Here is a 144,179-nt window from a genome sequence, read left to right on the forward strand (position 1 = left end):
GTCTTAATGAGAAGCCAGTGCCCAAAACCAGAGGTAGCTAGAGCCTTGTTACAACAGTCCAGGTAAACCCTGCTCTCACGGAACACCGCTGAATAGGATATTTCACCTAAGTCATGCATGCCATGGTGCCCTCCAGTAGTCATCCCTGGAAGATCATTCCACTGAAGAGCCACTAAGCACTGGTTTGTGGATATGCAAATTAGCTTGCTGCATGCTTTTTGTTGCAGAAATGTGTCTTGCTTACAGGGCAGCACTGCTTTATACATAACTTTATAAACCCGGGACAGATAGCACACTAGAATGCAGATAACCACATGCCTGTTACACCCTTTTTAAGGATCATCAGTGCATATAGTCGGACACCCCTATGGTTAGATTATAAGATATGTTTAGAATGCGCCATCAATATTGGGTTGTGTTTAAAAAGAATTTAAAAAGTTCCACCTGAAATTAGAGAGTATAATAAGACAAGTACATTTGGTACAAGTACATTGTGATGTGCTTTTGTACCAAACCTATAATGTCCATAAGAAGCCATGATGATGGAAGAATAAACTATAAGAACAAAGCTATGCCTCGGTTAAGGCATGGTGCATGGCCCTACTTATGATCATTGCAGCCATTTTAAACTAATATTTCACATGTATCAGTTCTGTGGGCCCAGTACAGCTGTGGGAGGGTTATGTGTATTCCCCCAGACAGGCCAGACCCTGCCCTACTGGCGGGAATGTAGCCTAGTGGGATTGCATCTCTTTGTTCCTTTGTAAGGGCAGGTAACACTCTTCTCCCAGAGACACCCACGCCATGGGATGCTGGGCTGGGAACAAGAATCAAAGGGCAGAGCCATTCACAAAGAGCTAGGCCTCACACCAGGGGCTGCATTTCTGAGGGCCTTTGTTACTATTTAGAAGGAAAGGGAGTGGGGTTAGAGTAGCCAGGGAGAGAGCTGTACAGTTTAAGGAGAATTCTGTATTTTGTTTATCTTTACCTCTCTTTCCTGTCCCCTGCACTTCTTATATCACAAAGCACTTTGGGTGTAATTTCAAAAGGGCAAATTTCACTCATTTCAAGAGCACAGATTGGACTCCTAAAGTGGGCTTGCTTTACTCCGAATGCCTGTGGCTTTTTGCCTTTAAAAGAAGGGGCCCCACACCACTTCTTTGAATCCTCTTGAAGCATCTTTGAATCACCACTTGAAAATATTTTGTTGGACCATTCTGAGCGATCAATCCTTTCTAAAGTCCTCCACTTGTGAGTTGGAGGCAGGTGTTCCAAAGTCATGGGCAAATCTGTGACCCTTAACCATCCCCACAGACCATTAGGGGTGATCTGCTGCTGGAACAGGACCTGGCCCTTTGCCAGCCACAGCGGTACATAGGACCTCACCATGTTGGAGACCCCCTGCAGCTTTGTGACAGCCTGCCCTATGTTTGGGAACCTGAGAATAAGGACCGATCTTGTCCCAGAATCACCGGAGTGGGACTCAAAGCAACCCAAGAAGTGGCCTGCTGCTAGAGCAAGACCGCCTCTCTGCCAGCCACAGTGGTACCCACAACCTCACTGTGTTTAAAGACCCCTGCAGTTGTATGCCAGCCTCCCTCGTGTTTGGGAGCACAAGAAAAAGACGAATCTTGTCCACAGCTGGCCGCACTTTTAATTATTGTCTTTATTTATTTTATTGTTATCCTATGTACTGCACTGCCCTCTCCCCTTTCCCCCAGCACTTTTCCCCCTTCCCCTCCTCCCTGCACTTGCGCAATCTCAATGTCTCCTGGTCTAGTAGTATCGCAGTCTTTCTTCCCTCTGTTTCCACTCCCTTGCCTCATCGCGCCTTTAAACACTTGTGTATAGGCGCTTTATAAATGCCATATTATATCATATCATATCATGGGCCCCTGAATTGTGACCCATAGCACCCAGAGAGTCAAGACGGGCAGGATCTTAGTGTTGTTCGCCATTGAACTTCTTGGAGCATGTTTAAAGAACTGTTCAGCACATTTGAACCAGCAAGGCCCTTTGATGCTGCGCTTTGCTTTCTCCCGATATATGCACAGCGCCAAGAAGTCTAGTTCGGCACTGCCAAATCAGCAAGAAATGCAAAGATGGCACTATTGACTGCTAAGTGCCCCATTGGTCCCTTTGTGGGCCTTAGAGATTGGTTAGGATACTTTGAACACTTTTTGCTCACAAGTACATGTTCTCTTTCAGGAACATTGTTGCCTTTATTTGCATTTCATCCCTGATTCATCACCCAGCGTGCTGCATCTACCATTTTTGCTTATTCTGTGTTCTTTCTTCAGCGATGGGTTTTGAGTAGTGTTTTCTAGTTATTTATTATTTTACAAAGTGTGTTTAATTAACGTGTATATCTGTTTATAGAAACTTGATTGGACATTCCTTTATTTTGGACTGTAATACTTCACTGTTTTCATTGCTACTGAACAACATTCACACCCCTCTTAAAAGTATAGCCTTCCCTTGGCCCATGTTACCACAAAAGGCAAAGGAGTTATATCTCTTGAGTGTGCCTGTTTTACCTTTATGATTGTGTTGGCTCTTGGTTTGTAGAAGTTTGAGGGCTGAGTGGGCGTTTAAGCCTGTACTCATATTTGTCTTCCTGCAGGGCAGAAATCAATTCCTCACAGGTCCTTAAAGGTATAGCAGGGGGACAGGGTCTCATCAAACACGTTTAGTGTCTTGTCTTTGGGGTTTAACAGTGTCATGTTGGTGATCTGGTTGACTGGGTCCAATACGTGTTGTGTTCCAAACAATAACAGTATGGGGCACAAAGAAGTTCAGGACAGGCAGGTGATATCCAGGTCGGTGTAGCACACAAGTGGTTCAAAGTTTTTGGAGTGCCAAAATTGCATGTTCTGTAGTGGCTCAAAGTTAGGCGAGCACAGTTGCATGTGTTCCAAAAGCATCATAAGGTAGAAAGCAGGCATTGGCAACCCATTCCTGTTTTTTAGAGGCAAAGTGAGTCCTTTCATCTGCCCTTCCCAGCCAGGAAGGTTTGTAGACATTGTTTTCAGGGTTCTATCACCTCCAGTGATGAGGGTCCTGGCTAGAAGTGTCTCAGTTGGAGTAGTCCTTATCCAGAGAGCTGGTCATCCCAAATAGGCCTTTGCGATTGTATGGAGTATAGCATTCCTCTTCCTTCTGTCTTCACCTCTATCGCACATGACTTTGGAATACATTGTACCCCCAACAGAGCTCCAGGTGAATCCTTCTCGTCTTGTCCCCATGTATAGGCAAAATACTGTAGAAGATTGGTCCAGAGCAAACCTGTTATGAGCAGCCATTTCTGGCAGCTGCAACAATTGTCTTTTGACTGCTGATGTCATACCAATAGTGCCTTACCTGCAGCATCTGGGGAGAGGGAACATGAAGTTTGGGAAGCCCAAGCAAATCCAAGTGTGTGAGACCGCTCTGTGGTGTGAATCTCACCTCTGGACTACTCTAACTCTGCCCCTTCCTCTGTCTACCTACATCAAAATGTCTCCAGTAATCAGCATGCTAGAAAGGACTACCACGTGTATCCTGGCAGGCTGCCTTTGAAGCCAAGTTCCCATGTAAACCCCCAAGTAGGGTTCCTGCTCTTCAGATGAGCTGCCACCCTTTGAAAAGCATCAAAGGGAAGGGCTGCCCGGCAATCCCGAGCCGGTCCCTGGGTGAAACTCAGAAAAATCAAACTGAATACACATGGTGACGAATCTAGCAATATCCTCACTGCTTCCCTTACGTGGACAGGGAAAGGCAGAAGCTACTGACTCTGACCCCGGGAGTGACTATCTGCGGGAGGACTGCGTATGGGAGGACAAACTCCAGGGAGGCAGTGTAAAGACATTAGGTCCGAATCATTCTTTGCCTGGGTTCCTTGATAATCATTTACCTCATTTACCTTTCTCCCATTCCTGTATGGCATATTCTAGTGTGGGTAAAGAATCTCCACTGTTTACTAATCACAACCTTATGTACACCTCCCCCCCTTTGATAACACTGAGATGAGGAGGAAGGATGGAGTGATGAAGATCACCAGGGGCAGCCACCCAACACTGCGTTCTAGTCATTGGAGCATGTTAACAAGTGCCAGAACTTTTGTATCCCTCCTTTATTAGCACTGGGACGAGGAAGAGTGATGGATTCAAATAGGGGTCGCCTGAACAGAACGGGGGTCTCAGTCCCCCGACGGTGACTGACACATGGAAGAAAACCAGCCTGCAGACCGGAGCAAGGAAAGTGGCAAGAGCAACGTCCTGGGAAGTCTGGCAAAAGAGTGTTTGCAGCACTGTCACTATGAACAGCAGGAGATGCTGAGTGAAGGAGAAGGTAAGGCGGGAACCGTGAAGCCGATGAGACACACTCCCAGTCAGCAGACGGGCAGGGAATGAAGCAGTGGGATGCTAGGGACACTGAAGCTGCCAAATAAGACTGTTAATCCCAGAAAAGGAGAATGGGTTAATGGGGTGCTTGAGGGCAGATGCAGAGCACCATTAGCAAAGATTATAAGCCCTGATAAGGGACCTGGGACATTTAACATAGTTGGCAAAGGGTCGGTAAGCCGACAAATAAAGAATATAATTACTTCGATACAGAAGAGTGTGAATGCTGATGAAGAGTGTACACCTGGAGAAAAGGGACAAAGACCCCCAGATGTGAACCGTGAAACAAATTGTGGAACTGCTTCGATGGCTTTGGGGAAGAGATACCCCCTACTTGAAGTGTGGATTAAAAGGAAAGAACCATACCCTTTTTTGCAAAAGGCATCAAAGTGAGAGGGAGAGAGACAGAGAGAGAGAGAGAGAGAGAGAGAGAATGTGCAGTAGCACCTGGCGCTTATCAAGTGCTGGATGGGATTACCACAATAACTGATTTCAGGCCCAAATAACCAGACAGACTCAAAGAATATGGCAAAGTAGTACTTTATTATAAATTCAATAAACTAGGGAAATCTGGCAAGCATAACAAATCACAGCTCACACACTCTTGAATACATTTTAGTTCATGGACGTCATTTCACCAAAATGTCAGGGGCAGCGGAAGTGACATCACATGACCCTTGACCCATGATGGCATCACAGGAAGTGATGTAATCTGACCCCGCCTCTATGTGACATCACAGGAAGTGATGCACCCGTGTTTCCAGGTCATCTCATTTCAGCTAGATATAAGAACCAAGGCGCAGAGGGAGGCAAGATTTGTCCACGATTTCACATTTGGGGAGTGTCATTTTCCAGATTCGACAAGGGGTCTATCTGTAAAACATACATAATGCAGTATTTCTAACAGGGTAACCGAAATCTGTAATGCAGGCTGCAGCAGGTGTATGAAACATCTATTGATCAATGGACACAGAAGTACGTTTTATCTGTGGCATTGCTGTGTTAAACAAGCCAAATGCAAGAAACAAGAAAAATGCTGCACGAGCAAGGCCTGAAAATTAAATCATTGACCAGGATTTAGTATCAACAAAATTCCCTTGTTATAAATGTATATATGATTCAGCTGCCACTATGATAGAAGAAACCAATTTGACTGGTCTGCGTGCACAGAGGGGAGTGCCCCAGATAATGTTATCTTTGCTGGAGTATAATTCCTGGGAAAGTTTCCTTCAATATGCCCAAGACCCTCCCATAGTTTTTATTATCTAAGTGTAATACTGAGGACACAGTTATTTAAAGTTGAAAACAGCCACAAGTTGCTTGTCACCCAGCGATTCACTGACCGACTTCATGGTGTGCACCGTGCATTACTCCTTTGTCAGACCCAGCGGTGCCCAATGGTATAGCACAAAATATGGCAGCTCCCCTGCGAGCCATGCTGTGGGATGTCCATGATGATTATGCCACTGCAGAGGCATGCACTACTGCAAGTGAAAGAAGTAAATATGTTTTTCAATCAAATCTTAAATCTTTAACGTAACATAGACAGAAGGGGGTGGTGCCTGGTCCACACATATACCAGTCACCAGTTATGGCTGGTGAGTTGTTTTTTTGGAGGGTGTAAATATTTGCCACAAATATGTGATTATGGCTGAGCATAGCGAGGGAGCCCAAACTAACGAAAATGGGTTGGGAGGGGGGTCATAGGGATTCTTCTCCCTCCCCAGAGTGAATGTTTTGACTAATGGGTTAAAATGGGTTAAACAAGTCACACATTCTCGGAAGATTTGGGTAAAAGGCCAACAATGTGGGGAAAAGGCCAACAATTGGTTTTGTAGGGCGTAGGGTAAATTACGAAAAAAAGAACAATAGATGCAAGTCACCAAAGGTGCACAGGGTATTTCCCAATGCATTATACTGCCAGTCCCTGCAATATATGCCAGCATAACAAATATTTGTATGGGAGCTGTGCCCATACATTTCCATTCTGGCTCCACCAATTTATGCTAGTATTCCCATATAAGACCATATTTATGTTCACTTTCAGACGTTTTTCTATAGTATCATTACTGGCGCTGGGCAGAAAACTGGCTCTGCCAATATATGCCAGTACTCCTCTGTAAGTACATACTCCGGTTGGTTTGGTCATTAAAAGTGACATGTCACAAAAGCAAAACCTGTCCAAACTTGTTCCAATGTAAGCCAGTCTAGACCCATAAGACCACTTTTCTTGCTTGATTCATCATAGATGCTCGGCTATTAAAAAGTCATGCTACAGTGAAGAATATACAAGCCGCTACGCCAAAACATCAGTCTAGCAAGGTAACACTAGTTATCATGCTTGCCTTGTTAAAGATGCAGAGTAATAAATGTCATGCCATAGTAAGCAATGGCTAAACTGACTGCACCAAAATGCCAGTTTAGCCAGGGAAAGGCACACCAGTAAAACATGCAAGTCAATAAAGGCAACAAGGTTCCAGTGATCCCAAGTCTCCAAGGGGCCTTACACACACATGCATCCCCTTTTACCCACCAGTCACTCACCCATACATCTCCTCTCGCACTCGCTCACACTGGATTCACCACACAGTGACACACCAAACCCCACTCAGAACATTCAAACACATACTACCACATGCATGATCATTTGCCCAGCAGTCACTCGCTCACACCTTCTCTTACATGCACTCATTGCATTCTCTACACATGCACACACCCATCCACTCATTGCATTCTCTACACAGGCACACATCCACCCACCCAAATCATTCAAAAACACACATTATATCACTTCTCATTCACCCACCAGTCACTCACACTTTCTCTTGCATCCACAGATTACATTCTCTACACAGGCACACACCTACCCACCCAGAACATTCAAAAACACACATTACTTCACTTCACATTCACCCACCAGTCACTCACACTTTCTCTTCCATCCATTCATTGTATTCTCTACACAGGCACCCACCCGCCCACCTAGAACATTTAAAAACACACATCACACCACATCACTTCTCATTCACACACCAGTCATGCACACATCCTCTTACATCCACTCATTGCATTCTCTACACAGGCACACACCTACCCACCCAGAACATTCAAAAACACACATCACATCACTTCTCATTAACCCACCAGTCACTCACAACTTCTCTTAGATCCCCTCATTGCATTTTCTACAAAGACACACACCCACCCAGAACATTCAAAGACACACATCACATCACTTTTAAATCACCCACCAGTCACTAACACCTTCTCTCACATCCATTCATTGAATTATCTTCACAGGCACACACCCACCCAGAACATTCAAAAACACACATCACATCACTTCTCTTTCACCAACCATTCACATATGTACATCTGACATGCACGTCATACATGCAAAACACACATCATATTAAAAGAAAATGCTTCTTACCTTTTTCTTGCAGCTTTGGTCTGTTCCTCCAGGTCCCCTCGGCTGCTCCGTGCTGCACACAAACAGGAACCTGGAAGCTACAAGAGCTTCCTGGTTCCTGTACGTGAGCTGCAAGGAAGCCGAGGGAGAAGGGTTTGGAGCTGAATGTGGCATGTGACATGTGGTCACAGTCAACTCCAACCCCTACTGAGTGCCTCCCTGGGCCAGCCTACACCCCGATGGTTGAGGACTGGGCCACTTACCGACCAGAACTGGTGTGGCAGGTCCCCCTGTGTCACCGGAGGGCCTGCTACACCAGAAGCACCCTTTTAATAATTTTTTGTAAATTTAAAGTTGATGTCACAAGGGAGCCCCAGGTTTTGCAACTGTGGCCCCCAGGGGTTGCAGTTGCGACCCCTGGTGAACCTCAAATGACATCCCAGTTTCAGTTTCACAAAGGCTTTATACCTTAATATACATCAGCTATGACCTCATCATACATGACAAATAGTAAAAAATCTATCAGAGCGAGGGATAGGTTAAGGGAACATATCTACCTATAGTTTATTTAGGTGTTAGTAACATCATTGGCTGCACCTTATCTAATAGGCCTGTTTGGAACAACCTCTAACTACTTATAACACAGATAATAGTAAAATACCAGCAGGATTGGCTTCTACAACAATGTATAGTCCATCATCACATAGGCCATCTTGATTGGTTAGCACCTTCTTCCATTCTTGGACATTCAGCTCGTTAGCAGCACATAAGCAAAATGAAACTCAGGTGCAGGGAATAACATCAGACAACTGCCCAGTTGGCCAATTAGCCTACCATCTCTCATCAGTTAGGCCCTAAGCCAAGGCCTCTTCTTTGTAGGTGACCTTGCTGACAGTTCTCTTCCTCTGAACCTTAAAGGGAGTGAAGGTACATTACTATCTTCATCTGGAGAGTTATGAATAGGCCTTGTTTCTGTTCTTGCACCACGTGTGAAGAGACCATGATATATCCATTCTGTCCTCTTATTTTAGTACTATTTTATTCAATTATACTAAGTGCTATTACTCTTCTAGGCCTCTGGAGACTTAGTTGCTCTGTCTTGCATATGCTTTCTGCATCTTTAATTGACCAATACTTGGCACACGCAAATGTTTACTCCTTTGCCTAATCTAAGAGAAATATGTCCTACGAACATGGCTTATTTTCTTTGACTAATTTCGTGCATTGTAGTGGCTTCTTACTGTGGCATCCTTGATCCTGAGCCAAACAAAAATGTGTTGTTCTTGCACAAATTTGCATTTCAATGAGCCTTGAACTGTCTCCTTGGGGCTTTTAGCTTACTATTATGCGAAACCGATGTTCATCTTCTCAACATGGCTGCTTTATCCGTGTTATATTTTCTACTGTACCAAGCTAATATATTTCTTATCTACCTTTAGTTTCTGAGTATATAAATCTACTGCATTTCTTCTCACTAATCTTCCCAGCGTACATGGTTTATTCGCATTTGAGTGTATGTTCACTTTGTTACTTCAGTTACATCTTCATTTTTTGATTATTCGTATATCGTTTCAGTGCACCCTCGTCTCTTCTCTTCATGACATCACTTTACACTTGTCAGACTTTACTTATAGTTCTTCTATGTCCACTGGTGTCTGCAGACTTCCTTCTACCACATCAGTTCGAGGGTACATTTGGTACGGTTGTCTGAGCGCATAACGTCTTTCATATCTTCGATGCGGTATTGAGATGATACTAGGTGTTATGCACAGTGCTTTCTTGCTGCTCTTCCAATGTGACAGAGATGAGGTGGAGGGCTCCATGAGTGACGTGTACATCTGCTTCTCTACAAAAGTGTTGTGAAAAGGGACAAAACTCAAGGGAAGAGCCATCCCTCTCGGGAATGTGGAATCGGACAAACTGTAAAGTGTTGTGTAAACAGAGAAAACTCAAGAGAAGATCCACCCCCGCTGGGATTGTGGAATAGAGAGAGAACTATATATTTGAAAGTGTTGTGTGAATGGATAAAACTCAAGGGACGAACCATCCACCCACCGGGATTGTGTAATCGAGAGAAATGTATATTGGAATGTAAGTGGAGACAAACTCAAGAGAACAGCTATCCCCTTGGGAATTGTGGAACATACAAGAGTGACCACCAAAAGAACTCTAGGGAAGGGAAGACCCATTCTCTGGTGGTACTTTAAATATATTCTTTTCTTCACGTTAGAGCTCTATCTTTGGAACCTTGGAAAGAAGCTGCAGGTATTCAGCTACCAGACATCCCCATTCCACGTTATATTGTGTGTGAGGGTCATTTTAGGATTTTTGACACAGGGCAGAGAACACTTTTTGACATCCTGACACAGATGTTCTTTAGTTTTGTTGAGGCAGGCAAATCCCTCTTAGAGTTAGGGATAGGTAGGATTTCCCCAACCCCTTTTTTTCATTTGATAATAAGTCTTTATTCACCTTAAAACTTGTTACTGTGTCCGAGTCTTACTCTTGATCCCTTACAACACCTAACCCCCTCAAACAAGTGTCCCTGCCCACCTGGTAGACAATTAAATAACATCAAAGGTACGTAGCTGTATAAATGTGTAATCCAAGGAACCATCATATCAAACCAGACTTGGTTTATCTTTAGAAATTATTAACTTACCACCAAGCCCCCATGATGCACAATTATTACATTGAGGTATGGGTGCCTGTGATTATAAAGACAGCTTTGGGCTTCAGTGGAACTGTATTCAGGAATGTGAATGTGACCTTTGCTTGCACTGTTGCAAGCAGTTTCTGAGGGTTGTCAGTAGACTGTACCTAGCACGTCACATTGGGAAATAGATGGTTTTAGGCATGAAACATTAATGAAGGGGAGTCTGATTAGCAGAGCTCACCTTCAGAGTCAGAATTACCTGCATCATTTTATTTCTAATAATAAAAGAAACCTCAGGCTATTTCACCCTTGCAGATGGCATTCTGTCAAATAAAACATCATATATTTAGCATAGAAAGGAAAGACCAGTTTGCTGTTGTGCTTGTGATTGACTAAGATGGGCAAAATAAAATAAATTCCATGGGACCTCCAAAAGAGGAGGAGTAGGAGTGACCACCAACAGTATTTACCATCTGGGCTGTGCTCAACCCCATTTGCCAGCCTCTGGCCAGGCACCATGTCATACACGATAGATCAAGGTGTGTGTGATGTCATTCTCGCATGCTCTTTTATTATAATACGCACTCAGATGCCCTGCTGATACGGAGTCATGTTTAGCCACCTGCAAAGCCCCCAGTATTTGTGGCCTGGTGTCCTCTGCTCGATTATCTCTTGCAAAAGTCTTTGTGTTTGTGTGTTATTGTGCTGCAATAGCCAGTTGAGCATGACTATTTAAATACCAAATTACTGACTATTTTTGCATAACTACTTATGAGGACAAGAGACCCATGATACCTACTTCAAACTGAATCCAGTAAAATCTCACAACACACATTCACACTGTGGGGGCAGCTCTCCCACGTCATGCATAATAATCCCATCCGGGATGTAGTCGCCTCGGCCCAAGATAATTTTACAGCTGCATTATAGTGCCTCAGGCCAGACAAGGTCACATTTCCCTTTAGATGGTGTCTTGTGGATTACTGAATATTATGGCATTAGGCACATGTGGTATTAGGGACAAGCTGTGTCGTGTACCTATTATCCCTCAAAGTCAATTATCTGATGCAAAGCGATGTTCCTTCTGTGATCATGTACATTTTGGGATCCACACTATTGAAACACTATTAATTGGGATGACGTACAGTGAGTTGTACACAGCCATAAAGTACATTTTCATTCTTTTCACTATTATTTTGTACCAGTTGATGTCAGCATGTCTGCCCAGGCCAGACCGCCAGCCCAAACAATATAAGGCTTCTATAGTCAAAGTTCATTAAAGGACAGTACAAAGCACCACCCACTGTACACAACACCAATACAGGTATTGCACCTTTGTAGGAATGCCTTGGTGAACTGCATGTTTCAGAATTGCCATGCCTCCAACAGGATACACATTAGTCCTACAGACTTTAGAAGCACAACCATCCAAGCTTATTCTTATATGTGTCACTTTTATTCTGCAACTCAAACTGGACCTTCTATAGTGTGGTCAAAACATTAGGCGCTGTCAGGAAAGGAAGAAGGTGATGGATATGGCAGGGGAAATGTGCACAAAATACACAGTAAACAACCTTGAATATAACAACGTGCATTCAATACCCAAGACTCGTGTATACCACTATAAGAAAAGGAATGTAGGGTAAGCACTTAGAACCTCCTTATGACTGAAAGGAAAGTCGGCAAACTCCTTACCCACTATGCTATTACAGATACTGACAGCGCTAAGCCCACGTAGAGGGCAAGCAGGGACAGAATCTGTAAGCTGACACTCTAGACGGTACTGGATAAGGAATTTGGAAACAGTACTCACAAGGACCGGAATGACCACATGAATGCCAGTACTCACGAAGACCGGAAAGACCACTTGGATGTCCGTATTCACGAGGACCGGAAAGACCACTCAGAAGTCAGTACTAACCCACAACCCTGTAAATCAAACAAGAACCCAGAAGGCAGTAAAGGCAAAGAGTGAGGATGACTAAATACCTAAACCCAAGTCAAGAGGCAAGAAGGAATAGTACAGTGTGGAAAACAAAAGATAATCACACAGGGGCTAGTTACAACAGCTTCCCATACCTAATAATAAAATAGGAAATAAATGTAAAAGTGTAAAGGAAAACATGGCATGGATCCCAATAGAAGGCAAGGATCAGGAGCAGTGAAAACGATTTCAAAAGGGAAACTTTCCCACCCATCCAAGGTGAAAAGGCAGGAAACTAAACCTGTAAAGGAAAGATTAATGCAACAAGTCTTTCAGTAGCAAAGGGCAATTTCTAGGAAACAGTGAACACAGGCAATTGGGCTACAGCAAAAGGAAAGCTCAGAGAAAGGCTGCCTGCAGACAGAGAAAGGGAGAAAGAGATTTCCAAAAGGCAGAAATCAATTAGGCATACAAATACGAATTCCAGGACAAGGAACAAGAAACACTAACTAGAACTGGGCACAAAAACTAGGAACCAGGAACAAGGGACCAGTCACGACAGGAACGCTGCAACAATGACCAGCGCTGGACTGAAGCAGACTGAGGCTTTTAAAGCTGCTTAACGAGCACACCCCTCAGGCGTGTCGCCTGCTGCACCTGCAGCCACAGGTGTTGCCTATCCTCCACCCAGCCTTGTCCTGCAAGGGAGGAGGTGAGGCAGTGAGCCAGGCATTCTGGGAAGCATAGCCATTTGATTATAGTAGCAGTAGCATGCTGGCTGCCAAAAACCTGGAATGGATCCGGAAGGGAAGTAATTTGGGAAATAAGGTTTTAGCGCTCCCAATTCATCAGGACACTGTAGCATAAGGTTCGGAGGAAATGTCCAGTAGGGAAGAAACCCCAAAACATGCCCCCAAGTGGCGGGAACGGGAGCGAAGGGAGCGAGCCGTGACACTATACCCCCTTCCACAGCCGACTCCAGGCGGCCGTTACTCGCACAAAACATCTTCTTTCCATGACAGGAGCGCTTTGTCTTCAGAAGTGGCACTGACGGAAACGATGACCCACGGGCAGAAGCAGAAGGGCTGGAATGAATAGAAGCAGGCCGCAGTCTATAAGAGCCATAGGTGGGTTTTCGGTGAGGAAGAGACTCATGGGTCGAAGAAAGGCATGAAGGACTTGCAGGACCCGAAGCAGAGTTGGAAGGTCCAGGAAGCTTAGTCACTGGAAGAGGATATGCATACATCCTTGAGGAGAGAGGCAGGCTGGTGCTACATGCCTTAAACAATGGTAGAAGTTCTGTTAGCCTCACTGCCGAGAGTGGTCACACAGGAGGTGAGGAAACAGTAGGTTTCAGGAAATGTTTATGTTCGGAAGAGGAAGGTGGCGGCTGAGGTAGAGGTTCGGATACTCTGTCATCCATCTGGGTAAAGGTTTGTGGTTGAAAGTGACAAAGATTCGCCTGCATAAGTTCCTTGCCTTGGAGGTCTGGAGATCCAATGGGTTGTACGAGGCTGGCACTCCCATTGACAGTCATGTAGCCAGTCAAGTAGCCACCTTGTTGCACGTGGGATACAACCGCAGGAACGTTTGGCATACTGATAGGAGTGTTAGACACAGTACTCGGAACATCAGGCATACTAGCAGCGGGAGCAAAAACAGGCACATCTTGAACTGCAGCAGACATTCCCCTCCTTTGGCTACTAGTACCCAACTGGCGCTGCAGCTGGAGGGCCGTGCCCGTCCCTTCCCTCAGACTCATGTGGGATCCGGCAACAAAAGGGTTGTCAAGCGGTTGATCCAAACCGGACTCCAAACGCGGACCGTCCAGCCCGCTATCCTGGTCGGCTACTCGTTCGGTGACTGGGCCGTGGTGGATGGCATCCGTTTCTCTCTCGTAATACTCCAGGCAAGTCCAGCGGCCTCGCATGTAAGGCCCTCCCGAGTCGTGAGCCGGCTTGATGTTTCTGAAGAGAGAGCTGGCAGAAGTCTCAGGCTCAGATGTTGCATATTCGGGAGGCGCTGATGCTACAGTCAAGTAGTTGGGAGAATTGTTTTGTGTACAAGGCAGACATTCTGGTGATCCCCCTGAAGCATAAGAAGGGCAAGATGAACGTTCATCAGTAAATGGTTGGGATTCAGGAGGAATCTCTGGAGCAGAGGAATATGCAGCAGGATCTGACAGTGTAGACAGGTACACCTCCGATATTGGCAGCGAGGCTGAGCAGGACACAGGTCTCTCATGAACTGAAGCCAAACTAGCAGTAGGCTCTGGGACCGAAGACATGCACCTAGAATGTACTACCGGAGGCTCCATGGCTGAAGGATAATCTGCTGGATGAGTCACTGTAACCGAAGACAAACATGCCAAAGGAAATTCCGAGGCTGAGGGCATGCAAGCTGGAGCCGTCTTGTTAGCTGAAGACAAACTTGTCAAGGTCTTTGGCTCTGACTGCGTACATGGTGAAGGCTCTTGGGTGACTGGCAGACATAGCACTCCTTTATTGATCGAAGATACGTGTGCCAACGATGACTGCAGAGCTGTGGACAGGATTATTGAAGAGTCAATGGTAGTAGGAGGACAGTCTGAAGTCCCAGAAGTCGGCAGACACACTTGTGGTTCAGAAATGGAAAGCCCCTTTAAGGCAGTTGACCCCTTGGCACCAGTAACCAAAGTCTGAGCTGTACCCCTGCCGTCCCTCTCCTTAGTGGATGACACAGAGTCTCTTCCTTTGTAGAAGTCAAAATCAACCAGAGGAATCACCATGGTAAAGTCTCTGTTAATCAGGATTTCGTCAATTGACCATTCCTCTGTCTTAGCTTCTGAAAGTGGCTGATTAACAATCAACAGTTCAGGGATCGCCTGCCGGGTTTTTGGTTCAGTAATCTGTGGAATGAGTCCATCAAAACATGAATTCTGCACTGTCTTTGACTGCTCGTAGTGACCGAAATTGGCAGAAGGAAGAGCGAACACAGAGGCAGTATCGTTTTCCACATCAGCTTGAATGTCTACTTCAGTCTCAGCAGCTAGATCAAGGGCAGAACCTAAGCCTACAGTTGTGACAGATTCTGTGTATGCCACCATTGTGGATTGTGTTTGGAAATCAGAAGCATGTATGTGTTCAAGCTCAGAGTTATGACAAACTGCTACACAGGAAGCCTCAGGTAAAGGAGTGGCTTGTGAATCTTCAGCTAACAGCAATTCCTGACAAACGGTAGGACAGTTGTCAGAACCTGTGCCCTGAATAAGCGCTGTGCTTGAAAAAAGACTTTCACTCCCAATAGATCTTACATATTGACAAGTATCATGATTTACAAAAGTCTCCGCACTCAGGGACTGAACAGTATTCACTTCATCAACGGATAAAGTTGGAGGTGTATTCAGAAAAGACTGTAACATCTTATTCTCCTCTTTTAAGGAAATGTATTCTTGTTTTAACTCCTCAAATTCTGTTTTTAGCATGTCCCGCATTAACTGTACAACCCTATCAGTAGGCACAGGGGAAGGCATGGTGGCATCAGGGCTGGATCCAGCACTAGCCATCTGGAAGTGCATTGATTGTATATTGTCATCTACTGCTTGCAGGTCTTGTGATCTATACTCTCTCTTACCGACGTGGTCTGTGTTTCTTTTAAGCAGACTATTGGCATCAGACCCCTTGGCATTAGTGACCACAGTAAGAATCTGTGCAGAGGAGTAAGCTGTACACTGAGGGCAGAAAACAGAAGATATGCAAGGAACCCCTCCATTCTTCATGCTTGAATCATGAAACTGTTCAATCTGAGGTAAAGCACAACCGGAGTCATGGGGTTCAATAACAGAGGTACTTGTGTGTATAAATTCTTGCAGTGTGTTGTTTTCCACTGCTAAGGCTTGTGCGGACATAGACTCTGGATCAGAATTAAAGACAGAGCTAGGATCAGGCAATGTACGATGGGCCACCCAGTGGGAAAAATACTTTGCACGTAAATACCCATTCGTGTCAAGGAGTTCATTTAAGTCAGGAGCAGAGATTCGATTTTCACGGGTAATTGTAAGGGAAGCTTTCTGTATAGACTTGTTAGAGGCCTTGCTGCCTTTCCTTCGTAATCTGGCCATGTTCGAACGGGAACAACGGCTGGTCATTCTGTCAGGAAAGGAAGAAGGCGATGGATATGGCAGGGGAAATGTGCACAAAATACACAGTAAACAACCTTGAATATAACAACGTGCATTCAATACCCAAGACTCGTGTATACCACTATAAGAAAAGGAATGTAGGGTAAGCACTTAGAACCTCCTTATGACTGAAAGGAAAGTCGGCAAACTCCTTACCCACTATGCTATTACAGATACTGACAACGCTAAGCCCACGTAGAGGGCAAGCAGGGACAGAATCTGTAAGCTGACACTCTAGACGGTACTGGATAAGGAATTTGGAAACAGTACTCACAAGGACCGGAATGACCACATGAATGCCAGTACTCACGAAGACCGGAAAGACCACTTGGATGTCCGTATTCACGAGGACCGGAAAGACCACTCAGAAGTCAGTACTAACCCACAACCCTGTAAATCAAACAAGAACCCAGAAGGCAGTAAAGGCAAAGAGTGAGGATGACTAAATACCTAAACCCAAGTCAAGAGGCAAGAAGGAATAGTACAGTGTGGAAAACAAAAGATAATCACACAGGGGCTAGTTACAACAGCTTCCCATACCTAATAATAAAATAGGAAATAAATGTAAAAGTGTAAAGGAAAACATGGCATGGATCCCAATAGAAGGCAAGGATCAGGAGCAGTGAAAACGATTTCAAAAGGGAAACTTTCCCACCCATCCAAGGTGAAAAGGCAGGAAACTAAACCTGTAAAGGAAAGATTAATGCAACAAGTCTTTCAGTAGCAAAGGGCAATTTCTAGGAAACAGTGAACACAGGCAATTGGGCTACAGCAAAAGGAAAGCTCAGAGAAAGGCTGCCTGCAGACAGAGAAAGGGAGAAAGGGATTTCCAAAAGGCAGAAATCAATTAGGCATACAAATACGAATTCCAGGACAAGGAACAAGAAACACTAACTAGAACTGGGCACAAAAACTAGGAACAAGGGACCAGTCACGACAGGAACGCTGCAACAATGACCAGCGCTGGACTGAAGCAGACTGAGGCTTTTAAAGCTGCTTAACGAGCACACCCCTCAGGCGTGTCGCCTGCTGCACCTGCAGCCACAGGTGTTGCCTATCCTCCACCCAGCCTTGTCCTGCAAGGGAGGAGGTGAGGCAGTGAGCCAGGCATTCTGGGAAGCATAGTCATTTGATTATAGTAGCAGTAGCATGCTGGCTGCCAAAAACCTGGAATGGATCCGGAAGGGAAGTAATTTGGGAAATAAGGTTTTAGCGCTCCCAATTCATCAGGACACTGTAGCATAAGGTTCGGAGGAAATGTCCAGTAGGGAAGAAACCCCAAAACATGCCCCCAAGTGGCGGGAACGGGAGCGAAGGGAGCGAGCCGTGACAGGCGCATGGTCTTCCCCTTCACTGTATAGCATTGTTGTGGGTGAGGGGTCATGGTACAGGGGGTTGGGCTCAGTCTTCCCAGCATTCTATCTTTCCAGGTGTAGACATTGCTTGCCCTACAAAGTGAGGTCACTGATCATGTCATTGTATAACATAATATTTCTGCAGGGGCTGCATCCAGTACAGGGCAAGGAGATAAAGGAGCAGGCTGAACTAAAGTGGGGAACTGGACTACTCTGAGGGGGCTGTAAAAGGAATGTGGTATAAGTTGAAGGTATGCTAAAAAAAAGTAATTCTTCAATAGTTAATGACATCTATCTGGGGCAGAGTGGCCCTCATCTTTCCTGAGTGGGTCCCTGCTACTATCATACCCACTCAGGCCTACTCCTCTTTCAAATGCCTCGTCTGCAGGCTTGGTGTCTCTCCTGTCCTCTCACTGACTTTCACCACCCTCTACAGTCTCCTTGCCCAGGTCCCCCTCTTTCCCCTCAGAGTGGTATGACCTTCTTCTCTCATGGCCTCCACCTCCAAGTTTCATCTTCTCTGAGATTTCAATATTCACCTCAACTCCCCTGATGCGGCCATTGGACTCTTCTGCAACCTCTGTGACTCTCTTTCCCTCTCCATTCTTCCCTCTGGTCTGAAGCACTCAGCTGCACACACTTTGGAAGCTCTCATCTCTGCCGACATCCCCATCTCCACCTCTCATTACTTCTCTCTCCTGGTCTGATCATGCTCTCCTGTCCTCTCACCTGGACCTCCTGTGTCCCCTGTCTAAGCCCCCGCCCGCAATGCCTGTCTCCTCAGTCATTTGACCTATGAAGCAAGTGTCAGTTGCTGCTTTTGCCGCCACTTTCACTCCCCCCCCTCTTGCCACTGACTTTCACTCTGACACAGCCCTTACTAACTTTAATCTTTCCATCTCCACACTCTGGACATCCTTGACCCTGTCATGAAGATCCGCATGAAATCTGCCTCCAAGCGCAACTCCTGGTATGACTCTGACCTGGCCGCTCTGAAACGCAAGTGCAGTGCGGCTGACCGGAAGTGGCTCGATTCGAGCACATCCTCTGAAAAACTGGCCTGCCGCCTGCTCCAAAGACAATACAGACTGCTCCCAGGCCTCCCTTGACCCCCCAACCCATTCTCTCTTACTCTCCTCTTTCGCTCCCATTTCACCTAATGCGGTTTCTAGACAAGTCCGCTCTATGAAAGTCTAATCCAAACAGGTGCTCCCCTGCTCCTCCAGAACTATCAAGGACAACATTGTCACCCATGCTCCAGCCTTGGCTGATTTCTGCAATCACTCCTTTGCCACTGGATTCTTCCAGTCACTCCTCAAGCACTCCCTTGTACACCCTCTCCTCATAAAGTCTTCTGCCGACCCTTCTTTTCCAGCTAGCTATCGCCCTATCTCAAATGCCCCCTTCCTGGACAAACTCTTGGAGAAGCTGGCCATCTCCCAGCTTATACACAACAATGAAACTGTTGGTTATCTCCACGACCAGCAGTCTGGATTCAAAGCTGCCAGAGGCATGTCAACTGAACTCCTGAACACCCGTGAAGACTTTCTCTCTAATCTCGATTCCAACTCTCCTTCTGTTCTCATCCTTCTTGACCTTTCCTCTGCCTTTGATATGGTCAATCATGCCACCCTTATAAATCAGCTCCATGATACCCTTAGCATCATGAACCTGGCTATGGACTGGCTGACCTCCTTAATCCCTGAACGACATTCCCAGGTTCAACTGGGCCCTTGTCTCTCCATCTCACTCGCCTCCTGTGGTGTCCCACCAGGCTCTATTCTCTCGCCTTGGCTTTTCAACATCTACCTCTCCCCCTAGCCCATTTGATCTCTACCTTCTTTCCTAACTGCCAGTGTTATGCAGATGACACACAGCTCTCATTCAAGCTTCCCTCCTCTTCCTCTCTCATTCCTGACTGTCTGTTTGTTATTCAGGCATGGTGCACTGCTAATAATCTCTGCCTTGATGCCAGTAAGACTGAGATCCCTCTCATTTGGACTTTAGCTCCCTCCTACCATCTGGCTGTCCTCCACGGGCCTCCTTCCCTCACCCTCCTGTGAGGCAAAAAACCTTGGTGTCTTCAACTCCACTCTCTCCTTCTCTCCTCACGTCACGGACCTTGCCAAGAAGGCCCACTTTCAGCTGCACCACCTCAGAGGCATTCTCCCTTTCCACACCTTCCCCCAGAAACTCAATGTCTCCAGAACTCTCGTCCTCTACAGGGGCTGGACTACTGCAAGAGCCTTGTCTTCAACTGACCTAACTCCTCCCTTCACCCCCTTCAAGTAATGCAGAATAGGACTGCGAGACTTATCATTGGCCTCAAGCCCAGGGACCACATCTCTCAGCCCTAAAATCTTTCCTCTGGCTTCCAGTTGCTGCGAGGATCAAGTTCAAAACCCTCTGCATCATCAACAAGGCTTTTTGGGGTCTGGGACCCCACTACATCCAACTCTCTCTCCCTAAATAGTTCCCTGCTAGATCCCTTCAGTCTTCTAGCTCCAACTCTCTGCAGATCAGATGCTTATCCAAGCAGAGAGTGGGGGGTAGAACTCCCTCCACCAAAGTTGCCTCCCTCTGGAATGGCCTCCTTGCCCCTCTCAGGCTTGAGCCTGATCGCCTTCATTTCTGGAAGCTTCTCCTTTTCTCTTCCTACTTGCCTCTCCCCCTCCCCAGCTAATGTTCCCCATCTGTATCCTGACTGGCCACCTGGTTCCTTCAGATTCTTACAGGGAACCAGGCCCTCCTTAAACAGTTTACCCCTGCTCTTGGTCTCCTCTGACACCCCCCCACCCAACCTGTGCTTGCCCTACTGGCCCACTACCCCTTTACTAGTCTGGCTGGGCCTGCACCCCATGAGCCCTTTCAGCTCTGTTCCTAACACTTACAACGTGGTCCTTCTGCCCTTGCACTCTCCTCTCCATGAGCTCTGTCTACCTGGCTGCCCCAGGAACCAGCTTAACCCTCTGGCACTCCCTCTCCCTTGCAATTCTGTTTACTGCACTTGCACGATCCGAATGTCACATGGTCTAGTAGGACCGGTTTTTGTTTGGTCATCCCTGCCCCCCGCCCCCGCGCGTTTTTGTATCCGCCTTGGGTATAGGTGCATTATAAAAACCCAATAAATAAATAAATACATATTCGTCTTTCTCCTCTAAAATTAGCTTCTGTCCCTTTTAGGAAACACTAAAGTGCCACAAAGAAACCAAAAGTACTGTAACAAGTATTGGAAATGTTCATACCATGCAACACTTAAGAAAATAATGTTCATGCAATCAGTAAAATTGCTTATCATTAACAAATCATACTGGGTGCAAATGTGTGCTCTAAGAAGGCTGGAGAGGTTTTTGTGGCTTAGGTATTGTTAATGGTTGGTGTGTGTTTTGTTGTCAATCTTACTAAAGCCTGCAATTGTATGGGTAGCAAGAGGACTAAAAACCATTCTTCTCCTCACAAACTCCCCAGGCCAAAAACCCCTCACTTCTTCTCTCCACGGTTGTAAAATATTGATCCAGCTCACATATTTAAATCTTGAACAGCCCCAAACAAATACTGCTACATTTAACATTTGTGTGGTTCAAATCCTAGCCTCTTTCCTCATTAGGGGATTGGCAGAGAGGGAAGAGCTGGAGATACACAAAGTCAATTGGCTAGAAGTAGCTTGGCCAAGTTAGAAGTTTGCCTTTTAAAAAAGGGGAAATCGCAGGGTAGAGAGAATGGATGACTGGTCAATAAAGATTCAAAGAGAAAGGTGAGTCTGAGGGGCCAGTGAGATGGAAGAGATGAAAGGGTGAGGGAAATATGTGAGCTAGAGAGGATAGATGGAAAAGGAAAGCAGTGGAGGTTTGACACAGGAGTGCTGCTGGAGACTGTGGTATGAATGAGAGTGACAGACATGGAAAGAAAAGAGTGGGCTGGAGGGTAGCAGAAATGGGAAAGATAAAGAGGATCGTGTAATAGAGGTGGAGAGGGTTGGAGTAGGGCATGTTTTTGGAGAGGGGAATAAATTAGAGGGCTGAGAGGGTAGAAGTCACGAGGGCTGGTGAAGTTGGTCGAAGTCAGAACTGGCGTGAGTGGGAGAAGTGAGACTTGCTGGGTTGAGAATTTAAGGAGTTGTTAAGAGCATGGAATCGAAGGCATAGGGGTGTAAGGGTAGCCTGGAAAGAGTAGGCAATATGATTGATTTGGATGTAGCGGAAGAGGTGGGAGAGTTGTTAAGTGGGAAATGTGTACTGCAGGAGAATTGGAGAGGTGACACTCTTGGGGGAGATAGGAGATAGGAAAGATGAAAGGGGTAGAGACTGAATGGGTGGGTCAGATGTGAAAGATGGGAAAGGTAGAGGGTTGGGGTATGGAAGTGTTCGGGGAACATGAGGGGGAAATATACAAAAAGGGTAAGAGGTAAAGCAAGTAACCCAGGCGCACAGGGACAAGACCCCAATTTGGAAGAAAAAGTACCAAGCACTGCTTCTTTGTGGTGTCTTGAGGCCACCGCATCAGGGCTCCCCCAAATTAGGATATCAGTACCACGGTAGAAAATGCCTTGGGAAACCCCTCAGCCCTCCCAATAACACCATTCAAAGAGCTTCTACATTTCCATCCATCTTAGAGCAGTACTCCTACCTACAACAAGGAGGGGCTAAACCAGCACACTAAAGGAATGTCTTCGCAGACCCTACGCCTATGAAACTCAATGCCAAGGTGGGCAGAAATGTGGGCCTAGGGTGATGAGATGCCTCCGACACCCACAGACCGAATGCATACAGTTACCAGGCCCCTCTGCTGGAAACAGCTGCCATGCTGATCCTGGGTCACAACAGCACATTTGCATTGTGAATTTTTTTTAATGTAGGTTTATTTTGTAAAGCTTGACTGCAATGGTTCCTGGAGGATCTGTGCTTATGCGTCTAGTGATGAGGCATTTACTGTGTCTGCCTATCGGGCTGGAAGTATCGGTGTGGAGCGATTGAACATAAGGTTCTGATTTGATAGTGTTGCTCTTCTATGGAGGACGGGGCAGAAGTGATGGAGAGCTTGGGCAAAGGTGGATCTTTTTTGCAAGTGGCTATTGTTCTAGGCTTAGGTCTCCCTCTGTTCTTCCTTATTATCAAGTACTTTTCGGGCTGGGCTGATGAAGTGGGTGTGAAGACTTTTCAGTAGCTGACCTAGTGATTGTTTTGGTGGCAATTATTATGGCAGGTTTGACCTGAAAAGCTGCAGCTCGAAGATCTGCTGAAAGATGTCCTAACTCAATAAATGTATCTAATTTCTAAACCGAGGTTTAGAGCTTCATCTAAGAAACCATCAACACGATTGGGGGGCATCACGTGAAGAGCATTCAAGCTTGCCCTTTTCTGTGGCAGTAAGGGATTTGGATTTCCCTATCAAATCCTAGATTTGCATAATTTGCCACCTAGTGAGCTGGAAGACTGGGTCCACCACGTGTTGCTTCTGCACCAGCTCACAGCCCTCCTGAAGAATATAGCCGGCTCTCGGCCCACGTTGCCAAAGAGGCGAAGGAGTGACACTTGTTGAGCTGTGCCTGCTTCACCTTTATGATTGGGATTGCTGCTGGTTTAGTGCTAGTGCAGGGCTGAGTAAGCCCTTTTGCCACAATTCATTCCTGTACTACTGCAGAGGAATAGTCATTTTGTCACAGATATTCAGCCCATAGTAATTCAAAGGAAAGACATTTTTAACATCAGCTCAGACAACACAAGAGACAGACCCACTCGTCTACCAAGAACTGGGGGTAATCACCCTGGATATAAAGACAACATGTGCTGCAGATAATTAACGTTAATCATCAGTATCTTTGCTATAGTCCACAGGTTTCGACTCTACCGAATTCATTGTGGGACATGGAGGCCTTCACAAATCAAGCTGAGAAGCTAATTGCTGCCCCAAGTGTACATAAGCATTGACCCCATATTGGCTGCTATTTTATATACTTGTGAATACGAAAACAAAAGTAACAATAGAAAATTCTAAAACAACATAAATTTAAAAAAAAGGCACTGCAAGTGGTGAAATTCAATTCCACCTCCCATGGCTGCCCTCAAGGATGTCTATACATAAAAGGCAACCAGTACACAATAGGAACTCTGGAATAGACAATCCAACAAAAGAGATTGTTCCTATTTGGACAGTAATTATTTGTATGCAATTAATTAAATAAAATCAAAGATTGCTCCATGCAACCAAACGTTTTGCAGACTTCAATGGTGATTATAGAACGTCTACGCCAATTAAAAATGTGACAAACATGAAAGACAAAAATGTACATTGAAACCTAAATAACATCAACGGTATCTAATCAGTGTGAATACTAAAGAAACATAATCTCATACTTTCATTTAGTGCCGGTTATATTGATCTCAAAGCAAATTTAAAAGAAGAAGAAGAAATAATACATATCCAGATAATACATATGTAGAAGCCGCACATGTTTGTACTTTGTCAGGAAAAAAGCAAACATTGCATGGAGGGGATTGAAGTGCAAGTAAGTGCACACGTTACCAGTCCCCTCTATTCAATTAACACCATTTTGAAAAGGACCTCTATGAGTATCAATATTTGAGTGTTGCCCCTTATGATTTGCCTCTGCCTTATGTAGGACCAACCAGCTACTATATTGTAATTCCACTTTCTCAGAAAACATCAAGCCCTGAAGTACCTGTATTGTGAAAGGATAGTCACATCAGTTGCTGTGGCATGTCACAATTAAATGATCATTCCAAGGTTGGAGGTATGGAATTACCGGCACCGGTAAGGGTGCCGATGCCGGTAATCCCGTACCTCCGTATTCCGAGGTCCCTTTGCGGGTCCTTCCTTACCTCGTGCTTTTAGCAGGAGTAAAGTACGTGACCCGCAAAGGTACTTCGGAGGTAATTACGGTACCGTAATTTACGGTGCCGTAATTACCTCCTTCCCCATTCCCATTGAGCCCTATGGGACAGAAATGGGAATGGGGAAGGGCAAAAGATGAATGGGGAATTACCGGCCCCTCCAACCCTGGAATGGACCAGTAATTACTCCATTCACTATGCCGATTTTGGGACGGTTTCGGAGGCAACCATGGAGCTAATTACTCCATGGTTAGCTCCAAACCCGGAATGAGGCCAGTGTATTTATAGAATGTGCGTGCATTTATGTTTTCCATCCGATGTTAAATTCAATTCAATTAATACAATTCCATTTCCCTTAACAGTGATGCAAACCTTTTCGTGAGTAACATGTTGGACTCATGGGATCATCAGTCGGTGTATGCAAGACCTTCACACCTTTATTCCTACAATGCAAAGCGCTTGAGGAGCTTTTCTTCAGTCCTATTTGAAGCATACATCACTTCATGTGATGCACTGGTGCTTCATGGAATACATTGCTGTGTGGTCATTTATTACCTTGTCGTTTTCCCTGTGGGAGATAAGAAAGAAAATCCTCCAAGTTCCCATAAAGCTTCACTGAGACCAAAAGAAAATCGAACAACATCCTTTCTTTCTGCATGGTAAATAAGGGAAAGGCAAAAGCATGCCTGTTGAGGGGAAGGGGTTATGGAGGTTTGGGAAAGGGAGGGATGGGGGATGGGAATTGGTGGGTGGGCATATGGGGGGGTGACCCTCATATTAAAAGAAAAAAGGCCACAAGGAAAACGCCACACAGTAATTGTTTCTGATGTAACCACACAGAGCCATCTCATGCACAATTCTTCCACATAGAACCAGCTCACACACAATTCTTCCACGTAGAACCATCTCACAGGTAATTCTTCCACCTAGAACCATCTCACAGAAAATTATTTCACCTAGAACATCTCACGCACAATTCTTCCACGTAAAATCATCTCACGGATAATTCTTCCATGAAGAACCATCTCCTAGACAATTCTTACACATAGAACCATCTCATGCACAATTCTTCCACATAGAACCATCTCACGCACAAATCTTCCACGTATAACCATCTCACGTGCAATTCTTCCATGTAGAACCATCTCACAGACAATTCTTCCACGTAAAACCATATCACTGATAATTCTTCCATGAAGAACCATCTCCTAGACCATTCTTCCACGTAGAACCATCTCACACACAATTCTTCCATGTAGAACCATCTCACGGACAATTCTTCCACATAGCACCATCTCATGCACAATTCTTCCACATAGAACCATCTCACGCACAAATCTTCCACGTATAACCATCTCACGTGCAATTCTTCTGTGTAGAACCATCTCACAGACAATTCTTCCACGTAGAACCATCTCATGCACAATTCTCCACGTAGATCCATCTCACAGACATTTCTTCCACAAAGAACCATCTCACAGACAATTCTTCCACGTAGAACCATCTCACGCACAATTCTTCCATGTAGAACCATCTCACGGACAATTCTTCCACATAGCACCATCTCATGCACAATTCTTCCACATAGAACCATCTCACGCACACATCTTCCACGTATAACCATCTCACGTGCAATTCTTCCGTGTAGAACCATCTCACAGACAATTCTTCCACATAGAACCATCTCAAGCACAATTCTTCCACATAGAACCATTTGACGCACAGTTCTTCCACATAGAACCATCTGACGCACAATTCTTTCACGTAGAAACACCTCATGCACAATTCTTCCATGTAGAACCATCTCACACACAATTCTTCCACCTAGAACCATGTCACAGACAATTCTTCCATGTAGAACCATCTTGCAGACAATTCTTCCACATAGAACCATCTCATGCACAATTCTTCCACATAGAACCATCTCATGCACAATTTTTCCACGTAGAACCATCTCACGCACAATTCTTCCACGTAGAACCATCTCTCGCACAATTTTTCGACGTCGAACCATTTCATGCACAATTCTTCCACATAGAACCATCTTACAGACAATTCTTGCACGTAGATCCATCTCATGCGCAATTCCTCAACATAGAAGCTTCTCACAGACAATTCATTCCACATAGAACCATCTCACGCACAATTCCTAAACGTAGAACCACCTCACAGACAATTTGTTCCGTTGCTGCCATGCATCAACTTCAGAAAATGAGTAAAGAGATTGAGGGGCAGTTCATCACTCCGGGACCCGAGACAATTATATTGCACTGACGTCCTGCAATTTTGCACCAACTTTTACATCACTTATGCCACTTTTCCTGAGAGGTTTCTGCCAATATCAGTCCAAAATTGGCCAGCATCAGTGCAAAAAAGCCAGGTGCTGGAGAAATGTATGCGATTGGTTAAAACAAATCACTATTCGTGTTATTCCAGCTTGGCTGATGGCAGCACAGCAATTTCTGGTAAAATACATTTTAAAAAGTGTTTTTGCATTGCAGCATTGGTAACTCGATTGGGCGCAGTGGGGGTTAAAGAGGCTGCACTAATGCATACCACATCTATTAGTAGATGCACATAGAGCGTATGCCATCGTGGTTAGATTTTGCTGTTCTTAAAATATTTATTAAAATATAAAAATCCATAAAAGAACAATCCCTCAGAAAGTGCCCAGTGGTGGGCCTGGAGTACTCTAGTCTTTCCTCGGATACATGTTCGAAGCACCACACCCCTCCTTGTTTCCATGGAAGCCATGGCGCTGTCCTTAAATAGCACTCACTTCGGCTCTTGTCACTTAAACTGTGGGAACGTTGGTGGAAATACATTTAGGTCCTCGAAGGCCCTCAGTCCAGCGATAAGGCCTTGCGATATTGTGAGAAGCTGGCCTGTGAGGTAAATTGCATGCAGAAACTTGACATGACAGCCACAGATAAAACACTTGCAATGATTAATACCAGTGGACGCAGTCAGGCGTCCTTACCGCAGCATTCAGGAAGCATCACTTTTAACCGATAATGTTTACAACGCTGGCTGCATTACCGCCACAGAGGGCCGCCATTTGCGCTCTCACAGGCAGACAGGCTATCTTTGAGGAACGTTTATATAAACTGGACGGTGACTGCTGTCATTTGTACTGGGCTTTAACAGATGGGAAGCTCGTTAATTTTAACTGATTCCAAAAGCCAACACCGCCCAGACTGTTTGCGCGTCACGTGCTTCCCATCATCTCAATTCAAGATTAACAGTGGAATTGATTACTGCACAGTCTGCAATACAAGGTGGCCATGTTGCCTGAATAAAACTAGTTCGTAGTTTAGCTATTAGTCAGGAGGGCTCTGCATATGTTTGCTTTATAATCCTATTAACCTCAGGATGTATAATTGTGTGAAAGGGAGAGCAAACCTGGAGGTCACATACACTAAATGGTGCCTCAAGTCAGCGGCGAGGCCGATGCTGGTGTGAGTGAACACGAAGGTCTGTGGTGTGGAGACTGGACTGAAAGATCTGTGGCGCACAGGGATAGGCATAGAGAACACAAAAGGGTCTGTGGTGTGGAAAGCGGTTAGGGAGGCCTGTTGTGCTGAGTGTGGGAAGAGAGTTTAGCCATTTTGAGAGTGTGTAGGGAGGTGCTGCATGCAGCATGTTACAGAGTATGGTATGTATTTGTGGCAAAACTTTGCATCACTATCACTGGTTCATGATTCATGGGGACTGGTTTGCCAGGTGCATACGCTTTGGATAAACCCGGCTGCAGCAGGGAGGCCAAGGGGGCCAGGCCCCAGCAAGGCCACCTCCTCACCCCTTCCCCCCGGGTTCCCCTAGAAAGGAGGCCTTGTCAGTGTTGTTAACCATAGGGTGACCAGATATCCCAAACTAAAAACAAACTGGGACGGCCAACAACATAAATGAAGGACTACCTCATTACAGCCCAACCATTACCGTCCCTCCCCCAACATGCCCCCAAAACCACCACCCAACACTATTTCCAGCACTTCTCTTTCCTATAAATTATATATGATCCAAATTGTGCAGTTTTGTCTGTGAATCTTGGCATGTAAATGAAAAACAAGCTTTTGCTCTAATCAAGATTAAATGGCTTGCTGTACACTCGTTTCTACGCCAGTCTCTGTGGCACAGTCAGTAAGAGTTGTGACTTGCACCTGAAAGGTTGGGGGTTCTAGCCAATCCTCAAAATTCTGAAAGTGTTGGTGAAAATAATTACAATTATGATTGTTGTTACCTGCCCTTTGCCCAAAACTGAAACATGATTTTTAAATTAAAAAAACTCTCCGGATGTGGGGACAGAGTGCCCAATTCCGGAACCGTCCCGGCAAAAACGGGAAGTCTGGTCACCCTATGTTAACCACCTGGGGGAACTAGTGGGGTTGCATACAAGGGGATTTAGCGATTAGCATTCTGGGGGGTTGCATTGCAGGAGGCCCGGTCAGGATTGGTTTGCTTTCCTTGGACAATGATTTATGCCCCACAGCCATTAAAGTAGAACTGACCAGTCAGATGGAAGGCCATTCACACCTCTGAATAAGGTGGCACACTGCCCAAGCAGGCAGCCTACAACTACCTAGCAAGATCCTTTATTGCTTTTTTTAACTGCACTGTTCAACTTATTTACATTTCAAACCTCTTTTTCACAAGGTAGCTATTATTTCAAGTTGAGTTCTGAAAAGTAAGTAGTTATTTTGAGTGGGAATATAACTGTTGTTCCCATCATGCTTAATAAGATGGTTAACTGTAGCAAACAATAAATGACTGGTGATGATGATTGGACAGAGATTTCTGCAGCAGGTGCATAAACAGCTAAGGACCCTTACAAATTAAATTCACTGGATCACGAGCCACCACAAGCATTTCTAGGCCTTGCAATTCAGCAGTTTGGCAGGGAGGCCAAGGCTGACTTGCAAACAATGGTATGGAAGCCTGACCAAAGTAATGGCAGTGGTTATGACTGATTTCGAGACTTGCATCCATCAGACTGAGGGTCCTTACAAATTATATTCAAAGTATACATTCTGCTGCATGTATAAGTGAAACAATAAGGTTGGTAGCTAGATAAATGTAATTCTGGAAGGGAGAGTGTAGTAAAGTCAAAACATTATTTGATGTAAGTCTTTGAATTAGGCTATTATGTGTAAGCCAGAATGATTGCTTTGGAACACAGATAGAATGGGGACAGGATGTTGGCAGGCACACACATTCTACGGATGCATTTGGTTGTTTACCGACCATTGCCATGTTAATCACTATGGTATTCCCACTAAATACCTGCCCCTTCCCTGCTGAAACATACCCTCATGGGTACACTTTGAGCCAGCTCTGTCACAAAGTAACATCAAACTTCGTGTTGTATTGGGCCTGCTTGTGTTATATCTGTGGTTTGTGTTTAATGAATTAATTACCTCTGTAAATGAGCTCCTCTTGTAATAGAAAATCTATTAACTTGTGTTTTTTTCAGCCAGTATATGTAAAAGCAATATGTGTGTCCTCACATCTGTTTCTTGCACTGGAATTCCAAAACAAGCAATTGCAAAGCCAACCGTTTTGACTGGTATTTGCCATATTTACAAGGCAATGATGTCATATGCCTAGGGATTCGCACCATTTTCCAGATGTTCACACCTTATTGCCAGGTTGTACCTTAATGGCAATGCCTGGCAAATCACATAAACAAATATTTGTACCCTTACTAACAATATTTCAAACAAAACAAGAAAATGAGAGGGACAGAAACAAAGTTTTAGGTCTGTCCACAAGTTTAAAGTATGATCTCTTAGATTAGAGATCCAAGGAATAAATCTGGAGGTAATAACCACTCACTGTATCGATGTATTAAATGTCAGAAAGCAAACATTTATTTTCTTAAGCGTGTGATATTATCTAATAAATGGTGAACAAGTGTGACATAATAAATATTTGGACAAACAAATGAAGAATAACAACTTGCAGTGACATCAATAAAGAAAGTAAAGCATTTTTCAATAAAAAACATGACATTGTGTACAGGGTTACATATGGGCGTCAATTATTGCTCCATTGACACAACTGATGTGCATATTGGTGTGCACGTACCGATTATTACTTCTTCGACACATATACTAAAGTACAAAAGTTCTTTGTATTAGATGGGAGAAAAACAGAAATGCCTGTGAATTCACACTATAGATTTGGCAATTCTGGCTCTGGTGCAGGCCAGGAATTCACTAGATCTCCTGCACCAGTATATCAAATGGGTTACAAAAGCTCCCTTTTACTGGTTTAATTTACAAATGAACACTGAATGTTCCAGGGTCGTAGGGTGAAAGATATATTTGCCAACGTGACAGAGGCTGACTGAAAAGGGACTGTAAACGAAGGAACAGACTTGATCGGGTGCTCCCGGTTTGCTTCACGTTTCGGCAGTATTGGAATAGGTTAATTCTGCCTTCATCAGGACTCCAAATGGGGGACCCTGTGGGGGTTACAGAGATCTGCAGTGAGTATGCCATTAATTACTAGACACAATAGTTGAGAGTCTATTCTCACAGTACCGGACTGAAGTCTCACTTGCTGGTGCTGCGTATCCCAGGTACTCAGAACTCGATCACAGAGAGGCCGGGTGCTGGGCAACATGGGTCATCACCTGGATCCCATATGGGTTGAGGGATCCTGGAAGGTTGAGTGGTGCACAAGGGATTCTGTGTGGATGAGAAAAATACGAGGTTGTTGGAGGGGATCCTAGTGGCCCATTTTGTAGAGTGCCCTGTAGTAATGGGTGTTTGCAGAGGCGCTCTGTGAAAACACAGAAGCAACAGAAAAAAAGGGGAGAAGGTCAATACTGTGTAATACCTGCTGGCTTGAGAACTAAGCCTGTTGTGCCATAAAAGTGTTCAATCCGAATGGTGTTGCCCAAAAACAAATTAGTGTTGAATCCAGGATGTAGGTTCCTGGAGGGGTCAAAAGGAACAAGAGAACAAATATTGAGTATTGAGGGACTCGCTATGCGTGTGTAGAATTACTCAAACAATGGTTGCAGTATTTCATAGCATGAGAAAGCAATTGACAATGGTTGGGCAAGTGAAAATAAATCACTGTGGCTAGAGAGCCAAAGCGTGTGCACTGGAAGAAGGTGCCGCTTGGATGGGGGCTAGACATGGACCTTTGGGTGCATGGACTAGGGGGGATTGGTGCAGGGCCCTGCGTGTGGGTGACTATATACCGGGTCCTGCCGTTTGCGTGCATTCGGAAAATAAGCACAGGAATCGCAGGACCACGTAGAGTGGGGACAGCAACAAACAGGGACCGCCTAATACGTTTGAAAAGAGCGTGTTGACCCAGCAGCTGTATGTCTGCAGTAGGCGAGCTTACCTTGTAGGGTGTGCTCGAAGGTCATAACGACGCTGTATACCTGTGCCGGCGTACATGTCTCGATTGAGACTGTGTCTGCGCTCGGCTCTGGGAGATGTTTATCCCCCGTTGATCTGGAAACCATGCATGCGTGATTTCGCTTGGGACAGGATAGCCCTATCCAGGGCTGGTGGGCGGGGTGACCATATGCCTGTGTGTGCGCGTGCGGTACTGTTAGTGATCCGTCGTCCCGGAGGTCACACTTGCATGGTACTCCTGATGGGAACGAGGACAAAAAATGCGCGCGTGCATGATTATTATGATGCCTATGTAATGCCCATGCTGTGCATTGTCAGGCAAATGCCTGTCCCATGTGTACTCAAAAGCCCAAACTATTGGCTTTGCCAATTCCTGTTGGTTTCCATTGGTCTCGCTAGGTAAAAGCGTATATGCCCAGATCTGGGTGCTTTGTTTGCTATGCCTAGGGAATCACACTGCATCTCAGTGAGTTGGTCCAACAAGGCCTTATCTGAACATGTCAAGGCTAGGACGGCAAGTATGGACCAGCTTCAGATCTTCTCAGTCGTACTTATCAGTGGGGTTCTGACCTAAATAGTATGCATCTTTGTGTGGTATCGTAGCCTGCCTGGCCAGAACCTTTAATGATAAGTACTGACTTGATAACATCATACTGTTGGAGTAACCATAACAATGTTTGTATGCAAACAGAATCGAGCATGTGTATTGTGGTTCTTGTTTGAAAAGTGAGATATATCTGCTGAGTGTTCAGGCAGTGCTGGAAATGGAAGATATTTACTGTGGGATCCCACCTATGACTGAGGGCGTGAGCGGTACTGGAGCATTGCCCCCCCACAATAAATATTTGCCTCTCAGAAGATTGATCATGAAACGTTGAAAATGACACAAGAAAAGAGCATTTCCTGTTATGTTGCTGGCAAAGTGCACATCTGTTAAACCTAAAAAGGTGTTTAGTTTAGTTTAGTTTAGTTTAGTTTATTATTTGATAATGCGCTCCAAGCCCTGGGGTAGCCGGGCGCAGCCGTAACAAGAATGCTTAAGCTTGGTTGCATACAGTAAATGCATACATGTTATTACATACAGTATTTTCAGTACTGATATACAAACTGTTAGGACACATCACATGGGGGGGAAAGGGATAATCAAAGTTACAATTTTCAGGAAAGTACAGGTTTCAGAGTATTTACATGCATGAATCCAAAGGTCTAGAGCCGGGGACCAGATTAGTGGGTATCATTAGTCCGAAGCCAACTTTTCACTTTACATCTGAATCTAGAATATGGTTGATCAACTCTTAGTGCAGATGGAAGTGCATTCCAGGCATGGGCAGCTCTAACAGGGAAGCCCACACCGCCCAATTTCGTAAGTCTAAATCTAGGGGTTTCAAGTAGAAGATGGTTAGAAGCTCTGGTGTGGTGACTGGGGGTTTTTCTGCTCAGCCTAGCCGAGATATATGGTGGCACTGTATTATTGCGACCATTGTAGGTGATAGATAGCGTCTTGAGGATAATTCTGTCGCTAGTTTTTAGCCACTGGTGGTCTATCCTGATATTGGAAATATGCTCTATGCGGGGTATGTCCAAGGCTGCTCTGAGAGCGTTGTTCTGCAGTATTTGCATTTTGTTTATGATAGTTTTATTGGCACCTGTATATAGGGCATTGCAGTAGTCTAATCTGGACATTATTAAGGCATTGGCCAGTGTGATACATTTAGTTTTGGAGAGGTAGGGTCTGCAGGCCTTGATTAATTTGCAGGTGTAGGCTGTAGATGAGGCCAGGGAGTTGACTTGTTTTTTTAAAAAAAAAAGAAAATTAATACTTTTTTTATTGACATGTCTTAAACATTAACATTGGGGCTCAATATGTCCCCAACCCCCCCTTTATACCCCTCTCCCTGGCTACCGGTATTAGTGTCCCAGCAGTCCTTAGTGTCCCATGTAAGGTTCGGACTCAGCTTTTAAACATATCTAAGATAAAGATACGTATGTTATGCGGGCACCATTGTAGCACGTAGTCACTTTGCAGGAATTCTATGGCGTCTCCCCAGTCTGTAGCGAACCGCTGTCTGTCCCTTTGGAGGTTATAAGTGAGTGTTTCCATCGCTACATATATCCATATCCTGTGGAGCCATTCTTGTGTAGTTGGGGGGGGGTGGGGACTTTTGTTTCCATTTTAGTGCTATTGCCAGCCAGGCTGCTATGAGGAATCCCATAAAGTTTTGCTTTTGCGTCTTATTAAGTGTTTTATCTCTGGGGGCCCACATGCCGCACATCCAAATTTCTTCTTCTAGGTTGTCCGTTCCCTTAAACATTGCCTGCATCTGAGTTTTCACTTCCGTCCAGAACTGATGTAGTACCCCGCTTTCCCACCAAATATGTCTCCATGTGCCCACGGTGTCACATCCCCTCCAGCATTTATCTTGAGTTGTCGGGAACATTTTGTGAAGCCTTTCCGTGTATAGTGCCATTGAATCATCACTTTGGTCCAGGCCTCCCTTGTTTGAATTCCTCCTGTCCACTTGGGAATTATTCGCCAAAGAAATGTCCATTGTGTCCTCGGAATTTGTTTTCCTAGCGCGATTTCCCATTTTTTCATATACGACCATGTGATTCTTTCTTCTCGGGCGTTGATGAATTTGTAGAGTGTGGAGACACATTTCTTTCTCTCTTGTTTGGGTTAGTATGTAGGTCTCGAAAGGGGTGATATCTCTTGTCAGAGCCTTCGTAATTCTTGGCGTTGTGAGCCAGTGCTAAATCTATTCATACTGATAGCTATCCTTCTCTGTGAGGCCTAGCATATCCTGGCAGTCTGTAAAGGATCTGATCTGCCTACCCTCCAACATGTCTCCCACTTTTGTGCATTCTGCATCCCTCCATTTCTGGAATGACCCTTTTTCTCCCCCTGGGGGGAAGTCTGGGTCGTCAAACATTGGCATGAATGGGGAGGGGTCTATCGTGAGGGATTCTCTCTTGGTAGCTCTGTCCCAGATTTCCATTGTGGAGCTCATTACTTCACTTATCTTAATATTTTGATGTCTATGTTCGGGTCTCTTCCACAAAAGGTGGCGCAGATTGGACCTTGCCACGGCTCGATCCTGTGCCATCCACCATTTATCTGATGTATCCCTTATCCATTCGTTTAGTACCCACAGTTGAGCCGCCTCATAGTACTTCCTGAAGTGGGGGAGCGCCATTCCTCCATCTGATTTTTGTGCTGTGAGCGCCTGCTGTGAGAGTCTTGGTGTTTGTTTTGCCATACATATTTGGTGATTGTTTTTGTGAGTGACTTGAAGAAAGATGTCGGAACCCTAATGGGGAGTGGTTGGAAGTAATAAAGCAATCTGGGTAAAATCGTCATCTTAATGACCATTATTCTGCCCCACCAGGAAATTGTCAAGGGGTTAGATCTGCTCAGATCTGATTTGACTTGTTCCATGAGCTTTTTGTATTTCCCCAAGTATAGGTTTTGTACCGTAGGTGTCAAGGTCACTCCAAGGTATCTCACACTATCCTCTGCCGTTTGAAGTTGCTGATCTTTCGTTAACTTGTGGATCTCATCCTTATTTCCTGCCAATGCCATTACCGACAACTTCTGCTTATTTATTTTCAGGCCCGATATTTCCCCGTATTCGTCTATCAGCTGAATAAGAATCGGGAGCGTCCTACTTGGTTCGGTGATGGTCATCTTCATATCGTCGGCGTCTGCTGCTGTCTTGTGTGTTTGGCCTCCCATTTCTATTCCCTTAATATCGGGTGTCGCTCTGATTTTTGCCAGTAGGGGTTCTAGAAAGATTGCGTACAGCAGGGGGCATCCCTGCTTTGTGCCCCTTCCTATTCTGATGGGATTCGAGAGCTCCTGGTTGGCTGCTATCCTGGCAGTCGGTGCATTGTAATTGGCACAGATCATGTTTATAAAATCGTTTCCCATTCCCATTTTCTTTAGAGTCGCAAATAGCATTGTCCATTCGACCCGATCAAATGCTTTTTCGGCATCTAGCGAGATAATTGCTGATGGGAGTTTCATGATGCCGGCCTTCTCTATGAGATGTATTATTCGTCTTATGTTATAGTGGGTTTTCCTATTGGGGATGAATCCCGCTTGTTCTTGGTGGATCAGTTTGGGGAGTAGTGGCGCCAGCCGGTTCGCCAGAACCTTAGTATAGAGTTTGGCATCTACATTAATTAGGGCTATTGGGCGGTATGAGCTCGGGTTTTCTGGATCTTTCCCCTTTTTATGAAAGACGAGTATCTTTGCTTTGTTCATAGAAGGTGTGATGTTGTTCGAGGTCTTGAAGGTATTGAATAAGGTGGTCAAATGGTGAATCAGAATTTCCGCGTATGATTTGTAGAAAACCGCCGTGAAGCTCTCTGGTCCTGGGGCTTTGTTCTTAGGAAGATCTCTAATTGCTTTCCCAACCTCCTCTGGCGTTATTGGCACGTCTAGGGCCTCTTTTTGGAAGGGGATAATGTCGGCAGAGTGACTTCTTTTAGGAAGGCTGCTTGTTCCTTTTTGTTTGGGTGCTGTGAGGGATATAGGTTCTGGTAGAATTTTCGGAATACTTCTTAATGTCTTTCGTTTGTGTTTTCATTGCCCCATGTTCGACTTTTAGGGTTTGCACCATTGGCTCCTGTCATCTGCCTTTTAACTGTCTTGCTAATAATTTGTCTGCTTTATTTGATTTCATCGCATACCAGTGTTTTGTATATAGCAGTTGTGTTTCAGTTCTTTTAGTTCTAATCAGGTCTATTTGGCTCTGGATGTGCCTGTATGTTCTCTTGATTTTCCTGGAGGTGTTCTTAGTCATTTCTCCTCTTATTTCTTCCAATTTTATCTCTAATTCTTCGTCCCATTTATATGAGATCCTATCATTTTGTGCTTTTAAGGCTATTAGTTGGCCCCTCATCAACGCTTTGAAGGCATCCCATGTCGTGCTTGGGGGGACTTCCTGGGTGGCATTGTCCTCGAAATATTCCTCTATCTTTTCTCTGACAGATTATCTTGCCACTGGGTCTTGTATTATTTCCCTAGGAAGTGTCCATCGCCATAGATTCGATCTTTTCGTGAATTTGGGGAGTGTGATCCACACCGGAGCATGGTCTGAAAGTGAGATGTGGCCTTTTTCGATGTCCTGTATTTCCCCGACTAGGGTCCCTGTTGTCCATATATAGTCTATTCTGGAACTTGTATCATGTACGTGTGAGTGGTATGTGTATCCTTCCATTGTTCCTTTGAGTCTTCTCCAAACGTCCTCTAGAGCTAGGTTTTGCATTACCTTTTTTAGCGCCGGAGAGGGAGACCCTAGTTGGTTGCATTTGGGGTTCGAACGGTCTTCTGTGCGATTCCATGCTAGGTTGAAGTCTCCGGTCAGGACCACCTTCCTTCCGCAAAGGTTTCTAATTTGTTGATCGTGTCCTTGAGGAATCCCTCCTGACCTGTGTTTGGAGAGTATAGGGTGGCTATGGTCAGTTGGTGGTTATCTATCTGTACCTTCGCGAATACATAGCGACCGTCCTTATCTGCTTTTACCTCTTTGAGTCAGACCTGTAGATGGTTTGCGAAGGCAATGAGTACTCCTTTCTTTTTCCCTTCATCGTTTGATTGGAGATCATGTTTATAGCCTCTTATCCTGAACTGTCCTTTCCTTTTTTTCTGTATATGCGTTTCTTGGAGCGTGATTATGTCAAAATTTTCTCTCTGTAGGAAATGCTCCATTTTCTTCTGTTTCACTGTCGTGTTCAGACCTCTGACATTGTATGTTAAAATTTTCAGCCCCATTCTTTTAGGTTGGTATGTAGTTTCGTATTGGTTCCACCTTGTGGAATGCTGTGCAGCACGTTAATACCGTTATTGGATTCTCTTCCCCTTCGAACTTGCCCCTCCACTTCCCCCTACCCCCCCTCCCTCCTTCCCCCCAAACTTTGTCCCTGAGTAGGGCACTGGGCCCTATGGTTGCTCCAGCGTAGTGCCTTTGATCCATGCCCTCTAACGACTCAGGAATAACTGTTCGCAGGGAGTCCTAAACCCTGCTTGTGGTACGGATTTCAAGACCGTCCCATATTTCGACCGCACCTTGAAGTCGTCACCTGCCATGGTTGGCTTGTCTATTCGGGTACTGCCTTTCCCTCCCGGAGCTCCTGCACGCGTGAAGAGCGCCTGGGGCATCTTAGCATTTCTCTGGTTTATGGGATTGGAGTCTAGTTTTCAGTTTCTCCGTTTGCCATCCCTTCGTTTGTCTCCTTTGTCTTTGGGGTTCGCTAACATTCGAGGGCTCGGGTCCCTTGCATCCCAAGATCTTAAGGCCTTCCTTGCATGTACTGACTCGGTGATGTCTTTCTTCCCATGTGAATAGAAGGCCGAATGGGAATGTCCATTTCTATCGAATTTGTTTTTCAGAGAGGATTTTTGTTAGCTGCCTCATTTCTCTTCTTTTTCTGACGGTTGATTGGGCTAGGTCTTGGAATAGCAGAATTTCTTTTCCGTTCATTCTTATTTGCTCCATTGTTCTGGCCTTCCTTAGTATTTGTTCTTTTTGTGCGTATTGTGTCATTGCCACTAGTACGTCTCTTGGGCGAGATCCAGGCTCCCCTGTTCTGCGGGGATCTACTCTGTGTATCCTGTCGATATGTATTTTTTTCCTCGAATCCCACCTGCAAAATTTCTTGGAATACTTGTTGCACTGCTGTGCAGAGGTCTTTGTCTTATACTGTTTCTGACATTTTTTTAATTCTAATGTTCGATCTTCTAGACCTGTTTTCCAAATCTTCGCATTGGGATTCCAGTTATAGCGCCAAGCGAGCGAGTCGGTCTTGTGCTTCTGTGCGTTGGAGTGCTTCCTCGTCCATATTCTGGACCGCCCTTTCCAGATGGTCTGTTCTCTCCTCGAGGTTTTCTATGTCCTTTTTCTGTTCATGGACTGCTTGATTAAATTCGCCCTTCATGTTGTCAAATTGCGCCTGGGTTGAAGCGATGAACTGGTCCTGGAATTCCTTGAACCAGGATTTCATATCGTCCCTCAAGGCCATGTCTGAACCCTCTTTCTGTTGTGTTCGGTCTCCTCCCTTATTTTTCTGTTTGTTTGATCGCTTGGATATCGTGTTTCCTAATCCCCAAATTTTGGTCAGGTCTTGGTCTTGCCTGCATCTGCCTTTATCAGCCACCGTTGCCTGTGACCCACTCTTCGTTCTGGTTTTTGACATGTGTGTGTACCTCTTCCCTTGTGTTCCTAGCCTCGGTCCTTTCTTGGGTGCTTCCGGTCCTAGCGTGTGTAGTTAATATCCTCTGTAGTCAACTGATTTTGAGACTTTGAGGTGCTTGCTGGGGCAAATGAGCCGCTTCTATGATCTCCTTGCCCCGTTCTTCCCTAGAGAGTGTCCATTTGCTGGGGGTCTGTAGTGGTGTTTCTCTGTGGGCTCTCTCGTGATTCCCCTGGGGTCCCTGCTTCGTTTCTTTTGGGAGGCTTGCCAGACCACATGTGAGCCTCTATGTTATGGCCCCCCTTCTCTGTGTATGCCTTCTAATGCTGTTTCAGCCCTCTCTGGCCCGGCCCAAGCCCACCTGGAGTGTCCTGAGCCTAGTTTTGTGCGCTAAGGGGGGGCTTGCCGTTGAGGAGGCCCAATCTCTCCCGCAGTCATGGTTGGAGTGCTGGGCTGCGCGATCTGTTTTTATTTTCGGGGGGGTCTCTCCCCATTCTCCCCCTCCCCCTGTGCGTTTTCCCTCTTATCCGTGCTGGGGGGGGCACGCCGACCCACATCTGGGGGGGTATGCCCTTCCTGCTTGTCTCAGTGTCCCTCCCCCGCCGTGTACCTTCGTTGTGGATGCTGCTCCAGTGTACTCCACGCGGCCCCGCAGCCCGCCTCCCTCCAGCCGTGGGCTCTGCGTTCTCTTCCCGGGGGCACTCGACACCGGGACGGGGGATCCCCCCTGGCCTCTGATCCCGTCCTTCTTACCGCCTCGTCTTCCGAAGTCCTCTTTCTCGCCCGCGGATGCAGCGCCATCCTCAGGCCCGGACCGCTCCTTTCTGCTCGCGGTCCGCCGGGGAGTCGCTCACCTCCCGCGCGCACTCTTTGCACCATGGGCCACTTGTTGAAGTGCCCGCTTCACACTGTCAGGGCTTCTTCTCGGTCCCGCGGGGCCTCGCTCGTTCCACCCGGCCTGCTGCTTTCGGCAGGTGTTGGGCCCTGGTGCGCGGCTCAATTCCTGGCTGCCGCTCTGGGGCGGGGGCGGACCCGGCCCAGCACCCGGTCCCGTATGCTCACCCCCGCGCACAGGCACTCGTCTGAGGGGGATGTCTCCCCTTTCTCCCAATCCGAGGGGAAAAGCGCTTCTCGGATGGCTCGGTGGACACTCAAATTAATGTGCTTTATTGTTGCGGCCCGAGCTGGGGGACGGAGCTACGCTCATTCACGTCTGCTCGGCTCGGCCGATCTTGGCGTTAGCTTGTTTTTCGAGAAATAGTGTGGAATGAAGGTAGAAGCCTAGTGTTTTTACCTCAGTTACCACCTTGATTATGTTACCAACTATATTGGAGGCTGTATAGCTGAGTTTTTTAAGGTTAGAGTCGGAACCCAGGATCAGTATCTCTGTTTTGTTGTCATTCAGGCAGAGGCGATGGGAGGCCATCCATGAGTGATGAGTTAAATCTTGTTTACTAGAACTGTGTCTGCGACAAAGTTGCCAGATAGTGGTATGAGGATCTGCGTGTCGTCCGCGTAATTAGTATAAATTACCCCCAGTCTGTCAAGATTGTCGAAGAGTGGCTAAGTGAAGATATTGTACATTGTAAGAGAGACACATGAACCTTGTGGGACACCACAGGTGATTTGTATTGGGTCCGCCGAAACTAAGGGGGAGAAGACTCTCATCGTACGGTTGGCTAGGAAGGATTGTACACAAGCTATAGCTTCACTTGAGAAATGGGCGGCGGATGCTAGATGCTTGCATAACAATGCATGGTCAACCAGGTCAAAGGCCACCGATAAATCAAGGAGGAGGAGCATAGCTGTTTCACCTTTGTCCTTCAGCTCGTCGATTTGTGTCGTAAGGTCAATTAAGGCTGTTTCAGTACCATGTTCTGGTCTGAATCCAGATTGGTCCATCTCCAGGTATTCTTGTACTCTATCAATGATTTTAATGAGGAACGGGACCGTAGTGATGGGCATATAGTTGGTAGGGATAACTGGGTCCAGGGTCTGTTTTTTGAGGAGAGGCAGTACCCATGATTCTTTGAGGTTGGTGGGCACAGTACTGGATCTAAAGGAGGCATTAATTAGCTTAGAGATAAAGGGTGCTAAGTCTCTCTGTATTGTAATATGTCCGGCAGAGTGCAATCAGAAGTGGATGCAACAGTCGGACAAGGGACAAATGCCCATGGGGCACCCTTGCTCTGCCTTTCTCCTCTTAAAGTCTGCCAGGGCTGCACAGGGCCTCCCAGTGAGACCTTATCTTTTCAACATTTCTCACCAGCAGATTATTTGAAAAAGGAAGCGATTAGTGATGGGAAAAGGTAAATGATATTTTTTCTTAAAATTACATAAGCTTTTAATAAGATATTTAAGTGTGATTAGAAATTATGGGGGTACAGAACAAGCTGTGTGGACCAATGACATGCATTTCATTTCACTTTGTGTCTAAATTCTCATTCATTTGCATTCTGGAGCTTATAGGCTTCCATTCAGGATGGGGAAAATAAAGCCACAATCAAATCATATTATCGCCACTTTTTCTACTCTGCAGGACTTGGAAAATTACCACCTTTGATTTTAACTTTATTGGTAAAAGCAAGCGGATTCCGAATCGTTAATAGTGGGAGAGATTTACAGTTTTCCAGAAACATAGTGTAAAAGTGTAGAGAAAAGGCAAGTTTTGCCTATGTTTGCTATTTACTTTTCGAGTACTTGGTGGAAATAATTAAAATCGCTGGTGGGGGCCCTTTTGCAAACAAGTGCACACAGGAGTGGTCCCCTCCATGTCATTTGGAATTCAAAACAAAATTACCCAAATGCTCTTTTTCATCAACCCATTTCTACAATGATATACACGTTGCTGTGTTGTTTTATCATGCAACTTGTGCATTTTCAAAGTAATCTGTATAAAATGGAGTCTTTATTGTTTATGGTTTATTACTAATCTTTACATAAGAAGTTAGTGAAGTAAGAAAAAGAAATAAAATAAATGGGAAAAGAAAATGTAAAGGGAAAAATTGAATGCAGAAACTTACAATAATAAACAACATTTCATTTTCATGGCTTACAATCATTGACATAAAAGTATACACTTCATCACAATAACATTCTTTTTCCTATAAATCATCCCTATCACTTAAAATGTCTTTTATATATAGAGTAGCAGCTATGGTAAGCGGGGTATAACTACTATTTAAAATTCTGTACAAAATGTGACTTGTGTGCAAAGACTTAAAATTGTCTTATTTTAAGTTTTTAAAACCAAACCTCAATACATATTTGTACCAACGTGAGCTCAAAAGATGTGTGGTCAAGTACCTACATTTCAGGCTAGGCTCAAATTCTGGCTTTACCCCTTAACCAAAGTGTGTAATCCTGGGTAAATCATTTAATCTCAATGTGTGTTTCCTGCCAAAATTAGGTGCCATTAGAAGTGATTTAGTTGCAGTATGAGCTATTAATCAAATGCACCACTCAGTTTTGAGAGATGGGCAGCACAGGGGTCAAGGTCTGCCAAGGCAACACGCACACATCTTTCTTTGGAAAATATAAGGCCACATTTATTGAACAAAATTATGACATTCAATAACAAAGCAAAGAAAACATGTCAAACAAGAAGTCATCATGACAATTGTATATTGTAAACACTATGTACCAGTCAATGATGTATATGGGTGTCCGGGGAGCGGCAGCCCCTCCTCCCTGCCATGTCAAGCCAGAGCCAGAAACCCCTCAACCTGCACTGTCTATCTCATGATCCCACTCTCGCCTGCATGCTAACCAAGAACTAAATTAAAATGTGCTGCAAAATTGCAAAAAAGAATACAATTGTGTGCTTCAAAATGTCATTTTGTAAGAAACAAAATGTCCTATTTCTTGCTTCAATGTTTATAGAGGAGGAAGGAGGCTGTCTTTCACAATAGGATGGCTGGACCACAAGCACCTCCTCCGTGCCCTGCTGGGAGTAGCCACAATAGTTTGGGAGGTATTGTTGAGCGCACACCATCTTAGATGGAATATGAACTTGGGGCCTTGTTGCTCAGCCCCTGCAGAGGAGGAGGAGGAGGCATCATCCTCGATTCTCCGCAGCTGGGCCAAAAAAACATGGTGGGGGTTGGATGAGATAGGTGGGAGTGGTTGTAAATGTGTATGGGGTGATAAAAGGTGACAGGGGGTGAATGGTGAAGGGGAGTGAATAGAAAGGGTAGAGCAGATGGTTTTCTTTTTAAGTTTCCCAAGCTCCCACAAGCCGGAGGAGCCCTGGAAACTTAAAAAGAAAACCACGGACATCATAAATACAACAAAGTTGTATTTATAATTGCCGGTACTTTCGCTTTGAGTCGCCCAGGCATCCCCGGCTCGGGGGAGACCGGGAGACTCAAAGCGAAAGCCACTGCAATCATAAATACAACAACATTGTATGTATAATTGTCATGGTTTTATTTCTAAAAGAAAAGAAGAGAAAAAAAGCACTTAGCAGCAGCAGACATGATCCTAACTTCATTCTCTGCTCTCCGGCAATAATGAAGCAAAAGCCGGCTTCATTATTGCCGCGAGGGCAGAGCTTAAAACAAGCTCAGGAGTCTCATTACAAAAGGGATGCCTCCTAGGGCTTGACATTTTTGAGTTTGAACCTCATTTGCTCAAAATTTTACATAGGAACTTTGTTTAAAAATATTTATATATTTTTGATTATTGCCCATCTTTTGAACAAATATAATTTTTTAGTAAACTTCCCCTTTAACTTATGCATTAACTCCATAAATCTGTCAGCAAAAGCAAAATAACACAAGTTGAAATCTCAATGAGTCCACCTAGCCGTTTGTTCTTTAAAGTTTGACTACATTGGTAAGTTTCCAGTAGTACCAATAGCCATTGCAGCGCTTTGGATGCGTTGCACGAACAGATATTGCTAAATGTAGCCTTTAGTTTAGATATTGACAGATTTGTGGTTGGAGAGATTGAATCAAGCAAAGTGTTGAGATGCAAAGGGGGGTATGATTTTTTCTACCTCATAGCAACAGACATGGAGGTTCCTTTTTGGATCAGGGTGTCTGAGGAAAATGTAGAAATGCTGAGTGTGTTTGCATCTTCCTCTGCAACAAAGGGTCTCTGCTGCTAAGAAAGACCCGGCTGATTAAAGAGGTCAGAAGCTCTGCCATGATGAAAGTGGACAGCAAACTCTGGGCTGTTGTGAGTAGTCACTGAACTCTATGGAGTTGAGAGACAGCAGAGCGCTATGTGGTGCTGGGAGCAGACATTGGGTAAGTGGTTGTCCAAGTGTGGAAGAAAGGCTCTATTCAGCAGAGTGTCCAGGGAGGTCATAGCTTTGTTAGTGCACCGGGAAATGTGCTCTAAGGATGAGCCGGCATCTTTACTACCCATTTCTATATATTTTGTATATGATGATCAGTATACAGTCACAAACCGCTTGCCTGACTTTGGGCTATATTTTCAGCCTTCAGTAATTATGGAGCTGGCATTTTAAACAGTCCAGTGTACAATGGTTGGATAAGATTTTGCCATTTGGGCCAGTTGATATATTTTTGTCAGAGCTCACACGCATGATCATAATGTGTGAGATAAAGGGCCCCTTACACATCATTACATTCCCAAGACACTTCACAACTTTCCTAGGTTTCCTTTGATGACTTGGAGAATCATCCAATTGTCACTTTAACTAAAATCTCTACCTGAGCACGCAGAATGAGAAATCTGTGCACTACATATTAAGCTGAACACTACCTCCCCAATACGATGGAAGAGCAGCGCTCACTCGAAGACGGCATGGTAGTTCTCTGCTACTGGAAATCCTTAATATTTGGTTCAAAGGCTTGACATTTGAGCTAATTTACATGCCCATAATGCATTGCCTATCTCGCTCTGAATCTGAGGTGAAATTGCAGTGTTGGCAACTGGGTGGCACTGTGCTGTTTGATGTGGCACAAATGGGTTAATCTACTTTCACATTTGAAGTGGAAGGGTGTTTTGTAAGCCTTTTTAAACCCAACATAACTTTGCTGATGTTAGCTTCATATGCCCCCATGCTCCAACCACAAGTCTGTTAGACTGTAGTGCACTGATAATCCCTAATGAAGGTGAAACTGCTATGCAGTTGTCTGCATTATTGAGGACGGTCTGTTTAAATTAGCACTGCACTTAAGACAATGACGATTTTCAGAAGCAAGGGCTTGACAACTGAGCTAACCTGCATGCTCACAATGCATTGCCTTTCCGGCTGTGACATGGATGTGAACTTCCAGTGATGACTACTGCTTGTCAGTGCTGTCTCTGATTTGGTGGCAATGGCTTAATCTACTTTCTCATGTTCTCACTGTAAAATGTAGCACTGTTTCTCCAGCAATGTTATTCTAGCAACATTACTCAAGCCTGTCAAATGCAGTGAAGAATAAAAGCTGTCACTTCTAGAACCTCTCTAAGTGCTTAGGATTGATGTCTGCCCCACGCTAACCAGGATCAGATTTGAGCTTGCTCAAATATGTCCCTCTGTCCAGGGTGTCCTTGAATATCCTCTTCTGCTGGCAGGATCAACCTTGTGAAATTTTACTTAAGTTAGATTTACTTATCACTCCCCTGCAAATACTTGATTTGGATATAATAAGGTACAGTGTGGATGAAGCTTGATGGAACGTAAACACTGTGGAATAGGGAACAACTACTATGTTACTGTTACACTAATTGTCCTCATCTAATTCGAAATATTTGTGCCTGTCCCCTTTCACGGATACGGGATTGCCTGCAGCAAGACAAAGATAAGCTGGCCACAGAAATATCAGTGGCTCAGTGGAACGCCTCTTTTAACGCCCAGCTGTTTAAATCAATACAGTTGGAAAGTCCTTCCTCTATAGATCTAATTCCCTCTCTTCCTACCTCTAAGGCACTACTTACTACTGACCCCCTTGCTGCGGTTATAGCCCTGACAAGATCTCAGACCTTTATTGATCAGGAATCCCTCCAGTTGGTGACTCCAACAGGCAATTCGGTAGTGGAGAGTCATTTGACAACTTTCCTGTTACAGCCTTCTGAAACTCTTAACGAGTTTCTGTTGTTCAGGGCGAGCCAAAGATACAGTCAGCCACTGGCTTTCTGCCTGCGGTTAGTCGTCCCTCCCTGAAAATGTCCCTTCTGAAGGACACAGTCCTTGGTTCTCCATGCGGTGGAATTGGCTGACTATGTACTGGATTCACAAGTGGATTTGTTTGCTACTACAGAAACCCGGCTCCAGGACTCTGCTACCCATACCTCCCTTATTGCCACTCAGGAAGGATACAACCTTTTAAGAGCTGGTCATAATGGTTCCAGGAGAGGGGACAGGGGGTGTGCTTGTTTTTAAAGATGATCTAAAAATTCATAGTATTGCTATGGTACAGCTTGATCAATGTGAATCCTTGATGGTAACATTGAGTATTGACGCAACCGCCTTGCTGAGCTATTCTTTTATTGTATAGGCCACCTATGAAAACTCCAGAGCTTGAGAAACAATTGATTGCTACACTGGGTGCTACATTAAAATCATCCTTTTGCATCCTTTTGCTCAGCAATTTCAATTTCTGGGCAGATAACATCTTGGACACTGATGCACTAGCCCTCCTGAATTCCCTTGAAGCAATAGGATTTTTGCAACATGTGAAAACAGCCACCCACTCAAGGGGTAATATTCTTGACTGGATTCTAACCCGGAATATCAATATCTCACCTGCAAGTGTGGAAAATTGGCTCTGGTCAGACCATAGTGGCATCTTGTTTAAGTTTTTCCTACCCTGCTCCTTGTCATCGTCCAGTGTATAAGTTAGGAAACTTAAAAGGACAAGGAGCACAATGACAGTCACTTCTGAAGCTTTAGCCTCTTTGGAATCACCTCAGCTAGCTGAAGATTCCTCTGATTTCCCACTTGAAAATCTCACAAATCCGTTTAGATGAATTACTAATGCTGCTTTTGCCACGTTGGCACCCCTACAATCTGTTGTTCCATAAAAAAAACTGCTAAGTAAAACCATTGTGGTTTAATGATGAAGTAAGACTTGCTAGAAAAAATAATGTGTTACCTGAGCAGAGTCAAAGAAAAAAAACATATGACTCCACACTGCTGGCCTGTAAGACCTCTGTAAATAGATATAAAACACGATCTTTAAGGGAAAGAAAGCTAACTTTAATGATAGAATTGTTGTTGCTAAATCCAACTCTTAGGAACCCTTTGCTATTCTTCATGAATTATCTAATAAACCCAGTATTAAAATTGACAACAACTGGTGTCAAAATATTCAGGAGGAGTTCTCCAGAAATATCTCCAGCCATCAAGCAGCCATTAGCAAAAGTGTACCTTTGCTTGAGAAATCTCCTTTGGCATCCCAGTCCTCGCCCGACTTCCGGGTAGCATCGGGGACATTACCCTTTTGTCGTTTAAGGAGTTATCCGAGAATGGGGTTTACACTCCAGAACAAAAGATGAAACCTACACCTCCTACAAAGATTGTCCGTTAACTGCCGTGGGTCAAGAAAATTATGAATCTGTCCATTACTGAAGCCCGGGTGCTGGACTGCCTCAAGGAGGCTTGGATTGCGCCACTTTTAAAGAAAGACAACTTGGATCCTGCAACTCCAGCAAACATCAAGCCAGTAACTAATGTGCCATTTCTTTTAAAGATACTTGACAAAGTGTTGCCTATTGTCAAAATAACTAGTTCAGTAAGCAACACAGGGTGCTTGAAGTGGGCCAGTCTGGAATTCGTATGAAACATGGCACCAAGAGTGCTCAGCTAGATCTAAAGGCTAATATTGTGAAAAGTATTGATAAAGGCCACGCAGCACTGCTTCTGCTGCTAGATTTATCTGCCGCGTTTGACCAGGTTGATCATGCCCTATTGATTGAAAGACTAATCAGGGTAGGAAAGGGCTCCAATGAGGCTGTACTGCGGGTTAAATCCTTTCTGGGACTGCGACAGGCCAGAGTGGTTAAGAATGATTGCCAATCTACCCATGCAAGTCTTACATGGGCTGGACCCCAGGCATTTTGCCTGTCCCATCAATTATTTAATATCTCCATCAGGTTGTTCTGTGACCTACTGGAGGGTCTGGATGTACAATTTGCAAACCTTGCTGATGACACTCAGATCCTCCTTGAGCTTTCAGAGGATTACCTCCAGGATGCGGCATGATCAATAAAAGTTACAGCGCTATACAGTCTTGGATGGCAGTAAACTCCCTGGCACTAAATGATAAGAATTGGAGCGGGTGCTAGATTGAAGAAACTGGACCCCCTGGAAATAGCCAATTTATAATCGCAAGATGTACCATACCTATTGCCCAGCATGTAAAAATGCTGGGAGTCTATTAAGACACTGAATAATTGTCCAGTAAGCACAGGACACATCTTACATCCTCTTGTTCGTACATGGCAGATTCGGCCATACCTATTCGACAAGAATAGGGCACTAGTATTGTCTGCCATCATTAATGCTCAACTGGATTACTGCAATAGCCTCTTGGTTGGTACTTTGCTGTCCAACATTAAGAAGTTGTAAGCAATTCAGAATGGGACAGTGCAAGTAGCCTTTGGTCTCAAGAAACAACTGCATGTTTCGGAGACCCGTCAAAAGTTACACTGGCTGCCAGCACAGTACATGGTCCAGTATAAGGCTCTAACCCTTGTATACAAATGTCTGTCAGACAATGCCACTTGTTATCTTAGTACACGTATTAAGGGAGCACCTATCAGATGACCTTTGTGCTCTAACAAGGACAGTTTACTGGATCAACCTCGGTTCACCTTAAAGAAGTATGGTGGTACCAGCGGAATGCTCTACCGTCTTCATGGAAAATGATTCCGTGCTTGCCCAAGTTTAAGAAATGTCTGAAGACCTCGACAGTGGCCTTTACTAATTGACTATCTTGGCATTTCTTTCCTTTTCATGGTTTCAGTGTGTGTCCTGTGAGCCTTCTGATGCCTTAGGGTTTGCAGTGCCATATAAATAATCAATAGAAATAGAAATAGAAATAAATAATACCAGTTTAGGCATAGAATTGGAGGTTTTGAGGCACGGTTTTAGAGCAACACTATGTGAACCTTTGGCTAATCATGTTTTAAGCAATTTTAAAATGATGCTGACGGACATGCAATGTGTCATTGCGAGTGCACATGTTAGCAACATTCTTTAAAAAAACACCTCTTTTAGCAATATGCGAAACAGTTTGTCATGCATAGTGAAGCAGTGGGTTTTCAAACAGACAAGTGAATAAAGTTCTATGAGATCACAGTGAAGTGCACAGCGGCTCGTGCTGCCTTTGCCCACATCTCGCGGGAAGTGGAGATTGTGCTTCTGCACTGTCAACTCATCATTCTTCTTCTGTCGCTTCTCTACAATGTGAGACCACTTCCAAGGGGCGGAAACGGCAAAACAGGCACTAACTAAAGCAGTAGTGTTGGCTTTTGTTTGGCCATTCTGCGAGTACTTGCCACACATTCACGATTTCCCTGCTATTGCCATTCTATGCTTAAAATACTGGCATAAGTTGATCTTCTGCCCACTTCATGTGGCAAGCACTGTTATCATATACCGGCTTGTGACTTCAAAATCCCAGGTACTCACACTGTTGCCAAGCCTTGCCATTAAATGCCCAGGGATCCATCTACCCCATCCCCATTCAACGTCTTCCAGTGCCCGAGTACTCACATCAGTGGCCAGGTATTGTGAAGATGTGTAAAAGTAAAACATGCCTTCACAGCTGCTGTGGAACACCCCCCTTTTTACAGTAAGGGTACATATTTGTGTTATGTATCGCCCCTTTAACTGGGGGCATGTTATCTCTTTAAGAATATGAGTCATGACTTTGTCATGACTCGAGTTAACAAAAGGGGCCTCTGAAAGCACGTGAAGGTACTGCAGTGGAGACCCAGTTAGCAGCAACTCCTGTCTCTGTGTCATTTGTGGTGTGCCTGTCTGCTGTGTGACCACAGCCTGTGTTTCAGCCCCGGCCATTGTGCCCACAGAGCCGAGGCTGAGGTTTGCTGGGTACCCCCAGCATCGGTGTGCAGCCTGGTGAACCAGAAGATGCATGGTTCCCCCTATGATCCTCTGTGTGCTTGCAGCTTTATAGATTAACTGGTAATCATAGTAGCTGTGTCCCGCTCCGGTGATCCGGGAGCGGGATATTACAATTTACACACCCAATACCCCCAAAGACTACAAAGTTCTATTTTGTTGTGTGTGTACTTTTGTAACTGATAGCTTTGCATGCAGAAAAAACACATGTGGGTCATATATTGATGTCTGGAGTGCTAATAAGTGTAAACAGTATGGGCCTCATTACGAGCAAGGGCACCGGTGCCGGTAATCCCTTACCGCCCTACTATTACGAGTTCCCTTTGCGGGTCCTCCCCTTAACGCCTGTGGTGGAGAGGCCATCTTTAAGAGTGGAGTGACCAGACCCGTGCGCTATCTTTCCACAGTGTCCTGAGATGCAGCTTGCTTTCCTGAACCTTAAACAAGGGCTTGCTATGTAAGTAGAACTAAGCCCTGGAAAACGAAAAGGTGGGGGGAGTCTGCTTGCCTTGAATCCTTTCCATTTATAGTGGGGAGGTGGGGGCAAACTGTGTAGATCCTTAGCCTATGTAACCAAAAATATTAATTTAATTAATTCCCCATTTGGCAGAACACTACGGGGTGAATTTTGTTAAAATTCAAAATTAACAAAACTCACTTCCAAATGTGCTGTGAAAACTATAGCCTATAATTTAATTGGGTAATCCTTGTTGTCCAGCTGACCCCGACTTCTTTAAGAAAGAGGGGTGTCTTTGCTCTTAAATCAATCCAACCTTTTTATCCAGCTTCTCCAACTCAGGCCTTTCAGTGAGGGAGGTCTGAAATCCAAAATTCACCAAAGCATTCTGATTTTTTTGTCTGACTTCCCAACCTATACCAAAGCAAGCGGGAGTCTTAAAAACAAAGCGATGAATCACCCCTAAAAGTGTGGGTGACATTATAATTGCCATATGTATTTTTACCAATCTTGAAATCCTCCTGCTACCCTTTTAAGCCTACAGGAAATCAAAATCGCACAACATTACCTAAGTAACCCCCTTCCTACCTCTAATGACAACACCAAACCACTATTCCACTTCGCTCCTGTCAGTTAAGAACTAGTCCTTGATACAATCACTAAATTAAAAGCCTCCAATTGCAAAGGGGATAGTGCCCCAGCTAAACTAGTCAAAGCATGTGCGACCTCTCTCGCCCCCACCATCACGAACTTCGTCAACTCTTCCTTTAACTCGAACACAGTCCCAGCTAGCATTAAAGAAGAGTGGGTTACCATGCTCCTAAAAAAAACTAACTTGGACCCCATAATTCCAACTAACTACCGCCCAATAACCACAGTCCCGTTCCTACTTAAACTCATTGACAAAATAGCATACAACCAAATTCAAGGATACTTAGAACAGCACCAGCTTCTTGGAACCAGACAATCAGGCTTAATGCCCAACCACAGTACAGAAACAGCCATCTTAGATCTCAAGATCAAGATGGATTCCATCAGAGATTCAGGAAAACTCTGCTTACTCTTATTGCTAGACCTTTCCGTAGCATTTGACCTCGTAGACCATGACAAACTGTGTACATCACTGGCCAAGGATTTCAATTTCTCCAATGATGCCACCTTGTGGGTGAAATCTTTCTTAGCCGAACGCACTTCCAGAGTTTCCATAGGCAAAGAAGCCGCTGATCCCATCCCAGTACCCATCGGAGTACCCCAAGGATCCTGCCTCTCTCCTCCTTTTCTCAGCATTAGACGAAATGGATGTCATCTACACTAACTTTGCCGATGACACCCAGATCCTCATACCCATCTCAGGTGACTACGACCAGGACACGGTGACCATTAACAAAATATACGTCATCATCCAAAACTGGATGGCCCTTAACAGTATATAGGCCTCATTACAAGGTTGGAGGTAGCCAGGGCTCTATTAGCGCCATGGCTGCCTCCAAACTCGTTCCGACTCCGCCCTGGTGAATGGAGCAATTACTGGTCCATTCCAAGGTTGGCGGGACCGGTAATTCCCCATTCACCTGGGCCATTCCCCATTCCCATTTGAGCCCTGATAGCCCTGATAGGGCTCAATGGGAATGGGGAAGGTGCTAATAACGGTACCGCAAAATGCGGTACCATTATTCGTTCTAGAGTCCCTTTGCGGGTCCCATCCTTAACGCCTCTAAAAAAAAAACGTTAAGGAAGGACCCGCAAAGGGAACTCGTAGTAGGGCGGTAAGGGATTACTGGCACCGGTGCCCTTACCGGTGCCGGTAATCCCTTACCGCCCACCTCGTAATGAGGCCCTATGTCTCAATGATGAAAAGACTGAAATCCTCATTGTGGGTTCCCCTCCAAAAATAGCCACCCTGCACCCAGATTACTCGACCATCAATATTGATGGCACGTCTATTCCAGTACTAAAACAAGTGAAGAATCTCGGTGTTCACCTCAACGCCAACCTTACAATGACCAAACACATCAATACACTATCCTCACACACGGCTTATACATCTAAGTTAATCGCCCTTAGCCGGCAATTCCTTACCCCCACCAATTGCCTGACACTGGCCAGAGCCCTGATATTGGGCCTCATTCCGAGTATGGCGGTAAAGGATAGCGGCCACCGGTAACGAGACCGGTGGCGGTGAACCCTTACCGCCATACTCCGAGTTCCCTTTGCGCCCTCGCCCTTAACGCCTGCTTTGAGCAGGTGTTAAAGTCGAGGGCGCAAAGGGCCGTCCAAGCCAATAACGGTGACCGTAATGAACGGTCACAGTTATTTGCATCTTCCCCATTCCCATTGAGCCCTATGGGGGCTCATTTGGGAATGGGGAAGAGCCTTGGTGAATGGGGAATTACCGCCCCGCCAACCTTGGAATGGGGCGGTAATTCCGCCATCCACCAAGGCGCTGCTGTCCGGGTACGGCGTCAACCAAGGCGTTAATAGCGCCATTGGTTAGCGCCGTACTCGGAATGAGGCCCATTGTCAAAGTTAGACTTTTGGAACGTACTACTACTAGGCACGTCCAATTCCAACATCTCCAAAATCCTACTTTTGCAAAATAAATTCCTTAAGGCAGTGCTAGGGATAAAAAAGTCTGACCACATCTCCAAGATCAGGAAGGATGTCCACTGGCTACCTATTAAAGCCAGAATCATTTTAAAAATGCTCTGCATTGCCCATAAATGTCCACGAACAAAGCCCCAATCTACCTCAATAACAAATTACTCAAAAAAAAATCCACGCGATTACTCAGATCCAATGACAATCTCACACTTGTTCCCCCTTGCTTCAAATCCACAAGAGCGGGAGGAAGCAGTTTCCCCGTTCTAGCGCCTAAACACTGGAACTCCCTCCCCTGCTATATCAAAAATGAGTCTTCTCTCCCTGGCTTCAAAAAACAACTTAAAACCTGGCTTTTCAACCAATAGTAACATTTCCAGCCGATGTTTTACCTGCCAGACCTAGTCCTCTAGTAAAACCTGTAAATAATCTATGTAACCTGTATATAATCTATGAAAATGATCCATAATGGTTATTACCCTGTTTTAAAAATTTCTGTGTACTATAACCTTGTATAACTGACTATTACCAAAGCTGTCTGTAACCACGCTGTGATACCCAAGGGTCTGGGCGTGTAACAATAAATACAATAAAATAATAAAAATAAATAAAATAAGTGCCTTCTTTATTGATCAGTGTAATTATATGTGAAGTGAAATTTACAGAGAGGGAAGAATTGTGTCTGTGTTTTTTTTAACTCACTTTTGGGATTTATTTATGCTGAGAGAAGTTGATTGTGTTGTGCCATGGATAAAGTGGTGTGTTCGATATTTTCATGCTAATTATTATTACTGTTAATTTGAATAAATACCAATATATTTCCAGTACACTGGCCTGGTTCTTGGCTCATTGTTAGCTCAGGGATGAGGGATGCAAGGGGCATGATATGTGCCTGAGATGGGGATTAAACAAAAGAATCTGTTGAACATTTTGTTGCATAGCCACCTGAGTGGGGAGGGAAGGGACGCCCTGTGTTGAGGGTGACTTCTCAATAAACCGTTACAATATATGCAAGGGATTGCAGCACATGTAAGTGCACATATTGGTGGTCACCTCTGTGCAATTTGCACTTTCTTAAAAATGTCGCCCCCCACATAGCAAATCATCTTTGGAATGCAGAACGTGGTACAGGCAGTTGCCTCGTCACTGTAATATGTATGTGGTAACCATTGGAAATGGTGCTGCACTAATCAGCCATAATAAAATAAGTTAGAAGGACAGTGTCCTCGCGGTGCATATGTTTATACTGGGCAGCCAATCGGCTCTTTAGCCATTATGTGACTCCTGTTTTCTCCTCATTCTACGCAGAGTGAGACAGTGGCTTCACAAGAATACAGAGTTCCATGCTGGCTCTTCGTCATCATAACATGCCAGGAAAGTCACGCCCCATCCAGCACATGTATAGTCAACTCTATATCTCCATGCGGCTTCACAAATTCCGACTGCCAACAGAGATTTAGTTCAGAGCACATTGATTGAATGTATTTTATGGTGCTCGTGTCCCCAACTTTTATTTTCCCAGAGGGGTAACATATTTTCCTGCACAGGTTGTTTTGCATACTCCATGTCTAGGAGACATACTACAGGTTGAATATTTGACTCCATGAACGTGTCCCCAGATGGAGTGAGCTAAGATTTTAGTTTTCCTTTCACTTTTTATGGTAAAGAAAAAGCGAGTAGCATCCTTAAACTGTTATCCCACGACATTAAGGTTTTGGGCTTTAAAATTACATTGTGAATAACATCCACTGTGCAGCAAATAGTAGAAATTAGCCATTTCCAATTGTCATTCAGAAGGTGGGAGTCTTCAAATTACAGTATAAATTGCCTGCCTTTTTGTGGTAAATGGTATGGTTTGGGAGTTGGATTTATAGAGAAGACATTCACCCTGAAAAGTAATCTTAGCACTCAGAATCGAGCCAGACACCACACAAACCTATCTACAACAATGTACTAAGAAGATAATGCAGGAACTAACATGCCTCTATTTTGTGCCTAAACACCTGATGGTTCTGGCATAGACTTCTGCAGTTTCGCTGCCTGCATCAAAAAACAGTGCCCGCCCCACTTCACGTATCTGAATTTGGGAACGGTATGCGAGACCCAAGGATGCCAATTTGAACAAAATGCACTCAGCAACCTCCATCTGGCCATTACTAACACTCTGGACATTCTTGCCCCAGTCAGGTGGATCCGCCTGAAACCTGCCTCTAAGCGTAACACCTGGTATGACTCTGAACTTGCAGCCCTGAAATGCAAGTACAGAGCCGAGGAACGTAATTGGCAGACTTATAGCTCACCCTCTGCCAAACTGGCCTGTCTCTAGCTCCAAAGACAATACAGACTTTCCATCCGCAACAAGAAAAGGGCCCACATCCAGGCATGGGTCTCTGGTACATCCAACAAACGGCTGAACTCTTTAAAATCTGCAGGGAACTAGCCAAACCTTCTGAAGTCTTATACTCAACCTCCCCTTCAAGCCTTGTGCAACGCATTGGCCACACATATCACTACAAAACCCAAGACATCCTGAGCACCCTTGCATCCCTCTCCCCCGCTCCTCCACTCCCTTTTCTCCTATTGTTACAGCTCGCGGATATTCCTTATGACATGGATGGAAGAATGGAAACCGGTTATTCCATCATGTTTCCTGATGTTTGTAACACCCGCTTTAGTCCTTTCCAAGATGGCTGCCTCTCGTCTTCTGTATATGCTAGCATCAGATCCTGGCTCGTCGTGTTGCAACCCGTTATTCTACCCTGGAGTTTCTGTGGGTAAGACGATGTGTACTTTCCCTCTCTAGTTTCCCTTTCTGTTCTCTCTGTATCCCTCCCTGTCTCTTCTTTTCCTTCCCTGCCATATATCTCTTGTTATAGCTCTGGACCTGCATTCTTTCTGCTTCCAGCACTTCCTCCGCCTCTGTTTGGGATCTCTTTCACTGGTCTTCGGCTACGTTGTACAAGCCTCATTTTTGGCAACATCTACTCAGACTACTTCCATCTCCTGACCGTGAGAAGAGGACATTTCCATCAAACCTCCACTAAAAGAGGGGTTTTCTGCCAGTCCGGCTTTTCCCGCTTTAGGGGATTGTGCCACTCCTTTACGCCCCTCTGTCCTTCCCAGGACCCTTTTGAGGGACACTGTGGTGGTGGTCGGGAACGTCCTTTTTCTCTTCAAGGACAAACTACATGACAAGACGCAAGAGAGGAAGAGTAGCATGAAATCATCACAGACAGAATCTGATTTAGAATCACCGGGTGAGACCTATGGCCTCCCACCTTCCTCCTTCCTCTCTCTCCACCTTCTCCCCTGTCACACGTAATGAGGTCACCAGAGTTGTCTGCTCCATGAAGGTCTCCTCCAAACAGGTTTCCCCTTGCTCCTAGAGAACCATTAAGGACAACATTGGCTCTTCTGCCCCTGCACTTGCTGATTTCTGCAACCACTCTTTTGCCAGTGGATCATTCCCCTCCTCCCTAAAGCACTCCCTTGTGCGCCCCCTCCGATAAATAAAATTCAACAGGCCCCACTTGTCCAACCAACTACCGCCCTATTTCTATCAACCCCTTCCTTTGGAAGCACCTGGAGAAGCTAGCCTTCCCCCAACTTACTTCACACACTGAACTTGTTGGCGGTCTCCACAACCATCAGTCTGGTTTCTGAGCTTCCAGAGGCACGGAAACTGCTCTTATGGACACCCATGAAGAACTGCTTGCATCTCTGGATTCTAACTCCCCAGCTTTCCTCATTCTTCTTGATCTCTCCTCTGCCTTTGACACGGTCAACCACTCCATCCTCATAAAATGGCTCCATGATACCCTGGGTAGCTCAAAGCCAGCACTGGACTGGCTGACCTCCTTCCTAAGTGACCACCTGTCCCAGTTTATTCTGGGAACCTTCTCCTCCCCTACCTCTTTCTCCACATGTGGTGTCCCGCAGGGATCCAACCTCTCCCCCTGGCTCTTTAACAACTACCTTGCTCCACTGGCATTCCTCATTTCCACCTTCTCCCCCAACTTCCAGTGCTACCTAGATGACACACACCTCTTCTTCAAACTTCCTGTTGACCCTCTTACTTCTTGCTTCATCTCGGACTGCCTATCTTCCATCCAGTCCTGGTGCACTTCCAACAATCTCTTCCTCAATGGCAGAAAGATGGAGATCCTTCCTATTGGGACTCCTGCTCCCACTTTCTTCACCTCACTCTGGCCATTCTCTATGGGCTCTCTCCCTTCTCCTTCGTCTGAAGCCAGAAACCTTGGAGTCATCTTCGACTCCTCTCTCTCTTTCCTCCCTCACATTCAGGACATTGCAATGAAGTCCCACTTTCAACTCTTCCTTCTCAAAGGAATTCTCCTTATTCTCACTTTCCCCAGAAGCACAATCTTACCACAGACCTGGTTCTCTTTAGGCTAGACTACTGCAATAGCCTTCTCTTTAATCTACCTTCTTCCTCCCTATGACCCCTCCAGCTAACACAGAATAGGGCAGCAAAATCTATCCTTGGCCTCGAGCCCGGGGTCCACATCTCTCCTGCCCTAAAAACTCTTCATTGGCTCCCAGTTGCTGCAAGGATCTCCCTCTAGACCTCTAAGTTCCTCTGGTACCAACTGTGTGTCAAGTGTTTTGCTAAACAGAGGGCCGGTGGCCGATCTCTTTCCTCAGATGGCTCCCTATGGATCAGCCTCCCCCTTCTTCAAATTCCGGAAGCTCCTCAAGACTTTCCTTTTCACCACCTCCTTCCTTTATTCCCTCCTCTGCTAACCCCACAATTGCTGAGATTGGTGACCAGGATTCTTATGTGTCATTCAGGCCCTGACCTCCCACACCCAATCACCTTCGGCCTCTGCCCGCCCACAGCACTTGCCTTGGCACCCACTGGTGTATGCCACTGTAGGCCTGCACTTACATACGTATTGCAGCTGAATGCTCCCTAGCACCGGCTGCACTGGGCACTTACATCTACTGCTCACCCACGAGCATGGACACTCCAGCCCTTACTCCCCACTAGCTCTTCCCCTTTACTCTCTCTGTACTTGCATGCTCTGAATGCTCACAAAGCCTAATAGGTCAGTCATTATCCTCCAGTGTATTACATTTTCTATCCTTTCTATCCTGTGTTCCCTCCCTGTTGCCCTGTGGGTACTTGGAAACACAATTAACTTGTTGTATAAGCGCCTAACAAATGCACAATAAATAAATAAACATTCCAGCAGATTTCAAATGCCTGAAACGGTTTCATAGAAAACTGGGAGCCTGACTGCACTAAGACTTGTACACCAAATGTAGTGCCTTGAACTAGATACGCCTCTCTACCGACAACCAGTGAAATATCTGAAGCCCCAGTTCCTCGGCAGGCTTTCAGCAGCCGTCTGGCTAATTTGGGGCTAATGCAATGTTAATGTTGACAATCCAAAATAAAACTACATAATGAAAATCCAGGAAGCAAATCCATTAACTAATTGAACTTAATTCAGAGAAGTAAAATGATCTAAACATCTTCTAAGGGTTTGAATTTGGAAAACAGGCCCTAGATACCGAGCTAATCTAAACATCTAGTGGTAAGGGTGAACCAAGCCACACCCCTATATTCTTAACCTTCTGCAATTGTGCAGGCAAGTCCCAAGCAAGGTAGATTGATGGTTAGAGGGCCAAATCCAAGAGTTTGATAAAACAATCTGAATTACTCTTGCAAGATATATTAGTCTGTGCTCTATGGAAAGAACTGCAATAAAATAAGATTTCGGTCTTTTGGGAACTGAACTTCAGCCAATTTTAATTCATTCACCTCATGAATGAGGTCATCATCATCATTATCATACTTTATTCGGCAAACTGCCATAAAAGTGCTCACATCGTACAAATTTCATACCGAATTTAAAATGAAAGCACCAAATAGAGTAAAACAGGATTAGCATTATTTATACAAGTTTAAAAGCATTGGAAGAATTTAAAAACAACATGATATGATTGGGAGATTAGTTGAATATGTCCTTCCTCAGTGTAAAGCAGTATCTCCTGACAATCAAGGCAATAAAAACAGTAAGAAAATATACCATGCTAGAGCTAATTTGTGTACTCCGACAAAATACATACATTTCATCCATGAATCTCATATCCCAGTTTATCTTGCTAAATTCTCCTTTTTCTTAATATCCAGGCATGAAAGATAAAATTCATCACATCATACACAAATAGGACGGTGTCCATATTTTTATGTGCCTTTAAAGCGATTACGGTACTACAAATTGTAGCTGTGTTGAAGATTATCTTAGTGTGATCTCAATTTTATGTACAAAGGACATATTAGTAAACAGTGAGTATCAGTCTCTCTTATGAGAGGGCAATAGGGTCAAGAGTCATTTGGTGTCAAGCCCCATTTATAAGTGCGGGTAGCCAGAGGCAAAATGACAGATCTAAATTTGAAAAAGAGTGTACGAGCAGCTTTAGGTCTTGAATAATCAATATAGGTTTTGAATTCAGGACTAGTTTGCATTCCCAATAGGACATAAGTGAAAAGGAACAGAGACTTTTGGTGATGTTGTCCTTGACATCTTTATGACGAATGTCTGTTAATAATAAGGATCTTGCTTTACAGTCAATTCTTTCAGGATCTGACCAAAAATTAGCATAGCAACATTTGCCAATTGTGTTTTACATGGATACACAATGGCAAGCTACCCCTCCCCGCCTCATCACATCCTGGAGAGCTTCTCTCTATTTGTACAATACTCCACAAGCGAACCCAGTATAGGACAGGATTGATGCCGATCTCACGGCCTATGTAACTCAACCCAACTCTTCATGTAGTGGTATGGTGGGTACACTCTCTAGTAGATAAAACATGTTTTTTTACAAAAGAGTTTTCTGTAACCTCTAAGGATTTGGCCGTGCAATGACCCCAAGTCTCTGTTCCATAGAGTGTAGCTTGGAACGCGTGTATTTTATAAATGTTAAGCGCTGGCTTGACTGCACCTCCCTCTGCCCCCCCACCCTCCCTTTGATCTCTCATAAATTTGGCAGTTGAGGCACTATACCAAGGTAATATTTGCCTTATCAACCTGCTTGGGCCAAATTCCAGTATCAGAAAGTCTAACTCCCAGGCAAAGTTCAATTGGTGTATTACCAATTTGTATGCACAAGTTGGGACAATTTCTCCTGAGGAGCTTGAAGATCATGGTTTTGGTTTTAAGTTTATAACCTGTCAATCCCATGTTTAGCCCCACAGAAGTCAACAAAATCAGCACTGCATCATCGACAAAGAATAGCACTGATATTTATCTCTGCCATGTGATGGGGCCTCAATGACATAAAGGTTGAAAATGGGCATTGACAAGATGCTACCTTATATAATGCCTTTTGCAACCTTAAATGGGGTTGCAGTGGCCCCACCCAGGCCCCATCTCATGACAACGTCATTATGTGAGTAAAGCAACTTAATTGCCAACAGCAAAGCCTGCAGAATACCATGCCTGATCAGTGTTTCCCATCTTTTCAGATGGGGAACTTCGTCAAAGGCTTGCTTTAGTTCCAAAAATGCCATATAGAGTTTCATTTTTCTTACAACTACACATTTCCGAACCAGCAAATGTAGCCTCAAGGCCTGGTCGGTTGTAATGACCTCTAACTGGAACCTTGCCTGTAAATGGCTGTTTGGTTGGTTCTTTCTAGCCAATGTCTTAGGTGATCGAGGAGTAATCTAGCAAAAACCTTCCCAGCCGCATTGAGCAAAGAAATAGGGCAAAAGTTGCCTGGATTGTTTCGCCCCGCCCTTTGTACATATGGGAATGATTTCCGCCTTCCTCCAAGAAGGAGGTATAATGCCTACTGAGATATTGTCATTAAATAGACACAAAAGAATGGGACCCCAGATCAATGGTTTGGATTTGAAGAGATTGGCCGGTAATCGGTCCAGTCCAGGGTCCATGTTACTACTCTGTTTATTCAATGAAGTTATTACTCCCTCATTTGTAATTAGAAGCAGCTCTTTGCTGGCTAGGGTATTAGGGTTAAATGGAAGTTTCTCTTCCTCGAAAGTCCTGGTGTCCTTATATAGGTCTCTATATTGGTCATACCATAACTGTTCAGGGATGTTACCATACCGTACCCTACTATCTTCAATTGAACCTATTGCCGCCAATTTACCAAACTTAACTGAGCCCTTCTCATGGACGGCATTGGTTAGTTCATCCCACTTTTCCATGCAATATCTGTTCTTCTTTTCTGCAATCACCTCCTTGTAGTTAGTCTTGGCCATGCAAAGTTCAACCAGGGTAAAATTGGAAGAGTTTTTGACACAGTTCAACAGAATTTGTTTCACCTTTTGCAGTCCTCATCCAACCAAAAGTTCTACTTGGTTGGTTTCATAGCCGTCATAAGGTATGGTTTGCTAACATAGGGAAGTGAAACCCTTGCAATTTTATCATATGCCTGAAGGCCATGCCCTTCCACTAGTTGGAAAAGCAGGAATAGTTTTTCCAGGACTGGTCGATTTTCCTGGTAGATTTTGGTTATTGTGACTCCCTTATTGATAAGATCCCACTTCACTGCAATTCTAGAATGTCCTTCAGTTATAATTGGTACTATGGTTAGAAGGTCTCTCAGTGCTACACAAGGTTTCCAAAAGTAAGCTTAAGAGTCCGATGTTCACTATAGCCCCTATATATGACTGGGAAATCTTTCATTTGCTTCCAACTTTCCAGACCCAACAATATATAATCAATGACTGGAACTACTGCTTGTAGAATACGTTTCCATGGCTGGCATGTCCTGATGCTCTACCATTACAAGCTCTCGGCCCAATAGAGGTTCAGATGTGTGCTATTTCAGTTGCATTCTTATGCTGGCGTCTTGGTGGTTTGGCCACTAGATCAGGGATGTCCCAGGCAAGATCTTCGTCCTCCAGTCATTCATTCAATGCTGAGAGGGGTTCAAACTGTACATTCCTGTCACCAAGGAAAACTATGTGTCTCCCTTTTACCCTCTCTATCCATTTATCAATACATGATTTGATTACATGTAATGTTTCAGTACCAAAGTCACCAAAGTATATGTTATGTAAGTTAAAAAGTAAAATCTTTTCACCACCTGGCAGCCTTATTGCAAGTTCTGGAGATCATTACATTTGGTATCAATGACTAGAACCATAGGATGTAGGGATGCATTTACTCACCTACATAGCTAGGCCCCTAATTGGCCTTTGTGCTTTCACCTCCATGTCTCGGCAATTGTATGATGCAAACAAATGTAGATGTTTTGTGTCTATAGACCAGCTCTCCTGGAAACAAAACTCTCTCGTGATTTTGCATAACATTACAGCAATCGTCCTCAATTAGTTGCTTCGATAGGCTACCAATATTCCATAATATAATGTCTACATCATGAGGTTATCATGTTTGAAGGATTTAGTGGCCAGGGATACTTGGGATCTCTCCGCAACTCCTAGTAGACGTCAATCTCTTTCCATACACTGTTTAAAAGATCTCCCCAAACAAGGACCACCTGGGTGTTATCCACGTACATATACAATGGCAGGTCAAATGAGAGAGCCAGATTTGCAAGTGGTTATGTAGATATTCAACAGCAAAGGACTTAGAGACGATCCATGTGGAACCCCTCAGGTGATCACATTGTTTGAGTTATTCAAAATGGGTCCAAGCAACAGTTTGAACTCTGCCTGTCATAAATGAATGCAAGGATAAACTATCACCCTTTCTTAACACACAATGAAGCATCGCCTCTGCATCCCTTTGCACCATTAAAATTGTATGGGATGTTAACCAGTTTCTAGAGGTACATTTCTTGATGCTGTTCCTAACCCCTTTTTGGCTTTTCTCACGGTGCTGCAAAGTTCCTTTTTCTTAAAACTAATCAGTGCATCATAAACATGAGTATTAGGCCTTGCTCAACCTCTATTATTTAATGTATTTAATGGGATGAGGCCTCTCATGGACGTCATTTAGGGATCGCCAGAGGTCACAACTGCGACCCCTGATGTCTCCCTTGCTACCCATGTGGTCTCCCTTGCTACCCCTAAAAAACAAATGTGCATACTTTTTTTAAAAAAAAAATTGTTTTTAAACTGAGGTTCATGGGCTGTGGCCAGCAGCATGTGGCTCTTTGTTTCTGAAGTGGCTGGTCTTCTGAAGGTTATAGCCGGTAAAATAGCTCAGTGGGTTGAGCGCTGGCTGCCGCAATGTGTGTGTGATCTGCAGGTTGCAGGTTCGACTCCCAACAAGGTCAACTCAGCCTTTCATACTGCTGAGGTTGATAAATGAGTACCAACACAGGTTGGGTGATATTGTATGTATATGTGTTTTATATTGAGTGCTGAAGCGTAAGTGCTGTATAATTTTAATAACGCATCATTATCATTTGTCCTTGGACGACTGCTTGCTTGCACAGTGATTTGGTGATATGGGCCTTTACGCACTGCTATTAACGATACATATGGCGATCCATTCTTGTATGAAATGTATATCAGTTTACTTTTCGTAGTGTAACAATTCTATGTGATGCCTCTGACAGTTTTGTCTAGGTGTGAAAGTTTGTGTTTCATCACTTTCCGTGATGCCACTTCTTGTGATGTCATCAGAGGTCAAGGGTTGTGTGATGTCACTTCTTCCGCTACCCCTGGCATTTTGGTGAAATGACGTCCCTGAGGCCTCTCATGATCATCTGAACAGTATTAGCATAACACAATCGATTGAATAAGTCACTGGCATCATCACACAGAGCCTTCGAGACTATATTATTGAAGTGATTGGTATTTATTGGGCACCAGATCAGTGTATTATTTCTGGGCCAAACCTCAACCTCCAGTATTATACATTCCTCCTGTTGCATGCTACCAGAAAAATGAATTGCTAACGGCAGGATTGAGTGACCACTCTCTTTATGGTCCACTAGATTTAGGGTGCCACAAAGTGGCTAAATTCATTAGATATAAAAATATAATCCAGCGTTGATGAGGTGAGGGCATTACGCCACGTAAAATGAGGTGGACAATCTTCCCCAATATTCCCATTAAGGATATGCAAATCCCAACACTCCAGTTATTTACAAAATCGAAAACCCCGATCTCTAGAACTCCTGTAAACATGCATCCTATTCTGAATCAGTAGTTTTCATATTCAAGACGTTCACTATTGAAATCTCCCAGTACACTATATGATCACCCTTATCAGGAAGCCAAGTTACAAAGAGTTTGGTGATTGCTGCCAAAAAAGATTCCAGATTCGCATTCCCAGATTTAAAATACAAATTAATCAAAACACAAGTTTGGGAACTCTCACAACCAACCTCCTGCCGCTTAATATTGATCATCAGCATATCCTGCCTATTAGTTGGAATTTGCTCCATCAGGAGACTCAAACCATTTTTAAGTGCACAAAGCAAACCTGCATAGGGGCATCCACGGGAACCCTTTTGAGCTTTCACAAAACAGGTGGTATATCCATCTATTAATGGCTGGTCATCTAACCAATTCTCTTGATAACAAATCAAATCAAAATTACATAGAGACGGGTTAGATTGCAACACATGGGGATAGCCTCTAGTATTCCATGAGACAAGTGAAAAAGGGGAAGCTCAATTATCCCCCAAAAGCCTTTTATTCCCATTGTGTAATGACCCAACAATAGGAGCCCAATCATATTTGGTTTCTCTTAAAGGCATAACAGATGATATTTTCGAAACCAATCGAGGTGCTTCATTATTTGAACCTTTGTGAATTTGCATAAGGTTCCGTTGGGCCAGAAAACTCTTCACCTTCAAACCCCTTTTCAACGTCCCAGTCCATCTCATAATTGGTCAAAGGGCCTAAAGCATGAAACACATCATAATCCATAGAGAGTAATGCAGGTGCTTCCTCCAAAATGGCATTCCTAACCATTCTTGAATGAAAATGAGCATACACTAGATCTAGGCGAGTATCAAGCACAAATTCCAACAATGCTATATCTTTAGTGCCAATAAATCTTAAACTTGGAATTTCAAAAAGTATTGATATAACATGATGCTGATTCAACAATTACAGGCCGGATATGTGAAAAGTCTTTCTAGATATAAGGTGTGCAAATTGTTCTTAGCCACCATTGAGAGTAAGACAGTTTTAAAGGGATACTCTATGTAGTATGATTCACTCTAAATGAGGAACTAGTTACCATCTTTGCACTCCCCACATGCTCTTCCGAGCTTGATCCTTTCTTCATACTCTCCTTTCTTCATACTCTCCTTTATTACTCTTCTCAGCATTTTTTGTCTTTTTTCCTGCAAAGTCAAAAATATCAGAACATATCAGAAGAACTGGATCAGATTGGCTGTTACAATGATCTACCATAGATCTCAAGGCTGTAGCTGATTGTGGCAGAGTTAGCAGATGAGGATAGCTCCGTCCCAATATTCGAAGACACTAGGACATGGCCTGATTGGATTTCTCTTCTTTGTTCAAGTGTCAAAAATAGGGGCTGTCAGAAGAAGGGTACTAGAATTTCCATTCAAATGTATTCTCCCCAAGGGCGACGATAGATCCTTATACAACCCATCTTTAAGTTCTACAAGGAGTATGATGCTTCCTTCTCCAATCACTTTGCCCTCCCCCTCAGAGTGGACTGTTAAAATACTTAAGTCTAATAATTCCTCCACGTCTTGCACTGGTTTCACAAAATGAGTTCTGACATTTCGTCCCGGATGTAGTACTGCTTTGTTTCTATTTAGATCGATTCTTAGAATGAGCTAATGACTCTTTCGCAGCCAAGTAGGAGTGTGGTCTAAATTCACAACGTTGGTCTCTGAACCCTCTATTTGCTGTGCTGTTAGGGGAAAGCCTTTTTTTAAGTTCCTCAAAAACTTACGAGACCCCTTGCTTTCATTCTTTATCAGGTTTTTAATTTTGTTTGGTTTTTGGGACCTATTATTCCTAACAGCCTCTTTCAAGTCACGAGGAAGAGAATAAACAGTTGACGGGCCAGGTCTCTCATTATCTTGGGTACTTGGGCACCTCTCACCAGCTAAGATTGTCTGTGTTTCCGCCTTAGAATTTGCTGTGATACACAATAATTCCTTCTCTGTATCCTGACTTGTCGTACCCGCATCATCATCCATTATGTCTGCTTTTATCCCGGTCAGGGTAGAGCAGACTTCCTGTCTCGCAGACATAACATTAACAAATTGACATTAGTTTCAGATTATAATGAATTTACGCTGGTTACATCTTCGGGTTTCTTACCCCCAACTGAAACTTTAAACTCGTTATTGGCCTTTCTTTATGTCCCTTTATGAAACCTTCCAAGAAGGTTATCTTTGAAAGCTATTTTTTGCAAGTAGTGATGTCTGCTCTTTAAAGTCTTCATGAATATTATCATAGATTTTCACCAACAAGTTTAAAGTAAAGTTTAATACGTGAAGAGAGGAACCAGTTGGAATAATACTATCCCCCATTGAGGGCAATACAGAGAAGGCATACGCGAAGCTGGAGATGAAAAGGATGAGAGTTTGAATAATTTTGAAGGCTCAGATGCAAATAAAGATGGTGATCGTGAAAAGTTAGTGGATGGAATTACAGGTGAAGATGTAGTCAGCATTCCTACCACCAACGAGGGAAAAAAAGTGTTTCAGTATTGGCCACCATGATGTTACCGCTCGTTATTTAACATTGAGTAATCGCTAAGCGTGTGCTTGAGCACAAGCAGCTCTCCACCGTGAGCAGAGCTGGACCCTTCAATTGTATCAGAGTCAAAAAGTCTGGCCTCCATTCTCACATCATCTACCAGGTTATATCCCGTTGCTGGTAACACAGCAATATTAAATTGTTCCACCTCCAATTCCTTTGCTTTCGCCTTACTCCTTAACTCATAAGTACTCATGAATGGCAGTAATAAAAAAAACAGCATCAGTCGCTCACAAACAGCTTTGCACGCTGAAACAGAGCCACAAGGTTTTCAGCCACTGTTACAGCTCCAAACAGTTCCTCAATTAGGGTCAACACAGCCCATACCTACGACTCACCCGTTCAGCAGATTGCACAACAGTACATCAGATTTCTTCAATGCATGTCCAACAAGGACTGCAAGGACTGCTGATACTTTGCTGGTACTTCGCTGAACGTGCGCTCTAACCTGCACACCTGCTCAATTTGTAGCCAGCAGGTAAGGTAAGGTTGTGTAGCTGATAGCCGATCCACCAGAAATAAATAGCCCAGGTCTGTGCAGCACCTCCTCTGGCTGCAAATGCTGCTGATACTTTGCTGGTACTTCGCTGAACGCGCATGGGAATATGAACAATTATAAGTTGACCTGTGCCAATGAGGCAGACAAACAATGGGCCAACATATGTCTTTTTGACTCCACTAGCAAAGAGGTCACAAGTGAAGAGGAGCAGGTAAACTCTACAACCGGTTGTTTTGCACAATAGAAGCAAAGCTTCTTTCCTAATGGCTTCGTTCAGCGTTTAAAATGGATTTTTACAATATATATATATTTTATTATAAAGCACTCAAGCCCCTGAGTGGCTGTTTTTGCTTGATGGGTTTGGGCAGGGGAGGGAATGGGGCTCTCAATAACATCAAGTAGTTTCGTTCAAGACCAAGGGATGTAGGAAAAGGGTTGCAGACGCAAGAGCCTTGATTGTGAACGGCTCAAGCACAAAACATGTGTACTTCGTTGGCAGATGTACTACAGAGTTTGGAACAATGACCTTAAATGCTTGATTAGGGCATCACATTTGTAGAACCTCCCTGTAGGGTTTGCCCTCTGCCTCATATGGCATTAATAGCATACTTTTAAGACAAGACTTTAACAGTGGGGCCTCACCCATGGTAGGTTGCTGGATGGTGACTGCCCATTATGGAGAAACTGGCAAAAGCAGAGAGAGCAGTGCACTCTCTCTACCGGCAGGCATCCTACACAATGAGTGCATGCCCAATGGGCCATGCATTGCAGTGGAATGCAGCTCTTCCAGACAGGAATTCTCCATTTGGCATGCTGATGAGGTCACTGCACTGAGATGGGGTACTCCAGTGCAGCCTCCTCAAGAAACCGACAGCTGATACCTCCTGTCTGGCTAACTATCACCAAATTTCCATAACTCCCTTTTTGGGTAAACTCCTGGAAAAGCATGCCATCTCTCAACTTAACCTTCATTCTGACTCTGTTGGCTCTCTCCATGACCACCAATCTGTCTCCAGAGCTTCCAGAAGCATGGAAACTGCTCTCCTGAACATCCGCGAAGACCTACTCTCCAACCTTGACTCTAACATTCCCATCCTACTTGATCTCTCCTCTGCTTTTGACACGGTCAACCATACCACCCTGTTCAATTGTCTCTGTGACAACCTGGGCATCACCGATCAGGCCCTGGCCTGGCTGACCTCTTTCCTCTCGGATCGACCCTTACAGGTACAACTTGGATCCTTCCTATCTTCTATCTCCCTCTCTGGGCCTCATTACGACCCTGGCGGAGTGGGTTTACGCCAGCGGTATTCGCGGCGGACCCGTCCGCCCTACTACGAGTTCCCGTAGCACCATGGAGCGTTTTCCGCCTGGTTTTTCCGGGCGGAGAAATCCATGGCGCTACGGGACCTTGTTGTTAATTACGCCACCGTATTTTACGGTGGCGTAATTAACGCCTTCCCCACTCCCATTATACCCTATGGGGCAAAAATGGAAATGGGGAAGGGTAAAATGGGGAATGGGGATTTACCGCCCCGCCAAGGTCAGAATGGGGCGGTAAATCCGCCAACCCCCATGGCGCTATCGGCAGCTTTCCGCCGTGCTCCATGGTGCATTTGGCGCCACGATTTCCGCCAGGGTCGTAATGAGGCCCTCTACCTGTGGTGTTCCCCACAGGTCTACCCTCTCGGCCTGGCTTTTCAGTCAATACCTGGCAACTCTCACCACTGCATTTCCATTTTCTGCTCAAATTTCCTGTGCTATGCTGATGACACCCAACTCATGCGCAGGCTTCCTTCAGCCACTTCCTCTCCTTCCCTCATCTCTCACTGCCTAATCGACATTCAAAATTGATGTGCAGCCAATGACCTATGTTTAAATGCCAACAAGACTAAGATACTCCTCATTGGTACACCTTCTCCATCCTTTCCCCTAACTCTCTGGCTGGCCTCCCTTGGCCTTCCTCCTTCCCCTACCTGCGAGGCTAAGAACCTCAGGGTCATCTTGGACTCCACACTTTCCTTCTCTGCACGCCTCTCTGACGTCTCTAATAAGTAAAACTTCTACCTCCACCTCCTTAGAGGTACTCTTCCTTTCCTCTCCTTCCCTCAGAAGCTCACTGTCTCCCAAGCTCTGATTCGCTCTAGGTTGGACTACTGTAGAAGCCTCTTTCTAAATCTACCTGCCTCCAATCTCTGCCCTTTACAACTATTTCAGAACAGGACTGCAAGACTTGTCCTTGGCCTCAAGCCCTGGGATCATATCTCTGAAATCCCTTCATTGGCTCCCAGTGGATGCAAGGATTACATTTAAAACACTGTGCATTGTCCACAAGGCTTTCTGGGGCCTTGGTCCAAAATACCTTCAACTATCTCTCTGTAAATATCTCCCCTCTGGAGCCCTTTGCTCCTCTCAGGGTCAGTCGAAACGAGCTGGTGGTAGATCTGTCTTAGGCTGGGGCCTCCCTTTGGAACTGCCTCCCTGCCACCTTGAAACTTGAGGAGAACCATCTACAGTTCCGGAAGCTCCTCAAGACCTTCCTCTTCGCCTCTGCCTTTGCCTCTCTTCTCCCCTGCTGATCTGCTTTCTCTCTCAGCACTATGCACCTGGTCACCCTCTGTCCTTCGGGCCCAGATACCTGCTCACCCTGGTACCCTCCTGCACTGCCTCCAGGCCCTCCCTTGCTCTGGGGCCTGTATCTGTACCCATACAGCCCCCCACCCACTCTTCTCCTGCACTTATAGGATACACCCTATCTGACTAACCTAGCACTTTGCCACTTACCGGCTGCACTACCACTGTTTATCACCTTTGTTTATGTATTTGACTAATTATTTATTTTGTTCTCTCCTATGCTCCGCACTTTCCAACTCTCCCCCCTTCCATGCACATTCCCCCTGTTTCCATTCCCCATGCACTTGCGCGTTCTCAATGTCACTGGGCCTAGTAAGGTTGTTGTTTTTGCTTCTCCCCTGTTCCCCTCCCTTCGCCTGATCACGCTCTGAAACACCTGTGTACAAGCGCGATATGAATAAAATATCATATCATATCATAAATACAGCTGATTGGGAACCTACATTTCAGAGTCAGTGGCATGCACAATGTCTTCATGTAGGGTGAGCTGAAACTTGATTCCAATACTTCTTTGTTCTTACTGTGGTTCGTGATTTCCTGGAGTAGGAGCAGCAGATGGACTGTGCTGAACTGGCAGGTAAGTGAACAGAAATGGTGTGTGTTCGTGCATGGCTCTGGGTACGTTTTTGTGTGTCAGGTGGGGCTGCCTGCGAGTTTGTGTGTGTCTGTGCGTGTATGGGTGTGTGTGTATTCAAGTGTATAAGTGTGTGTTTATGTGCATCGTGAGTGTGTGTGTTTGGATCCGTGGCAAGGCAGAGTTATTGTTGCAGCAGTTTGGCAATAAGGTATAGGCACCAAGATCAGGAAAGGCATTTAGGTTGGCAATACCGACATATATTGGGGCCCCAGTATCATGAAACTGATTTAAATGGTAAATGCTAACATGTACTGGGGGGCACCCCATCATGAAAGTGATTTACATTGGGGATGCTGACATATTTTGGGGACAATAGCATCTTGAATGTGATTTAAAGAGGCAATGCTGACATAAATTGGGGTACCAGCATAATGAAAACGATTTAAAGTGGAAATTATGTCATAATTTAAGATACCAACACCATCAAAGTTATTTAAATTGGGAATGTCGAAGCGTACTGATACAACGGTGCCATGAATGTTTTTATGGGATGCTGACAGATACTGGGAGCCCCAACATCATGAGTATGATTTAAAATAGCAATGCTGAAATGTATTGTGGGCACCTGAATTATGCAAGTGAGTTAAAGTGGAAATGGTGACACATATTGCAGGTGCCAAAGTCAAGAATGTGACAAAATAGTGACGTTGACATATATTGTTGACATTTATTAAAGCCTTCAGCACCATGAAAGTAATATAATGTGGCAATGCTGACAAATATTGTGGGGACCGGCACCATAAAAGTGAGTTAAAGTGGCAATGTTGAAATATATTGTGAGCACCAGCATCACGAGTATGCTTTAAAGTGGCAAAGATGACATATATTGTTGACACCAGTGTTCTAATGGTTGTTGATATATATTGGGAGCACCAGTGTCATTAACGTGATTTAATGTACCAATGCTGATATATATTAGGGCATCAGCATCATAAATGTACATTAAGGGCCCAATTCATAGAATATTTGCCCAGTTCATAGTGAATTTGCACAGCTGAAAAGTGACTTTGCACTGCCGACACAAACCCTGATTCATGGAACTGTGCAAAGTGTCTTTTTTCCAGGCAAAGTCATTTTGTACTGCAGAAATGACTATGGACTGACTTTGCCCAGACTTTGCACTGCAAAAACACACTTTGCACGGTTACATGGATCAGGGTTTGTGTCGGCAGTGGAAAGTCACTTTTCAGCAGTGCAAATTCAAATTGAACCGGGCCAATATTCCATGAATCGGGCCCTAAGTGTCAATGCTTACCTATATTGGGAGCAACATAATCAATAATGTGATGTACAGTGACAGTGCTTATCTATAGTGTGGACATTAGCATCAGGAAAGAGTTTTACAGTGGCAATGATGAAATACTCTATAGTGTAGATACCAGCATTGTAAAACTGCTTTACAGTGTGAGCAAATACATATGGCGGGAATACAAGTATTAGGTACACATTTTATTTCAGCAATGATGCTATATAGCATAGGCACAAGCAATATAAACTTGTTTAATGTTCAAAATGATTACATACTGTAGGCTCTGGCATCATGAACATGTGTTTTACACTGGCAGTGCTGGCATATAGTGTGCGAGCGACATTATAAAAATGTGTTATAAAATACTTTTGGTGACCTGGCATCTATTGGATTTTTCCATGTGTTACCCAACAAAGCAAATTGTTAATTGGCTTTTTACTCAGGTTTTAGGCAAAACAACATGCTGCAAAATTTAACAACACATTCAGTTATTTTAAAAAAATTATTGAGAAGAGAAATCCACATAACTCCCAAAGTTGCTTCACCCCTCCCACTTCGCTGGATCACTCACACATATACATGGACCATGTTTATGCTCCTCCCCGTTGTTGGGTAGTCATCTGGTGATGGCCGGGGCAGGAGGAGAGTGTAACAGAGAAACACGTTGCATAAAGGGAAGTGTTGGGACAGTACTGTGAGAACTGAAGCAGAATGTGTGAGGACCTCGAATTTCAATAAAGGGTTTAACAAAAATAAAATTGATAAAACCTACTAATTATTTTAGGTGAGTTACATTACAGATACAAATAGTAAGCTAAAAATAGTATTATTGTGTTGAAGTCAATTCTGAAGTGTGTTTTTACCAATGCAATTCAGAAAAAGAAAACATCAAACCGAACGAGCAAAATGTTGCAGTTGAGTTAGTGAAATAAATATATATTGTGGTCTGCAGAGATATGCCTTCAATACAAGAGACTTGAGTGAAATCAAGTCCACCTCATTGCCAGAGAGTGGAAGCTTCTTTCTGACCTCCCTGGAATAGCAGTGGGGCGTGCACGTTTCCCAGTGTCACTTAGCTATTCGCTGAGTACTGTGGGTAATTCATTCTTTGCGTCTGTGCTGATCACTCGTTGGTCATTCCCAGAGAGTGATGAGTGAGCTAATGTTCTCTTTACATTGTCCTGCTGTCACTATTAATATCCACCGAGGCCTAATGAGCGCACTGACCCCTTTCTGCTATTTTAAACGTTTTCAGCTGAATGGATCCTGGCTAGTTTCTTTTGTTGTGTTTACTTGGCCTGTGTGTTTATTGTGCGCATTCACCATCTCGCCAAATTAGTTCTGGAATGTCAGGCAAAAATCGAAGGTCACAAATTATTCAAAATATGTTTCCTTTCTGTTTTGCTGAATTGTTTTAATTGTTTGTATTCCTGATGTATGACTTTAAGACGAAGAAAGAAGATGTTCAGAACCTCATGACATCATAGCAATAACACAAGGAATGAGAAAGAAAGAACAGACATTTTTTGCAGATTGCCGTTCAATTTCGTTTTCAAAACATTTAGATTACACAAATTTCCCAACAAGCCTTTCATGCCACATGACATTTGTGTTAACTAATACCATATCTGTATTCTGCGCTTTGTGCTCACTCACTGGCCAGTGGAGAAGTAACTCATGTGGTTCCTTTCACAGTTTTTCATCAGATGGGTCCATGGTTTGTTGTGCATGCTTGCCATCTATTTCCCCTAAATTGCCTACCTTTTTAGCGTGTTTTCTGCCCGGTGGCTGCTTATAATCGCTGTGGAGGAAGCGGAGAAAAGGATGGGCAAGAAAGTAAGCAGGCGAGGCCAACAGGCAACATTATGGCTTTTCTTGTTTCTGTTTATTGCTTATTATGCCCATGGCTTCTTTAAATTACTGATTGGTGGCACTCCTTGGATTCATTCCTTGCAGTTTTTTTTTATTAACGTACCAATGTATTTTTGTTTATTAATATGTGAGTTTTGTTATAGCTGAGCATGCACCCTTTTGGGAGGTGTGTGTGGTGCTGCAGAACTTTGCCTTCACACACTTTCTGACGTCTAATGTGACAAAACAAGTTCCGCGGCCCCAGTGGTCCAGGGATGTATTTCAGCTTCTAAACCATCAATCACCCCCAGACCTCGAATACACACCAGAAGGGATCCAAACAGATTGGAGACACAAGGAAATTATAAACCTCCTTGTCCAATTTTGGTAACCTGGACAGAATGGCAGGCTTATCTCTGCAAGGTCGTGGATCGTTGTTTAGTTGTAACACAACAAAAATACAATTATTACCCATTTATAAAAGGGACTGTCCAGTCAAGGTTATATAAACATATCTGATTTATTATTATCACAACAGACAGTTCTAGCACACTACCAAAAACAACGCACCCTGTAAAGGATTGCAAAGGACAGTTTCAAAGAAGGAAAAAGGGTGCACTCTGAATACTGATGTGAGGGCTAGTCAGTATAGTAAATAATCGCAACAGTTCAAGGATACTTGGTTTCAACACAAAGGGAGCAATGGGTTTTAAAATGTCTCTAGGGCCCTTCAGAAAAGGACAGTTCTTGGTGCTTGACAGGGTCCAGTCGGTTTCAGGGCGCCTTGCAGCTTCTCCAACAGAGTTCAAGATGGAGACAGCTGCAGGTATCAGACTGCAGCCGGTTTGGCGAGCAGGGCTGGATGGATATGATATGGTATTCATAACACGCCTGTACAGAACTGTTTCTAGGCACCACAAGACAAGGGAGAGCGCAGCTCTGTGTAAGTTCAGGAGGTAGGGGGGCTGCAGGGGTTATAGTTACAGCCACAAGTGTGTGGTATGCCAGAAGCCAGTGCAAGGATGCCTGGTCATGGAGGAGCCTGGTAGCCTGTGAGACTCTGAGGGTACCAAGGAACCAGTTGGCATAGCAGACAGGTAAGTTAGCAAGGAAACGGGAGAGAGAAGGCAGAAGAGAAAAGGAAGGTCTTGGGCTGGATTCCTCCCCCTCCCCCAATTGCAAAGAGCAATTAGAGTCAACAGAAATACACTGCAACGACAACTGCCAACTGATCGCTGCTGTGCATGCATGTGCATACTGTGGAAATCAGTTATTGTGGCCACAATCATGAAACATGTAGACCGTGATTATGGTTGATCGCGATGGACTCTACCTGCTCCTTCACATGAACAAAAGCAGCAACAGTCTGTGGGGATCCCTCGCTATCCACCAGTAACAAATTGCTTATACAGGTGGAAGCTGGAATTTATATTATATGTGGCAACTTTTGACTAAAAAGATTGATGAATTGAATACTTGATTTTAGGAATCTATTAAAATGCTGATTTATGTATGCAATGTTTTAGCTAACTGTATTTTAACATTTAGTTTGAAGATTAATTAATCAGTATGAAATATTGTTTAGTGTCTTAAAATGTTTTTTACATGTCTGTCTATGTAGTGTTTAAGGTTTTTGATTTAGAACCACAAACACTTTAATACAAATATTTTAAAAAAAATACAGGTGGAGACATGGTCACATTCCATGCTTGTTGCATGATATTGCACTGGGCCGATTTTCCACTGTGCATCCTACTTTGTGCTGTATCCTGTGGCTGGACACTACTTTGGGTGGTCTATGACCAGGCTGCAGACGCACTTCTTGAGGTCTTGTCAGTGCTTCTTGGTATCTTATAACTGAGAGGGGTGTGGGTCATGGCATTGACCTTGCTATGCATCTTCTACCACATGTTGGTTCAATGGCAGGGAGTTACTCCGGACACCTCAAACACAAAGAGGTGGTCCTCCTTGTTCATAACACGGTCTACCAGGACAGAAAGCTTGTCGTTCAAAAACATGGTCTACCTTTCTCTGGCATGACCATACTGGACAGTTGATGGTGTGAATGGGGCGAGAGGAGGGCAAGAGGGCATATGCCCTGGCAAAGAGCCATCTACAGGAGTTTGTCACAGGAGCAATTGTGTAGAAGAAGGTTTCAGGCAGACATGGCAAGACCGAGAAAGTAAGATCAGAGCAGTTGAGGCAGGCGGGGAAGGTTGGCAGCAGTAGTAACCAGGTGGTTCTGCCATGAGCTAGGTGGGGGCATGGATTCCTGTTGCATGGGGACTGGGTATGGAGGTGGTCTGTGTTTCTGTGGATTGATTGGCATGGGCATTGAGAGCCTTACAGACACCTGTTGTGGGCAGCTGTGCCAGGGTTTCTTCCTGGCTAATTCACCATGAGTTTTGAGACAAATAATTTATCACTTGCCTCAAAACAGGCAGAAGTGAATATTTGTGTGGTCGGAATTTATGGGCAGATTATCCGAGTGGCAACAACATGCGATTTCAGTGCAAATGCAGTCTGTACATGTAGTAACTGTGCTCAGCAGACAAACTGAGTGTTGCATGGATACCGTGAACTTCTTCCATAAATGCAAGCCAATACTGGATGTGGATGTACCATTTCAAGAATTTTTTCACTCTCCATCAAAAAGTGCCCATCAATATCTGTATACATTAGTTGTTTGTGCCATTAGGCTCTTATATTTTACAATAGCTTTTCTTAATTAAATGATAGTGTTTTATATTGGGCTTCTTTCACTTTCATTTGTGACTTGTGATCTTTTGTGGCAGGAATCTTGCCCATGTCTGAAACCTTTGTTACCTAAGGCATGATTGAATGATTTGTGGTTGTCACATCAGTGCTCCTTCCCATGTCTTGACTTCAGGTACATTGGCTAGTTTTAAATGTTCATCTTTTTTTTAGTTTTAACTGTTATTAGGCAATAGGATTTGTGTAAACACATATTTTTCCAAATGGCTTCTTCATGGCATTTTGTAATGCATCATCAAGGATGTGAAGTTCGATGGAGGAGACAAGAGAAGGGAAGTGAAAGCAAAGATAAATAAAATCATAAAATAACTTCAATGATGAGAAATATGAACACAAAGCATAAAAACAGTATAGTAGAATCAAAGACGGGATGGAAGAAGAAAACATGATGTAGATCTGTTAGGGCCTCATTACGACCCTGGCAGAACGGGTTAAACGGCGCCGTAAAAGGCTGCGGCGCCGTTCAACCCGTTCCGCCACATTACGAGGTCCCCTCGCGGGACACGTTAAGCACGCCTGGGAAAACCAGGCGTGCATACCGGGTCCCGCGAGGGGAAGAGGGAGCAAACAACGGGCCATCTCGTAATGGCCCGTTGTTTACTCCCTCTCGCATTCCCATTCAGCCCAATGGGGGCTGAAATGGGAATGGGGATGAACCGTGTCCGTGTCCTCGAGTGAGGAATTACCGGCCATCCGAAATGGGAATGGTCCGGTAAGTCCTCATTCCGAGGACACGGACACGGATGCGGTTTTGCCGGCAGCCATGCCGCCAATAGCGGCATGGCTACCGGCATACCTCGTAATGAGGCCCTAAGTGTCAAGCAGTGATAGTCATTTGTGTATTATACATGTATTTGTCTGATCCATAATTTAGTTGTTTTGCAGTATGTTATGAATGACGTATTTCTTCTGTTATTCTCTGTAGGTCGAGGCAATCCAGCAATCGCGCTGCGTCTTATGTGTGGTGATACAGGCCCAGGGGAGTGAGAAACGTGGTTTCTGTCTAATAATTGGCATATGATGTATGTTCATTTGTGACCAGGTGAACAACTTGTGGTAACTACGTCTAGCATGCAGAACATGAGTCTCCTCTTTTGAGGGGCAACTGATTAATCCAGGTTCATCCCAAACTGCATTTGTAAACTAAGCGCTTAATTGCCAATAAAGTGGGGTAGCCTCCTTTAATGCATTGCACTTGAGGAGTGTGGAATGAGATGGTGTAACCTACTGGGTTGATGATGGTGGGATGCCTTACATTATGAGACAGCAGCCTTTACTTGTTGTGCCATGATGATGTGACATGGTAAGCAGATGCTGGGGGTATCAATGGGGGAGTTTTGCCCGAAAGCCATGGAAACAGCTGGTGATTAATGTGCTTCCAATTGGTTACAGTCAGAGATGGGCACCTCTCTCTCTGGGAGAATTTAGCTTTAGTGCTGCATGCTCTGTACTGATGAACAAACCCACTCTGCTGGAGTGGAAGTATGATCAAGAAGAACTCCAGATAATGATGTTTGGGTTTCTGGGGCCAGCTACACATCACCCCATCTCCGGAAGCAGAAATCTAGTGCTGGAATCATCCAGCACTTGTATACCAGCACGTTTTCAAAACTGTGCCTCCAGTGCATATCTAGCAAGCTACCTGCATTCACCAGTATTTTCCATGATAGAATCCTGAAGAAGTGAATGTGTATATATACAACTATTGGGTTACCCTATGACTAGGGTGACCAGATAAAAAACAAGAAAACGGGACAGGCCATAGACACAGAGGTAGGACTAAAATAAACGCAAATTAAAAAAGTAGTCCCGCTTCTATGTCGCTGGCCTGTGGCGAGGGGCGGGGAGGGGTTGTGCTCACAGGCACACTCCTCTCATTGGAGGAGAGTGGCCGGGGAGGGTAAGAGGGAGGAAATGGGGGCGTGAAAAGCATTTCACGCCCCCATTTGCGCAGGAAAAGTCACGCCAGGCCTGATTTCGGGATTTCGAAATTTGTCCTGGCAAAAACTAGGACCGCAGCCACCCACCCTTGCAAGCCCGGGACAGGGTTTGTAATAGTAAAAACTCCTGTGTCCCCGGCACGGAGGTCGATTTCCCAGGACTGTCCCGGGAAAACCGGGACTTCTGGTCACCCTACCTATGACTCATGTGACAAGTGGGTATATACAAAGCGAAAATACAAACGTTTTGTCACACAAGATAAATCCACAACTATTTAAAATTCAGACCAAATCTATATAGTGCTGTGTAAACAATCTGTGACTGTAATAGGTATGATTTATATTTGAGTTTGATTATGTGTAACATGTATGTAACAATTTTAAAATGCTCAACACGACACAATCTTCAAAACTTTCCAAGCCACTATGTGATACTTATTTCACCTCACGTTTTAATAAAGATACATCTCCTTGTAATCTGAACCAATAGCATTTAAAAACCCCTAAAACAACCCTTACACGAATTCACCTACCATTCACATACATATGACTAGTTCTGACACAGGCCTCTACTTTTGGGTAGGCCACGTCTAATTTTTAGACTAGTTTTGACGATTGTTTCTTGTAGATCAAGTTCCCGTCTTCTTCAGGGCATACTTGCTGCCAACAAAACAAACATAACCATGGTATGTCTGAGACGGTTCCCAGAGAACATGGTGTTGTAATAAATCAAGATCACACTGTGGCTGCCAACATAATACATTTAGTGGGTACGTTGATATTTCTCTGTGAAGGGTGCAATGAGCTGAAACATGGTTATAGACCGTCCAGAATGAAAGAAATACCATAGAGCAGGGTATTTGACCCATGTTCGTTCTCAGTAGAGAGGCTCCAACACTGCTGACTTCTATTTTGAATGTAAGTGTGATTGTTAGTACTTGCAAACCGGTAAATACATTTTATTTGATTGTTTTGTTTTAAGCACAGACATAGATAGAGAGCAGTGTACTCACTATCAGACCACTGTAGGACCAACTGGCCACTCTTTGCACCTTATCGTTTTCCCATTCCCTTTAAGGATTACATTTTAATACAGAGGCACTGGGGCAACCGAGGTGACATATCCATATAACTGTTATTTGTATGAATTTGGAAATATTCTCATTGTTGCATTTGTCATCATTTTCACTAGGGAGAGACCCTTTGAATGAGAACTCAGTCCCTTTTAAAAGTACTGCAACGAGGAAGAATATGAATTACCTAAGTGAAGATCCCTTTCCTGGTACTGTGACGAGGAAGAATCCCAATGACTCACACTGAAGCCATAATAGCTGTACTCTGATCCAGGGAGAAGTGTGGAGGTATGAGGATTACCTATACCAACCATGTTGAGCGAACTAGTGTCTTCCCAAGTCTTTTTTGCCACAGCCAGTATAAAAGGGAAGACAGACTCTTGAAGTATGGGGGAAGTTCTCCCAGGAGGATCATGAAGCAGGGAATTGTTGCTGCAGAAGGAGAAGAAAAAGCTGTTGGCCACAGGCACTGTTGGAAGAAGCAGGAACCTTTGCAAGCAGGCGAAGTTCTGAGGACTGGGGTGAACTCAGGAGAATCCCTTTCAAAAGACCTAACAGAGAGACTAACCCTTCCTGTGGCAACCACAGAAATCACATGCTGCGGAGCTGCTGCAGCACATCAGAGAATGGGGGAACACTGCAGAAACTCAAGCCCAATGCAGAAAGAACCTAACACTGACCAAGGACTACCGGGAGCGACCCTAAAGGTACAGGATTGAACGGACCGGTTGGGAACTCGGTCATACCCTGAACCAGCTGAACAGGGGAAGAAGGGAAACTCAGGGAAGTAAATTAACCTACCCGAGCCCCCAAGAAAGAAACAAGGGAATTGTCCTCTGTGGTGTTGTGAACAAGAGGCCAAGGGAAGGGAAGCATCCTCCCTGGTGTTGTGAGAACTGCACGAGAGAAGTCAAGAGAAAGAAGACACTCTTGACATTTGAAAGAGCCTAAAGAAAGCCAGGGAAAAGGATACTTTTCCCCTGCTGTTTGTAACAACAGTGAGAAGCCTGAGTGAGACCGAGAGAAGGGAACCATTCTCTTGACATCAACATTTTGGTTGTTTTGCATCCCTTTGGATCTTTGTTTTGATACATGTTGGTACTTTGTTTTTCCCCAAATTGGAGCACTGATTGGAATTCTAATTCACTCTTCTGGATTAAGAAGTTCACGTCCGTTCTTGTTTAGTTGACAAGGTAAGGGACGGAAATAGGTTTTGGACGCAGGACAGTGGACTATATACTTTTTACGGACATCCTGACAGAGTCCTTAGTATTTGGTTTGAGGGAGGGAAACCCCTCTTAGTAATAGGGGTAGGTAGGTTTTTCCATTGTTTTCTTTGGTATAAAAGTTTATGCCAACAGAGTTACCACTCCTGTGTATGTCCCCTACAGTGCACAGTAGAATGTTTAAGATGTACTGTACATTTGAACATTATCATAATATGCACCAATTTTGAATGCAAGATGCAATTACATTTTCTTATCACTAATGATATATGCAATAGGTAAGAACTATGAATTGATTTGTTAAACTTTACAAGGAATATAGAATCATCAATAGTAACTACTTAACCACTAGAAGCTGTCACAATTGTGGAGGACGATAGATAGAATTAGTTTTCTTTACTAACAGTAGTTAACGACATAAAAATCAATTTCAATTCCAACATGGAGGTGCTTTGTTATCATTTTGGAATTTGGTGATGAGGTCACGCGTGTACACAATAACGTCATTTCCGCCGCTACATAAATTCAAACTTAACGCATGGCACGCGGTACACCAATCTTGGTCTTAACATAACCGTGATGCATTATATTCACATAATATAGGTGAGGCCATATTTTCTTATAAAATGTTTTTCTTATATAATCTTGTCTTTACAGATCTCATCATGTCAAGCCAATGGGAAACAATTATTGGATACCTCCTTAAAATTAATGTTTTTGTAAATGTGTAAATGTTAGACTATATGTGTGTATATATATATATATATCAGTGAAAAAACGTTGTTAAAGGGACGTTATGGTTAAGTTGCGCTACTAAAAACCTATGAAATTCAGTGAAAAAACTTTGTCAAAGGGACGTTATGGCTCCAAGTAAAACCGAAAAACCCTTGAACTTTGCCAGTTATGGTAAGCTAAGCAACAATAACTCGCGCCACCACCGTGCACTGCTAAGACCATCACCCAGGACATCAAAGATGACATCACAAATGTCATTGATGACATCACTGATGACATCACATGCGTATATACTTTTCATGAAATATGTGTACAAGGGATTCTTATTATAATGTTGCGAAACAAGTGTCAAGGATCCTTGCAATAAATATCATACCCTAATTAGTGCATTGAACGATGCATTGATATAAATAGCATTCTATTATGGGGTTCTATCTAGTATACTAAGCTACTCATACAGAAACATAACATTGTGTGCAGCGTACAAGATGAAGGTATAATATTCGTAATGTTAATATGTTGAATAATGAAATGATAATTGTTTTCTTAATAGATTTTTGTGTACTGTGAAATATGTAATACGTAGCTAATAAAACATTACAATAGACAAAACACAAAGACACAAGAACACATACCAATATGGGTATATACAGGGAAAGTGAAGTTAGCAAAAAAGCACAAGTAGTAGCAGAAACAATTCATAAATTAACTGATTATCTTCATGCAAATAAATGATTGCTCTGTTTCAAAGCTGCTATATACCCTAGGTATATGTATCACTTGATGTGATTGGACCCACAGGGAAAGTACAGCTATAAAAAAAAAAATAGAACTATCAGAAAGTGCTCATAAGTCTATTGATTATCTTTATGCACAAAAAGGATTGCTGTCTTTCAAGCTTGTGTCTTCCCGTATGTATATGTTTCATATGATGTGACTGGTCTCTAAGGGAATTACTGTAAGAACCTACTTGAAGGATATGTCTACAAATAAAATACATTTTTTAGTTTCTGACTGTTACTGAAGAAAACCATGTGGCCTAGATATGTCAGCAAAAGAAAAAAGAGTGAGCCAGACATGTGATGTCATCAGTGATGTCATCAATGACATTTGTGATGTCATCTTTGATGTCCTGGGTGTTAGTCTTAGCAGTGCACGGTGGTGGCGCGAGTTATGGTTGCTTAGCTTACCATAACTGGTGAATTTCAAGGGTTTTTTCAGTTTTACTTGGAACCATAACGTCCCTTTGACAACGTTTTTTCACTGAATTTCATAGGTTTTTAGTAGCCAACTTAACCATAACGTCCCTTTAACAAATGTTTTTCATTGAATTTCATAGGTTTTTATTAGTGCAACTTAACCATAACGTCCCTGTAACATTTTTTTTAACTAAATTGTAAAGGTTTTTATTAGTGCAACGTCACCATAACATCCTTTTCAATAGATGAGGACCGCTAACATCTTATGTCCTCAAAGTGGGAACGCCGGGTGGTAAAAAAAACAAAAAGATTTTCCTTCCTACAGGCGTCCCGGTGTAGGAAAGAAAATCTTTTACCAAGATGGCCACATGGCAAGGGAAGGCGGGGTGTATAAAGAACACAACAGGACATGAGCGGGGGGTGGGGAGGGAACAGGGGAGATACATGGGCATGAGCGGGGGGTGAGACGGAAAAGGTTACAAACGGGGCATGAGCAGGGTGTGGGGGGAAAAGGAAGGAAACATGGGGCATGAGCGGTGGTGGGGGGAACACAAGAGAGACACGGGGCATGAGCAGCGGGTGGGGAGGAACATGACGGAGACACGGGGTATGAGCGGGGGGTGGGGAAGAACACGAGGGAGACACGGGGCATGAGCGGGGGTACAGGGCACACACAGGACATGAGCGGGGTTGGGGGGAAAAGGAGAGAGACAAAGGGCATGAGTGGGGTGTGGGGGGAACACGAGGGAGACACGGGGGAAGAGCGGGAGGGCTGGGGGTAACACGAGGGAAACAAGGGGCATTAGCGGGGGTGGGGGAACACGAGGGAGACACGGGGCATGAGTGGGAGGTGGGGGGCAACAGGAGACCGACACGGGGCATGAGCGGGGGGTGGGGCCAACAGGAGAGAGACACGGGGCATGAGCAGGGGGTGGGAGGAACAGGAGACAGACACGGGGCATGAGAGGGGGGGTGGGGAGAACAGGAGACAGACAGGGGGCACGAGCGTCGGATGGGGGGAACAGAAGACAGATACGGGGCATGAGCGGGGGTGGGGAGAACAGGAGACAGACACGGGGCATGAGCGGGGAGTGGGGGCAACAGGAGAGAGACACGGGGCCTGAGCACGGAATGGGGGGTACAGGAGACAGACACGGGGCATGGGTGGGGGCAACAGGAGACAGACACGAGCATGAGCGGGGGGTGGGGGGAACAGGAGACAGACACAGGGCATGAGCGGGGTGTGGGGGGAACAGAAGACAGACACAGGGCATGAGCAGGGGAGTGGGGGGCAACAGGAGAGAGACATGGGGCATGAGTGGGGGTGGGGGGGTACAGGAGACAGACACGGGGCATGAGCAGGGGGCAACAGGAGAGAGACACGGGGCATGAGCGGGGGTGGGGGGGTACAGGAGACAGACATGGGGCATGAGCAGGGGGTGGGGGGCAACAGGAGAGAGACACAGGACATGAGCGGGTGGGGGGAACAGGAGACAGACACGGGGCATGAGCGGGGGGCAACAGGAGACAGACACGGGGCATGAGCGGAGGGTGGGGGGGTAAAGGAGACAGACACGGGGCATGAGCGGGGGGTGGTGGGGTACAGGAGACAGACACGGGGCATGAGCAGGGGGTGGGGGGCAACAGGAGAGAGACACGGGGCATGAGCGGGGGGTGGGGGGAACAGGAGACAGACACGGAGCATGAGCGGGGGGTGGGGGGAACAACAGAGACAGACAAGGGGCATGAGCGGGGGGTGGGGGGCAACATGAGACAGACACGGGGCATGAGTGGGGGGTGGGGGGCAACAGGAGACAGACATGGGGCATGAGCGGGGGGTGGGGGGCACCAGGAGACAGACACGGGGCATGAGCGGAGGGTGGGGGGGTACAGGAGACAGACACGGGGCATGAGCGGGGGGTGAGGGGGTACAGGAGACAGACACGGGGCATGAGCAGAGGGTGGGGGGCAACAGGAGAGACGTGGGGCATGAGCAGGGGGTGAGGGGAACAGGAGAGACATGGGGCATGAGTGAGGGGTGGGGGAAACAGGAGACAGACACGGGGCATGAGAGGGGGGTGGGGAAACCAACAGACACGGGGCATGAGCGGGGGGTGGGGAGAACAGACACGGGGCATGAGCGGGGGGGCTGGGGGGCAACAGGAGACAGACACGGGGCATGAGCGGAGGGTAGGAGGAACAGGAGACAGACACGGGGCATGAGCGGGGAAGTGGGGGGCAACAAGAGAGAGAATCGGGGCATGAGCGGGCGGGGGGAACAGGAGACAGGCACGGGGCATGAGCGGGTGGGGGAACAGGAGACAGACACCGGGCATGAGCAGGGGGGTGGGGGGCAACAGGAGACAGACACGGGGCAGGAGCAGGGGCATGGGGGGCAACAGGAGACAGACACGGCAAATGAGGGGAACAGGAGACAGATATGGGGCATGAGCGGGGGGTGGGGAGCACAGGAGACAGACACGGGGCATGAGCGGGAGAACAGAAGACAGACACGGGGCGGGGGGAAGGGGAGAGAGACACACGGGGCATGAGCGGGGGTGGGGGGAGGGAGAGAGACACACAGGGCATGAGCAGGGGGTGAGGGGAGGGAGAGAGACACACGGGGCATGAGCGGGGGTGGGCAGGAGGGAGAGAGACACACAGGGCATGAGCGGGGGGTGGGTGGGAGGGAGAGAGACACACGGGGCATGAGCGGGGGGTGGGCGGGAGGGAGAGAGACACACGGGGCATGTGCGGGGGTGGGGGGAGGGAGAGAAACACACAGGGCATGAGCGGGGTGGGGGGAGAAACACACGGGGCATGAGCGGGGGGTGGGGGGAAGGGGAGAGAGACACACGGGGCATGAGCGGGGGGTGGGGGGAAGGGGAGAGAGACACACGGGGCATGAGCGGGAGGGGGAGAGACACACTGGGCAAGAGCGGGGATGGGGGAAGGGGAGAGAGACACGGGGCATGAGCGGGGGTGGAGGGGAGGGAGGGAGACACACGGGGCATGAGCGGGGGTCGGGGGGAGGGAGAGAGACCCACGGGGCATGAGCGGGGGTTGGGGGGAAGAAGAGAGAGACACACGGGGCATGAGCGGGGGTTGAGGGGAAGGGGAGAGAAACACACGGGGAATGAGCGGGGGTGGGGGGATGGAGAGAGACACACGGGGCATGAGCGGGGGGTGGGGGGAAGGGGAGAGAGACACATGGGGCATGAGCGGGGGTTGGCGGGAGGGGGAGAGACACACGGGGCATGAGCGGGGGGTGGGCGGGAGGGGGAGAGACACGCGGCGTGAACGGGGGCTGGGCGGGAGGGGGAGAGACACACGGGGCATGAGCGGGTGGTGGGGAGCAGGTGGGGAGAGACACACGGACATGAGCGGGGGGTGGGCGGCGGGTGGAGAGAGACACACGGGACATGAGCAGGGGTGGGCGTTGTTAGGGGAGAGACACACGGACATGAGCGGGGGGTGGGCGGCGGGTGGGGAGAGACTCACGGACATGAGCGGGGGGTGGGCGGCGGGTGGGGAGAGACACACGGACATGAGCGGGGGGTGGGCGGGAGGGGAGAGACACACGGACATGAGCGGGGGGTGGGCTGGAGGGGAGAGACACACGGACATGAGCGGGGGGTGGGTGAGACACACGGGGGGTGGGAGAGACACACGGGGCATGAGCGGGGGGTGGGCGGCGGGTGGGGAGAGACACACGGACATGAGCGGGGGGTGGGCCGCGGGTGGGGAGAGACACACGGAACATGATCGGGGGTGGGCGGCGGGTGGGGAGAGACACACAGACATGAGCGGGGTGTGGGCGGCTGGTGGGGAGAGACTCATGGACATGAGCGGGGGGTGGGCGGCGGGTGGGGAGAGACACATGAGCGGGGGGTGGGCGGGAGGGGAGAGACACACTGACTTGAGCGGGGGGTGGGCGGGAGGGGAGACACATGGACATGAGCGGGGGTGGGAGAGACACACAGGGGGTGGGAGAGACACATGGGGCATGAGCGGGGGGTGGGCGGGTGGGGGAGACGAGCGGGGCACGAGCGGGGCACGAGCGGGGCATGAGCGGGGGGTGGGCGGGAGGGAGAAAGACACACGGACATGAGCGGGGGTAGGCGGGAGGGAGAAAGACACACGGACATGAGCAGAGGGTGGGAGGGAGGGAGAAAGACACACGGACATGAGCGGGGGTGGGCGGGTGGCAGATCCTGCTCCTCGGCCCTCCGCTGGCCACTGTGTGCCGATGGCGTGAGCGGGGGGCTGGAGGAAAAGGGAAGACACGGAGCATGAGTGGGGGGGTGGGAGGATCAGGAGACAGACACGGGCATGAGCCCGTTGCACTATATATATATTCATATATATATAGTGCAACAACCATACAAAGGTTATCTCTGGACACTGACCTAAATCGCAATCGATAAAGATTAGGTTAAGAAAGCACATTATTAGGAGATTTTCAATTAGGTAAGACATGTATAAAGCACACTCCTTTTTATAAATCTGCAGTCTCTGAGTGTTTATTTACAGAGTAAATGCAAGAACTCAGGACAACATTCTTTTGATATCAAGATAGAAGACACTTTAAATTTAAAGTAAACATTTATACAATTTTGGTTCGTACCAAAAATTCTTTAAGAGGAGCGCTCACATTGGAAACTCACATCATTAGTTTTAACTTTAAATCTATGCCAGTGACACAAATGTCTTAGATGGCCAATAATATAACATTGATGTAACTGGCAACTGAAATAGCACTGTACAGCTTTCTAATCAATGTTTATGTTTTTCTTTGTTTTTTCTTCAACCAATGGAACTTGTGACTACATTTCCATGGTTTGTGTTCTCATTTGCACTAATATCAAATATTATGTATTTTCAGAATGTGTATTAGGTATAGTCGGCACCTTCAAAACAATCACATAATTTGATTTGATTTTATAATATGTTTACCAAATGTTTGATGGTAATAATATATACTGGATCAGGTGAATTAAATTTTTGACTTGAAGAAGACCTAGTGCTCGAAAAATGTGTTGTCAAACAATGACGTTGTGTTAAGGCATTAGGATGTCACTCAAATGCCTAATGACAAAATAATATGCCATGATAATAAATTACATCTGTACTCAGGATATTGTGAATGTGTGTATTACACATGAGTAAAGACCTATGAGAAATGTTTATTTAGTTACAAAGGATATCTTAATAGTATTGGCACAACAGTACACAACACATACATTTCTCTAAAAAGCACATTAATTACTAAATAGAATGAATATTGTAATTTTTATTGTTTGATGTAAGCATGCACATTTGCAAACAAAGCAAGAAAAAACATGAACAACTTTTCTTTTTTTTTACCAACTAGCTTAATGGTGAAATACAGCAGCCCAAAGCTGCCAGAGATGAAGCCAGTGAGAAAGAAGACAGTGGGCCTCATTACAACTCCTGCGTAAAAACGGCAGGCTGATGGGATATTCTGACCCCGGCATTCCGGGAAGTCAGGCGCTGGAAAAATGTTAATCCCTATTCCCATTTGAGTCCCATGGAGCTCAATGGGAACGGGGATGAGGGAAGCACTGCTGATGCTTCCTGGAAAGTCTACGGGCCTCATTACGACCCAGGCGGTAAGTTACCGCCTGGGCCGTGACTTTACCACCATGGCGTAAACTACGTTTACGCCATGGTGGTTGGCGGACTTACCGCCCCATTCCGACCTTGGCGGGGCGGTAAGTCCCCAATCCCCATTTACCCTTCCCCATTCCCATTTTTGCCCCATAGGGCATAATGGGAGTGGGGAAGGCGTTAATTACGCCACCGTAAATTACGGTGGCGTAATTAACTCCATGGTCCCTTAGCGCCATGGATTTTAACACCTGCTAAAAGCAGGTGTTAAAAGCACCATGGCGCTAGGGGACCTCGTAATTGGCGGTAAGGGGTCGGCGCAGCTAACGCTGGCGTTAACCCCTTACCGCCAGGGTCGTAATGAGGCCCTACGAGCCGGAGACGTTCTGCCCGCCAGGTCACACCTGGCGGGCAGAACAGCTCCCGCTCGCAGACTTGGTGTGTGCCAGTCCAGTTACAACGGTGCTGGTAGGCTTACTGGACCGGCATGCTTGCAAGTCAAATGAATGAGGTGCAAAGAAGCCTTCATGGTGATGAGGGGACTCTGCTAACATAAAGAAAAGCTGTTGTTTGCAGCAAGGCAACAGCACCAGAGGCGTAAGCAGGGTAAGGCCCAACTGCATTAGCTTCAGACCCCATTGGCTATACAATCCTGGCTATGACTCTAAACAGCACTTGCCCACACCAGGAATAACAGACTGAGTAGTAGGGCAACAAAAAAAATAGGACTTGGTGTGACAAAATGACTACTTTTCTGTACAAGTACATTAATTAGTAGTGGCTAAACTGCCTACTCAGCCCCCCACCACTACTAAACCAGCATTGATCTCAATCATAAAGGTTAAAAAAGCATAAGTTGAAAGGTACCACAGCCGAGGGGAGGCAATATCTTCAGAAGGGGTATGAGCTGAAAACAGAAGCAACACAAACAACTGAAGTGCAATGGTTACAAAATAAAAGAATGTCCACTCGAGGTTTTATTAAAATATAAACCTTTAATCCAAAAAAATGTAATCCAGTAACTAAACATGCTAGCAAAAACACACTCTTGTCCAGAAAACATATAGGGCCTCATTAGGACCCTGGCGGAGAGGGTTTTACGCCAGCGTAGTGCATGGCGTACCTCTCCGCCATACTACGAGTTCCCGTAGCGCCATGGAGGTTTTCTCCGCCTGGTTTTACCAGCCGGAGAAAACCATGGCGCTACGGGAACTCGTTGTTAATTACGCCACCGTATTTTACGGTGGCGTAATTAACTCCTTCCCCACTCCCATTATACCCTATGGGGCAAGAATGGGAATGGGGAAGGGCAGAATGGGGATTGGGGATTTACCGCTCCGCCGAGGTCGGAATGGGGCGGTAAATCCGCCAACCCCCATGGCGCTATCGGCGGCTTTCCGCCATGCTTCGCGGTGCATTTAGCACCGCGAAATCCGCCTGGGTCCTAATGAGGCCCATAAAAGGCAGACTGGTGGAGAATTGCTTATTTGGGTATATAAGCAGGAGTTCTTAAGCAGTTACTTGGTACAATGACAATGTTCAAGAGATATGTGCTTAAGAACAAGGTAGGGAAGGGGTGTAGAAAAGTTGTGTGGGTCCAAAAGTGGACCATGGGGACAAGGTCTCTTCACAGTACCTTATGCGCTTCTTTGTTACTCGCTACCAGACTGATTAAGGTAGACAGTTATTATAATTTATATCAGAGGTGCAGTCGTTAAATTGAAAACTTTGCATGCATGCCTTTGTGTCCCAGCAGCTACCAGTGATGCATGGGTGACCTTTGAACCTGTTCTGTGCCACTGCACAGCTAGTCCTGTAATTGTCAGTAGACGCGTTACAGCAAGGTACCTGTATGACTATGCTTTTTGTCTAGAGCATTTTGGCAGATGGCAATCCTTCACACTTGGAGAGACTGTGCTTTTCTTTTTGCTGTGGTGTTACAGAGATAAGATATGGAGGAAAGAGTGTGCTACTCAAGCAGTCACAACTCTTACCCTTTGGCCAAAGAGGCCAGGGGATCTACAACAAACACTCTTACCTATAAGGGCAGTTGGACTCCTCAACAACTGCAGAGTGGCATTGACTTTTTTCTACACAGGGGATACAGTAAATAAACAGCGAGTGCTGTATCCGGAAAGAATTCACTTGGGCAGTGACAAACAGGGCAAGACTAAAGTAATTAAATTGATGGTAAATTACATCGACCACCTGGAAGTCATACAATTTCTGAGAATGAAGGATACCTCCAGTAAGAAAATTGCTATCTATAACCTGGTTCACTTAGAGACTGGGGGCTTGATTTACAAAGCCTTTTTCAATGTGTTTTTTTTCCATTGAAAAGTGATTTTGTAAATCAGGCCCTAGGGATCACCTGTCAGGTTTTTAATAGTGTTGGATTCGGAAGTATAGCTCAGGGGCAACGTGCTTGACTTGGAAGCAAGACTACACGGAGCAACAAAGGTTCGATCCCCGGTTCCATGCTTAGAAACCTGTGGGTAATAAGAGCGTTATAAATAACCAATCATATCATATAAAACGAAATCTGCCTTTTCATCGCATAGATGTCTGGCCTGTATTGGAGGCTCAGGTAGAGTTTTCTCAAGGATTTATAGAATATATATAACTGACTCCAGAGCCTGTGTTAGTGAAGGGTTAAGGGATCCCTTTCGTCTTGAGCGATGTTTCATGCACTCCCGAGAACGACTTGTGTGTGGAGGAGAGAGACATGCGGCGCCGGAGGAAACAGGCAGGGCGCGAGGGCACTGCCGGAGTGAGGGCTAAATAACCAAGCAATTAATTAGATGTGCGTAGGAGCACAGTGGGCAAGCGTTCAATCAGATCATGTCTTACTCACACAGTGCAGGCCGCGCTGCCTATCAGAAGCACGAAGTGCCGGGCCTTTAAACAAACACGCAGAGCGCTTAAGCTCACAGGAGTTATCGTGCGTTCGGTGTTAACGGCACATATCCAAGTCTCTGGCCGCCCTGCTTGTCTAACGACCCCCAAAACGATGCCAGCGGCTCGGGGCTGGACGTGCTGGTACGGTGCAGGGAGACACACACAGGAAACAAGTGCCGGCGGCTCTGTGATAAAGCCTTGCACGTTCATTTTCAGGGGGGCGAAATCAGAGCCGACCATAGCACTATATTTACACTGGTAACTATGACCGCAAATCATTTCGGGTGTTTCATAAAAAACACACCTTAGGCTACAGCTTGGAGACATAGCGCGTGTAATACTCAACGTATCGATGGCAATTTGTGTTAACAGAACACCCCATAAAGGCTGCATTTTGCACCTGATCGTGATGTGTATACGGTGCTGCAACCCCCCGCCCCACCACACCCCCAAAAGCCTGATAGAAAATGTAAACCACCTCGTTCGCCCCTTTTTAGCCAGACCAGTGAGCCTTTCTTCTTCTGTCCTATACCCCCTCTATGAGGCTAACTCCAGACAGAGACACACCTCGTTGACGAACACAGAGCCTCTGTTCTGGTCCCCAGAGAGCTTCATCCGGATACATACATATTCTGCCCTAGAGTTTTGGATCTATGCATGTATGAGTTTGACATTGCACACGTGTTTATATTCTGTGAAATTGAGCCCGTGGGCACCAAACAGCAAATAGATGACAAAATAAGGCGGGTCCCTCTGGCCATGGATCACCTACACAATTGGGGTCTTATAGTTGTCTATTCACCTGCTGTCGCCAAACTACTAAATTCTGTGTCCCATGGATACAGCATACTGGCGGGAGAGGGCCAGTGGCTACACTGGTTTGCGTTAACTCCATCTAAGGACCATTAACCCATCTCGCAGAGCAAGCCTACTCCCACCCAAGCCTCTGCTATCATTATGCCCTCCTAAGGCCATCTACCCAGCCAGCCCCCTCCCTAGATCACACCTCTTGCCTTTTTTCCCATATTCATTGCTACATCGTCTGCTATTTAGCCCACACCACTCCTCTTTTTTCCAAACTCATTCTTTCATCTAGTTTTATTTTTTTAAATTATTTTCTCTCCTGTTTTTATCAATCCCCTCCCTAGGCTACACCTATTATACTATCAGCCTCATAATTCCTTCTATGCTGACTTGGAAAAAAAGCCCCTTCTCGCTGCATCCCTTTTCACTGCTCAATGTTCACCCCTTTCCACCTCACAGACTAAGATCGCTCGCCTAGGCCTTGGTATTGTTACAGAACTTTCAAAGCGCGGTCTAAAGCCCAGAGGTATCTAGGCGCTAAACAAGCTAGCAAAATGGTAGAAGCTAAGAGTCAATCACACTTAATTTATTCTGCACCTTCTGGAACTTTGTGTTGGAACATTGGAAAAAGTTACAGCTGGCCACTTCAAAGACTATGCCCCTTTGTACTTTATTTTGAGTTTAGCATGTTAGGGTCAGGTTAGGGTTTTGTACACATGACAGATAACTCTTTATTTTCGGACATTCTGACACCAACATCCTTCAGTTTCATTGAGGCAGGGAAATCCCTCACAGCGATAGGGCGACACAGGTCTTTCTCCAACCCTCTTTTTTCTTTAATAAAAGTCTATTACAACCACCAGAAGAACCCCTGTGTCTGAGTCTGACTCCTGATACATTTCAATATGCTCTGATCTGATCTCCACCCCCATTCCGCCCCATCATTGCAGGAGACGTGCACAGAGACGGTAGAAACATGCAGTTAAGATTTTGCACTCTCATTTCACTGTAGCACTGCACTGAAATAAGAAATGTTCTCCCTGATTCTTTTTAGTGGGTGTATGTACTGTGTGAACATATGGGAAGATGGGAAGGGCTGCACTGTGGGAATGTGGAGAACCTCTACAATGGCCCATAGAAAACTTAGTACAAATTCAGACACAACAGTAAAGTAATGGTGGATTTAAAAAGCCTAAAACTTCCAGGGATGGTTACTAGGTGGTGCTGTGGCATTTGTGACTTGGCTCAAAATAATTATTCTAGATACATTCCATAGTATATATTCACTGAAAAAACATCAAAGTGTAATTAAGTAGAGCAGATTTAACGCAAAAAACCTTGAACTTCAGTGGATGTGGGATGTCATGACCAGCTTAACTCAGCGCGTTTCCGTTGCAAAGCCCATGAGCCCATATATATTATAAGAGAAGGGTTTCACAATGACATACAAAATGGCACTACCAGGGACATAGCTTTACGGTAGACATCAACTGGAACGTACTGAGTAAAGCTGGGAATTACTTCCCACATCCACTGAATGGGTTTTATTGTGTTAAATCGGCTCAATTTATCTACACTTTAACTAAAGTTTTTAAAGTGAATTTCAAGGGTTTTGTTATACCATAGTTTTTTTGCGGGCCACTAGCCATGAACTTTGGCCCCAGCCTTCGGCCATTGCCCCTTTAGATGTTGACCCAATAGCTTACTGCTGGTCCCACTCTCCATGGACTTCGGCTGTGGCCACTCTACATTAGGCTCCAATAGGTTTCCTAAACGGCCCCACGGGCCATGGCCAAAGGCCATGACTAGTGGCCCGGGCGTCAGCCGTGGCCACACCACTATGTTTCTTTTGGTCACACTAGTCATGGCCTTTTGCCTTGCTTGAAACGCAGTTGCTGAATGTCAAGGGAGTTTGGTTGCATTAAATCTGATCACCTGAACTCTCTCTTAACCAAGGACATTTTTAACTGAATATTAAAGGTTTTGTTGCTATATATTTTTCCGGTTAAATCTGATCACCTTAACTCCTAATGAACATTTCTTTTGACTGAATTTCAAGGGTTTTGTTATATTATAGTTTCTTCAGGCCCACTAGCCATGGCCTTCAGCCGTGGTCACTGTACATGTTGCACCAATAGGTTTCTTTGGGGACCACTAGCCATGGCCTTCACCCATGGCCACTCTATATGTTGCACTAATAGGTGGTTTTAGCGGCCACTAGCTACGGCCATTGTACACAGCCTTTGGCTGTGGCCACTGTACATGTTGCACCAATAGGTTTCTTTGGGGCCCACTAGCCATGGCCTTCAGCCATGGCCACTGTGCATGTTGCTCCAATAAGTTTCTTAGGGCTCACTAGCCATGGCCTTCGGTGGTGGCCACTGTACATGTTGCACATATAGGTTTCTTTGGGGCCCACTAGCCATGGCCTTCGGTCGTGGACACTGAACATATTGCACCAGTAGGTTTCTTCGCAGCCCACTAGCTCAGGCCCTTGGTCATGGTCAGTGGCCACAGCTTTCGGATGTGGCCACTGGTCTTGTTGCATCAATAGGTTTCATTGGGGCCCACTAGCCATGGCCTATGGCCATGGCCATTGGTCACTGCCTTTGGCTGTGGTCTCTGTACATGCAGCAGTACAACAATAGGTTTCTTTTGCGCCCCAAGCTATGATCTTCGTCACAGAGACCCATTGTCCCCTGCTTACGAGATGCGATCACTGCAGGTGTAAAATTACTTTTTAAATTTCACTCTATCCTCATTCCCATGGGATTCCTTCCGATATTCCCATGAAAATGACAATTAACTACACATAAAGCGGCATTGAACTACCAATGCCTGTGGGATTCCCCTGTTATTTCCCAGACAATGATTGTGTTGGGATGGGGGCAGCCCCGCCCCACCCCCCATTCCCCTGGGTGCTTTAAAGTAAGGCACGATGCATTTGAGGCACCGTGGTGAGCCAGGGGAAAGGGGGGACAGTGAGGGGGACACTTTCACATCCAGCAGGTCCCCATGTTAATATAACCAACTAGAGTTTAACTACATGGTGTGGCCCAAGGAGCGAGCAGCATCACTATTTTGCATAGATACTAATAATCCTAGGTAGAAGAGAAGGCTTGCGCAGCTAACCTCAATTACTTTTTTTCTTCCTGGCCCTCTTACATGCACTACCCAAATTCACAAAGTCACAGAAATCGCCATACATGCCCGAGCTTCCATGAGGACAGTTCCCACCGCCACCAGCCACATTGTTTATTCATTGTTGAAAGGGTTGCAAAGATATGTTTTTCACCCAAGAGGATGTGCCCTACAAGGCCGCGATCAGAGACAGGCGCCTGGTATGCATATTATCTCACAATCCCCAATGCATGACCCAGCCCATTCCCGGGTGACCACGAGTTATAGCCTATATAACTGACTAAACCCTAAGATCCCTGAATTCCATGGCACTAGGTGCCCTTTGACCACCAACCGCAAATGAAACAAGTCCTTAAACGTTCAAAGAGGATGGACAGGGCACATCGTTGAGTGACAATCATGTGATTTGCCTTGCAAGGGGCTTGGAGGAGTAAATTATAGTTCAAAACGAGTGTGGAAACCTTGGAACCGGACGGCACTGAGGGAGGATATGAAATGTCTGTGTGAAGGTTAGAGTGCCCCAGAACCTCCTGTGTGTCTGTCTTGAGGCCTACCAAGTGCACAGTATGAGTGGTAAAACAAGCTGTATAGTAGGAGTATAATTTGTTTTCTGACCTTCAACGTGAGAAAATGAGCCCTGCAGGACCCACATGATGGAAGGCAGACGGACTGGCCAGGGACTAGTAAGCTGCCATTCCTTATGGATAAAGGTGGTACCTGCATAGGGTCCATCCAATCAGCCTCGCTGGATTTAACTGTATGTATTGCATCATTTATGACAATGGTTTGCTTTAAAAGATTCTGCTTGTACTACTTTTCAGCAGAACGTTCTTAGCAGCCGAGTTATTTGCTGTTGCTCTCATCTGCGTGTGAGATTAAACTTGTTATCCTTACATGATCGACTTGGGCCTTTCTTCCCTCATGGGTTGTATTCTCTCTGGTGTGAGCGTTCAGGGGCGTGCCTTCAATCGAAAATCCCAAACTCTTCCCTTTCCCAACAGGCACTCACCGGTTGGCTCCTCTCTTTCCATGGCCCGGCCCTGCTAACCTCAATTACTTTTTTTCTTCCTGGCCCTCTCCTGGCATGTACCCCTGTTTGGTTTGTGTGATGCATTTTCTTCTCTGAGGTGGTCTTGATTGAATTGCGAGTACTGAATGTCAAGAGTTTTGTTGCATTAAATCTGATCACCTTAACTCTTTCTTAACAAATGTTTTTTCTCTGAATTTCAAGGGTTTTGCTATATCTTAATTTCCTCATGGATCAATAGCCATGGCTTTCTGCTGTGCCCACTGTACACGTTATACCAATAGTTTTCTTTTGGGCCCAATAGCCAAGGCCTTAAGCTCGGGTCAGTGGCCATAGCTGAACATGTTGCATAATTTCTTGAGGTCTCACTCGAGTTTTTACATATGTACAGGAGGGCGAGATGACCACCAACTGGCCCATTGGTCGGTGCTCACCCTCTAGTACTTGTAAGACAAGATAGCTGCACCACGTGAGGGATGGGGGTGCAGGATTCACTTACTCCAACACAAATCAATAATGAGGACTCAGTAGTTTGGCAAAGGGAAGTCTGTTTAATGACAAGTACATCAAACAGGGAAGCAGTTAGGAATCAGCATTGTTGCGACCACGCATCTCGCTCTGACTTCCTCGAACTTCAGTTGAACAGCAACCTTTATGCATAAAACACGTCATCATTGAAGTCTAATTCTACAAAAAACTCGACATGCAATATAATTGGTTAGGAAAGGTAACTTAAGTATAGGTGCTATATCTGTATATGATAATAGAGCATGCGGATTGGATAATTCTTATCGGGTGGGTGTTTACGCCCCTCCCTCTAAATCACACGTGATAGACATCACTACAAGTACAACGTCTCATTGGTTATACGATATATAGGGCCCTAGATAACTTGGTCCATTGCGATTGGGCAGGTTACACCCCTAGACATAAATGTCCACTTTTAATTAGCAGCATGCAGAAGGGACACCCAGGTGCCTGCTGTCCCAGGTTTCACCCTCCATCCTTCGATCAATCAGTATCTTGGGGCTATGTGTCAATTAGTTGGCTGGGCATGGTCTCGAAACTGCAGCCTCTTATCTGGAGAAGTTATGGCACCCTTGGATCTGGGTGACAACAGACGTTGGAAATTCTTTGCGCCTGTCTTGGTCACATGTCCGTTCACAGTGAATCTGCTTCAGTTTCCAGCTTTTAGTGTATTTAATTCTGTTTTTAGGCCTCGCCACCTTCATGGGTCTCCCTTAACTTGACCTTCACGGGGCAGGCTGGTATGCTCTGAAGTTTGACTCTTGTTAGCTGACGCTCTCCTCCCTTTCTCTGGATGACCTCGATTTCCTAGGCATGAGCCGCTCTTCGTTGAGTTTCGATTCCGCTCCTTCTCTTGACTCTGGCTGGGGTTATGAAACTTGGCCTGTTAGGCCTCTGACAGCCTGGGTACATTTCTGCTTTACAAAATGGAGTTGCACTTGTATAGCGTGCCTTATTGAGGTAGATATAGTTGGCGCTTGCCGCTCTATTCTTCTACTAAGCATTGCAAGCAGTATCGTTTTCTTTAGCTTCTTGCGTTCCAAGCCTATTTAAACACGTTTAACTGGTCAGTTGCTTCCATCTTGTCTCGTAGCAACGTTTCCTCACGTTTTAACATCGTCTCTTCTCTGTGTCCATTTATTTTCATAGCTACTCACACTGGCGTGCTATCTTCGATGGCTGTTTTCGTTCATTTGTGAGTCTGTCCAGGTCCTTGTGTCATTTCCACTGGCCTTCCATTAAGGCCGTCTGTAGGTACTCTTCATTTCGTATCAGCGGCTGGTACGGCTGTCTGATAGGGTACCATGATGCCCAGGGTTGTCTGGTTATGGGCGCTTCAACAGGTATGGATCTTCTGATGTACACTGGGCAGAGCCCTAGTGCAGCTCTTTGTTGGTTCATTTGTTCCTCATACGTCACATACCTTGGTGAGTACTCTCCTGGTACCTCGAATTGAGGGGCAGGGATGCAGGCCGTGTCTGGGACCTCAACTACACTCCCCCCTCTGGTTGGTTCATCGACCACTTCTGCGATCCCCTTTGCATTTATTTCCTTGATTCTTCAGTGTTATGTTCATCGTCTTCAGGGTTTGTACATGATGGTGTGAATGTGTGAGTCTTTGGAGTCCATATTTTTATCACCCCTTTCAAACTCCCTGCTGCTTTCACATGCTCATCTTTGTTCCAAGTCATTAGCTGACATTGTCCATTTGGGCTGCAGTAGATCCATTTTCCTTCTTACCTTCTTCGTTTCTTAGGATATGTGAACTTCGTTCCTTCTGGCGCAAATTTGCTGGCCTTCACAAAGTCTTTTTTTTCTTCATCAGTCAGGTCTCTGGGTTTCCATCCTGGTTCGACATCAACCATTATTTTCATCCCTGTGGCTTTCTTCGCAGTTTTCTGGCACTGTGTAATGATTATCTTGATAACACAGAATCTTAGCAGTACCATTGCTAGTAAAGCTCCCAGAACCTTGAATATATCTGCCATCCATGGTGAGACCCATGAGAACAGGGCTCCAAACCAGCTGTCATCGTCCACTTCATCACTTTCATCGATCATCTGGTTTTTCAAGTTTGTCAACATACTTATGGCCTCTGTTAGGGTTCTGTTTTCTTCATCGTGTGATGGTACAAATGTGCAACATGATTCTCTGCTTTTTGCACAAACACCTCCATCCACTGCTGTGATCTTGTCAAGCACATATCTGTTCTGGAGGGTCATCAGTCTGATTGCTCTCAGCTCTTCTTTGATCGTGTTAAATCCTTTTATAGTGGTATTGATGGTCTGCAATAGCTCCCATCTGGTTATCTGCAACCATTTAGCATTCACTCCAATTTGGATGTGTGGCAAGAGCATTGTGGAGAATACTGCTGAGGTGAGGCTGAACAGCCTGTGTTCGTATGGGATTGCATGGAATGCCTCTTCTGATTTGGTAGAAAAGTAATTTTCTCTCTTCATTCTGGATACCAATTCCACAGATCTCCTTCTTCTGAGATGAGCATCTGCTTTCGGGAAACTGTCCAACTTCAGGTCATTCTTAGGGGTCACTAGCGCGGGAACATGGACGTTCACCAGTGTGCATATGCCTCCCCAGTTTTTCGGCAGCCTTATGTATGTCTTGGATCCACACGCCCAGTAATGGTCCATAATAACTGCGGTTCCTTGTGCCATTCCTGGGGATTCAAAGACTCGTCTGCAGTTTACATTCTCTCCAATCTTCCTCGTGCCATTATTTCGGAAGCATAGGTTTGGGCTTTCCAGTGGTGCTATCTGCAGAGGTCCTCCTCTGTCTTCGATGGTTTATATTCATAATGTCGAAAAAAAAATGTCGACAAACAAAAATGTCGAAATTTTTTTTCGAAAACAATAATGTCGACATCCTATACTTATAATGTAAAAAGTCCTTTTTTAGAAAAAAAAATGTCGACAAAAAAATGTCACTTAGAACTATCAACTCCTCACCCAACTCCCCCCTGCCACCCCCCACCACCACCCTCCCACCCCTCATACGCAACACATTCTAATTATATATTTATTTATTTATTTTTTCAATAAATAAATAACCAAAAAGAGTATCATTTACTATTGGGGGGTCCCCCCCAACCCCCCTCACCCAACACCCCCCTGCCACCCCCCACACCCTCCCCCCAACCACCCTCTCACCCCTCATACTCAACACATTCTAATTATATATTTATTTATTTATTTATTTTTTCAATAAATAAATAACCAAAAAGAGTTTAATTTACTATTGGGGGGGTCCCGGGGGGTCCCCCCCAACCCCCCCTCACCCAACACCCCCTGCCACCCCCCCACACCTCCCCCAACCACCGTCTCACCCTCATTCTCAACACATAGTAATTATTTATTTATTTATTTATTCAATAATTAAATAAATAAAAAGAGTATCATTTACTATGGGGATGTCCCCCCAACCCCTCTGTCAGAATGTTCACCCTCACCACCCTTCTCCTCACCTGATGCTTCCTCTTGCTTGTCCTTGAAGTGTTTGGAGGATCTTCGGGGGGTTCTAGTATCTTCCTTGGTAGACTTGTCTCTGGACCTCCTGTCATGCAAGTAGGGTCTGGCTCCCTCCGAGGCCACCTCGACAGGAGGTGGAACCTGTCTTGGGGGGCCCCGAGGAGCCAAAGCCCGCGACAGGGCAAAAACCGATGGGCGGTAAAAAAAACCCTGTGTAGTCTTCCGGAGATGGTATGAAATGGGAGACTCCAATGGTGGATGTGGTAGCAAGAGATCCGGAGCGAAATCAGGAAACAAGAGGATCCAGCGAGTTCGTTCGGTCCACCAATGTGATGATGACTCGGGAAAAAGAAGGCGGAGTCCAATCCGAAGAGGCTTGGCCGAATACAAGGTAGCAGCTACGAGAAGCAATGAAGGAGGAAAGAAAAGAAGGAAACGGGGAAAACGGACCGAGCAGAGTGGAAAAGGAAGGGAAAGAGGGAGAAGCAGTAAAGTCCCTACTTACCAGAAACGGTTGGATCCACGAAAGGCACAGAGAGGAACACGAAGATACGTGAGGATGGCGGCGGACCGCTAGCGCGAGTGGCAAGATGCCTAAAGCAAAAGTCTTAAAAGAAGAGTTGGGCAAAGTGCCGAGGACGGACAAGGGAGCACGGAGAGGCAGAAGAAAAGACAGAGGTATGACAAGCGGGAAGGAATAAGCACTACTGGAGGGGCACTGGAGGGGCACGGAAGGAGCTGAACAGAGTATAACGCTGAGCGCTGGTATCAACTAGGAGTAACAACACAGATACAACGCGCCGGGAGGTGGGCGGGGCTTGCTTAAATAACAAAGGCCGCCATGTTGGATGAGGACTGGACTGCTAAGTGAAGGTTCTCCGCGGCGAAAACTTCCACTTCTGCCATAGTCTCCAAGGACGGATCCTGACACCCTCTCACCCAAGACCCCCTGCCACCCCCCCAGACCACCCACCCCTCATACTCAACACATCTTAGTTATATATATTTATTTATTCATACAATAAATACAAAATTTCGAAAAAATATCGAAAAAATGTCGACATTATTGTTTGTCGACATTATTTTTTTCGACATTTATTTTTCGAAATTTTGACTGTCGACATTTTGACTGTCGACATTATGACTGCCCACCGTCTTCGATCCATGTTAGCAGCTTTACCAGTTTTGGCCATAGAGATTTGCACAACCTCTGCAAATTCTCTATTGCTTCTCGGCAGGCTCCAAAGACCATCAAAGCTCGGCAGATTACTACTCCTACTTCCCATCCATCTGGGGAGACCACTGTTCCCCAAATCTGCATTTGGCCTCTGTTCTTCCAGGTCTGCGCCTCTTCTGCAGTTTTTCCTTGAACGTTCAATCTTGGGTTTATTACCCAATGTGTTCCTGATCCTTTGACGCCTGCATTCTCGTATCTGATCACGTGATTCTTTGTGTGCACCCTGTTTCTTGTCTTAATGTCCTGGACGTAGCCATCTTCATCCGGGTAATACTTTTCGTTGGCCCATACCAACAAGGCGTCTCTTCCCATAAATTGTCCTCTGGTGTTGCACATTGCTACATGTGATATACAGTGTGCTGTGGGTACATCAATTTCTGCAGCCACGAAGATCTTGGATGTTCCCATGCTATATGGTAGGAGTGCACAGACGAAGCATTCTCCTTCTGACTTATTTCATCCTACTTCCTTTATGTGCTGGTACCATATGTTGTTTCCGAGGTGGGCTGTGCTGTCCAGGTAATCATTGAGTTCCTTGTTGTCTTCATGTGGGTTTCTCTTAATCCTCAATGTCCTTTTGTAGTTAGCTATAACCACATCTCTAAATGTGTCTATCTGAATCTTTCTTGTTGGGGGATTCTTGGGCATGCTTGTTAGCGGAGCGGGTTTCATTATCTGTATCGCTGTGGTAGGAGAAGGATTGGCGTTTCTTTTCCTTTCCTTTTGTAATTTTTCGTCGATGTTCTCTAACCGCCGTTGGCTCACCAACTCCCCAATGCTTGGCTGTGTTGTACGTCTGGTGCTTGTTCCTTGCGTCTGAGCTGGCGTGCTTTCTGTTCTCGTCTCTGTAGTTCTATTTTTCAGCTCCTCGTGCAGTTTCCTTGCTTTGACTATGAATGGGAACAAATAGTCTATCAGTGTTTGTGTTTTCTCTGTGAGTTCCTTTGTGGCTACTTCTGTTCTTTTGAGGGATTTTGCTATGCCCTCTTTCATTGGTTTCTCACTTGGTTCTCCTCGGTCGCTTCCGCTATTTTCTGGGGCTGATTGTTCGGCAGGCACTCTCCCCTTCTCTGCTGCCTTCGTTGGAGGCCCCGTAGCCATAGACACTTGCCCTTGTCTGTGTGCATTCTGTGTGTGGGTGCGTGCAGTGGTCAGTGCTGTGTTTTCATTCATTCCAGCTTTTCTCATCATTCGTTACCTCGAATGTGTCTGAATCACTACTAATTATATTTAATTTTAGTTTGTTAACTTTACCATCAGGTTTCCTTGGGACTGGGATGACTATATGTGGTCTGGGTGCTTTCGTAGGTCCCAGATGTTCATAATCTGGTGGGTGCACTGAGATTGGGACACTTCGCGCACCAACAAAGAAAGCAATTCTGATAGTCAACGATAGAAAGACAATGATAATTACTACGCACATACACATAATAGGCTTGTAGGACATCTGGCAGCATTTACTTCTAGAGAAGTGGGGGCGCCCCTGTGCTGGTGGTAAAACCAGGTTACTGTTCTGTGCCCCCATTTCAAACAAGTCCATAGTCAGTTATTTATTCTTCTTTTTGCTCTGATCTCGTAGCTCAAGTGCTTATTACTACTAAAGTGACAAGTGCTTTTCGTGTGTTCCCCCCCTCTTGCGGGTGCTGTCGGTAATCTCTGGGTATGTAGTACAGTTCCTGTGCTAGACTATGGAAAAGGGTTAGACTAGCAACTTTGATACATCAGATTCATAATGCATATTTACTGTAGGTAAAGACCCAGTGCATTCCTCGAATTTGCCTTGGTCCTGAGGACATGCTGGAACCTGTTCAAGGCGAAGGAATGAAAAGATGGAACTGCTAAAAAATCACACAAAAATAAAACGTAGTAAAAATAAAAATAAAAATAAAAGTGAACATGAAAAAATAAAAAATAAAAATAAGGAAAAATAGAGGAAAAAGCAAAACGAAAAAATAGGATGGTGTAGTTCTTGTCTCTGCTCTCCTCTATCTGTCTTGTGGCGGAAAATTGAAGAACTGTGTCTCTGTCCTCGATTTGTTCCACGACAAAAAGATAAAGCACTGTCTCTCTGTCTCCACGATCTGTCCCACGACGGAAAGTCTCACTGAAACCTCCTAAGGTATTCTCGCTGGAAGTTAGATAGCTCCACCTGGAGCTTTATGCCGTGGAGCAGTGTACCCATGTGTGGGGTGTTGGCTGGATCTCTAAGGAAGGTGATGACGTCAACATCTGCAGGCCTCCCTACCATTTCCGGATAGTCTGTGACTAGTCTAAGCAGGACGTTGTGCACCAGCCAGGTGTCCTCGGGTGATAGGAACATTTGTCCTGTTTGGCAGGGTCCTTGTCGTGAGCTTTTCTTTTGATCCGCACAGTCTCTGCACCTTCCTGTTGTGTGGACTACCACAAGGTGATTTAGCTTAGTCCACAGTTGCTTCAACTGAGTTAGGTTTCTTGGGTCTCTGATGAAAGTACGGGTGTCAGTTGTTCTCCCGATGAGTCCTGGGCATTTCTCGATTATTTGAAAGAACAAAGTAAATGTGAGTTTGTCAATGTCTACTGGCGATGGAAGCATTTGTGTCTTTTTCACTGTGCTCAGGCAGCTTGGCCAAGGCTTCCGCAATGGCAGTCACTAGTTGCCAGATTATTTTCTTGTTCGCAGGGTCTTGAATAAAGTCTGTGATACTGGTTTCTCTCCCTATGATTGACGGCTATGATATTACCACCAGTTGAAAGTAGGTTAACACATCCCACTTGAGGTTTCTGCTGGGAGATACCATAATTTCTGTGAACAAAGTCTCAACACTGGTTGTTTTCAGGACGCTCTGTTATGCTCTCAAGTAATGTCTTTCCTTTTTTTTTCTTCCAGTCTATCAGAGTCTTGATTCTTTATATTTCATGAGCATGACGTTATTTCAAAAGTTTGTTTTGTCAGCGTTGGTGTGGCTTTGTGTGTGCAGTTCTCTTCTTTGTCCTGCAACTGCGGTGCACAGAGTGTCAGCATTATTGTTCCTTATCACATTTCTCTGGATTGGGGAAATGTTCTTATTTAAAAAGTCACAAATTGAAACAGAGTTCTTTTGCCATTGTTTTGCTGCTCATGTGTCCTTCTTCCTCACCATGGATCTTGTCTGCACATGCTGAGGTTCTTCCCCATTGTCTGTGGTTTCTTATTGGTTGGATGCAGCTGGATGGCTTTCTCCTATATAAGGTTTAATGTCATTCAGGAAGAGCCATGCTCTTCTGCCCTGGACTTTGACGGCTGAAGTAGTGCAGTCCTCCACAATGAAAGGACCATTAAATCGTGGCTCATCTCACTTCTTCCTTGTAAAATTCCTTATGAGAACAGCGTCACCAGGGAAGACGGGTGGCGCACATAGACATTGCGCTGAGTCTGTTCCAGCACTTCCTGTTATGTTTTGTGCTGCACTGCACCCTTTTCTTTGTCGCTGCAGCTGGCCTGAAATGACAGAGACGCTGGATGTCATACAATTCAAGTACTCCTGCATCTCTGTCCCCGGACCTCACTGGTTGGCTGGGCATCACATCTAGCTCTATCTCGGGGGATAAGAGGGGTTCCCATCCTTCTGCCTGTGACTATCTCATGCGGCGTGAGATGATGATCGGAGCCTGGTTGGTTCTGAAGTACATACAATGCCAGTGGTAGACAGTGCAACCATCCCTTTTTAATGTGAGCTTCAACTTGGCTATCCTCTCCTTTAACAGGCCGTTGAGCCGGCCACATATACCATTCCCCTCCGGATGATAGGCCGATGAGAACTTGTGCTTCATACCAAGCAACAAGCTGATCTGTTTGAAAACTGCATTAACAAAGTGAGCCCCCCACATCTAGGGAACATTTCCCTCACTAGAAATTTGGCATCACAGGTAGAGACTGGGTGTGCATAGGGACCTGCTTCTATCCATCTAGAGAATGGAAACACCACCACAATTAAATACCTGTGCCCATTGCACACTTGAATCATGTCGACGTAGTCGATATGCAAGTGCTGGAATGGCCCATTTGGCTGGGGGATAACTCCTCTCACTACTTTTAGTGTGTGCCGAGCAGTGAATTGCTGGCAGATTATGCAGTTCACCATGAAGAATGCAACATGCTCTGATAAATTTGGTGTAAACCAGTCTTCTGTGAGCGTTGCAGCGGGATTTTCTTTTGACATGTGTATAGGGTAGTGTAATTGCTCCAATGCTACTTTCAGTAGGGCGACAGGGATTACTGGTTTACCAGTGCTGTCTTGCCTCCACAACCCGTCAGAGGGGTTTAAGGAACACCCTTGACGCTTCCACAAATTTTTCTCCTCCTGAGGTGCCTCCCCTTGTATTCCCATTAGCTGAGCCTGCCCCATAGACTTCGAGTGTGGCTCGCGCTACCATCATACGCTCATGGGTATGTGCCACCTCCACGTCCATGATTGTTTCATTCTTGGATGCCATGCGCTTGGCTTCCATGTCTGCTTCATGATTTCCACGTGACACGAAATCTGTCCCTTTGGTGTTGGCAGCGCACTTTTGACGCCCGCTATGCCCACTGGGAGCTGTAGTGCTTTTGTCAGCCTGTCCAATAAGGCTGCATGTTGCACTGGCGTGCCATCCGCTCGGAGGTATCCCCTCCTTTTCCAGCGTGCTAAGCCTGCATGCACGGTAGATGTCACATAGGCAGAGTTACTCTACACCGTTACTTCCTGGTCTGCATGATTCTCAATGGCGAATATCAGCACCAATAGTTCTGCAGCTTGCGCAGAATAGTGAGATGGTATTCGTGCACTGAGTACCTGGAACTCTCCATTCGCTAGGTGTTTTATCACGGCCACGCCTGTGTATCTTTGTCCTACTTCTTGGTCGATTCTTGATGAGCCGTCAATAAACACGATCTCACCAACTGCCAGGGCGTTTTCCTTTACCCTGGGGATTTCATCATAGAATTCCTCATAATTTGTGCAGTCATGTACGGGTTCTTCCTCTGTGACCGGCTCAGCTATGAACGTAGCTGGATTCACAGTTTTACATCGCACTATTTTGATCAACGGTTTAGAATTAATCACTTCATATACGGATGCTCTCTTTCATGTCAGCGTGCCCTTTGGCTTCTCTAGTATGGCGAACGAGTGCTCGACATACAATGTCATGGAGCACCCCATCACAATGGATGACACCTTTTCAATGGCGAACGCGGCAGCAGCTAGATTTTGTTTTCATGGGAAGTGGCCCTTCATGACCGGGTCCAGATTCCCGCTGCAATATGCTAGCGGCTTGTATCCCAGTGAGGTTCGCTGCGCAAGCACTGCCATCATAAAACTACCATTGGTGTGTGGGAACAGGTAGAATTCCTCTGCATAATTAGGAATCCCGAGAACTGGAGCCTTACAGATAACCCTCTTGAGTTCTGCAAACCCATTTTCCATTGCCTCAGTCCATTCGATTTTTTCCCTTGTCGCCTGGGCCTTCTTTAGTGCCTGAAGCAAGGGCTTGCTATACGAGCTATAGTCGAAGACCCATGCTCTGACATAATTGCACAGGCCTAAGAAGCTTTGCATTTGTTTTATCCTGAGCGGTTTAGCCGTGTTCATGATAGCTTCAGCCCTTTATGGGGTTACCTTTATCCCTTCGTGTGAGATTAGCTGTCCTATGTACAGCACCTCTCGCTGACAGTATTGTAGCTTTTCCTTGTCAACTTTATATCCTTTCTCAACCAGGATAGTCAATAGCTGGACAGAGTCGCACCTGCATTGTTCCTCAGTGACGCTGTAGATCAGAATGTCATCCACATACTGCAAAACAACACTGTCTACTGCAATATTGCTTAGGTCCATCTGCAGGACTCTGTTGAAAATGGATAGAGACTCACAGTATCCCTGTGGCAGCCTCGTGCTTTTCAGGCGCATTTGCCTGAAAGTGAATGACGTCAGGTCTTGTGAGTCACGGTGCAACAGGATTGAGAAAAATGCATTTTTCAAGTCAATCACCGTGAAATATTTTGCCTGAGCAGGTATGTTGCATAGAATTGTGGAAGGATTCGGGACTAGAGGGAAATCGGCTTCAACTATATCGTTTAATGCTCTTAAATCTTGGATTGAACGCCAAGACCCTCCTTTTGATTTCTTGACAGGGTAAATCACTGTGTTGCAAGGTGATTCTGATGTCACTAGGATGCCCTGCTCCATCATGGCGGAAATTGTCTTCGGGATCCCTTCATCTGCCTCTCTGAACATAGGATATTGTTGTGCTCTTTGTAAAATGGCTCCTGGTTTCAGTTTAATCTTAACTTCACCTGCCCCCTTTAGGAGGCCTACGTCATAGGGCCCTGTAGTCCATACTGTGACAGGCACTTGGGCCATGTCATCTTCGAAGTATTCTGGACGTATCACTGCCAGCATCATTCTCTGTGGCACCTCCCATTTGATCATTTTGGCCCAAAATTTGAGACTCACTTCCACCCTTGTCTCTTCTAGGTCAGGGTGTTCTTCGAACAGATCGTTATCGGTGACATCAGTCACTCAATACCCTTCTTCGATGGCGATAATCGCACACCATTGTCTGCCTTCGTCGTCATATCCTTCCACCAACACCACTTTCCCTGGCACTGCGGTAGATTGTATCATTAAGGGAAATACTTGTCCGTCTTCTTCATGCATAGGTATTCTTGGTCTGAATAGGAACTCATCAGGTGTCCTCATAGTTCTATGAGCGAGGCCTGGCAATCCCGCCATGAGCACCCGCACACCATATGTGAAGACTTCTGGCTCTAATGGTATAGCTCTCATGGCTATACGTCCCGAGTATGCTCTGATCATTTCGCACACATTCAAATAATGCATTCCTGGAGTGGAGCACACTATACCATTCTCGGTAAACGAGATTGTCATATTCAACTTAGTCATTAAGTCCCGACCCAGGATGTTTACTGGGGTCTGACGTGAATATAATAAGGGTACATTCATCTCACGCTCTCCCACAGAGACTGGGAGCGCGTCTGTAAAGGGAACTCTACTGTGAGCTCCCGTGAAACTCTGAGTATCTATGGCCTTGCCGGACAAGGAAAACTTGCCTTCTCGTATGCACGAGCTTGTCGCACCCGTGTCAACTAAGAAGGAATATTCTTTACCCCCTATGACGACATTCACCCTAGGTTTCCTATGAGGGTCTGGTGTCACTGATAGGATAGAACACATCAGAGTCCCCCGTGAGCTTTCCTATTTCAGACGTCAGTCACTCAATACCCTTCTTCGATGGCGATAATCGCACACCATTGTCTGCCTTCGTCGTCATATCCTTCCACCAACACCACTTTCCCTGGCACTGCAGTAGATTGTATCATTAAGGGAAATACTTGTCCCTCTTCTTCATGCATAGGTATTCTTGGTCTGAATAGGAACTCATCAGGTGTCCTCATAGTTCTATGAGCGAGGCCTGGCAATCCCGCCATGAGCACCCGCACACCATATGCGAAGACTTCTGGCTCTAATGGTATAGCTCTCATGGCTATACGTCCCGAGTATGCTCTGATCATTTCGCACACATTCAAATAATGCATTCCTGGAGTGGAGCACACTATACCATTCTCGGTAAACGAGATTGTCATATTCAACTTATTCATTAAGTCCCGACCCAGGATGTTTACTGGGGTCTGACGTGAATATAATAAGGGTACATTCATCTCACGCTCTCCCACAGAGACTGGGAGCGCGTCTGTAAAGGGAACTCTACTGTGAGCTCCCGTGAAACTCTGAGTATCTATGGCCTCGCCGGACAAGGAAAACGTGCCTTCTCGTATGCACGAGCATGTTGCACCCGTGTCAACTAAGAAGGAATATTCTTTACCCCCTATGACGACATTCACCCTAGGTTTCCTATTAGGGTCTGGTGTCACTGATAGGATAGAACACATCAGAGTCCCCCGTGAGCTGTCCTATTTCATATATAAGTTCGGCCCACTGTATACATGCTGATTTCCCCCATTTCCAGGGTTGACTCCCCCTCCGGAGCTTGTGCCCTGCTACATTTGTGGTGGTGCCTGCTGGGATTGTCCTTGCGGCACGTTCCCCATGTGCGAGGGTTGAACCACTTGCTGCGCACCTTGCTGCAAGCCTGACACCTCCTGCTGCACTGTGTGATTTTGTGCGGTGCCCGGGGGATGGGACAGCAGGCTGATTCATCATGCCTGTTCCCATTCCTTGGCCGTTTTGCCACATGCCTTGGCTTCCGCACATGCGCGCCACATGTCCTGTCATTCCACACAGCCAACACACTGGCGGTGGTCGGGCCATCTGTCCATCTGGCGTAGCTGGACTGCCCATCTGTGCATTCTGAAAGCCACCTTGACTATTCTGAAAGCCTCCTTGTTTGCCTCCAAACCCACCCTGATTACTCTGCCATTCTCTTCCTCCAAAACCCCTTCCACTCGGGTAAAATCCTGCGCTACCCTGATTATTCAGCGATGGGTTAGTTGCTTGCTGTGTGTGTGATTCAGCTGGGCTTGTCAGCATGGCTCCCTTGAGAGCATACTTTGAGAGTTTCTTTTGCACCAGCTTCGCCTCATCACCCTTACGAGTTACCTCCTTTTTCCGATTCTTTTCTTGCAACAATCTACAGTAATGTGCAATTGTCAACTGTATTTCAGCCCATGTTTTGGCTTCTAATCCTACCAATTTCTTAAGTTGTTTTTGCACTGGGTCGGGCAACCCCTGGCATAATATATGGTAGAATACAGGGATAGATTTCGTCCAAGACTCATGCGTTTCGAGCACCCACGCGTCTTGAAAATTCTGGATATAAATCAACAGATCCTCTGACTCTTTCATTTTCCAAGTCATTATAGCCCCCACATCAGAAGTGTCTGGATATAGCGTTTGCAGCGCTTTCCACAATGCTGCTCTACAATTATTAAATGGTGCTCCGTCATGGGAAGTGTTAATTAGGGTTACCCTAGGGTAGCCTGCCCATTTCCATACATCGTCTGCTCTTTCACCAAGTATGGCAATTAGGAGGCCCTTAATGTCCCCTATAGCTAAGGTGACACCCCCCGTAATTTTCTCTAGCTCATGTATCCACTTCCCGGCTCCCGATGTCAGCATTGGAAGCTTATTTTTTAGGTTCTCCCAGTCCATGTGTGGCCATGGAATATATTGTGGTCTTGCTCCCCCTTTTTTTAGCAGCGGGAATTGGAATGCGCAGTCTTCCTTTTCTTTCCCCATAGCTCTCCTGTCTACCGCTGGGGTGGCATTTCCGCCTTGCCATCTCCCTGGCAATGCCCTTAATCTATCTGCATAGACAGGTGCTGACGCCCCCCTCTGACCGTGGAATGTTCCTTCATGTTGGCCGGACTGCGCGGCAGATTTTGGTGTCCCACTTGCAGACTCGCTAGCATCTGACCATCGTAGCCCTCGGTCCCCTGGGAGCCGTTTTCCACACCGTCACCCTTCCTCGTGTGCCTCATACTCTGTTTCCCCACCGGAGTCAGATTCTGAATACACCCATTTTACACAACTCCTTGCATCTTCTTCGTCGTGCCCAATCTCTAGTCTGTCCAGGGACAGTTCCCTGTTCCCACTACTTCGGGTGACATCCTCTGTGTCATATAGTTGAGTGCTCTCCAGGCGCTCGTCTTCCCTTCCCCCATGGGATCTCTGTTCTAGCCCCATCTCATCGTATATCTTATCAATCGTTTCCCAGGTGCTTCTGATGTTGAAGTCATCCTAAATATTTGCCCCACTCGTACCTGGTACCGAATCACATGCAGGAAAGAATTCTTCTATTTCTTCCCATTCTACAACAGGATTGGGTTTTTTAGCTTCCCGCTCCAAATATTCAGGATCTCGTGCCCTCTATCTGCACTTACGTTCTGCTTCCTCATCTATTCCCTTGCGCTTCCTCGCTTCTTCTCTAGCCTTGTCTACTTCCCTCATACTTTCATTTCTACGTTCTTTTGCCCTTCTAATTTCCTCATCTTCTCTTCTCTTCACTCTCCTCTCTCGTACCCTTTGTATTTCTTCCAACCTTTGCTTATCCTGTTTGTACTGGTCGTAGGCTGCCTTCTGTTTGCGATCGAGCTGTTTCTCTTGCTATTCGCGATATAGTTGTTCTTGCTTCAGCCTATCCTTCCTTCCTGTCCTTTCATCCCTTATTTCCTTTTCCTTTTCTCTCTCCTTGGCGTCTCATCAGACCTCCCTCTTTGCCTTTCATCATCACTTCCTTTTCCATCTAGTTTTAGCAATATCTGCCCTGCCATCCATTCGTCTTTTGCGAATGTTATCTCATCAGTTCTACCTTTTGTTCCTTTCCTTCATCATTGCGTCTCTGCTTGTCCCTCAGGACTGCGGAGGCAAGATTAATTTCCTGGTCTTTTTCCTTATTGTCGTCATTAGTATACGTAGGCGACTCATATGCAGGGTTGCTATACCCTGTGGCTGCCTTTAGTTCTCTTAGCGGGTAGAGCCCCTCTGTCTTACTTCCCTCGATGGCTGGCTCAGGCGGGGCCGGTGGCGCGGTAGGCATCTCACCCCCCTCCGTGCATACGTTTAATATCCAATCTGCAGGAGGCTCTTCCTCCTTCGTCTGCTCAAACATCTTCCATAGTTCTAGAACTGGAAGACGTTTCTCTAGCTTCTTGCCAGTATATGTTGCATGTTGATAAGTCGTCATGTGTTGTAATACGGCTTTTGATAGGGACCCATTCTGTGGCCAAGGCATAAAGATCTTGTGGGCGGTACCCTTAACCCACTCTCTGCTATACTTTTTTAATTTAGGTGCATGCTTAGGTAGTTGCTTGCATAGATGCGCAAGTGGGGTGACCTCCTCCATTTCAATTCCGTTACCAACAATATTTATACAGTTTGCTATCCTTCTACTAGTATGAGCAAGCACCAGATACGCAAGCTCCAATCCAATCTTTTCCCGCCAAAATGTATACTATCAATGAACTCAAAACCATCAATTCATTGGCGATTCCCTCTTCTTCACAGAATCGCGTAAAATCAAATTTCATCTCACACAATCAAAGATACAGTTCTCTTACATTCCGCATACAACAGAACATATAGGACAGACACTTGACAGACTAGATGGACACCAGCTGGTCATACATATACCTGCTTTCTAATCAATACCCCGTCATGGAGTTTAAACAAACTCCTTTAATGCGTCTTTAAACGTCATCGTAATCTAATTGTCCCTTATTATATGGGCTATGAGTTCATGTTTCTTCTGACCGCTGTATAAAAGCGCAGGAACAAGGCAAATCCTTACGTTTTTCTCTTGGGTGCCCCCTGGTATCCTTACGTTTTTCTCTCGGGTGCCCCCCCAGTAACCTTACGTTTTTCTCTTGGGTGCCTCCCCGGTAACCTTACGTTTTTTTCTCGGGTGCCCCCCCCCGGTAACCTTACGTTTTTCTCTCGGGTGCCGCTCCAGGAACCTTACGTTTTTCTCTATTATACTGGAGTCATTAACCCCTTATATATATATACAGTCTTCTTTCTTTTGAATATTTTATTTTTCTCCGACACCCTCCATTACCTTTCCCTTGCTTGTTCTAATGCCTACAAGACATTTGCCAAAGTAACGAGTTTGTTGTTTCACTCACCGATCGCATCTTTTTCCTCTCTGGAGCTTCGGGATCACCGCCTCTTCCTCTTCAGCCTCTTGCGGTTTTTCGTCCGATTGGCTGCCCGTGGGAATGAGAAGGGTTATGCTTGGAAAGGCGGGTTCCTTCAGACCCACTGCAGATTTTTATTGACTTACTCTATCATTGTCCACGGGAAGCTTCTCAGCCTACTCAGCCGGAATGGCGAAAGGACTTGTGATATTGCCGAAGGCCTAGAGTTACTTTGTGCCGTCGGTCTATAGGTGTCTTATAACAATATTAATCAATAATCCATAATCGATGTCCGAAACCATCCTCTGCTACCAAGTGTACAGGAGGGCGTGATGACCACCAACGGGCCCATAGGTCGGTGCTCACCCTCTAGTACTTTTAAGACAAGGTAGCTGCACCAGGTGAGGGATGGGGGTGCAGGATTCACTTATTCCAACACGACTCAATAATGAGGACTAGTTTGGCAAAGGGAATTCCATTTAATGACAAGTACATCAAACAGGGAAGCAGTTAGGAATCAGCATTGTTGCGACCACCCGTCTCGCTCCGACTTCCTCGAACTTCAGTTGAACAGCAACCTTTATGCATAAAATACGTCATCATTGACGTCTAATTCTACAAAAAACTAGACATGCAATATAATTGGTTAGGAAAGGTAACTTAGGTATAGGTGCTATATCTGTATATGATAATAGAGCATGCGGATTGGATAATTCTTATAGGGTGGGTGTCTCTACATCACACGTGATAGACGTCACTACAAGTATGACGTCTCATTGGTTCTATGATATATAGGACCCTAGATAACTTGGTCCATTGTGATTGGGCAGGTTACACCCCTAGACATACATTTCCATTTTTAATTAGCAGCATGCAGAATGGACACCCAGGTGCCTGGTGTCCCAAGTTTCACCCTGCCTCCCTTCCATCAATCAGTATCTTGGGGCTATGTGTCAATTAGTTGGCTGGGCATGGTCTTGAAACTGCAGCCTCATATCTGGAGAAGTTATGGCACCCTTGGATCTGGGTGACATCAGACATTGGTAATTCTTTGCTCCTGTCTTGGTCACATGTCCGTTCACCGTGAATCTGCTTTTAGTGTATTTAATTCTCTTTTTGGCCTCGCCACCTGCATGGGCCTCCCTTATTTTGACCTTCACGGGGCAGGCTGGTATGCTGTGAAGTTTGAGTCTTGTTAGGTGAAGCTCTCCTCCCTTTCTCTGGATGACCTCGATTTTCCTAGGCATGAGCCGCTCTTTGTTGAGTTTCGATTCCGCTCCTTCTCTTGACTCTGGCTGGGTTTATGAAACTTGGCCTGTTAGGCCTCTGGCAGCCTGCGTACATTTCTGCTTTACAAGATGGAGTCGCACTTGTATAGCCTATTTACACATGTTTAACTGGTCAGTTGCTTCCATCTTGTCTCGTAGCAACGTTTCCTCACGTTTTAACATCGTCTCTTCTCTGTGTCCATTACATTTATTTTCGTAGCTACTCTCACTGGCGTGCTATCTTCGAAGGCTGTTTTCGTTCATTCGCGAGTCTGTCCAGGCCCTTGTGTCATTTCCACTGGCCTTCCATTAAGGCTCTTTGGGTCTCTTCATGGACCATCTGTAGGTACTCTTCGTTTCATATCAGCGGCTGGTACGGCTGTCTGATAGGGTACCGTGCTGCCCAGGGTTGTCTGGTTATGGGCACTTCAACAGGTATGGATCTTCTGATCTACACTGGGCAGAACCCCAGTGCAGCTCTTTGTTGGTTCATTTTTTCCTCATACATCACATACCTTGGTGAGTACTCTCCTGGTACCTCAGAATGAGGGGCAGGGTGCAGGCCATGTCTGGGACCTCCTCTACACCTGTTTCACCAATATCTTTCTTTGGGGTCTACTAGTTATGGCCACTGGCCCTGTTGCACCTTTAATTTGTTAACAAATACCAATTGCCCCATGCTCATTAGATGTAGGCACTGTAGGTGTTAAACCTTTTGTTCTAACTCCTTAAACCCCATGATAATTTGAAAGGAATCATCTCCAATAACAGATATTTCTGCGATAAAGTGGCAGTACGCTGATTCCCGCGATAACGAGGAAAATTGCTCAGAATTAAAAAGTCTTCCACGTCCTCACAGGCACACAACATGTGTCCCCCTTCGTATTCCCTCACTCCATTCAATTGCTTTTCTCCTCCCTAACCCTCTCCCATAATCCCCTTTCACTCATCGCTTTGTGTGACTTATATTTATTTCGGGGCACGTCTTGCAGCGTTTCTGCTAAAATCTTGTGAGATTTATATGATCTTTCCCTGATAAACTGAAACTTTTCTACCGGTAACTGGCTCCCCAACCGACCCACAAATCCACAACTTCACACGGTGTCTTTTTTCTCACTCTCGACCTCTAGCCTGATGTGATTGCTATTGCTAGTGTTATTTATATAGCGCCATGGCCAGGCCATCTAAGCGCTGTTGTTCAAAAAAATCAGTGTTCCCCTAAGGGTAACTACATAAATAGAAGATTTCTGAGTCTCTTTCTGATGCCAAAAACGTCATTAGACTCTATAAGGTCATGGGGGAGTTAATTCCAAAGTTGGGCCCAAATCTGCCCATCAGTTTTCACACAGTGGCTGTTCAAAAACTGCATGATTTCTCCATGTAAAACAAATGGGAAAACTGTGTTGTGTTTTTTTAATAACTTTTCATTTTTTGAAAATTGTTTAAAATTTTTCCAGTTAGAGGTGGGAGGGCCTTCACATATCTTTGGTTTAGAAAATGTAATCCAAATCCACCAACGCCCATATAAAGGTTTTAAGGAGCAGAGGCCACCCCCTTCTCGGTCAAATATTTTTCTAACTAATGGATGGAATTACCCCAAACCAGTCAATACATTTAAGTCAACACCTTGTGCCTTAGTTGTTTCTTATTTGGTCCAAAACCTGCACTTTTTATTGATGTGGAAATGAATGGGCTGAAAACTGTGAAACTGTGGTGTTTTGTTTTCTTAATAAACTTCATTTTATAATGTACTAGCAAAAAGTACCCATTCTCCGAAGGAGTTCTGTGGACAGACATGACAACACTCTCATAAATTGTTGAAAATCAGTTATCCTGTAGGTCGCTGTTCTGATTCACTTATCGCTTCATGTGCTTTGCACTCTGAAGTAAACTGCATGAGAATGGGCGTGTGTGGCTGGCTGACATACCCCAGAGCAGACGTTGGAAGAGGTGAGAGTTGTGTGCTGCTGCATACGGGGACCTACTGTGCTTCCTCCCCACATGTTGCCTCACCCAGGGGTGGTGCAGTTTGTTGCAGTGCATTTAGCAATGTGATGCCTCCGGGTCTGGGCGCTATCAACAAATAAAATGAATAAAAAGATAAATAAAAATTGCAGTGCAAATGTCCCAGAAACTGTGCATTCTAGGGTTGAGGAACGGTCCTTCTATGACCATATTGATGTTTCACCAATTTCAGGCAACCGTCTCATGTCTGAAGGTGGTGAAATCCGGGGGGGGGGGTCCAAATGCTATGCAGACAGTAATGTACGGAGGGTCCTAACAGGTGACTATGCAAAATGTAGTGCAGATTGGTTCAACTGTGTGGAACTGTATAAGGAACAACCCTTCGCCAAGCCACAAACCCACAAACAAATTTTGACTTTTGCTGAAATCCGGGGAACAGGGTTGGGTGTCCAAATGTCATGTAGCCAGTATTGTCTGTATAGTCCTAACAGGTAACTATGCAAAAATTGGTGCAGATTGGTAAAACAGTGTGGAATTGTATAAGGAGCCACGCTTCGTCAAAGCCACAAACCCACAAGCAAATGTTGACTTTTGCTGAAATCCGGGGAACGGGGAGGGGTGTCCAAATGTTGTGTAGCCAGTGTTGTCCGTAGGGCCCTAACATGTAACTCTTCAAAATTTGGTTCAGATTGGTGAAATGGTGTGGAATTGTATAAGGAACAATGATTTGCTAAGCCACAAACCCACACATTTTCACTTTTGCCGAAATCCGGGGAAAGGGGTGGGGGTCTGGAGGGTCCTAACTGGTAACTATGCAAAATTTGGTGCAGGTCAGGTCACAGGAGCTGTTTGGTGTAAATGCGTCAGCCCTATATATGCATGTATATGTCAAGTGACCTAATTGGGTAGACCATTTCTTTGGCAAAAAATCACATTAAAACCACTTGTGACATCACAAACCTTCCCACACCGCACCCTAGGGACACCGAAACCTCTCTCTAGTGATTGCTCTGTGTCAAGCGTCCCATAATACCTACCCCAATGCTCTGGCCCCCCCAGCTCCCTTCTCACGCCTTGCTGCCAAGTGTAGTCTGAAAAAACGATACCACAGAGTGGCTGGATTTGAATTAACTGTATTTCATTTCTATTTCTGTGCCAATTCTCCTCGTGCACCCAGCTGCCTAGCTCATTGGCCTTGAAAGTATCTCTTAGGGTGATTTCGCTGGGGCTGTGTTCTCCTGGAAAACTTCAGCCGTGCAAGATTTGTATACACTGCTTCTGCTGAATGATCAAGAAATACATAATGCTTGTTACACAAGGACCTACAGCACTTTTATTATGAGCTGTTTGCGAGCAATGCTTTACTAACATGGGCCTGCAAAAGAAAATGGCATCTCTACTGTTCACATATTGCTCAAAAGCCACCCTTCCACATTCCCCCAAAGCCCCTTGCACCCCCACCCGGTGCGTGCTCTATACAACTATCAATTACTACACTCAAAGCAACCGCCCTTCATTGCGATCCACCATGGGACTTCTCACGCTGTGCCTGCTTCTGTGTCCCTCCCATGTTCAATGATGTCCCCAACCCGATGTCACCCTCCACATCACCACGTTGCTTGCACAACTGGTATGTGCGCCCCACTTGGCAGCATTGAACCTGGACCTTTACAACAAATGGATGACTCCTAATCAGACACAGGTGAACAGGTCTTCTCTAATTACGAGGGCTGGCAGAAACTGTGCCTGATATGAGGGTCCCTATGTTCATCAGGATTTTGTTGGGCATTTGGGATGGGGTGGGGGTGGGCAGTCTTCCCAAGGGTAAAGCACACAGCCTATATGGGAAAACTGGTGTGACTTTTTGTTGTATCAGCACTGTATTGTTATAGATTAAATAGGATGTGTTTTTCCATACAGACCATACCACTACAAATCAACGGACAGTGATTCCATAGCTACATTTTCAATTCACATGCTCTAGAGACAAATCTAACACATTAGAGAAAACATACCTAACTAACAACTATGGCTGCCCATCTCAGTACATTAGTCATGCAAGTCCTTAATACACCTGATAAGAGGGTACAATTTGTTTGGGAACTGAAGCGGTTCCATCTTCACATAGTGGCCCTCCAGGAGTCCCACCTACTCAAGGCAGACCTATCCAGACTACGTCATAAGAACATCCCCTTAAAATTCCATGCCTCAGCAGCTAGTACAAAGGAGGTGGGAAACACACTACTGTTCTGAGTCTTTAAAACATCAATTTGTAAAAAGGGCATGGCAGGTAGATATATAATTGATCGTGGGGACCTACGGGGTAGAAAAGTGATAATAGCATCTTTGTATGCACCTATTACAGCCCAGAAGCTGTTCGTGCTTAATTTTCTAAAGACTTTGAAATCCTTTTGTGAAGCTAAGATACTCATTCTTGGTGAATAGCTTGCTAGATCACTCAGCCCAAAATACATACTCTACTATTGGCTTAGTCAAACAAAAGTTAAAACATGCACTTATGTTGCTCAACCTGATGGACACCTGGCAAACACAAAAGCCAAAGGACAGAGCGTATTCCCAATACTCTTATGTCCAGAAGTCGGTGTCCAGAATAAACTAAATATTCTTCTCTTTAAGCCTAATTGAACAGACACTTAGAGTAGACCCAGAACCCATGTCCTTGATGGATCATAGTATGGTTCTAGATGCCCACCAGAATGTTCATACTACTAAAAGGGCCCACACTTGATGCTTGCCATCGGGAATCCTTAGAGATGTGGCTTGCCTTGAAGAACTGAAAAAGACATTAAGGGAATATCTGACTCTCAAACCAGAAGATACATTCACAGGGAATCAATGGGGTACCCTAAAAGCAGTGGCAAGAAGCTGGAGCTGCTTTGAAATGGCTTTCCAAACATAATGAAGGGGAACTTTTCGAAGAAGTCAAGGTAAAAGCAAAGGCTTTTCAAAATCAATCATCAAAAATGGTACAAAAACCTCCAGCCAGTGTGAAACTCCAGATAAAGCTACTAAGAACCCAGAAAGCTGAACACACACTTTTGCTCCAGAAGCAAGGTCACTACGATCACAGCAACAAATCTGGAAAATTACTAGCTAATCGGTTAAGATCGAAAGCTGTGAATACATTTATACAAACAGTGGTAAATGATAAGGGGGGAAGAACAAGGTGTTGTTGCTAGCAAAAAGCAAATTTTCCATAAATTGAACTCGAATCTGTTCACAGCTGACCCATCCAACGCAGTGGTGCGGTACGCTTACCTGAAGGGGATCAACCTTGCACAACTATCAGATAAGTACAGAAATCTTCTTGAATCCTCCAAAGAAGTCCTGGAAGTTTTAGCTGTGATTAAAACACTCAGGGCCTCATTACGACCTCGGCGGTAGCCATGCCGCTATTGGCGGCATGACTGCCGCCGAAATCGCATCCGGGTCCTCAGAATGAGGAATTACCGGGCCATTCCGAGTTCAGAAGGCCCGGTAATTCCTCCCTCCAAGGATCCGGACCCGGGAGCAAACAACGGGCTAGGGTCGTAATGAGGCCCTCAATGTTTTAATATATCCCCTTGACCAGTTGGCCTCATGAACTCTTGGTATAATTCCCTAAGTCAATTGTTAGCTACACCCATGGCACGCATGTTCAACTACACCAGAGAGGAAGGTGAACGTCCTGATTCAATGTAAGAGGCCCAGATTGCTTTCATTTTAAAACCAGACAAAGACCCTAGATCATATACATCTTGTTGGTCAGTGATCATAACACTTGTCATTACAAACATTGAAAGACCAGAGAGATATGAAACCAGAGCAGCCCTGAGAAACAAGGTATTTTTCTGGTTGCAGAGTAGAGTGGGTCCAGGTTGTATCCGAGCTTAAGATTTGAGGCTTTTGCATAGGGTTCAAGTTAAGGACTGGTGTCATGTGGTAAAAAAGATTGTATAATTATTGGTCGTGGCCAGAAAAATTTCCCTTGTTTTCTGAGATTGTACAAAAATGTGAATAAATGTACACCCTCTGTGACAAATTTAAACATGTGATCTAATTATGCTTAGTTTTAAACTATGTCCCCATCCTGGAATGTTATTTAAGTAGTCATTTCTGGTCCTCATTGATATGTGTGCCCTTAAGATTGTTATTCTTTGTGGGCCTGTTTTTTGTGTTATTTTTGTTTGTAGCGCTCCTGTTATTTTTTTAACTAAAATGATATCCAACAGAATAGGCAAGTATATGCCACTGTTGATTGGGCCAGATCAATCAGGATTCATTATAGAATGAGGGACAGCAGACAGCACACAGCGGGTCCTACATCTGGTGGACAAAGCCAGCAAAACCCCAGCCCACTTTCTCCTTTGAACCCTAGACACTGAGAAGACATTTGACAGAGTGGAATGGGTGTTCCTGAAAGCAACTCTCCAAAAATGTAACTTTGAACCTAGATTGTTTTGTTGGAATCGAAATAATATTATACCTCCTATTGCATTGTTTGAATGTGTGTTGGCCTACGCCAAGTTGTCTAAAACATTGTGTAAATAGATTCCGCGGCAAGGTCTTGACCTTAATGTACTGTGTAAATCGCCATCTTGGATTTATCCGCCATTTTAGGTTCTCTTGTAATGTGGAAGTCACCCTGAACATCAAAATGGAGGCCGAATGACATTTCGAGTGGGATTCTGGCCGTTGTGACCTCCGCACACATGAATAAATAATATGCCTGCAGGCCACTTGTTGGGGTCGCGAACTGAGACCTTGTCCTATCCCTGACCTATGTGTAAATGAACAACTGTATCAGCGGAACTGATCAAAATGCATACATTATGGGATTGACCTGGCAAGGAACCCTAGGCCTGGTCCTAAGAATGGTTAACCCGCGAGGGGGTTGGCCAGATCAGGATAAAAAGTATAAAAACGCGAGTATCCCAATGTACGGTCTCTCACACTAACGCAGTGAACTCTCGTTGAAGTTCGTTCTATTACTCTTAGAGCCGAATTGCTATCCGTTTGTCAATTGACTTTTTGGTAACTGTTGCAGCTTTTAAATAAAGCACTTTGTATGTTCTTTGTAACCTGTGTTGGTGTGTTTCCTTTGGGCTTCCCGGCCTCATATCAATTTCTTTGTTTTCACAGTTGGCGCCCGAATAGGGACCCTCAAGATTGATGCCGGATCATTGAAGGTTGACGCAGACTATCGAACCGGGATCGGACGGTGTGATTCTGCGGGCCTGACCGATCGAGACGCGATACCTCGACAGCGCTGCACGATCCGATCCTTGGACGATAGTCGTGTGGTCTGACACGGTATCTTGACGAGGGTCCAAATTTTGAGGCGGGCAGATTTGCCGAAACCACCAAACACAAGGTAAAATTCGTTAGGTAAGTTCTTTGATAAACCGTACGGTCCTCCATAGGTTTGGTCAGGTGCAGTCGTGACCCGGCTCTTAATTTAACCCTGACAATTTGAATTTGGCGTATTGTATCTGCAGACACAATTATTGACCAGGTAACACCAATTTTTTGTGAAATGCCTGGGAAATTGTCTAGCTGCTTTAGGGCTCTGTTCCGCAGCGATCGACAATCCTTGGAATTTGGCCGCCCGGCACCACAGGAGGGGTCGCCGGCATGTACTATGTACTGTAAGTATGGCATTGGAAGTATAGTATTTAATGATATTTGGCACAGACAGACCAGACATGCCTCCGAATTTCAGTGGCCAATCAACGGTAGTTTTGAGATCCCCCGTATTGAATACTTAGAATCGATCTTGTTAAAGAAAAAGGCTAAACCAGCAGCCTTTGATGTGTTACAGAATTGGAAAAAAGAAACATCGCAGCAGCTTAAAAGTAGGGATAAACATGCACGTCGTCATAAAACAAACGCCGAAAAAGCATTATTATATGATAAAGACATGCGTTCAGAATCAGTTAAAAATATGGATAGTGCTTTTTCACTCGGGATCCAGAAAATGTACCCCTCTAAAGATTTCCATGTTTCTGAGGAATTTATTGAGAAGTTATTAAACGAACGCAGGCCTGATGCCTCAGCGCCACCTCTGTATGCTCCTATTTTGGGTGCTCTGCCCATTCCTGCTGTTGCTCCTGTTGTTATTCCTGTTCCCCCTGTACAATCTATTGTTCCTAGTCCTCTGGTTGTAGTTCCTCCACCTATCGCACCGCCCCTTCCTTCTACACCGATAGTTGCACCTTTATTAAATTTACCTATGCCTCCGCTCCCGAGTGGCCGCGTATTGACTGAAGTCGATCCAGGTGCAGGATCAAAGATTGTGACTCGTAGTACTGTTTCTGCAGATAAGAAACAGGAATTGTTTGCATGGGCTAAGCATTGCATGGAGAAAGGTGATCAAGCTAATGTTTTTTCCACATTATCTAATTTGAATAGTTTTCCCGAGAAAAATGTTTTTATCGAAGGTTTGGGGACTCATTTGTGTGTGATGTGGGGTAGATTACAAAATTCGGATCTTCCACAAGGGGTGAGAGATCTGAATGCTTTGGCACTTTCGAGGGACACAGAGCAGAAAGTATATGGGCATGTTGAAAAATTGTTTGAGTTTAGGAAAGACTTTGAAAAATCACGGGATGAGGACGACGAAGACGATAGAATATATGTACAGAAACGGTTCCTTCCGTGCCGTAGATCGGCACCTGAGGAAGTACGAATTTGTACTAAAGATGCAGTTCGATTGATCTCGGATTCATCGATTCCGCCAGATGAAGTATATGGCACGTATAGTCAGTATACAGTAGAAATGCAAAGAAAGGTAATTCAGGTGATGGTAAAGCACCTGCAAGAAGAATGTGTAAGAAAGAGGGTTAGTTGCCCCATAGAATTATTGGCGATTTGTAAAAGGGCTTTTTCGCCCGATACTTCTACAGCTGCCTTAGCGCTCTACCTGGCCCTGTTGCTTAGTAAGCGGCCGGATGTACCTATATCTCAGTTGCCTATGAGAGAGGTTCCTCTGACCTTTGTCCCAAAAGTTGAGATCCCGCTAACGCTGGGACTGGTGCCCCCGCTGTGGATATCCCTGCACATTATGTATCGCAATTCGTTCACGTCCCGTTTTCACGACAGGAAGTGAACACAATTAGACAATCAGTTCCCGATATCAGGAAAAACCCGACAGGGTTTTACAAAGAAATAGAGTCCGTCTTGCAGTCCTCTGTGTTCACCTTGAGTGACATTGACTTGTTATTCCCTGTACTCCTACCCGTAGATGTATGGAAACAGGTTCGGACAATAGACGATGTGCCGGGGTTGGGAGATACGTGGGCTAATATGATTAGAATTGATGGGGAAAGAACAGCTGGTAAGAAACCACCACAGGTAATTATTACTTTGGCTGATAGAATTGTTGCAAAACTAAAAACTATAATTCCAAGAAGAAAAGAATTATTTGGGACAAGCTTGCGGCCTGTGTCCAAGGAAAAACTGAAGGCGCCACCAAATTTTTTAATAGATTCGAGCAGGTATTTTCTGACTTCAGTGGACAGGATTTAGGTACAGAGTCGGGGAAAAGGTTGTTCGTGGACAAATTTGTACGTGGATTGTTACCTGACATCCAGTCACAGATTATGTCCTCTGAGAGCGCTTGGCAGGCAAAATCTCAATCTGAGGTTTTGCACATGGCTCAGTATTATGAGAACCGTGTTAATAATGAGAAGGAAAAGATTGAAAAGAGGAAGGGAGATTTGAAAACCAAAGTATTATTACAGCAAATTGTTAGAAACCCCAGAGGAGGCACGACACAGACTAGAGGTCAGTATGTCCCGAAAGGAAATGCCCCTTTAGGTCCTGTGAATAATAATCAATGTGCTTAATGCCGCCAGGAAGGTCATTGGCGGGCACAGTGCCCTGTCCTTCGCCAGACGTCAAACAGTGCGTTTGGGGGTATGGGTAGACGACCTAGGGGCCGCCCTGGAGCAGGGGGCCCTGATAGAGGTCAGCTTTTACAAGATCCTCAGCAACCTTTTTCACGGGAAAATCAGACCTCGAGTGTGGACTCGAGGAACATATTTGATCACCCTTCTGCTGCCTACCTTTCTGAAGAGCTTCCTTTTGACGAGGCTCTATTTCATTAGGATTGCCCGAAGCAGGGTTTGGAACCTTCACCTATTCCCGTTAATCAGAAAGGCCCCTACGTTGAATTATTAGTAGGGAATAGGAAACACCAGTTTTTGATTGACACTGGAGCGCAGAAGTGCTCCATTGATCATTCTCGGGTTCCAAACATCCCACTGTCAGGGCAAATAAATGTTTCCGTAGGGTTTTCTGGTATGCCAACTGTCTGTCCGGTTTCTGCACCGGTATCCGTTTCTTTGGGTCCCTTTACGGACCATTGTCCTTTTCTTCTCAATTCAAACTGTGGAGAGAATTTGCTGGGGTTGAATTTGTTAAAGAAATTGAACGCAGTAATTCATTGTTCTTCTGATGGAGTACGGCTGACGGTTTCACCACAGCAAATTCCTAATTCTCAGTTTTTGATTCGACCTTTACCTCCTGAGTTTAGCATTGTCCCGGAATTTCTGTGGGCGGTGGACGACAATGATGTCGGAGTGTTACAGATTGAGCCCGTTAAAATAGTACTGAAACATGGGGCGAAACTGCTACGCATTCCGCATAAAATATCAGCTGAGGGCGAACGTGCTTTGAAATGCATTGTCTCCGATTTTGTGTATCGTGGGATGATCGAGGAGATTACAGGTAGTTTGTGTAACAGTCCGATCTTGCCTGTTTATAAGAAAGGTGACAATGCAATTCCATACCGGTTCATAATTGATCTTTGTGCTATTAACAGAGTGGTCGCCCCACAATTTCCAATTGTGCCCGATGTGACGACGATATTAACAATGATCCCTGCTACGGCTACGCACTTTAGCGTTGTGTATTTAAAAAACACTTTCTTTAGCATTCCTATACATAAAGAAAGTAGATATTTGTTTGCGTTCACCTTGGGGGGACGCTCATTTACATTTACAAGGGCACCTGAAGGGTATACTGAAAGTCCCAGCATTTATAGTAGGGCTTTGAAAGAGCAGCTCGACACCCTTGACTTGCCACCTACTTGTACGCTGCTCCAATATGTTGATGATTTGCTTTTGGCTGCAGACTCTGAGAGTGCTTGTAAATTAGGCACTGTACTGTTGCTTGTTCATCTAGCTACAAATGGTCACAAAGCTTTGCATAAAAAATTTCAATATTGTTGTCAGGAGGTCGTCTATTTAGGCTACCTCCTGTCAAAGGAGGGGAGAAGATTGACACCTGAAAGAATAAAACACATTTCTGGCATGTCTGTTCCAAATACACAGAAGGAAGTCAGAGCCCTAATAGGTATGGCTTCTTACTGTAGGTTGTGGATCCCGAACTTCTCACTAGTGATAAAACCGATGTTGGCTCTGACGAAGAAGGGCATTTCTCTGCCACTGCCATGGGAATCGGAACATCAACGATCATTTGAGCTTCTCAAAACCGCGCTATGTTCGGCACCGGTTCTGGGTACTCCAAATTATGACAAGGCCTTTGTGTTGTTTGTGCATGAATGTGATGGATGTGCTTTGGCTGTGTTAACACAGGAACACGGAGGGAAGAATAGGCCGTGCGGCTACTACTCCTCCGCCCTTGATCCTGTCGCATGCGCTTTGCCAAGATGTTTGCGCGCTGTCGCTGCTGCTGCCGCGTCTGTAAAACAGAGTGAGGGGATGGTCCTAGGCCATGATTTGATTTTGATGGTACCTCACTCTGTTGATATTCTATTCTATTGAACAAAACTCAAACGCAACACCTCACCTCTGCGCGGTTAATAAGGTATGAAGTAATTCTGTTTGCCCCTCACATCCAAATTAAGAGGTGTTGTGTTCTTAATCCGGCTGAACTCTTACCTTTCCCGCAAAACAGTGTTTGCGGTGACGAGGAATTACATGACTGCTTGTATGCCACTGAACAAGAAACTAAGGGCATGATAGATCTCATAGATACTCCTTTGGAGAATGCAGACGGGGAGCTGTTTTGCGATGGCTCCTACTTTCGGATGGTACATCTACAGCTGCTTATGCAGTTACTACATTGAGTAAAGTTGTCGAAACTAAGAGAATTTCGCATAACTCTGCGCAGGCCGCAGAGATTATAGCGTTGACCCGAGCTTGTGAACCCTCCCAAGGGCATATAGTAATTATATATACTGATAGCCAGTACGCATTTGGGGTGGTTCACAACTTTGGAAGGCTCTGGTCGGAAAGAGGGTTCCTGACCTCACATGGGACCAAGATCCAGCATGGCCCCTTGATAGTGCAATTACTTTCGGCACTCTCACTCCCTAAACAGTTAGCGATCATGAAATGTGCAGCACATCGGAAGGTCATAGATGATGTGGGCAAAGAGAACGCTTTTGCGGACTTGATAGCCAGACAAACGGCCACAGACCTTAGCACGGACATGTATGCCTCGAGGGAAATGAGAGATACTTACATAATGGATGAAGGTATTGGGTCTGTGCGAGATATTCAAACTGATGCCACAATAGAAGAATCTAAAAGGTGGGCTGAAGGAATGGGGAAACTGTATGATGAAGGGTGTTGGGTGGATACATCCGAAGGGAAATGGTTGCTCCCTGATTCATATGTATTGGCAATGGTTACAATGGCACACGGTCCTACGCATGTGTGTGCCATGCAGATCACGAAAATGTTAGAACAAGTTTGGGTAAATAACAAGATTCTGGAGACTGCGAAGAGGCACGTCCAGAACTGTATGATCTGCCTACAGCACAATGTGGGTAAGGGGACAGTGACTCCAAGGGGAAGCTTTGGGCCCCCTTCTGTTCCCTTCAAGGTCATTCACTTTGATTTTATTGAGATGGAACGATGTAATAATCTAAAATATGTTCTTGTAATTATTTGTGCCTTCAGTAAATGGGTCGAGGCTTTCCCCGTTAAAGATGCTACCGCCATGACCACTGCAAAGATTATGGTAAAATAATTCTTTCCTCGATTTGGGCTCCCGAGGATAATTTGGTCGGATAATGGTCCCCACTTTATTGCAGCAGTAATTTTGCAGATATGCACAGCCCGAGGTATTGAGAAACGATTTCACTCAGCTAGACACCCTCAAAGCGCTGGGTTGGTGGAAAGACACAACGGTATTTTAAAGAATAAACTTGCAAAAACATGTGCTGATACCAAACTAAAATGGCCAGATGCCTTACCTATTGTGTTATTAGCTATGCGTACCACACCTCAGACTAAGACTGGGCTTTCTCCATTTGAGGTAGTGATGGGGAGAACTGCTAACATTTGGGGTCTCCCAAAACCTAAAGCCTTGAGAGAGGTGGAAAATGTATTGCTTGTAGACTACTGTAACCAGTTAACTAAAAACCTGTATTTCATTTATCACCAGGTACACTCGGCTTTACCTGTACGGTTCACGGGCCCAGGACACGATATACAGCCTGGAAGTTGGGTCCTAGTGAAGGCCTACGAGAGGTCTTCCTGTCTCGCGCCTCGCTGGCGGGGACCCCACCAGGTGTTATTGGTCACCAGGACAGCAGTGCGGGTGGCTGGAAAGAAGAACTGGATTCACGCGACGCATGTCAAGAAACTTCCTCACCCGACGCCACACGTTACAGAAGAAGCAGATCCCCTCGCTGATGCTACTGTCCCTGATCCTGGAGTAGGAAACAGTACTGTGAGTGCGTCAGAGAATTTCTCTGAGCCCGAGGAGCTTGGAGAACAGTCCTTTTCGTCTCCGCACTCTCTTGAAAAATCACTTCCGGAAAACACTGTTTCAAGCTCTGCGACTTCCGTCGCCTCTGAGACGTCGCTTCCCTCAGAAAGTGACGACACTTTACTTCCGGACCAGACAATTTTGGGTACCACCAGGTACAACCTTCGACGAAGGAAATAGAACTACCGCACGAGTTTTGCGTGCATTTGGGAAAAAGGAAGTGATTGGAAATTCTCTTGTTATGAGAAAGTTTTGTTGAACAAAAGGGATTCTGCTGGCTAGGGTTGGAAAGGACTAAGAAATCGCGCGACCGTAGCGTCGCCAGCAACGAACATTGGGGTCATCGATTGAGGAACTATGATGCCTGCCACCTCCGCTGCTGCCCCCCGCATTGGACTTGTGAATAAGGGGGTGACCAAATTGGACAATGAACAATGTGCCTGGGCCCCGAAAACGTACTGCTGTGTGTTGATAATGATAATTGTTATTTTTGCAACTGCTGCTGTAGGACTTTGGTATTTTGAAGAAATCTATCCTCTGAAACCTTTACTACCGACCGAGATTGTACCAACTGCTTTGACTCCCTCTGTACACCTTCACACTCTGTCCCCTAGAGACTCCCAACATAGACCAAAGTATCATAATAACACTCTGCTGATAGTAATGAATGCTACTCATGCCATTTTTAATAAGAGTAATTGTTGGATTTGTACTCATTTACCGCAACATGGGAACGAGGGACTGGGATGGTAGATACATCCTCTACCTTTAACGACTGCTTGCTATGCCTCTATTAGAGCACTATTCTTTGGCCGATGGAATGATAGCATCTCAGGGAACTTTGATGGAACTAATTTGAATGAATTTGAGAAACGTGAATTGACTCCCCTGGGATGCTCGCTTTTCGCAAATAGGAGTAAACCTAACGTCGCTTCTATTAGGCCGTCTGATAAACTATCTCTTCCTTTTCAAACTCTGATTTCCTTTAAAATGGCTCTGATAGGCAATAAGGACGCTGTACCTCCTTCTTATTCTATAAATCATAGTCCTGACTCGGTTCCCTTCTGTGTACAGAGAAATGGCACTAGGCCAATGGGAGATTTTGAAGGTTGTAAAAACATTGTAAATTTGACTGGGGAAAACAGGCCTCTGTACGTAGGGGGGCCTGTTTAATTTCTTTGTGGTAGTTTAGCATTTCCCTGGTTGCCCAAGGATTGGCAGGGAACCTGTTATTTAGGAATATTGTTACCCGTGGTATTTGTAGCTAGTACATTGGAGGTTTCTAAGGCTCGCCCACGGCGAGACGAGAACGGAGACACCCCTGGGCAAGTATTGGGAGACATAGCGAAATCAGTTGTGCCCTTTTGGGGACAAATAACAAACGCAGAGAACATTAGGGGATTAGCAAGGGTACTGGAGAGTACGATCAACCGGACCACGGACATACTCTACAATATGACCTTAGAGCAAAAAGCAATAAGATTGGTAGCACTCCAAAATCGAATGGCATTATATGTCATTTTGGCAGAACGAGGTGGAGTATGTAAATTAGTGGGGTCCGCTTGTTGTGTTTTCGTACCAGACTCCTCGCCAACAATTTTTAAAGCAATACAGAACTTGCATACTCTTAGTTCTGAAGTAGGAGATTGGAATCTTAGCACTTGGTTCTGGGATTCTCTACGATCTTGGGGTTGGAAAGTGCTTTCTGTTATTCAGGTTATTTTAGGGATCCTGCTATTCCTTTGTTGCTGTTTTCAATGCCTCCCAAGTATATGTGGCATGCTAGGGGGATGTTGTGCCCAAGCAGTAAGCACAATAGGGCATAAAATATATGCCCCAGATACAGCATCTAAAGAATTCATGTTACAAGAGGTTTTCATGAACGACCTAATGGCTATAGACATTACAGACAATGATGCAGAATCTATGGATGATAACACATGGAGTTATTTTCAAAAGTATTAGGAATGATGTTAGCACTTGGCATAGGCCAAAAGGAGGGTCTGTTGGAATCGAAATAATATTATACCTCCTATTGCATTGTTTGAATGTGTGTTGGCCTATGCCAAGTTGTCTAAAACATTGTGTAAATAGATTCCGCGGCAAGGTCTTGACCTTAATGTACTGTGTAAATCGCCATCTTGGATTTAGTCGCCATTTTAGGTTCTCTTGTAATGTGGAAGTCACCCTGAACATCAAAATGGAGGCCGAATGACATTTCGAGTGGGATTCTGGCCGTTGTGCCCTCCGCACACATGAATAAATAATATGCCTGCAGGCCACTTGTTGGGGTCGCGAAATGAGACCTTGTCCTATCCCTGACCTATGTGTAAATGAACAACTGTATCAGCGGAACTGATCAAAATGCATACATTATGGGATTGACCTGGCAAGGAACCCTAGGCCTGGTCCTAAGAATGGTTAACCCGCGAGGGGGTTGGCCAGAGCAGGATAAAAAGTATAAAAACACGAGTATCCCAATGTACGGTCTCTCACACTAACGCAGTGAACTCTCGTTAAAGTTTGTTCTGTTACTCTGAGAGCCGAATAGCTATCCGTTTGTCAATTGACTTTTTGGTAACTGTTGCAGCTTTTAAATAAAGCACTTTGTATGTTCTTTGTAACCTGTGTTGGTGTGTTTCCTTTGGGCTTCCCGGCCTCATATCAATTTCTTTATTTTCACAGTTTGACATGATCCTTGCTAACTACACCCTTACATATTCTCGTCAAGAGAAACCTCACAGCACCTATTAATTTGGACAGATCACAAGGCAGGATGCCCCCTTTCATCTATACTAATGATGGCGCCCCGTGCTGTACAAATTAGAGATAACTAAGAAATCTCAGGAATAACATTTGATAAGACCCCGCCCACTATTCATCTATTCTCAGACAGCATCATACTATCTATGACAAATCCCCAGGTCTGCCTCACCATGTTATAAAAATCCTTAGCTTAAATATCCCCCCAGGAGATAAGACCAAGTTAGTATCCCGCTTTCCCTATCTGTTGGGTCCAAAAGTGATAAGGTTCTCAGGAATAATGGTGACAGCCAACCTGAGTGACCTCTACAAAGCCAACTATCGCACGCTGATGGAGCTCAATATTGAGAGTTAACTAAGTGGCACTCTCTACTGCTCTCATGAGTTGTAAGGGTGGCAATAATAAAAATGAACATCTTGCCTAGACTGCTACATCTTTTTCAATCAGTTCCTTTCCCTAGCCCAAAGAGACAATTAAAGAATGGGAAATATTACTCTTAAAATTAATTTGGGCAGCGGAGCATGCAGGGTCAATAAACACATAATCTACTCATCTAGAGACAAAGGGAAGTCTCTCCCTCCCAAGCCTACTGAATTACTAATGTGCTGCCAAAAATGTGCCCGATGGTAGAATGGGTACAAGAATACTCAAGGAAGATATGGCTCTTCATGTACTGGTAATATCTGGCTGCCACCTATAGACACACCCTTAGCTCACAAAACCATGAGGGCCCCAGACCTATACTGCACCTTCATAATGAAAGCAAGCATAGAAGCATGGCATAAAGTCTCCCAACTTCAAGGGTCAACCTCTTTGCCTTCACCATTCACCCCTTTCACATCTACCAATGATTTTACCCAAGGTACAGTAGATATGACCTACATACAAGGGTCAACCTCTTTTCCATGGCAAACATCAGAGACACCACAAAGATATTGATGATTGTGTGGTCCCCTTTTCTTGAACATATGAATAAAGACTTTAATGTCTTGCCTAGTCAGATTGAGAGCCCTGAACATAATAGACTTGCCGTGAACCTATCAGACTGATAACAGATTGGTCATTCTCCTTATGATCTTACTTACCTATAGAATATAATGCTGTTCTAGAATTAAAGGGAACAAAGGGAGGTAGGAGGGTTAATCCAACAGGCATATTGTTACATTGGTTGAAAACATGTTTGTAAGGGTGGACATTTTAAAATTCAATGACACTTGTTGAGCGGAAAGTCAATGCCTGTCACAAGTGAATCAGAGTAACACGATGGATGAGAGGAAATAGAATCAATAGGAGCAGATTGATAAGGATTACGAGTGTCACGGTAGAAAAAAGTAGAAGAAGATGATGCAAGGAGGAGATGAAGTAAGTACAAACGATAAGGAGAGGAAGAAATGATCAGCAGAAGGGATAGCATGAATCTGAATAACTGAGCAGTTCCCATAAATAAAGATGACATCTAAGATACCACATTTGATGTGAATTGCAGTGGGAGAAGTAATATAAGTTCATAAGAGTCTGTAGAGAAAATCTAAAAGGAGGATATAGGATCAGGTAGGGGGATGTACATATTAAAGTCTCTGGGAACGATGAGTGTCATAGCAAGAGCGGAAACTATAGATTGCAAAGAGTCAAAGTATCATTGAAAGTTCTGAGAGGGCCTGGAGGACAATAGATGAGCTAGATAGTAAGTAGAAACACAAAATAAAAGACAGTGCTGAGAAACACTCTAAATGAAAAATGGACTTAGATAAGCATGCAAAGACAGTGGAAAACCATTTGGAGGAAACAGAAATTGCAATTTATGAACAGGTGCACTAACATGAAGGACTGGCAACCAGAATAACTGGTATAGGGGAGCAAATGGAAGTAATATGTTCACACTAGGTGGATGCTGAAACCGTGATAGGTACAACAATTTTCATCTGAAGGGAATCCCAAGGGAGGTTCTAGATCAAGAGCGGGAAGAATTTATGCAGAATCTGTTTGGTCAGATTCTAGACCTTGAGGTCTCAGAAATGTTTCTTGACAGAACGCATAGAATCTTCTCGTCCTTTCAGCAGATAAAGGCGTTCTTACTTGAGTACACATTTATTAGTTGAAGGAGAGCATCATGAAAGTGGCCTGAACCTCCAAATCAATCCAATACTGTGGTGCAAATATAAGTTTATTTCAAGATTTATCTCAAACAACACTATCCTTGTACAGGAGAACATGGACTCCCATGTTCTTCCTTTCCTAGGAAGCTTAATGTTTATCACATCACCTAAGTCCAAACTTTCACTTCAACATCCAAACCTTGATTTGGATATTGCACCCCTTTTTTTAATCTGCTCTTCAATATGCCCCATATCCACCACAACCATCTACAACAAATTCAATCACCCAGGCACCAATAACATGTCAAATGGTGACATGCCAACTGTAGAATGAGGAGTCACCATATACTACAACATTCTCCACAATAGCGCCCGGCATTCTGATATCATCCATCGCTGTGCGATTAAACGTTTCCACACACCCATCACTCTGGGGATGATACAATGAGGTCCTTTTGTGCACCACTCTTATATCTCTTAACCATGACTGAAATGCTCTGGAAACAAACTGGGGACAATTATCACTCAGTATCTTAGACAGAAAACTCTCCAAAACACATTCTCCAAAAACGTGATTATATTTCTCAAAGTTGCATCTCTTACTTCCCCTACTACCATTTGGATAGTAAGTCCATTACCACTAGTACATAGCTATCTTGTGCACCTGAGAAGTTCAATGAACCAAGAAGATCTGTTGCAACAATTTTGCATGGTACTCTAGGGACAGGTGGAATAACCATGGGCAGAACCTTTGCCTCTAAAACCTTATCACTATCTTTGCAAACTCCACATTCTTTATTCTGAATCTCAAAGAATGTATCCAGGCCCCACCACCAAAAATCTGTTCTTATCGCTGATTTTGTCCTAGACATTCCCATGTGGGCTTGATGTGCCAACTTGACAACGTCGCTCATTCCCTCTGGCACCAACAGTCTTTGTCCTCTACACACAAATTCCCCTTCCAAACCCAACTCATCCTTCATCCTTTATATTTCTTGATGGCACGGGCCACAACAAGTCCTTCATGACCTCTCGCCCCCTCCATTTGCTTCATATTTTTCACTTGACTTCCTGATAAATCTCTTCTTCCGAACATGCATTAATCCACTTCTATTACTAGAGACATTCTTCAACCAAAAACATATGTGATCCTTCATAAAGATTCCTGTATCATGCTCCTCTTCCACCGGATTCTTGAAAATGCATCCGCCACTGGATTTTCCTTCCCAGAAATCTGCTCAACCATAAAATTAAATTCTTGAAGTTTGGTAACCAACTTGATAATCCTCCTTGGAACCCCATCCAAACATTTATTAAATATTGCCACCAAAGGCTTTTGATTAGTGCGAACAACAAATGGCCTACCGTAGAGATATATTTTGAATTTCATGATTGCCCAAACTACAGCTAACACCTCCTGTTCAATGACTGAGTAGCGTGATTCAACATCTTTTAGCATCTTAGAAGCAAATAGTGTTTTCTCTCCCAACATCCTCCTGCATAAGAAATGCTCCTACGCCAACCTCAAATGTATCCGTGTAGACTATGGTTTGCAAATCCTCCCTGTATCCTTTCAATATTGGTGCCTTCACTATGTCATCCTTAACACCAACACTCATCTTCACACTCCTTCGACCATTGAAACTTCACACCCTTCTGTCAGGTCTGTGTTTTCACAAAAGGTCCTCAGGAGCGGCTGAACCCCACAGTCCCTCCAAGGTGCTACGCCTCAACCTGGTTTAAAACGGTTGAACCCCAGAGCACCCCCAAGGGTAAGGGAAAGTGGATAAAATAACAAACGGTTCCGGTTCCTGTACTTGACTCTGGTGGATATCTGCATGGGGACGAGAAAGAACAACACATTATGCATTCCCCTCTCTTCTTCCCCTTGATATTACACACTGTGCCTGAATTTCCTCTTCAACTGCTTAGATGATTTTTTCATGAAAATACTTCTTGGTAGACTATCTTCTTGTTGTTCGTGATACAAGTTGTTGTCTTGTTCAAAAATTAAATCACAATAATAAAAAAGAAAAGAAATGGTTACATTATTCACTGCTCAGTAATTCATACAAGTTGTGGGCACAAAAAATAAGAGAGATGCTGACAGACATTGCAAGAGTCTAATAAATACTTTAGCCAAGTTCTGTGCAAGAGAATCTTTGAGGTAATCATTTTCATTTTCAGTCAGGGCATACACCCTGCTGCTAGGTAATTTAACTCCTGGTTTTAAATCTATTTTACCATCACAGGGTCTTTGAGATGGTAATTCTCCTGCCTCTAATTCATCGAATACATCCCAAAAATCTTGATATTACTTTGGCAACTCTCCCACCACAGTGCTAATTGAATGTGACAGGGCTCCTCCCTCAGCCATACTTCTAACCATAGAAATCTCCTGTAGACTAGACCATTCCAATGGTCGGTGCCCCACACAGTGTTATTTACAAAAATCAAATTGCAAGTCAATAACTCGCATACTGCAGGAAATTCAAGGATTGAGGAAGCCTGTGGGGTAAAGGATGCAGGGTGTTACGCTCCGCTGGGTGTGTTAAGCGATCATTGGGGGTAAAATCCAGATGTAATCCCCTGCTCAATGAGTGCTGGACAGTTGCCCTAAGACACCAAGCACAGGTAAGGAGTGTAAAAGAGCGGTGGGGCATTTGGAAATCCATTGATACTGTTATCAGTCCTGAACGCTGATTGCTGAACTGCCTTGGTTCTACCTCTTGCTCTCCCATTTATCGGTTGACTGAACTGTACTGGTATGGCGACGATAGTAGTAGCTACGGATGTCGTTGCCTCCCCGGTCTCACCCACACCTTCACCATTTCAAACCTCTCCCCGCTCATCTAGGAGGATATTTTTATCTGTGAAACGGGTGCTACTGGATCGATCCTCCCTAGATTGTGTACCAGGTGGCAATAAAACTAGAGAAGTAACATTTGGGTCCACGCTGCGATGGAATTAGTTCAAAATTGTTCATAATTATTCAACTACTATGTGTATCATTTCCGATATCACCTCAAACATAATTTAGGCCATCCCTTATTCTGAATGCAATTAATATAGTCACACCATGTGAACTCAAGGTTCTGATTTATTTGGATGTCACAAATATTAATTCAAGAAAGGATTCCAAAAGTGAAGACCAAAGGATACTTTTGTTAAAAAACATGTATAAGAAAAAACAGAAAACACATGTTCAGTCAAATGACAAAATGTTAGAAATGTTTAGAACCAGAGGATAAAAAAATAAATAATAAACGGTCATTACAAATCAGCAAGCATGAAGTTAAGTTTAAATTCACAATCTGAAGAAAGAAATAGAAGCACATTTACTATGGTGCTTCCTAGTGTGCCCATTTCTCTGATTTATGAATTGGCTTATTAGTCAACCTAAAGCCCTGTGATGAAAATGGATGATGTCTATAATTTGGTGAAGGAAATCCACAAACTCCTGGGATCTGCCATGGGGAAAAAGGAAGAGGTTAATCAGCAACGTCATGACAAGGGGAACGATTTGACAAGAGTGCCACCCACTGCAGGGAGGGTGGGGTCCCCAGAAGAAAGCCCAGTAACAAGCAATGCACCCCCTTTCCCTGCAGAGCAGGGGGAGGACATCCTGGATAAAGTTTCTCTGGGGTTGTGCGACTTAATTATTCCAACGCCTATGGGTCTTCAAACTCCCCCTGCTATCTTACTCACAGGCTTTCACTTTAAGCTGTGGTCTTTGATGAGCTACCCTGGGGCCCCAAAGGACAAACTCCAGGTAAAGTATAACCATGTCCCTCCTTTTGTTCCAGTTACATCTGCAGTATCGGCAAACCCCAATATAGAGCCAGCCAATGTTTTATGCTTTGCAAAAGAAACACCCAACACCCCACCAACAGGGCCACAGGAATGGGGAATCCCCATGCCAGCAACCACAACATCATCAGAAAATAATGCCTGTAATGTACTTGACATGGCAGGCCTGCGCACTGATAATGGTTATCTGCTGGGAGCAAATCTCCACACTATACCCTCGCCTGGAACACTTTTTATCCCAATTTCAACTCCTGATTCTCAGTAAACACCACATGGTTGTCATTGTTCTCTGGTCCTTACAGAATTGGTGGCCCTCAAGAAACCTTTACTGTTGATCTTGGAGAAGTCTGGGGGTACTGGAAGAGATAACCCAGGGGACCATCAGCCAAGTAACCAGCTTGACACTAAGGGGACTGAACCAAGGGCAATGAAATCATGTTTGCTCCCATGACAGATGTGATCCAGCCTGCCCAAAGCAGTCTAACTTTGCCCACTGGTGTTGTGTTTGTTAAAGAGTTTGTGGATCAAACTGACACTGGTACTAGACTCATACCCGCCAATGATCAGATTAAGCCTCCCAGTTTTTTTGCTGGGGCAATGATGGGGCTCCTGCACATGGGGGCCAGGTACGGGGGGAATAAGTGAAGTGGCTAACAGAATGGCAACTGCCCCCACAAGCTGCAGTGCACAACATTAACAGGCCCTTACTTACAAGACCCCCAGTACCAAGACTCAGAGTATAGAATTCTGAGGAGGCCACGAGGATCAGGGTGGTCTACATGCACAGGGTTCCCAAATGCTCTAGTGCTAAGACTGAATCGAGAGCTTTTATCACAAACAAGTGCATCCATTGTTTGCGGACAGTGCATGGATGCCGGTCTTTGATCGGGGAGGACATTCTTTGGTGCAAATGATTATCTTACAATGATGGAAGCCCCTATGACTCCAACTGTATAGAATTAAGGGATCCACATCTTGTTATTTGTCTATTAAGAACTGGTATCTGACAGCGCCCAATGTCTACCACATCGATTGTCATTCGTGTTTCGCCCCGCCGAAAGAGCACTGACCTTATGGGAATTTCATCTGTCTGGGAGCTGGGCCCAAGACATCAATGCTTACTGGAGCTAATTTAGTTTAATTGGAGCCAAGAACTGAGGGGCCCAGGAGCAGAAGTGGAACACACCGTAATAATGATTGTTTTGAGTCTTGTTTTGTGATGTATACAAATTGTTTTGTGCAACTTTCATGGATTTCGGTCAAAATAAAGTTAAATTATGATGATGATTGTGAAAGGTGAAACAAGGCATTCCCAAAATAATCTTCAACTGCGACATCAACACCCTTGGCACCATGGACTGGCTGACCTCCTTCCTCTCTGACGGACCATCCCACATTCAACTGGGCCCTTTTCTCTCCCCCATCACACTGTCCACCTGTGGTGTCCCTCAGGGCTCTATCCTCTTGCCGTGGCTCTTCAACATCTACGTTGCCCCTCTTGCACCTTTGATCTCCAATTTCTCTCCTCACTTCCAGTGTTATGCGGTGGACATGTAGCTCTCCTTCAAGCTTCCCTCCACTGACTCCTCTTCTTCGTCTCTCATTCTGGACTGCCTGACTGCTATTCAGGAAAGGTGTGCTGCCAGCCATCTCTGCCTTAATGCCAGTAAGACTGGGATCCTTCTCATTGGGACTCCACCTCCTTCCTTCCGTCTTACTCTCTGGCCGCCCTCCATGGGCCCCCTCCCCTATTCCTCTTGTGAGGCAACCAACCTTGGTGTCATCTTCAACTCTTCTCTCTCCTTCTTTCCTCACATCACGGACCTTGTCATGAAGACCCACTTCCAGCTGCACCTTCTCAGAGGCATCATCCCTTTTCTCACCTTCCCCCAGAAACTCAATGTCTCCAGAGCTCTGGTCCTCTCTAAGATGGACTACTGCAACAGTCTCTTCCTCAATCTGCCTAGATCCTTCCTCCATCCCTTAAACTAATCTAGAATACGACTGCAAGACTTATCCTTGGCCTCAGGCCCAAGGACCACATCTCTACAGCTCTACAATCTGTCCACTGTGTCCCGGTTGCTGGGAGGATCAAGTTCAAGACTCTCTGCATTATCCACAAAGCTATCTGGGGCCTGGGACCCCATGACATCCAACTCTCTCTCCCCAAATACCTCCCTGCTAGAGCCCTTCAGTCTTCTATCTCCAACTCTCTGCAGTTCAGCCGCTTTTCCAAGCAGAGAGTGGGGTGTAGATCTCTCTCTTCCGCAGGAGCTTCCCTCTGGAATGGCCTCCCTGCCCCTCTCAGACTTCAGCCAGATCTCCTTAAGTTCCAGAAGCTACTTACTTTTCTTTTCTCTTCTTCCTTCCCTCTCCCCCTCACCTGCTAATGTCCCCCTATGCCGCATTTTGACTGGCTGCCTGGTTCCTTCTGATTCATACATGGCACCAGCCCTCCTCGTTCAGTCTACCCCAGTTCTTCGGTCTCCTTTGAACCCCCCTAACCTACACTTGCCCTACCAGACTCCATACCCCTGCAGTAGCCTGGCTTGGCCTCCACCCCTATTGAACCCATCCAGCCCCGTCCTCGCACATAGCATGTGGACCTTCATTCCCCTGCACTCTCTGCATTCCCCTGGCATTTGTCCATCTGGCCTCCCCTTATCACGCACCAAGACCAGGGGCCCTCTTTGTCCCCCCAGCACTTACACGCTGTCTACTTCGACCTACACTTCCTTTGCCTCCTTAGCACAAGCGCATTCCTCTCTGACCAGCACTTCATCCACTTCCATGCACTTCTTGTGACTGCACTTGCACAATCCGAATGACACAAGGCCCAGTAGGACTGTTTTTATTATTCTTCATCCCTGCCCCACCCCCTTTTGTCTTGTTGTGCCTTGAAACACCATTACTGTATAGATGTTTTATAAATACACAATAAATAAAATCATATCAATTAACTCAGAAGTCAACTCCTCCCTGTGATTTTCCCCCAAGATCATAGTTAAGAGATGCTTCATGAGTAATGAGTCCTGAAGTAAGTGCATATCCATCCACTGCCCTCACCTGCCACGCCAATGCTTTCTGTACCAAGGGAATACCCAAAGATCTAGCCACCTCCAATCCATAATGATTCCTGTGGTTACTGAAGCAGTCACTACTGGACCACTCCCCTTCAAAGTTGCCTCAAATACAAGGATACATTCACTGTGATTTGAGGAACTGCAGCCTGAAGAGTATTTGTGACCTGTTGAGTCTTAAGCACAGGAGACTGGAATCACTTGGGGGTGTTAGGAGCAATTGCCCAAGAAATGCCCACTCTTTCCACAGTACAAACACAAGTTATTTTCCCTATGTCTATCTTTTTCTTCCTTTGAAACGGGGCCTCTAACCCTTCCAACCTGTTTTTTAGTCCTGAATTTACTCTCCTTGCAAACAAGGTCAAACCTGAGTCTTTCCCCTCTGAGATTTACCTCCATATCTCCTAGAACTCTCCTGCAGTCCACCATCCCCTCACTTAGACAAAAATCCACCTGGATTACTAAGTCTATCAGCTCCTCACCAGAAGTCGGTCGGTTAACAAGCAATGACAAGGCATCTTTCAATTTCACACACAAGCCGCAGTAAAACAGGTACACTCTTTTCTCCTCTGACCATCCACTCACTAAAACTAAAGATTTTAACAGAGTAACATAACTGACTAAATCTCGACTTCCTTGCTCAGCTCCAAGAGCTCCCCGTCCACCTACTGCCTAACCTGTCTCCTGACAAACATCTTACTAAATTCCACTTGAAATAACTGGAAATCTCTTAGAGCTGCATGTTTTAGGATGAATAACAACCCTGCCTACATGGCCACCTCACTGGACAAGTAAGACAGGATAAAAGTAGCCTTAGCAGTTTCAGATGTGAACACTTCTGGCCTAGTCAAAAATGCAACTCATATTGAGTTAAAAAATGTTCTAAACTTCTTTGGATCCCCCCTCAGCCATTCTGGTGGGGCCAGAGGTACTGGCATAAGGAGACTCCTTACACCCCTCCACCGCTCTGTTATCTTCCCCTTCATTTCTACCCTGAACTTCCCTCTCCAAAACTGGGGGTTCCCGCATCTCTCTAAACCCAGCATCTAGTACAAAATGACTTTGCACTGCAAAAATACACTTTGCACAGTCCCATGAATCAGGGTTTGTGTCGGCAGTGCAAAGTCACTTTTCAGCAGTGCAAAGTCACTTTGAAAATGCAAAATATTCCATGCATCGGGCCCGGTGTGTGCACAAAAAGGAGGCTACTTCCATTTATTCTCGGGATCAACCATCTCAGATAGCCTTAACAGCACTGTATTTGGGACTTTCTCTGTGACGAGATAAATTGTAACCTAAATAGTCAACTTGCAACTTCCTGAATTTACATTTCTCCAACGTAAAAGTCAAACCTGCCTTTCTTCATTTCTCCAACACCAACCTCAACCTATTATCATTCTCTTCCTCATCACATTCCCAAACAAGAATGTTGTTCCAATAATATTTGAAACCTTCAACACCACTCAGATTATACAAGACCTTCTAAAATACACTTGCAGCTGAAATGAAGCAAAACGGCATCAGGACAGATTTGAACATTCCCACATGCGTTATGAACATAACAATGTCAAATGAATCCGGGTGTAGACGAATATGATAAGCCGGTCTAAGATTGACAATGGAACATATCCGAACACTTGCAAGATCCATAAGCATTTCCTCAATGTTTGGTAGAGGAAACCTTTCTGCTACAACAGTCGTGTTGACTTCTCTCAAGTCTATCCAAATTCTAACTACTCCATTGCTTTTCTGGACAACAACAATGGGACTACTTCGAGGCATCTGTGCATTCAATCACACACTCCTTAACCACCCTGTTTAGCTCTGCTTCAACTTCATTCTTCATTCCTAAGTCACAACAAACACCTTTCTTTAATTTATTTTTTTACTTACTATAAATCATTATTTTCAGCCTTGTTTTGGCACTGAATCACCATCCGTCAGATAGTACAGGGGTCTGCAACCTTTTGCTCTCTAGATGTTTTGGACTACACACCCTATGAGCCTTACCCAGTGACCATGCTGCCTAGTGCTGATGGGGGTTGTCCAAAAATCTAGAGCGCCATAGGTTGCAGACCACCAAAATAGTGGATGACACTTTACACTTGCTGGAGGGGGTGATACCCATTCGTGTAGCTTAACCTCCTTGCAGCTTTTGACATGGTCCATCATGTGATGCTTTTAAACATCCTGGCAGCTTGCATGCAGGTGGGTGGTTGTTTCCTCAATTGGTTATCCGTTTTTGTGTTGGAATGTTCCCAGTTTGTATAAGTGGCAACTGCTAGGACACCTTTCATCCCTATTGCAAATGGTGTGCTGTTGGCAAAGCTGGTTGAGGACTCGGGTATCCCCATCTAACAGTTCGCCGATGACAGTCAATTATACCTCAAGATGCCATGCCATGCCAGGCTGATACACTATTTGAGTGTGATAGAAAATGGGATGTCTTTACATTCTTTATGGTTACAACCTTTCATTTTTCGATTAATTTCTTCGTCGCCTGCACATCTCATCCACTTGCTTTAATTGGCCTGGGACTGTATGCTCTCTTGGAATATCGTTTACTTTGGTTTAATTGATTCATTCTTTACGTTGTATCCTTCAATCTGCTTTAAATTTCCACCACCACACTGATAAAATATCTCCTTCTTCTACTCTTCAACATATGACTGATAAAACCATATCGAACTGTACCTTATTCTCAATCTGTGCCTCAAGGTCTGGGAATTTCTAGTGTACATGGCAAAATGTGTTGCTTTCTCGTTTACTGAGCTAAACATTAGCACTGTTGAAATCTGTTTTGCATACAGTGGTTAAATTTGTTATTGGTGCCTGTAAACTTTAACATATATCACCCATTTTGTTTCAGTGCACTGGCTTCCTTTACATTTCCAGATTCTCTTCAAGGTGTGTGTTCTTCAGTATTTATGGCTATTGACTCCCACCAATGCATTTTTTTCAGCAAAAAGGGTTTGCTATCTCTGGAGACTTGAGAATTACTAGGAGCCAGATGTAAAAAGGCTAGAAATACCTACATTTAAACAAACCAAATTTGTAAGCAAGCATTTTCTGTTGCTGCTCCCCAGGCCTGGAATGCCTTGTAATGTGAAATTAGATTGCTTTCGTTACTACTAAGCCTTATAAACGTTCTAAACTTCATCTTTTCAAAGTAGAGGCATTTGTTTTTCTGATCTCTGAAATGTTTCTTTTATTGACATTGCATTTTTCTTCTCATTCTTTGGTTTTATTTTTTACTTTAAGATATCCTTGTACAGTGCCTCAGGTCTTTATGTTAGGGGCCGCTTCTGAAATACTTATGAAAATATGATATATGTATTGGCCAGCACATGGGCATTTATTGCTGATAGCTGTGGTCCATGCACAATGATGTGCAGGGCATTAGGAATACCCATCTTTTTGGTTCCTTTAGTAAAAATGGTAAATTTCACGTATGTGAGTGTCTGTGTTTGCACTTATGTGGAAATGGTCCCTTTGGTGCACCTTTAGTGAACAACAAAGATTTATTTTGAATATATCAATAGAAGCATATATAGGGGCTTATTACGAGTATGTGCAAAACAGCTTTAAATCCGCCAACGCATAATTACCTTTACCGCTGTTATGTGCCATAGAACTACCGCTGTATCACAACATGGCGCGAGCCCGCACAAACCATTGACGGTAACAGTAATTCTGTTTGGCGGAATTACCACTGAAAACCAAGCAAGCGATGGTCATTTCACCAGATATTGGCAGAATTAATGTTACAGTCTGGGTTTAGTGCTAAATCCGCCAGCAGAAATAGCATCATCGCCGGAACAGGAAGAACAGCAGTGGCCATTTTGAAAAATGCAATCCACTCAAAATCACCATTGCACCAAAGAACGCCAAAATTCAGTGAGCGGGAGCTAACTGTGCTGGCCGAGGAAGTGGTCGCTAATGCAGAGGAGCCGTATAGGGCATACCACCGAAAGAGGTCCCCCCAGTGCAAGAATGCCCTATGGTCAGAAATAAGGGACAAGGTGGCAACCATGGAAATGTTCCACAGGACTGCGGGGAAATAAGGAAGCAGTGGAACGACCTGAGATGTAGGGTACCGATGCTCGTCCAAAACCACTGCAGGGACCCAGCGATCACAGGTGGAGTAACTATGGCCCCACTACAGCTCACACCGTGGAAGGAGAGAGTGAATAGCATCCT

This window comes from Ambystoma mexicanum, chromosome 6q (genome assembly GCF_040938575.1).
Source record: "Ambystoma mexicanum isolate Mex_15411 chromosome 6q, UKY_AmexF1_1, whole genome shotgun sequence".
Lineage (NCBI taxonomy): Eukaryota > Metazoa > Chordata > Amphibia > Caudata > Ambystomatidae > Ambystoma > Ambystoma mexicanum.